The sequence below is a fragment of the Gallinula chloropus genome (assembly GCF_964237585.1).
Source record: "Gallinula chloropus genome assembly, chromosome: 14".
Taxonomy (NCBI): Eukaryota; Metazoa; Chordata; class Aves; order Gruiformes; family Rallidae; genus Gallinula; species Gallinula chloropus.
In genome coordinates this window covers 6,522,516-6,625,766 of record NC_140099.1, presented here as the reverse complement: position 1 = coordinate 6,625,766, position 103,251 = coordinate 6,522,516, and the positions used below count along the sequence as shown (strand labels likewise).

At 43.7% G+C, this 103,251-nt stretch overlaps 2 protein-coding genes across 4 annotated transcripts; one reads left to right on the top strand and one right to left on the bottom strand.

The window, feature by feature from the left end:
- Nucleotides 1-2,419: 2,419 nt before the first annotated feature.
- SIVA1 (SIVA1 apoptosis inducing factor) lies at nucleotides 2,420-4,098 on the top strand (the record flags this gene model as incomplete). Of its 2 annotated transcripts, none has more annotated exons than XM_084270491.1 (4): nucleotides 2,420-2,537; nucleotides 2,691-2,897; nucleotides 3,291-3,447; nucleotides 3,890-4,098. In XM_084270491.1, the coding sequence occupies 4 exons, from the start codon at nucleotides 2,420-2,422 to the stop codon at nucleotides 3,945-3,947; spliced, it is 540 nt and encodes a 179-aa protein (XP_084126617.1). In that variant the 3' UTR covers nucleotides 3,948-4,098. The 2 variants fall into 2 exon arrangements, with proteins under 2 accessions (XP_084126617.1, XP_084126616.1); XM_084270490.1 differs by having other exon boundaries at nucleotides 3,288-3,447.
- Nucleotides 4,099-20,590: 16,492 nt separating this feature from the next.
- Nucleotides 20,591-86,306, bottom strand: AKT1 (AKT serine/threonine kinase 1; the record flags this gene model as incomplete). Of its 2 annotated transcripts, none has more annotated exons than XM_084270548.1 (13): nucleotides 20,591-21,916; nucleotides 22,490-22,592; nucleotides 26,971-27,058; nucleotides 34,797-35,011; nucleotides 39,301-39,429; nucleotides 41,608-41,733; nucleotides 42,452-42,520; nucleotides 44,222-44,287; nucleotides 44,454-44,585; nucleotides 45,431-45,578; nucleotides 48,325-48,436; nucleotides 54,951-55,079; nucleotides 86,261-86,306. In XM_084270548.1, 13 exons carry the CDS (start codon nucleotides 86,304-86,306, stop codon nucleotides 21,837-21,839), a joined length of 1,443 nt encoding a protein of 480 aa, XP_084126674.1. In that variant the 3' UTR covers nucleotides 20,591-21,836. The 2 variants fall into 2 exon arrangements, with proteins under 2 accessions (XP_084126674.1, XP_084126675.1); XM_084270549.1 differs by having other exon boundaries at nucleotides 45,434-45,578.
- Between the last annotated feature and the right edge of the window lie 16,945 nt (nucleotides 86,307-103,251).

The following is a 103,251-nucleotide window of genomic DNA, read 5'->3' as shown; positions in this document are numbered from 1 at the left end:
AGTTTGCTTACTAGAAACAGAAACTGGTGGGGAAAAATTGAAATGCACTTTGTCTTTGTTCTGTAAGTGACAAAGCTACCAACCAGGCAATTTATCTGTAATATTCACACAGGCCTGAGTGAAGCAAAGCAGCAAGAAAAAGGCTGACTTTTTATGCTCTACTTTCTTTCACAAACACACTTTTAAGGATAAACACAAGCCACCAGATTTCACAATTACCATTAGTGGTTCAGAATTTCTTCAGGTTGCTTTTTCATATTCAGAAGCTGTGTAACATAACAATCTTACCTGGGAAATTGCCAGCATTGATTTCCACAACTCCTCCATATCAGCAAGACTTGCAGACCAGATCTTTGCTGTTCTTCTGCTTCCAAATCACAAGTGGATCTTCTTCAAAGCTCACAGCTATGAAACTAATGAAGCTCTATACATCATTCTATTTAGTAACAAGTCAACTGACTGGCAGACAAACCAATACTCTCCCTATCAGATGCTGAGATATGCTGGTATAGACCAAAGAGAATTATTTTGCTTTTATAGTTTACAAATAGGAAATAACTGATGAGTAACAGATGTTGTCAAGGTTGAGGCTTACAAAGCAATTAGGCAATGCCACCACCTGAGGCTGTCTCAGCTGCAACAGAAGATTTCTACATCTACCCTGCAGTGGGGTGGTGGTGGCACATGTCATATGTAATCAGCCCTCAGGAAAAGTGCCCTTAAATTTACTCTTTGGTGACAGCACCAGCAGCACTGCTGCGGCACACACTGTGTGCTTTCAGATCTGCTCTGTATTCTGAGATCAGCATTTCAGAGCACTCCTTCCTCGCAAGCAGAACAGTCCTTTTAAGTTTTTCCCTTTGAATTCCATCCAGTTCTCAGACAGTCAGTTTCCACCCACACTTACCCTATGCCATCTGAACGAAACACGTGTGAGCTGATGCCCTCTACCCTGACAGGGCTCCATATTCCCCAGAGAGCCTCAGGGACATCAGAGTGTACATCTAATGAATATTTATAAAGAAATCTCCTTCGGGACTAAGAAAAGACCACGAGTTCCCAGTTTACAGTGGAAAATTGTCTGCTGAACATCTTGAAAGGTGCATTTGCAAGTGCATGCAGAAAAAGCCAAAGCAGAAAACTTGACAGCTAAAGAAGTGTGGCAGGAGTTACACAACCACAGCTTCCACTGCATAGACCTCAAGCCTGGGCTGGTCAGCAATATGGGGAAGAAAAAAAAAACCAAATCAAAATCACATTAACCTGTATGAAATCAGTGTGGTTGTGCCTGCAAACTAGTAGCAGTTCAGCAAGCAGTGGAAGCATGGTTTTTATGTTCACTAATGGAAAAAAATCCCCACTCTTCTACTTGGTTGTGATATTGTCCAGGATCCTAGAACACATACAGGTGAAGGTTCTAGATTCAGAAACCACTCTGGAACTACAACTGTCATGACTGACTTAGCCTGAAGAGGCTTGGAGAAGTGACACCAAAGGTTGTGCCAGGAACAACACCACCAGTTTTAAAGGTCTCATTTGCCCTGAGGAAACAATGTATTTTCAAAACATGGAGAGTAACCAGACCGACTGCTACTTCGAACTGAAGGTGACACATTTAATGGAGAAAATGATACCTAGATTGCTGCTGAATGGCAGAATCACAGGATCACTATGTTGAAAAAGACCTTTGAGATCAAGTCCAACCGTACTGACAGCTCCTCTCTCACACAGTGATAGCAGAGGGCCCCGTGGAGCTCGGTGACTTAACTGAAACCAAGGAACAGTCCCTTAAACCCCAGCGGCCATGAGTGGGGTCTGCCCTTGTCAACAGGTGCCGAGGAGCACCCTTGGCCAGACACAGGTTATCCAGCCTCATTGTTGGTTGTAAAACAAGTGACTTTTTGGATCTGTGCAGGTTCTCATTGGTTCTACTGCACTGAGCCAGCGAGAGCTCTGGCAGGCGGTTAAAGCTTCAGGAAGAACTACCGGAGCCCGAACACAAACATAACCCGCAGGGCTGCCGGAGAGGTCTGCGAACGCTACCGGGGAGCGGGGGGTTATTGACAAGCCCCGGTTTCAACACCCTGTTTTGCTCCGCCCTGCTTCTAGAGAGCCAGGGGCCGGGGACGACTCCCAGCTGTCGAGAGGCAGCAGGGCCGGCCGGGAGCGGCAGGCAAAGCCCGGCCGGCGGCAGCTGGTCCTCGGGACGCGGCGGAAAGAGACGCTGCGGAAAGAACCGGGAGGTACCGACTACAGAGCACTCCAGCCGGGGCAGGAAAGGGGAGGGGACGGGCTGGTTCTGTTTCCCGGGGCCGGGCCTGAGGCTACGCCGCTATCGTCCGCCCCGCCATTGGCCGGGCGCGGCGCTGACGCCGCGGGGAGGGGCGGCGGGGCGGTGCCGGGCGTCGGTGGGCCCGTCATGCCGAAGCGCTCCTGCCCCTTCGGGGATGGGGCTCCGCTCCAGCTGAAAACACGCGTGGGGCTGCGTGAGCTGAGCCGTGGCGTGCGGGGCGAGGAGTACTGCCGGGAGGTGTTCGGTGAGGGGGGCTGAAAGGGAGGGGGGAAGCGCCGGGCCTGTGCCGCCCCGCGGGCCTGTGCTGCTCCGGCGAGGCAGCGCCTCGCTGCCCCCGGGCCTGGCGGCGGGAGATGAGGGGTGAAAGCCGTCCCTAACTCTCTCCTCCCGCCGGCAGAGAGGACCCGGCAGCTGCTCTTCAGGGGCGCCCAGGCGTACATGGAGGGCGCTTGGCCCGCCAGCCCCGCCGCCACCTGCGCGGCCACCCGCTCCCCGGAGCCAGACGGGGGGGGCCGGAACGGCAGCGCGGGACGCCGCTGGACCGAGCAGCTCTTCATCGGCCACGACGGGAAACTGCTGCGGCGCCCCGCCGCCACGGAGAAGGGTGAGTGGCTCCGCCGCGGGCAGGCGTCCGTCCTGTCTGTGAGCCAGGCAGCCGGCGCTGCTCTCCGGGCTTCGCGGCAGCTCGTCCTGGGGGGTGTCCCCGCAGTTCTCCGTGTGCCTCTTGTCTTAAAGTGCGAGGTTTGAGCTCTCCTGACGGGAGGAGAAGCTGTTGCACGTGTGGGCTGCTTGAGAGCGGCTTGGTGGCCTTGCCGTTGAATGAAAAGAACCACGGAAGCCGTGCGCGGCGGGGCCCGCGCCCGCAGCGGTGTCCTGCGGAGCGCTGCCGCCTGTAGCTCTAACGCTGGACGCAGACACCGCGCTCCGGCCGGTCTCGGCACTTCAGGTGCTTCCTCTGTTTCGCTGGGCATCTCAACCGTGTCTTTTTTCCCAGCAGCTCCACCCGTGGGAGTTTCCAAAGCCTGTTCGTCGTGTGTAAGAACGGCTGATGTCAAAGAAGCGTGTACACAGTGTGACCGGTTCGTCTGCCAGAACTGCAGCAGGCTCTGCAGCTGCTGTAACACAGTTACCTGTTCCCTGTGCTCCACTGTTGAGTAAGTGTCTTCTGCATTGATAAGTTTGTTTTAACTGTAAAAGATCCAACAAGGCACATAGCTTATCCCTCTGATGGCCCTGGAACTCTTCTTGTGTTGTTTCAGCAGCAATAAAACTGTCTGAAACATAAGAGAATAAGAAATGCCTCTGTGTAATAGTTCATTAGTCTTAATGCAAGTCCAGTTTCTCCTTTAAGTGGTCTAAGAGGCAAAAAATCCTCTTGCTTTCCTGCCAGCAATGTGTTATGTTGGCCAGTGGTAAATGAATATGCTCCCAAGGAGTAATCGTATGGTTTTACCACCATTATTAAAAGTTCTGTGGCATAAAGAAATACTAAGTGTGCTGTGTGGGAGTCCTGTGGTTACAGTTGATAATGGAATGGGATGTTGCAGAAACAGTAGATGCACTGACTTTCTTTTTGTTTTCTTTTTTCTTCCCTAGTTATGGTGATATGGGAGAGCAAGTTCTCTGCAATGGTTGTTCAATATTTCAGGTGTGAAACTTGATGAAGTGGCCTTTATGGCTAAGATGTCCATCAATTTCATGAAGTCTCTTCCTTACGGCTGGTCAGTTACTCCTTTTAGCACGTGAACTAATTATGGATTTTCTATGTTTTATATCTTTATATTGTACTTTTTAATACTGTAGCTAAATAAACTTCTATATTTTGAGGATTTCTAAATTGTTTCGAGTCAACTTTCTCCTTTTCCCCTAGCTGTGATATGCCTGTCTGGAAGGGGCTGCTTTGTTCTCTTACCAGGTGTTCCTTACGTGATAGAGAATTTGGAATGTTCGTTCAGTGTCTCTCTGCTGTCTGCTCATGTTAGGACAGGCTTTCATGGGATCAGAATAGGTATCAGTTGCTCCTTTTGTACTTTCAAGTGAGTGTGAATCTAATCTGGACACACAACACTTTTTTTGTGGGTGAGCTGAGTAGGAAAATCAGCCAGGCAGGCCTGAAGGCTTTTCCAGTTAGAGAATTTGCTGACTTCTGGTGAAGTTTTGTTAAATGGTCACAAACGTGTTATGATTACTGACAGCTTGAATGGTTTTAATTGTTCTTTCCATGGTACCTGTGATAGAAAGAACAACAGTACACCAGGCTTAGAGCAGAAAAGCTTTTCTCAGTCTCCATGAACTAGGTCATCTCTCCTTTTCCTTTCATGTCATTGCAGAGACCGGTTTGGTTGGTATCTTGTGTGCTGTAGGAGTGAGACTATCCTTAAGTACTACTGGAAAGCCCCTCAAAATAACTTTTACTGTTTTTGCTATGGTTTTAGAACAAAACCACCTGACCCTCCATCTTGCAAACCGTAAAATACATGAGACAAAAGAATGGTCGTCTTTACATCAGGAAAATAAATTGCTTAAGTGGCTGATTTCAGACTGTAGGAAAAAAAATAAGAAATCTGAGAGGGAAAAAAGAAATGCTAATGGCACTCCTAGCTAATGTTCTGTTTACTAAGTTATTTGCCCTGAATTCCCAAGGCAAAGGCTGCCACAGGCTTCCCAGTTTTCTCAACTGTGATTTACATGGAGTAACTTTTTTACCTCTTCCCATCTCCTGTAGCCATTTCTATTTGAAAAAAAAAATTGAAAGGCCCTTGCAATGCAAGTTGAGAGACTTAATTTTCTTGTGGACCCAACTGACATGCTTTTGAAAGCACACTGGTTATTTTTATGTTTCAGAATGGTGCCAGAGGTAAATGCTTTAGCAAAGGTGGGGTGACAGCTGCTGCCAAATAGCGCTGCTTCGTAGCTGCACATTGCATGGCTCTGGATGTAACGGCCCCAGTGAGGTGCAAGATGATGTTCTTTGTCAGGCTAATACCTTGTGTAACTGTGCAGAGACACTTCCAAAGCATTCGTGCTCTTTAGTGTACCCATCCTGGGGGACTCACTTCCCTACTTGATCAGGCACCTGCGTGCTGGCGTAGCCTGGCTGATGACTCCTTTCTTTCCCTGCTCTCATGCTTGGTAGCCAGTTAGAATGGGAGGGTTACTAGTTTTTATTCCAGTCTTGATTTTGAAAAACTGGGAAATGTATCTTGTCCCCACCCCTAAACCAAACAAAAGTCTTATGTCAATCAGGTGAGTTTGTTATACAAATGTTAGCCAGTGTAGAGTAATTCCACAGTATTATCTGTCTCTTCAAAGCTGTGATGGATTATCAGGATGAGGCAGATCTCTGGTGCAGCTCCCAGCTGTCAGGTGTCATAGCACGGGTAGAAATGTTGTTCATCATCTTAAAACACAAAGTGGGGTTTTGTGAATGGGAAGTATTTGTGAGTTGCTGCATTTAAGTGCTAGTTTTGGGAAAGAACTTTGAAACTTGGCTTGGCTTCATTAAAGCTTTAAGCAGCGAACAAAGATGTTTTTCAGTCTAACATTTTTCAAGCTGAAACCTCTAAGTGTGTATCTGCTTTTCCTCATTCTCTCCTGAGGGTGAGAGACTGAAAGTACTGTTTTGGTTCTAGACTTGTTTATGGCTGATTTATGTTTCAGAGTAGTTGATAGATTGGGGTTTTTTTGGCTCATTAAGTCTTTGCTGTATTTCATAGAAAGCTTTCCTCTGTAAACAATGATGTGGATTTCATAGCTTGAAGTTCTTATTTGATACCCTCTAGCTTGTCCCTTGCAAGAGGGGTTGTTCCTTGGGACAGATATCTGGTACAGAGTCAAGAGCTGGGAGGAGACAAAAGCAGGGGGGGCTGTATGAGTGGTTGGACGTTGGGAGGAGCACAGAACAGTGTAGTCAGCTCTTGCACACATCATGCACCACCCTGATGCAAGAAATGTTTTTGGGTTTTTGTTAGTGGTTACCAGCTCAGAAAGTGTGAAGAAAAAAATTAAAAACCAAACCAAAAAACAGCCAACCAAATAAACAACCCTCCAAAAAAACCAACCCACCCTTGCTTCTCATGTGTTTGTATCTCCCAAAACTCAGATCTCACTACTGAAGAAACCTGTTCTGGTCCTGCAGTTCTTAGATGAACAATGGGTGGTAGGACTGGGGACTGTTTCTAAATCCTTGTATTTCCTACAGAGAAAACCTATGAGAAGGGAAGAATCTTTGGATTATTTCTCTTTTTGTCTGATTAACTCCTGCTCACACGGCCTTGTCTGTTGCTGCTGCTCGTAGAGCTGTAGGGTGGGGACTTCTAGCACTGCATGGACTCCTAGCCAGGGAACATTGTCTGGTTTATTAGTTAGGAAGGGGGTTCTTATTTCTTGTATGTTCTTCACCTCCTGTTCTGTGCAAAGTGTCCAAAGTGAAAGCTTGCCTGGTGTTGGAAAGGAAGTCGACCCTCTGAGGAGCCAGCGTGTCGGTGGGTGAAAGCATCCTGGGGTAATGGCTTTACAGATGGATGAGAAACTTCTTCTGAGGCCTGAATGTTGTTACTGGTGAAACACATCTCAAAGAGCGCAGGTTTATGTGTAAAAGGAAGTCAACTGATGTGATCAGGCTAAACAACTTCCTTCTAAGCCAAATATGTGAGTAAATACTAGAAATACATGGTTCTACAGATATCAGGTGGATGTACCACTCCCTGGTACTTCTGGGTAGTTGTAATATCGTGGTGGATGGTGCAACTATTGGCTCTTTGTGCTGCCGTTACCTTCCAACTAGATCCCAGTAGTGCCAACTACCTTGGCATGAAGCCCTCAGTGCTTGGGGAAACACCAGGTATTAGAGTGGGGCAGCATATCCCTGCAGTGACTTCTGCCTATGTCAAGCTTGTCCTCTGTTCCATGGAGTGGTTAACCATCAGCTGTCAGTTTAAACTTGGATCCCAGGCTATTGTAGAAGTGTGTGTGGCTGTCTGAGCAGAGAGGGGAAGATCTCAAACCATCCAGCAGAAACACACCACAACAGGCAGAACAAAACTGTTGCAGCAGCACAAAGAACCTGTCACTGAGCTTTGTCACTTAGCGTTGGATACTACAGCTTTGCAACTGCCAAACGAGAGGGCTGGTGGGAGGCTCTTCTAGGAGAGCATCATTCTTCCAGCTTTCACCTGAGGACAGGTAAGGCAAAGAAAGACGACACATACCCTGATGTTGAGTTTCCTTTTACTCTTTCTTCCACTCTCTTCAGGGTTTTTCATTACTGAATCTTACAAGGGAATGTGGCAAAGCTTTGAACGTTGTGTTTTGTTTGTATTGAAGTGAACTGGTTAACCAAGGTGGCCAAGAGGCTTCAGAAGATGCTTGTGCTTCTGTAAAAATAAATAGCAGCTATGTAATTCAAAGACCAACAATTGCTGCTTGGAAAGAAACTGGAAAGAAATTATTCTAATTATTTTTATTTTACATTATTAAAATTGCAGTAGAGTGAAAGTGATCCAACACTGCATATTTTATACTATTTTATAAGTATTATGAAATATTATATAAAATATAACTGATATTTTATCAGTTGTATACTTAGCTCTCCTATCTTGGTTTTTTGTGTAGTTTTTCTCCTCAACAAATTGAAATATACTTCTTACAGTTTGTCGTATTTTGAACTACAACCATCATCAGACAAGTTTTGATGATATTTGCTAGTGCTGTGATTTTGTTGGGTTTTTTTTTCCTTAAGGAAAACCCTCAGCTGGAATCACATTATAACAGCTTACACTTTTCTTACAAGTTTTTAGTTCTCGTGGTTGTGATTTCCATTCAAACCTAATGTTATATCACTTACCTCTTGCAGAGATTATTATTGCTTAAAATTTTTGTGGCTGTAGGAGCCACTTTAAAATTTAAGGTTTGTTTAATTGCATTCTCTTATGTTGTTTTGCCCAAATGTAACGGTTGAAGTCACAATCCCTTTCTCAGTTGGTCTTTGTCACTGGCTCTGTGAGATACAGGTGTTTTTCCACTTCTTTCCCTGATAAATACAGTTACAGGCAGGGAGGTGAGATGCTCGCTTGACAGGCTGCACAGCAATGTCAAAATCAACCATTTTCATCTGCCGTAAACTTGCCCTGGACTTGTGAAAACTGCCGGCGGCTCCTTGCGCAGCGGTTTTACGGTCCTTGTGCTGCAATCTGAGGAGAGACTGAAGGTAAAACACCCCCACCCGTCCCTCCAGCCTTTCCAGCAGCAGCTCCCGGCTGCAGCCACGGGGTGGCATCACCGCGTTAGTTTTGCGGACGTTCTTACCCAAGGTCTTGGGTTTTCCTCAGGTCTTCACCGCTTGGTTGATAACCGGTACAATCAGACTGCTGGGGGAGGGGTGTGTTTAAAGTATCCCACTCGTAAAGCTGTTGGGCCAAACCAAATTCTTCCAAAATTGATTTTGTTTTTAATCCAAAAACAGTTTGTAAAAGTAGCCTGAAATGTTAAATGGACTGTTTTGCTGTCTACAAAGACAAAAGCAACGTGTAACTCCTGTGCACAAACATAAATGGAACACATTTAGTTTTTTTCTTTGAATTTTAAGGTATTGGTGCCATAAACAATGGTATTTCTATGCCAGACAATGTGTCAGTTATATCCTTTTTTTTGCCTTTAAAAACCTACCAAAGAGAAACCAAATGCAGAGGCTTTCTCACATTCCACATCTTGTTGCATCAGGTGAAGGTATCCCATGCACGTTGCTTCCCACAGAGATGTGGCAGAGCACAGTGGCTGCTCTGCCAGCAGTGGGGTGGCAAAGCTGGGTCCCGACATGTCCCGGAGGGTGCTGAGCGACCAGGCTGTCCTCACGGGGAGGCTGCTGTCCATCGCCTGTGAATGGCAGAGGCAACTGGGGACGGTGCTCGTGACTGGGAGAAGGTGAGGGTTGTGCCATTCTTTCAAGAGAACAATTTGAGGAATGCAGGGCTGGTGGGTCTGGCCTCAGTTCACAGGGAGGTGATAGTGTGAATCCTGACAAAAGTTGTGTCCAGCTCTGCATCCAAGCACATGAAGGGCAAGAACGTAACTGGGAGCAGTCAGGGCTGATTTTATCAAGGGCAAATTATGCCTGACCAAGCTAACTGAGCATCACCAGGTGGAAGAAATGGATGTCATTCACCCTTGACATTAGCAAGGCTTTCAGTGCAGTCCCCTGAAGTAGAATCTTAGAGTTGGAAGGGACCCACCAGGATCAGAGACTCCCAACTCCTGGCTCCACACAGGGCCAGCCAGGTCAGAGCACAGGACAGAGTGCATCGCCCAGATGCTTCTTGGACTCAGTCAAGCTGTTGAAGGAATCGAACAGGAGAGGTATGGTTTGGACAGGTGAACTGTGTGTGAGCTTCTCTGGGCTGTCAGACACGAAAGGCAGTGATGGGCAGGGCAGACCCCACTAGCAGCTGATGACCAGTAGTGTTCCTCAGGAGTTGTCACTGGAGCTGACTGGGACAGAGCAGTCCTGTAGCTCATCCCTGGATGGTGCTGGCTTGGGGGCAGTGGTCAGTACCTGCAGGGGGGCAGTGGAGGAGCCTCAGCAGGCCATGGGGTGGGCTGGCAGGGGCCTTCTGGGTGGAGCACCTTGCTGCTGTCCTGCCCTGGGGACAGGTGGCTCCATCCATGGCCCAGGCTGGGTGCTGCCTGACTGGAAGGCAGCTGTGCAGGGAAGGCCTCGGTCAGGGGCATCCCTGCTGTGGAAAAGAGGAGAGGTGTTGGGCTGCTGTGCAAGAGCAGAGGCAGTGTGGGCACAGAGCTGCTCCTGTTGCATGCAGAGGTTGTAGTTGTCCTGGAGACCCCCAGTGCAGAGAAACAATGCAAACAGACAGGAAACCTGTTGACTTCCAGTTCACTGATAGGGCACGTCTGTGGCCTTCAGAGTCTACCAATCAAAACCACAGGTATTTTAAGATTTGGGGGGATTGTGAGGCAGTGTCATCACAGGTGGTGCTTTGAGTAACATGTAGGTACTGATGAAACTTCTCAGCATCCCCAGACCTGCTGCTCCCCTAAGCACTGCTGACTGCTGGCCATCAAAAAGACCTGGTACAAGGATCTGTGGTTGGAGTATGTCCACGCTTACATCCTGTTTACTCTGCTAGAACTACTGATATGATGAACCATACTCATATCCTGCAGTGTTTTGGTGGGCTGTGCTGTAGTGTGCAGCACCGCAGAGTGTAGATTCCTGAGCCTAAATAACTGAGTAGCTTGCCTACAAAAATTAATACACTCTTCTGTATCTCTGTCCCAGCAAGTTTCATTTTAGGAGCTCAGTTCTCCCACTCTTTCTTGCACTGAGTAATACCTTGCTAAATGAGTAAGCTGATTGCTCTGATTTCTCTTTCCATGAGAGCAAGATTACTTACTGCCCCAAAGTACATTTTAAAATATCTTTAAACCCAGTAAAAACAAGGTTGGCAACCTGGGACTGCAGTCCTTTGGATGAGGAGTATCAGGAATCACAGTAAGATGTGAGCCTACTTGATGTGCAAATTACCAGTCTCCTTGCTAAAACATTTAAGGAAGAACACCAGCTCAAATACTGCCTTCATGCCTTGGTCCGTGTTCTGCTGAGTGGCTTAACTTCTTGTTCTGGATGTCCACTTCTCTGAAAAGGAGAGAACTTGATCTCCCTTGGGTGTAGCCCTGTGTATCGCCATGTACAGCGCTGGGTTGATGTCTCTGTGTTTAGATGGGTCACATCTTCACACGACTCCAGCCATTGTCTTGTTCAGCCGTCGCGTGGAGCAAAGCAGCTCTGTAGAAAGCTGCTGTGTTTGGGCGAGTTGGTGTCTGCACTGCCCAACATAAGCATCTCAGTCTGGAAAGTACCCTTTGTTCCCCACCTAGCTGGGGCTGCAGTGCACTGTCTTAGTGAGAGCAAGAAGTTGAAGTTACAGGCGGCCAGGTTAGAGGGATTTCCCCTCTTCACTGGTCTAAGCCTTCCACTGTTTCCTCCATCCATTTTCATCACTGCTATAGCCTTTTTTTCTTACATCTTGTACTGACTTTGGGCCTTCTGTGCTGCTGCTGCTGGGTACAGCAAGACCTCATGGCCTTCTGTTCACCTTAAGGCCGGGAAGTTTTCCACTCGTGGAAGTGTAGTGCTGTCCCTGCTCTGCTGAAGAGATCCTCAAACTCAGGATGCTGGTGTGTCATCGCTGCCAGTGCTTGTGATCTACTGCAGAATGATGTGATTTGGGGTTCTTTTGTCATGTCCTTATTGCCAGGCACTGTCTGTGGTGGTTCTGCAGTGCAAGAACAGCTTGATACATGAGAGCTGTGGTGTCCAAATGGCTGTAATGTACTTTCACAGGTCATGTCTTCTGCCCACATTAAATGAAATCTTCCATAATAACAAGTGCTTCAGAAACACCATCAGAAATAAGCCTCCCCTTTAACGTTTAGGGGCATACATTGCTTGGATGTGAAAACTGGTTCAAGCCTTGACATTCCTGCTCTCTATGTTCGCAAGAATTCCCATTCTTTCAACTTTATTTCTCTGCTTAGAATATTTTCTGAGTTTGCTTAACTCATGGTACCATCTGTTGTTCGGTAACTACTCGGAGCCAAGGCGGCTGAGGGAGATCTGAGTTCTCTTAGATCAGCACTTGGCACCGTGAGCTTTTTCACAACCCAACAAGCAGCTCCAACAGCTGCATGCATGAATCACTTCAAGTTATAGTGCCCTGCAGCACCCTGCACAAACGGGTTTTGACAATCTGGTCAGATGCCACACAAGCTAAAGTGCTGTGAACCGAGCTCCTGGGAAGGTGTGGCATAAATTTAAGACCCTTGTTTTGATATTTATCGTGATGTAATGCGCTCTGATGTTTCATTGCTCTGTGGAAAGCTTTGGGAATACCTGGATTGCACATAAGAATTTACCAGCAATTACCAAAAAAAATTTCAGTAGGCTGGAAGGGGGTGTAGGGTGTGTGTGTGGTGGGGGGGTGGAGGGGGAGGTGTGTGTGTGTTTGTTACAGCAACCCTTTCTGACACATTTCCCCATGGCATTTCAGATTACTGAGAGCCAGCGTGCCCCAGCAGTAGAGCTGCTCTTCACATGGGTTTGAGTCAGTCTATATTTAAACCTGTCTCCAGCAGGATTTTATTTCAGTCTGTTTAGTCAGGTCTGCTTTGCTGTCGATACGAGTGTGATTCTGCTGACTGTTGGCTTGGCTGTTGCAGCCTGTTCTTCCTCCAACAGGACTAAACCCGCCCTTGGTGTGGGGTTTGGGAGCTGCACGAGTGTGGCTTCAAGGGCTCCATGGTGAGGTTGTGGGCTCTGTGGTGAGGTTGTGGGCTCTGTGGTGAGGCTGTGTAGCCGTTAGCTGAGCACAACACCAAGCCCTGGGGCTGGTGCAAACCAGCCTGGTGCTGCTGGGCAAGCTGAGCGGCACAGCTGAGGGTCTCGCCCTGCTCACAGTCTGTGTTACACCCCAGTGTTGTCGTTATTTGTTTAATGATAACCATGGCTTTGGCTGAGCATTTCACACAAGGCCATTCATAAAGGAATTTATGGAGTCCATATGTTTGTATTTCATTTAGCTGCCTAAATAAGGGGGGGGGGGGGGGGGGGAGGGATGAATATGGAAGTTATAATGTCTTGATTTGATTTTGAAGCTGCATCTGCAGACCAGCTGGAGCCAAGCAGGGTAACTATAGGATGGGACAGCATCATCCAGGAATAGGGTGTTGAAACTTCTTGGGCAACTTCCACTGAGCTGCCTGGCAGGACTTCCCTTCCCGCCCCAGTTCCTCTCAGAAAGTTAGATCAGTGGGGTCCCAGGGGATGACAGAGAAGGACGATGGAAAGCCTCCCTGGTTCTGCAGAAGGAAGATGGGAAAGGACATGATTAGGTCTTGTATCCAAGGTTTATCCCATTTTGTTGAGCTGGACCATGAGCCTCTCACAGCACTGTAAAGTTGACCAAATGGGTCTCGGGCTGTACAGGCTGCAGGCACTGGACTTGAGGGTGGTGAGCAAGATTGGTGTGTTTCCCAGATTTTAGAGTTCTCAAGAGTTTATGAGTTTGAAAGAATTAAAGAAAACTTAAATGTCTTACACCAGCAGTTGTCAGTCAATGTCTTGTCAGGGGTTTAACAGTGTTTTTATAGAGCACTCGGGCTAGGATAAACTTGATAGTTACATGCTGATGAAAGATGAGCTAGATGAAGGGCAGAGAAAGAGTCTGTTTTGCTTTCCCCAGCTTTCTTACATTTACCAGCTGGAAACCACACAAATTTGCGGATGCACTGGAACAGAAACGTTCCCCAGACAGGGAGGGATGACCAGAATCGTTTTCTGAAAGCAATTGACTCCTTTCTAATTCTCCTAAAAAAACAGGAGTGAATGAGGAAGGTGCTGGGGCATTATGTCCTCTTCTAACCCTAGAGACTTCTAGGTGTGCTTCTGCAGCAGAAAGGATGTTAAAAATATCAACAGGAATAGGAAATCACTTTAAAACTCAATGGGAAACACGCCGTTTTCTTACGTACTTATGCTGTAACACATCAGTCAGGACTCTATGGGAAACCCTGAGGATGTAGGCTTCTATAGGCAATGTAAATCAGCCCTATAGGTTTGGGAGAGATGACAAAATTACCTCAGCCTGTTTTGCTTTAAGGAACTGTAGTATCCAAAATAAGATTTCATTGGTAAGATTACAGCTAATGCACCCATCCCTAAAGTCAAATACTCGGTTGTCTTCAGCTTTCCTCTGTGGCTGCTATCATACAGCATTTTGTACCTTCTAGGAAAGCTAGAGCAGCCAGAGCAGCAGCTGGTACTGGAGGCTGCTGCCAGGCCTTCTCCCAGTTCCTGTGCCCCCCCTAGGTGGGAGGAGGAGTGAGCACACTGTAGGCTTTGGTGACTGTTCCTCTTCGGTTTGCTCGTTAAATCTGTGCGTCCGAGAGACCAAGGAAGGTGAGTCCTTCAGCTTCCCGTTCCCATCTAGAAGGGAGCATAGCTGCACGCTGGGTCTGAAGTCTCCACAGTGACCCAAGGAGCAGCCAGCATCAGGACACTGCCCAAGAGAAAGTAACTATACACAGACATCACGTCTCTTCCCTTAAATGACACACCTTCTAGAAGGGACTACAGGAGACTGGAAACAGGCTGAGAAGGCCAGGGAGAAGAAGAGGAAGAAATCCCTTGTTTCTTGGGTGCTGGGAAGAGACGTGGAAAGAGGAAAGTATCAAAAGGAAGTCAAAATGCAGGACAGAACTGAATTTAGACAGAACTGACTGATAAAAGGGTTGGGGACAGGACAGAGCAGCCTGGTGTCTACAGGTAACACCCAGCTATCTGCATCCAACCTCCATGCAGCAGGGAAGTGAAAGCCCTTTCCCTGCTCCCAGGAGAGGAGCTCTGCTCCGCAGCAGACAGACGGATGGCATCACCACTGCCTGGGCTCCTGTGGGGGATTTTTCCAGCTGGGGAGTTGGGAACCTCTTTGTGCTGCTCCAGCCTTTCCCTCCAGCAGCCCGGGAGCGCTCGGGGCCTCCACCAGCCTGCCCACCCTGCCCTGTGTTACTCGGACATGTGCACAGCTGCATCTCTGTACTGTGAGATTCCAGCTGACCCCACAAGAAAAGCCAGTGGATTCAGACCTAGAGTCTTCTCCATGTTTGAGAAGTGTCCTTGCTGGCTTCTCCTTTCTTGTAACGTGCCTGTGTGTGTCATTTATTGCCAGACTGCCAGTACAAATGGGGCCGATCTGAAAAGGCAGTTGATGTGACTGTGTTGTGCAGAGGAACCCCAACACCACATTGCTCACACCCTGACTTCATCAGCCAGCCTCAGTGCTTTCCTGCAGTCCCAGGACCCCACTCCCACCCCCAGCAAAGCACAGATGTGACAAGCTTCTCAAAGTTACCTGGAAAACCACTGGGCAGCCCAGGAAGCATCGCCCTCGGTGAGCTGCTTACAAGAATTACCAAAGGGAAATAACCCATTTTTGAAGAACAAGTAGTCCCCTTTGATCTCCACTCAGCAGGTGAGCAAATGGGCACAGAAAGTAAAACTTTGGAAAGGTAACGTGATTTCAAGTGTTACAATCAAGTAAAGGGAGATACTAAGTCTATTCCTTTATCTTAGTTACACATTCAATTTATAGCAACCTCACCTGTGTAAATAAGCACATTTTGTTCTGCTTTCTTACACTTCCCTTCCTCTGCAACCCTCCAGCCTGCAGTAGCACCCAGTGACCTTGCTCTTTCCACTTTGTTTTTACCCAGTTTCATTTTAAACTCCTTACCAGACCATCAGCAGGTATTGCTGCCTTCCTCTTTAGCTTCATTTCCCCTGTAGCATCAGGAGGAGGAACAACTGCAGCAGCTGAAGATCCCGTGTGGAAAGCTGACTACGGGCTGCAGCCATCTAGAACAGCATCACTCCATTTTCAGTAGTAAAGTTGATTAAAGGGCTTGTGTTTGGATCTTTCAGCACATGCACACTGCTGTGGTTTAACAAATATGTTAGAAAGGTTCATTAGTCATTTTTTTTTTTTAAAAAAAGGAAGAAAAAACCAAACTCAAAGGCTGTATCATCCCCCGGGGCCGGGCCCCTGTGCAGGAAGAGGGGCTACAATCCTTTTCAGATCAGCCCTTAGCTGAATTAAGGATAAAAAGCCAATTTCTGGCAAAGGAGCCTGTGCCTCAGCCACTGTGGGGCTGCTGCCCAGTGTGAGCTGCTCAATTTGCTTCCATCAGGAGACCCACGTCAAACCAGCACTTTCAGCAGCGGTTGGCAAACTGGAAACACACGCAAACCCACGGGCTGAGCTGTGAAACCCCAGTGCCAGCCACCTTCAGGGAGCTGGGCGCTCCCTGCCTGCGCCAGAAACCCTTTTGGAGTGACCTGTGTCAGACAGGTGAGAAGAACATCAAAGCAATCTATTCTGGGCACGACACCGTGGAAAGGAAAAGCTGCAACTGCCAAACCCAAGCAGAGATCAAAGTGCTTGGTGGTAACGCTGTCAGTGCAGCTTCCAGACAGGGGCAGAGGTGCTGCTAGAGTGCAAAGCCCAACGCAGAGCGAACACCGGCCTTCACCTAAGAGAGTAGATATCACTCAGGGTTTTCTCCCCTACTCATGCCAGGAGGAAACCTGGAGTATCCAGCTGCTCGCACCCGTCTCAAGCAGTGCAAGGGCAGGTGGTGGTTGTTCCTGCTGTAGAGGAACATGCTGACCGCCTCCCTCCTGTTCAGCAGAGGACAAAGTACCGGATAGAACACAATGGACTCCACATGTCCCCAGACCATAATGCTGTGAAACCTGTATGAATCCACCAGAGACACACACTGGGCTCCAAGCAGTGACCTCGGGCTGACCCGAGCCGATGACATCAAGCAAAATGAGAAAAGTGGGGGATTTGTACTTCTGGAAGCAGCTCAAAGCAGCGAGGCTGGTGCTGAGTCACAGAGATGGTATGAAAGGAGCAGACGGGTCGTGTCAGTCTAGAAGAATAAACACATACCAGAGATGACAGAGAAAGGCCCATGAAGAACTGAAGCACGTGCTTTCCAATCCAGGACCCATCTCTTCCAGACACTGGACTTCAGAAAGGTGAGGGAAACCCACTACTCCTGGTTCTGGTGTTTTCCAAAGCCACAGAACATTTAAGCATGCACCTTACATGACCATTTTAATCCCATCTCAATCAATTCCCAGGCACTGCACTGAAGATCATAACCACTATTTTTTGTTCCCATTTGGGTTTTTTCAGTACCCCACAACAGCTTTCTGGCTACAGCAACTGTACCACAAGGGTGTAATAGTGCGAGGAGTTTCCGAGTAACTAAAGGTCACAAACTTTGGGGTAAATCCCCTCTGCTTCTGTGAAGCATTTCACTCCCATACTCAATTATAGTACCTTCTGTGGGGTGAAAGGCCAGGCTGGGTGGGCCTTTGGGCAGGGGGTCGGGAGGATACGAGCTTTGAGGTGCCTTCCAAGCCCACCCAGCCTGTGATAACAGGACTATTATCTTTAACAGGTGCACAATCTGAGAGACCCTCAGCATTCAGAAAACACAGCAACCAGCCTGCACTGTCATCATCTTCCTGAAACAAACTCAAAGCCCTGATGAAAATGCAAAATACAAGTGGCTATGGTCATATGGCAGAAGATGTGAAGAAACTGGGGGGGATCATAAAAATGGAATCTTAGCATAAAGCAGGGTTACATTTAACACAGGAAGAAGTTGGTAAAGTCCAACTCTAGAGAAACAGGCAGCAAGCAGTTACGGGCAGCCAGCCATGTGAAGCAGTGCTCCAGTGTGGGAGAGACAGACAACTGTGCTACAAGCACTCTGAAGAATCAGAGGGAAGAGGTGTTTTCACATACAAAGCCCTTGACCTGATCCTCAAGGAAGAGCCCACCCCACTCTCAGAGCTGGGACAGTGACCAGCAGTTACAAAAATAATTGAAATTAAAAACTTCAAAAGAAAAGTGACACCAGGAGCTACTGTAACCGACCAGCTTTGTTTGAAATGATTTCAGAGCAACTAGTCATCACCTGATTAGAATGCAACATATGTTCCATCAGACAGAGCTACCGAACGTCTGTACACTCAGCTGCGGCGGGATAATAAGCTCCCATTTGCTATAGGCACTGTGTGTTCTTTTCATTTCACTTCTAGTGGCAATTAACCTCCCTGTTATTAAGAAAATTGAGCTAAAAGTGAAAGACAAATGCACTCATTTGCAGCACTGAAGAAACAAGATCCTCTTCCACACACCCATTTCTTCAAATGTGTTTTTACCTCTGGAGCTCTTTCAGATTCAGTGAAACAAATCAAACCTTCCTCCCAACTGTGATTTCCCAAACTCCTCAGGCAGAACACACACACGTCTCTCACAGGTGCTTTGCAGCTCCATCTCCTTGGGCTCTGCATTCCCCCCTTATAGTTTGTGACCTCTAATTTGGGATCACCATCCTAAATCCTGATACCTGAGATAAAAGATCTGATTCAGTGTGGGTAATGCCACAGGTATTTTCTTTGACAGATTTGCAAAAGCCCACCAGCATTCAGGAGTGTGGACAACACTGTACTTTAGTACCAAGCACTTAAATGCACATACACAATCCAAAGTAGCAGACAAGAACATTCCCCCCAACTTAAAGCAAAAATCTCCAGCTTCAAACAATCAAGGAAAGTTTTTACCCTCAAGCCTCAAAATTTATCGTGACTTCTGTTAGAAAACCAGGAAGAAATTCTGGAGGGGAGATGGAGTAGGCAGGAACGATGAAGAAAGAGCAGTTTACTGTGGAGGGTGAGAAGTCACAGGCTGTGCAGAGCTGGGAATGCTATGAACCACAGTGAGCTTCAAGTTGAAAGGAAAACCAGGCTGCTGTACCCTAACGGGTTTGTACTGGATGTGAGTGACACAACAGAACATAAAATGGCATTTGCTGAATTACCTGGCTCCTGCCACCGTCCCTTGACCCCAAGCAGCAGTGCAGCTCTGTTTCAGGCTGTGCTCAGCTGACCCCATCTTCTCACCACAGCCAGTGGCACCTTATTTATTTGCTCTTAGAAAGATTGGGGTTTTTTCTGCTTTACTCCCAGCCTGAGTTCACAGCCAGTTCCTGGGGTGTGCCACACATGTGCTGCCAGGCAGTCAGAACACCTCAGGGGTTTCCAACTGCTAGAAGAGGCAGGCTTTGCATGTAGGGTACAAAGGCCATCAGAGGTGAACGACACTCAGGTCACAGGCTGTTGGGACAGGCGGGGAAAGAGCCCAGGATGCTCACAGCGAAGGCCACGCTCATCCTGGTTCTCTGCATTAAATCAGAATTTGAAGCAGACACTTCATGTTTGCAGGCAGACAGCTGTAACACCAGCAATCACTCTGTTACAGATGACAGGCAAGGTACTCTGAACGAAGGCCCTGCAGCCAGGTGTGGCCCTCACAGCTCACTGGTCCTAGCACTGCCGACATTCCCAGGCTTTTTTTTAAGTTCCATCATCTATATAGGAATTAACCCCCAAATCCATTAGCAACAACTGACAGAGCAACACTGTTCTGACACAATCAGCCTGAACAGAACAACCTGATCCATGTCTGTTCCTGCGTTGGAAGACCGGATTTTCCTGGGGCAAACGACAGTAACCTTTGCTCATCCGTGTTGCCTATATTTGGATGCATGAAACCTTAGTTCAGAACATGTCAGGGCTTGTAGACTTGCAGAAGAGTTCTTTGGACTTGGTCCCCAGGCTGGCTGCAAACTCAGACGAAGGCTTGGAAGCAAAGGAAGGAGAGCAGTTAGGAGGTCAGACTTGTAGAAGGGGACAGGCTGTCCAGCATCAGTGCAAGGTCTCCCCTCTAAAGAGATACAGATCTCTCACCTTCCCTCCTTGCATAAAACATGCAGTAAATTCTTCTAGGAATTACAGCCTATTCCTTGAACCAAAGAAAAAAACTTCTGGATGTTTAATGGCTTGCTGCAGTTGCATGTTCTGTGCTTAGTTTGAAGCCCACCCGCAGCTTTTCTTGGGTGTTCCTGGATTTTTCTTCGTATTCTTTTTTGAAAAAGGACATCCCAGCCTTGCATAGCTGCCTCTGGAAGTGATTAATGTCAGTCCCTGGAAAGGAAACTCAGCATTATATATTGTGCACTGACCCGAGCGACTGGAATAGAAATACCTTAAAGATGAGAGCCTTGGTAACACAGCCACACTGCCATCGGGAGGAGAGCAGGGGGAGGCCTGTCCTTGTTCATCTCAAGACAAATTATCCCTGGCCCAGGGTATGTCTCTTTTAACAAACACTTCTGAAAATTCTTTGCACAGTGATCAGCACAGAGAAGATCCAGCTGAGGAGGGGCAGAATAAGCCTAAATCCCTCAGTGGTGTGAACATCAGGCTCAAGAAACTGGAGCTGTTGTGGCATCTCTACAAATTCAGAAGGCTGCTACCACAAGAAATAAGGACCTAACTTGTTAAAGCAATTTTTATTTAAGTATTTGGAGGGAAACTTTCATATCATGAGTAAAAATACTAGAGTTGAACGTTGTTAAAAAAAAAAAGTCAAGATGATGGGCTCTCTGTGCAAACACAGCAGTTTCTGATGGAAAGGGGAAGCGAGGGTTTTCATAACATACTCCCTTTCAAATAAAAAAATTAAATGCTAGTTATCTGCAGTACATGTTATCATTGTTTATACAGTCAAGAGAATGAAAAACAAAAAAAAAAAGAAGAGCAATTTAAGAGAACGCAACCTACAATGGAATAAATTCATTGGCAGCAGAGACAGAGTAAGACTGCTTTTATGAAAATTACAAAGAAACATGATACAACGAAAATAGGGTGTGGGGAATTTTCCACTAAGATTAAAAATGAAAAAACAAAAACAAAAAAAAAAATTCACTTTTTGAACACCATTATTATTCAAACACATATGAAGTTTCAACCTAGTTTTTCTCTTATACATGGGAAACACTGTTAAAGTGAATCTTCAAGAGTGAGAAGGCACCATGAACTGTTGGCTGATACCTTTAACGCACACTCAAGGAAGAAGAAATGATCTGGCATGATGCAAAAAGTCATTAAGTGTTTATATATACTCATATATCTTCTCATTTAAAAAAAAAAAAGCGGCAACAAGTCATTACTTCAGTGCCAAAATGTACTTGTGTCTGGTTGACTCGCTCATTAGGATGATTTCTCCCGTAGACCTGCATGGCATTTGTATACAGTGGTGAAAGTGGGTGATTCTGCGTTGTTGCATTTCATACTAGACTGGTAAATCAAGCTGTTTCTAGGTTCTGAGAAGCCAATCCTACGAAGTATTCCTAACCCCTACTCAAATGGAATCGTTAAATGCACTGTTTAGACCGGAATACTCCTTTGTACAACGTGGCAATTCCACTGGATTCAGTTTGATATGTAATGTCTTGTAGCAGATGTTATAACAAAAATAACTTTTGCTTTTTTGATTTACCTCACTGAGGCCATTAATGCTGTTCCTATAGTCTGTTTTCTGGAGTTGGATGACACTTCACTGCTGTCCAAAATGAGTTTGAACCTTAACCCTCCAGAGTTTGTTCACTTTGTTGCTTATATTATTGCACTAGCTACTAAAGTCTTATATCTCCCTATATAAATCTAATTGTTCAGAGTGCAGATTCTATATTTAGATAATGAACTGTATGAAATAAATAAAATAAGGGAATTTTCTGGTCAGAGTTGCTGATATGTTGAATACCTTAATTATTTCTAAAGTAAACAGTTTTGGTGTATATTCTTAAAAACCTACAGTCATTCAGCATAAAAGCCTTGACGTAATACTTTAAGAATGGATTCGTTTTCCTTCTCAAAAATGCAAAGAATTGTTTTTAAATACAGAATCTGTGAGGCTTCCTACAAATTCACCTAAATTGTAATACAAACACAGTTTGTAATTCAGATAATATAGAAAGTTCTCTAGTGTCCATTGAAGTAAGGTCCCCAAAATGCAGTCTCTTTTGTTTCTGAACAAGAAAACGTTGCAAAACATTAAGCGGTTCCACTGGCTGAATAAGAGAACTGAGGAAAATGAGGTCTTCTCTCATTGTCTACACAATCCATGCTGTCATCTGAAAAAGAGAAGAGAAAAAAAAGCCAGTAGGCTTTTGCTTTTTTAAGTAAACAGTAAGTGAAATTACTTAAGAATTCATTTTTAAAAGATACTGAATAAAGAGAACTAAAGTGCTTTAAAGTCTTAAATCTCACCCCATACTCAGTGTTTTGTATTTCTGGCAACTGCTGTTTCAGAGCATCAAACGTGCTCAGTTACCATGAAAATAAAGTATATTTCCATTGAGTACAGACATTAGTCCACACTCAATTGACTGCTCACACACACACAGCAGTGTGCAGATGTACATGTGCAAAGCTCAGGAACAGGATTATTTTCCAGTGGGAACGTGCAGATTTGGAAAAGATATTGGTATAAACATCTTCACTATTTTCTAAAACAGGCTTTTCGTTTCCCAAACTGGAAAGACAGGGAAAGTTACACATCATTTTACCATCTTCTTGGTCAAATGGGAAACCAGCAAGTTTAAACTCGTGCTTCCTCACATGGTCTAAAGAGGCCAGGTACCATTACAGCACATCATTTCTGGCCCTCTGGAGAATACAGCGAGCAACATGTGGGAAAACTTTACCTTGGTCGGGAGGAGTGATTGTTATCATCTGTGCTGTAAATTCTTCATCAAAGTATCTTGTATCTGTTTCAGATGTAACTTGTGGCTTAAATGGAGGTACAAGCTATGGAAAGAAAAAATAAAAATCAAGTCCATTCACAGGTTCTTGTAGTTTCTTGTTTGAAACAGGCAGGATCTGGAGTTAGAAACTACAGACCCTTTTCCTAACAGTAGTTTAAAGAAGGATAGTTCCTAAAGAAGGAATCATAATACAGGAAAGTGTTTATTTGGGTGCACATTTACTGTTTACAGGGCATTTCAGGGATTTTTGTCTCTACCAAATAATTTCACACAGAAAAAACCTAAAATCCTAACATTTCATCAAGTAATAATTTGCTTACAACTGTTGAAAATAATTGTATATACTGGTTCCCCACCTACTTGTATGGAAATTCTCAACTGCATCTTGTCAGATCTATGCTTGAGGAGGATGAAAACGAAGAAAGATGCTCAGTGATGCCAATCTGACCGGCTAGACCTGTGTATCACCACGAGGGTCCTAATGTTCACAAAAGAATTTCAGCTGCAGAGCTACTATGCCCACACAGCTCTGACTGCAACTGTGCCGCAGGTCAGGCCAACCCAGACGAATTCAGGACAAGGCAGACAGCAACATTAAGCATTTATAATCCTGGTCACCAAAACTGGTTTGGTATCAATTCTGAAGTGAGGAAATCAGGAGTGTTTACAAATAAATGGAGCATGCTTAGCAATGAACATTCTCCTTTTGTTACATCATGATTTGTGCTATTTGGGGTTTATTCTTGACACTCACTTGAGCAGACAAGCTAGAAATCATCCATGTGTACCTAGGCAAGCTCTGGCAAGAGGAACTCCAGATGGAGCTGAGCTGCTTGACTGGGGCCAGAGGAGGAGTGCGCCTGGGAAGCAGGGTGGCAGAGCTGGTTGCGTACAGATGCACAGAGTTGGAACACGTACAATTTTGGAGGGCAACAGAGCTGGGATTCAGACCTCACTCACCTCCCCACTGCACAATGTGGTGGAAACAGAATGTAAACAGCACTCTCAGCCCTCCCACAGAGGACATGTAATAGCTCTCAGCACTGGGCTTCAGTTCGCCCACCACTGGGGTTAAGCATGGCCATCTTTTAATAGCACAGAGCCACACCGGGCAACAATTTAGGAGCGTGATTGAGGAAGTGTATGGCTTCCAACCTCAAGCTGCAGGGAAAGGTTTAGCAAGGCAAATGGTAAATTGCTCCAACTGGGACTAAGCAGTGACCCTGAGACTTGCTCTTCTGCTCTTACAGAAATAAGACCACCATCAGAATTCACTACCTGGAAAACATCAGCAAATCTTTGGTGCACAAGTCACTTCTGTCCCACCCCCAACTTTTCCTCCACCTTAGACCCAAAGAATCATTTGCTTGGCAAGTTGGTTAATAAGAAAAGCACTAGCTCCCTATTGCCAGGATCATCTTTCTCGTCTGTTTTGAGAGCATCTAACAGAGTGGTGTCCTGTCTTACAAACAACAATCCAATAAAGCATCTCTATTTTTAAAATCAACACTTAGTAGCACAATCTACACATATGGAGGTATTACAAAATACAGAGAAGCATTCCTCAGTTTAAAACCAATTTTTAAAAATCAAGGGACATGAAAATTCTGGTTATTATAAGAGAGCACAATTATAGTCATCATTTATCATCATTTCTTTTCATTACTGGTGATCCTCTGTGCCCAAAGATAGCTTAAAGGATCCTGACAAATGTTCCTGTCAAAAAAAATTAGTCCCTTAGAAGTGGTCTTTGTGCTCTGAATTTAAAGAGGAAAAGGAAACCGGATATCCCAAAGTGACAGTGGCTCTGAGCCTTACAGTCCTGATGCTACTGAAGAGGCCACACTTCACATTATGATGTTAATAACACAATCAGGTCACACCAACACAAAAACCTTGCTGAGGATGAAGTGTTGTTTCACATTTCTAATTCTCCTTCTCCTTCCAGCAGCTTTCTCCTGCTCCTTAAATCGACCCTCAGTTTTGGCCGAGCTGTGCACACACGTCTGTGAAGTTCTATCTGTCCTTTTAAGCTAATGGTGGGTTTGGCACTCGCTGTGCTCCCAGTTGCTCCAGGCTTGCTGTGCGCAGCGCAGAGTGATTTAGGACTTGGGCACTGCAGCAGACACCTGAACCACGCACAGCAGAATGACTCGGAGCAGCAGTCCTAAGTCAGAACACACGTGTAACGGGCTAGAGCTGCCTGTATCATTTTCCCTTTTATTTTAGTATCTGTTAAAAGCAATTTGAGACAGATGATGGTTCACCCACAAGACAATTCCCTCCCTCTCCCCCCCCTCCCAGCTGTCAAATTCAGAACATTAAGCTGGAAACAGAGGGGAAGCCGCCGAAAGCTCTAACGCTGCCTTTACCAAGCAAATATGTTGCTCTACTGAAAAGCTGTCACTGCAATAGCTCTGCAGCTCCCCTGGCAGAGAGGTGCCACCTGTAGCCTCCCACTGCTGCAGACCAGCGTGACACCCGCAGGCTTATACTGGTTTAACAGACAAAAGAGACCAGAAAAAAGCCACTTGCTGGAAACCTCCTCGCCTGTGTTTCACTTGTGGGCGGGCAAAACACTGCAAATTAAATCGTGCCTTTCTCTGCACCAGCCACAAGTAACAACACTCTTCCAGGAGTCTAATGAGTATTTTAAATTCTTGGGACAGCCTCAGTTATTCAAAACTCCTTATAATTCATAGCAAATCTATGTTTCCAAAATGCTTAATTACAAAGCAAGTGTTCTCGATTACCCCCAGCCTATATTCATGAGCATATTGACTATTATCTGGAGGTAGTGGGTAACCAAGCTTAGCACAGAAACACCTCTAGGCAGCTGAGAAAATTCAGCTTTTATCCTTGAGATTGCATTTCAGGTAAATGCTGCAAGATTTCTTTGGACCACCCCAAATGTAGGCAGCAATTACTCACAGGCTTTCTGAAATATCTTCACTGGCACAGCGTGGCTATCTCTACAGCAAGTAGCAGTTTACATCCAGTTTCAGATGCACATGCTAACAGGGCAGGAGCAAAACCAGAATGCAGCCTCTTTTGGTATGTCAAGGTCAGGAACAGTCTCAATTAGCACACTGTTTTCTTAAAAAAAATGTAACATTTGGAATTTCCTGGTAGTTTCCACAAGTCAGTACTAGTATGGGACAATTCATGAAGGCTTTCTCAGTCCAACAGAGAAATAAACTGCCTCCAGCTTATGTGATTTCTCCTTCATTCAGCAAAGCAGGACTACCATCATAGAACAAATAACTCTACTGAAGACATTTGAGCCCTGTTAGCAACTTTTCACCTTAGACTGTGAAAAAAATAGCCAAACCTCAAGTATTCAGCTTGTCAGATGGGTGAAAATGGGGATAACTTCTTGTTCAGATCATAAATTCAGATATAATTTTCACATTATACCAAATAAACTCCATGCAACTCTCCTGCCCTCACAGCTGCACGCAGCTCTCTCAAGGGATGCTTTGAAAGAACAGAGGTCTAAATTCTACCTACACTTTCAAGGCACAAAACCTTATTTTATGATTTTTCAGTTCCCTTTAGTCACACAAATCTATGAGGAAGTGAAAGAATAGAAGGAAACAAAGCACTCTTTGTACTTGTATATAGGCACTGGACAATTCTTCCACAACAGTATGGAAGACAGTGGGTTATGCTCTTTTTTTAAGAATGCAAATGGGAGCCTCAAATCACCAGACCCATGTTTTAATTAGCTGGATTTCTCATGAGCGTTATGGAAAAGGTGGCTGGTGAGCATCAAATGGAAGAGGACAACAGCAGGTCACCCTGAAAGCAGGAAGCATCTGAAGGAAAACCAGTGAGAAACACCATGAAGTTCAGAGACTTCACATCACCCCTCTGCCACCAAAGAAAAAAAAATATTGTGCTTGGATTGATGTGATGTAACAGTCTATGTGCAACCCTGCACTTGCCTACTCAGTCTGATTTCATCACTCAAGAGAGGAACAATGCAAAGGGGACTAACAGATCATCTTTCACTACTGCTTCTAGGAAGTTTTGCTTTCAGGTGCTTGGGAACCAACAGTAACTCCTGGGCTTGCAAGGAGTATATCTGTTGAAAGGCAACAAGATTTCACAGGAAAAACCATTTTAAAAGCTTATCTACTGTCTAAATTTGGAAGCAATATTGGTTGCATGCTATTTATTCAGTTACAGAAACAAGTATCCCATTGAGATTTACTCCTCCCATTGCAAAAACCCCCTTTGGTTCAGAGGTAAGTTGATTACAGCATTTTAAGAAACATGAAGCAATTTAGCCTTATTAAAACCAACTGCAAACCTCTTCCACAGAGGGTTTCTGTGTACCTTACAGAGAGCAACAAAATCTGAAATACTCAGTGGATCCACAGCCACAATTGACCTTGAGACAACAGTTGTACAAGTACCTTTTTCTCGTATACATCTTGCCAAACAATGCCAGCAAAGAATTTGTGCTGCATAATCTCCTTGGCATCATCAGGACCACCACCTAACCTGTTTGGGGCAAAAAATAGCAATTAAATATTTGAGTACAGCTTTTTTTTTTTCCTTATATGTGTTTTATTAAACGGTAGTAAAGAAATTCTGAGCTTATATAATACATTTAACTTCATATTTGGTTTCTGTGCAAGGGCTGCAGGGTAGCCTATTTTAGGCTTCAAAACAGTTCCACGGAAAGATTTGAAAACATGCTAACAAACAGAATTAGAATAAAGGTGTCTTTTAAGCAAAGAAGAACAAAAAAAAAAATCATAATTCAAATGGCCTGCCCCTCAGGAAAGATGCTACCCTAGGGACCACACCAGATCCTGCAAGTAAAAGATCTGAGTTGCACATCCTTCTCTCTTTCTAAATTACCAACTGAATGCCCCTTACAGTTTTCTAGAGCAGAGTGATGCCAGCAGTAAAACTGAATTTGATTCCAAAGCATAAACAAGGCAAGGATTTTTAAGACAAAAGTGATTTATGCAACCTGATTTAAATTTCCATTAAAGAAAACAGTTGACAACTGCAGTGATAATATCACATTGTATGCAAATCTTCCCTCCTCCTTGGCTTCACAAAAGCACAAACGGTGTTTTATTGGCTTAAGGTATATCAAGATAAAGCACTTTTATTCCAAAATAAAACTGTCCACACAGCTTATAGATGCAATCAGTTTAGTTGCAGTCTTGAGCTAACAGATGCTTAAATTTTGCTGTGGAGGTTAAAATGTTCTCTAAAAGGCTGGACCACATCTGCAAGCAAAGGCATGCACTAAGAAAACAAAACACACTGAGTAATCAGCAGGAGACTTCCCTTCAGGTAACAAGGTTAAGAGGACACTCTGGATTTTAAGTGTAAGAGGTGCCACCAGCTCATCCAGACTGACTTCTAGTACCTGCCTGTTCTCTGCTTCTTGCTGCCACTGGCAAACTGAGGGTTGCCTCTGGCAAACAATTTTTAAAGGCCTGGAACAGTGTCTCTATGCGACCAAGCACAAACAGTATACTATGGGTATAGAGCTATATCCATACAGAAAAAAGGGCCAAGGACTGTTCTTGGAACTTGAAGCCAAGCTGCCTGGTTAGGCCTCATCAGTGCTGCACAGCACCTGACTCTCCTCTGGACCATACATGGTAACCTTGCAGCCCTGATATGTGATTATTTGGGGATAGAGGGAAGGAGTTTGCTTGAAAATATCAGAGATACTGCAGAAGCTCTGCTACAGCCCATTGAAGTTGTAATTTCACAGCTTGAGACCAAACTGCATGCTCTGGGATGTTTCCTGAAGGCACAGTGCTACTGGGGCAGTGTTGGAGAATTGTTTAGTGCAGAGGAGTCAAATGTAGTTAACACTTTGTCCATGGATCGTGGTGCATGTAGCCCTCTCAGCCATGTCCTAGCTGTCTCCAGAGAGCTCAAGCTGGCAGAGGCCAAGGCTGTACCAGAGAGACCAGGCAGCAGGGTGACTGGCCATTCAGAGCCCCAGTTTGCTTCCTGGCACTCTCCATTTAGTGGCACAGCAACCCAAGGGGTTTGCTCCTTTGTGTTGCCTCAGGAAACACGCAGCAGAACAGGTCTCCAGTCTTCGAGTAGCAAAGTGTTGGGTGATGCTCTCCTTCCCTGGGTAAGCTCTAAGATAAAGCTTAAGTACACCCTAGAGCCCACCAGGCCAAAGGAAGCTGGAGGATGGCTCTCCCATCTGCCTGGCAGAACACTATGCAGCTGCAGAGCAGCCTGGAACAGAGACAAACTCTGTGAGTAACCATCTCTCAGCTCGTTCCTCACAGGTCTAGAGGCTTTGCCAAGTCTCTACACAAGGCTCCTTCATTGCTTCCCTAGCACAGATGATCATGGTGAAGAAGGTGGAGTTAATCCTCTTTAGCCACAAATGTCAACAGATTGCCCATCAGCACACGAGTTCAGGAGTGACTATGAGCTAAGAACCACCTGAAACGTGTTTTGCAGAAGCACGCAGAAAGGCTGGATGGCTGCAGCTATGTATCAGTGTATGCTACCTAATACAAGCCTTTGTTCCATGAAGGACAAATACATACTCAGGAAAATGCCAAGAAAAACCCCAGATGTTTTACTTACCTTTTAAAAATCTACACTATTAAAGCAATCAATTGAAAGCGAGTGGGGAAACAATAGAAACCTATTGTGGATATGGAGTTATTCCAAAATACACTCTTTGTTTTTCAGAATTATTATTAAAAAAAATGCTCTCAAGGAGAACAAAATTAAATCAGCACCTAATGGAAAAATCATGGTTAAGCCCTAATTAAGAACTGAAAAAGCAGCAGGCTTATCTTTTGTAAGGACGTCCAACAGCTGAAGAAGAGTACACCAGGAATAAGAGTCTTGAAAAGATTCTTGCACAGTAATGTTAAACTCTGTGCATTTAAGTCTTCAGACAGCACAAAAATAATATAAATAATAATATAAATAGAGTCTAAAATGAAAAAACCTACTGAGATTTATAGTATACAAGGAAATATAAAACAGAAAGTGTAGAGGCTGAAAAGCAATCAGAAGAAAAAATCCTAACTCCCAAACTTCTAAGTTGGGTCTCCTTAAAAAATACCTCCCAAACTACGCTGGTTATTCATTTCACTTCCAACTGTATTTGAGAGCCTTTGTTTCTGTGTTTCAGCTAAATCCCAAGAAGAAAATTTATTAATAAAGTGCAACATCAATATTAAACTGAAACCATTTCCACATTTTTAATTTTTATGAAACTGTATTGCTTGGGAGTTCCTTTCATCATTTAACGACAAATGGCTGCGCTCCACGAGCCAAGGGCAATCAGCTGTCCTTCCACAGAGAAATCATGTCCAAATATTTGTTTTAAATTTATGTACTGTAATTTTTAATATATATAGTGTTTGTGTGTGTATATAGAGCGTATAGCAATGGAAAAGCTCCCACCTCTCAACATCATTAACACAAAGGAGTCGTGTTTGAGGATGCTGAGGCTTGGGAAGCCTCTAAACTACTTATTTCTAGAAAGCTGGGGAAAAAGGTGTCTTTAAGTTTGCTTTTTATGGTTTTCCTTAACTTCAGCTTAACAATTCTTATGGGTGAACTGTCTGAGTTTGTCCAACATATAAAGACTTGAAGAGACCTCTGCAGTTCAAGTGATACCCAGGGCACTGGACATGTCTGGAGACAGAAACACTTTTGCCCTCAAGATACACACATCAAAGAGCAATCTTAAACTTGTCAACCAGGTCTCAAAATTCTTGATGCCCACAAGGCACAAAGTCTGCTGCCTAAAAGGACGAGCTATTCAAGGTTACCTCTTCCTGCCTGCCTCCAGCTAGCTGGGAGCACCTCCAGGTCCCTGCAACCCCTATGGCTGTCACTTCTACCTCCTCCATCTGTAGCAGGAGCTGGATGGGCTGCAGCCCCAGCTGTGTCTGAGAGCAAGTGTTCTCAATCCATCTACCCTTCTGACAGCAGAGCACCACTGAATCATCTAGGTTGGAAAAGACCTTTTAGATAATCCAAACATTAACCTAGCACTGCCCAGTCCATGTCCCTAAGTGCCACATCCACACATTTTCTAAATACCTTCGGGGTGGGGACACAACCACTTCCCAGGGCAGTTTGCTCCAGTGCTTGGCAGTCCTTTTGGTGAAGAAATTTTTCCTAATATCCAATCTAAACTGCTCCTGGCTTCTCTTGAAGCCATTTCCTCTTGTCCTATTGCCTATTACTTGGGAGAAAGGGCCAACACCCACCTGGCTACAACATCCTTTAGGTAGCTTTAGAGAGTGATTAAGGTCAGCCTCCTTTTCTCCAGGCTTAACAACCCCAGCTCCCTCAGCTGCTCCTCTTAAGACTTGTGCTCTAGGCCCTTCACCTGCTTTGTTGCTCTTCTTTGGACATGCTCCAGCAACTCAATGTCCTTCTTGTAGAGATGGGCCCAAAACCAAACACAGTACTCAAGGCTTGGCCTCACCATGTACAGGTGAGGTGGGGACAGGGGTATAATCTCTTCCCTGGTCCTGCTGGCCACACTATTTCTGATGCAAGCCAGGATGCTCTTGGCCTTCTTGGCCACCTGGGCTCATATTCAGATGGATGCCAACCAACACCCCGGTGCTTTTCCACCAGTCAGCTTTCCAACCACTCTTTCCTAAACTGGCAGCATTGAGTGAGGGGTTGTTGTGAGCCAAGTGCAGGATGCAGACTGAGCCTTGGCCCATTGATCCAGCCTGTCCAGATCCCACTGTAAAGATCCTTACACCTCCAGCAGATCAACACTCCTGCCCAACTTGGTGTCATCTGCAAACTTACTGAGGGTGCACTAGATCCCCAGACCACTGATAAAAGATATTAGAAATACACCATCATTAGAAAGAATCAAGTGCCAGATCTCTGCCTGACTGCAAGGATTGATCTCCAGATCCCAGCGACCACCTGGAAAGGTGTTCTCCATTCCATGAAATCATTTAACAGGCTTTTGTGAAATGCTGCATCTTCTTCCTCTCATTCTTCCTGAATGGCAAGGTCCAACAGCACCAAAGACGACAGAAGTAAATGAAGCAGCTTGTGACAAAACCCATCTGAAAGAGGCTGAACAACCCTGACCTATGACAGGGAGCACTAAGGCACATACTGAAAACACACAATCAAAATTCACAGGAACCATCCTGAAGTTCTCTCAAGTTTAAAACTTGCTGAGATTCAGAACTTGTAAGATGCTCTGTTGATTACAGACCCAACCACTCGTCTAAACTCAACCTGTTTACATGGAGCCCTCTGATCCACGTCCACTTTCACAGGCTGCAGTCTCCACAGCCAGAAAAGGAATAACAGAAGTTGGTTTATGTGTGAGAAAATGCTTTGATTGCCACCTTCCCTTTGATACATGTCACAAAGCAGCAAAGGAGATTTTCAGGTCCCATTAAAAGGAAACATTTACAGAACAGAATTTTTTCCTTCTTTGGAAAATTATGCCTCACATTACAAGATTAATAAACTTATATCAATCCCAAAAGAAACTTCAAAATTCCTTTTCTCTTACAAAAGAGATTTTGTATGACCAAATTTAGAAAAACAGCCATGATTAAAAGCAGAATGCAATTTATTGTTCTTTGCATTTTCCCCATGTGTCTCTGCGTTTGAGGCTGGACTGGTATTACTGAATGCACTCTACACATCCACCTCAGGTATAACCAGTAATTTAAGATTTAATTCACTGACACAGTTCACAATTCCCTAGCTCCTTGATATTTAACTTACAATATCTTGTCACTGAGCTTCATTATATCAACCTTTTTTGGTGTTGTGTTGGGGTTTTGTTTATAGAGGTTTATGGGAAGACATATCATCTCCCAGTTTAATTTCTCTCATGGTTTTGGCTGCCTCCTCTGTCCCGCTCTGAAGTTCATCAGCACTTAGTAAACACTGCCAATTCTCATGTTTTTTGCCACAAACAACATCACAATGACACCAACATCTGTCCACCCCTGGGCTTTGTGAAAGAGGGGATTTCTGTTGAATTACACAGTTGTTCCCCAAAGCATCATCAATGAGCTAATATCAACCAGACCATCACACGTTATTTAACTTTTCACACACGTATTTTCATCACACTCTGGCTGGTCTTCTTCAGTATGACTCCATGAACCCACTATGAGTCAGCTACCAAGTATCCCAGGCGCCCACCCCAGCACAGACCACACAGTAAAAAGAAAATAAAACTACAAGGCCAGGACACCCAGGACTCCTACCCCTAGTCCTTACAGCTCTGGCCTCCACAGTGCCTGAAATACCATGAAGCACAGGAAATCTGCAGAATCACAACTTCTTAACTGAAGTTGGGTGAATGGTAATTGGTGAGAAACCAGTATTTAAGAATAGTGCATGATCCAAAAAGCTTGGGAAGCACCAGTGTAATTAGCAAGCTGCAGGCATGTGTGCAGGCTTGTCTAGTCTATAGTTATTTCTATCAGCAGCATGAAAATCATCTGTCCAACAGATCAGAGCATCGTTGGTTCCAAGCCTGCAGAAGATACATGTGAAGAAGGGGCTATTTGTATAAAATGAGCATATTGTGGAGTAATTATTGGCATTGGGAAAACCTTGTAATTAGAAACAAGTGGGCGTTCTTTGTTTGCAAACAAATTGCATTTTGGTTCATCAGAGATGCTCCTTTAAGAACAAATTACAGCAGATGCTGCTGGTGCTTCCAGTGATTGAAAGGCCCCACCTGAACAAGCTACAAAAGGGTCACAACTGTATTTAACCCAGCGCTTTTCTGGACAGGAATCCTGTTGGCAGGGGCTGCAGAGCACAGTGCCTAGGGGGGCTGCTAATCAATCACACAACCTTCTCTGGAGGTCCCCTTGCAGCTCCCACCGGGTTCAGGAGGGGTGTGCAGCTGTTACCACCTAGTCCAAGGCTGGCCATGGTCCCGACCACAACTGTTCCCAGATCCCCATGTCACTACTAAGTTAAATCCTCCAGTAGTACAAACTGTAGATTTGCATTATAAGACCTCTCAACAGGATTTTCCATCAAAAACAGTGATGGAATAGCCTACAGTGATGACAAAAACCCTTGTTACAAGTACCCATGTAATGGCAACAGCCATTTTCCTGCTATGTGCACACACACACACACACACACACACAAAGACTAAACATCAGAAAGCAAAACAGAACACACTGCTTGTGCCTTACATGAGAGATTTCCTATTTGGGGCCTATTTATGGTGGAAGGTTCAGGACAGGAGATCAGGCCCAGAGTCACTATTATTTGTTTTTAAAATGTCTGGGTTGACAAGATGGCAAGTTTTTAAACTGATGTTTATCTTTGTGTGAAGGTCAACACCCTTTTTGGATCTTGTGCTGTTTTCTTTTTGTTAGCCATTAAGGGCTTGGATTACACACACACACACACACACACAGCCCCCCTGCTTTTAAAGCAAGGGTTACCTATTTAAGTAATAGGGTATAGCAAAAAAACCCCAAAACCTAAAACCAACAAAAAAAAAGAGAAAGAAATAGGTAAATTAGATTAAGCATGGTATAAATTCCACCACAAACGTGGTACAAACACCACCACCTACTGTCCAAAGCAGGATGCTAAATTACTGGCACAGATTTAAACAAAAATTCAGAAAAAGAGACAGCAGCCTGAACTGGGACAGGAGGTGAAAGTGTTCCAAGTAGAGCAGCTTATAACCCACAGCAGCCGTTGGATTCCTTACGACCAAAGGCAGGGCTAACTTGCTTTGTGCCAGGGTAAAGTTTTGCATTAGTGGCACACATGATATTCTGAAGCTCAGCCTTCTGGTAACCCAAGCTGCTTCATGTATCACTTCAGTGGCAGCTCATGTCAACAGTTAGAACAAAAATGAGGAGGTCAACTTGCTGTGTCTCAGTGGGTGAACATTTTGAATGGATTAGAAACAAAACTACAACTTTGTCTGCAATACCTTCCACAACTTTAAATAAAGAAAAATGTCTGGCATGCATCCATTCAGTAGCCCTTTGTGCAGTACCATTTTCAATTGTTTTACAACAACTGCAGTATGGGCCTTGCATAGGGCAGCACAGAAACAGTCACTTTTAAGTCACTTGCGTTGAGGATCGTTCTTTTGCATAGGTTCACCTCTGCACAGCACAAGGAACTCCTTTGCAAAGGCTTTAGTGGAGGGAGTTTTTCTTGATTTGTTTTTATTTTGGTATTTCTGAGAGTGTTTACAAATGCAACTATTAAGCAACAGCCTCACCTTTGCTTAGGATCTTTCTTCAGCAAACCTGACAAGAGAGATTTTGCTTCAGGTGACAAAGTGCGTGGAAATCTGATCTCCTCCATAAGGATGAGTTCAAAGAGCTTTTCGTGGTCCTGGTTGTAGAAAGGGAGCCGGCCACACATCATTTCATACATCACAACTCCTAAACCCCACCAATCCACTGCACGGCCATAGTCATTATCTTCCAGCACCTGCAGAAATGTAAGGAACAGGCTTTAGACATTCCCAAACCTGGCATGAACACAGAACCTGAGGCAAAGTTTACCCAGCAAGTTCATTGCCTGTTACAGCCAAACCTACCAGCAGAGTATTTGCAGAAGATCCACTTGAAAAGAAGTGGCATCCACATTCACCATAGTAGGTAAGCAGGACAGGTACAGTAAGGCAGCAGGTACATTATGGTAGCTTCCTGCTCTTCCTCCCACCCTTCCTCACATTATGATCATAAGCACAACCTTTGAAAGGCCAAAGGCTGAGAACTGCTCTTGTGTTAGGGCCAGCTGTTAAAATTCTCACTTATTCATCACAAAATGTTCCAAATAGGATCCCATAAAAAAAAAACCAAAACAACCCCAAACCCAGAAAAACCCCCACAACCCCCTCCCTCCTCACCCCCCCAGAAAAACCCCAAACCATCAAGGAGCCAGTATGCGTGAGAAAAGACCATCAACCTGTTAATTCACAAGTGACAAGCCAAATATCCCCATCACCCTGCACACCCCAAAGGGTGGCTCTGCACATCCTGAAAGACCACCCACAAATACTAAATGACTAATATACATTAAACACTAAAAGCCACAATGCTGCTCTTAACATTTGACTGGCTGTAAGGCCCTAGAACAGCAGCCAAACCGTCTGGAAATGCTTCCCATCCTCCCCTCTGCCCCTTCCAAAGGCATTTGCTCACTACCTCTAACGCTGCTTCTGCTTAGAGGGCTGCAAACCCAGGAGCTGTCAGTGGGGTGGACTCCTGCCAGGTCTCACAGCAACTCAGTTCATTTTTCCCCTTCCCCTGGGTCCTTCTACCTAACAAAGCCCTGGCTGGTGCAGGGACTTGGGCCCCCTCAGCAGAGCCCTCCACCTCTCTGGCTTGCTCTGGAAAAGCCCTGTTGCAGGTCATTTCTGATTTTCTGCACTGAAGGTTTCTGAAGGGAGTGGGGAGTGTTTTGTGGCTTCTGGAGTGGATGTTACAAGGACTTCTCTAGACTTTGTGTCTCCTACACAGTTGTCTGTAGCTGACACCAACAGTCTCATGTTCCAGACCTTGTCCTCAGGTTTTACTTGTCATCTTTATTCCATTCACAGGTCTGCACCAAACTGCTTACTTTTGCTAAGAGCACAAGCCACGGCCACACCACCATCAAGTTTTCCTGTTGCACGGTGTCTGTGTGAACTTTACATTGCTACAATTCAGAATACTTCACACTCAGAAGGGGGTGAAAGAGGCAAACAAACCTGACCCAAGTTTAATAAAAGCAGGACTTGAACACCTACTTATAAACTGATAAAAGGTTTTGCACATAAAAAGAAGTATTGAAACACTCCACGTTAACAACTGTGTGCACTCTGCCTCTCTTTATTCACTCATTACTCCCCTTAATTATCTGAACCAGGGAAAGGGCCTGCAGTAAAAATCAAAAGGCTGGCAGGTATTAGATTACCCCACGTTGGTCTATTTACAGCATCCCCTGCCGTATGATTCACACCAAGCGACAGCTGGCTCTGCAGCTGCCCCGTATATGTATAGGGCCGACACAGCTGCCGGCCGGACAGGATTCCAGGCCGGACAGGATTCCAGGAGCCGTCCCTGTCCTTCCCAAGGCACGGCAGCCCCTGGGCTGACAGGAGGTATTGTGTGACAATGCAGTTACCATGCTCTGAGTCACCCCGGTCAAGCAGCGCTTCCTGTTCGCACTCCCCTACACTGGGGGTTACCTAAAATAAAACAGTCACGGGGCCTCCCGTCTTTACCTTTGAAACTGCTGCAGGAGATGCAACAGGAGAGGACTGAAGGGAAAATAAACCCACAGAGGACTTTGTTGTGGATGTAATAAATGCTACAGGTGCTTTCAAACTGCAGCAAATACTTCAAATATTACTAATGCTCTGCATTATAAACTGGATTACTAAACACAATCTTGCCTTTATCCCCATTAATTCTAAACAGAGTATCAAGTGCTTATTTCTTCAAAGTTCTTTCCCACAAGGGGAATACACTCATATTAGTGAGGGCACAAAATAGAGCAATGGTGTTGGTATCAAAAATACACCAGAACTAAAAAGGTATTGCACTCAGTTGTGATTTATTGCAACACACAAGGCGGCCAGGGAGCAGGAAAGGAACAAGGTCATTTCACTTAAATTAAGGGCTCATCATTTCCTAACAAGCAGGCCTAGTCTGCTGTGAGATGGAATTTCAAAGAGAAGGCACAACAGCTGTAAACATCACAGCCATTGCTGCATCCACACATCAAAGTTGACACTGCTCAGTCACTGTCACCCGTGCACAAGATTCCAGTATGAACCTAAAAACAACGATGCAGCAACTGTACAAACACCCTGCTATGCCAGATCCATGTTACAAATGCAGACAAGAAGATGGTGAGCTGTGCTTTTTAGGATGTATGACCTTAAATGCAAGGAATAGCACTTGTACACCATGTTCAGATTTTTTGCATGCTACTGGCCACATGACCAAAGGCTCCAGAATTTAACACTCCAACTCACAGATGGGATTTGCAAGTAAGAGAGAAAGCTGGGCTAATCAAAAAGATTTGTCCTTCAGGGTTTTGGATGAGCCAAGTTGTCATAAATATTAAAAAGAAAAATAATAGTAAATAACATAACAGAAAGAACAACATAACACCTGCACAGGAAATCCCCACATTCCAAGTTAGGGAAAAACCCCAAAACAATAAATATTTTTAGTCCTTATAAAATCCTTGATGAAAAAACTGAAGTTCAGCAATTGATTTTAAGAGGGAAGCTAAAGTGAAAGCCATGTTTATGACTAATAAACACTCTGTCACGCTGCTAATTGCTCCCTGCATCAGTAAATGTGAAATTGTGGTGCACAGAACCCCAATTTAGATTGAAGACTTCTGGTGATCCATGGAGAGCTGGCAGCTCTCCTGAGACTGGCTCCACCTCCTTGCTGCGAGCTACTTCGACAGGTGCCCACGTTCTTCATTATTACCAAGACACTTGAAGCCCTTGAAAGCAGCTGGGAGCTAAAACAACCCCAAAAACCCCAAACGAAAAACAAGAGCATGCTGCCACAGCTATGCAAGCTGAGTGGAAAAGCACTAATCAGCAAGTTTCTCAGTGGAAATGCTCCTCCTTCACACTGGTTTTCCATACTTTGTACTTCTGCATACTTCAGCTCATGACAGGTTTGCAATGCCCCAGTCTCCCATCTCCAAGAGAGGCTACAACCTGGTTGTGCTAACAATATATAATCTGCAGGCAGCCCAAGACTTGCTTCTGCCTGTGCTCCGAGCTGGATGGAAGCCTTAACACCACACCATGGGCAGTGAAGCACCTGCTGCAAGGCAACGAACCCTTCTGTGAGGCACACCACATTAGCTTGGGCTTGGTGCCCTACTAATAGAGCCAGTCTGCTTCCCTACAGCTCAGAGTGTGGGTAGAGAAAACTAGCGTCTGCCTGCAGAATACCATGTATACACACATCCTCTATCACACGACTTCACTTTTGATCTGCCCATAACTAACTCACAGCTATAACACCACCTATGTTGCACAACTCTCAGGAGTATTTACAGGACGAAAGCTGCAAGCACATCATTGGAGTTTCAAGCTTAGAAAAAATAGTACAAAGAACTCCCCTAAACAGAGTCTGGGGACTGAGATCCTCTGCTTGGATTTATTTCCTCCCAAATTGAGAAGTACAAATTAACACTGAGAAACATCTTGTGCTCTCACAGTCACAAAAGAGTCAGCACTTCCAATGCATAACAGGCTCGACACTGCAGAAAAAAATTTAGTTCTGTCCTGTTTCCAAAAATATGCCACCTTATACTGTCTTCAAAGGGAAAAAGAATTGGACAATACTTTTCTTTCTGAAGCAAAGTCCTGCTGATAGCTTTCAAACAGGCCAACGCACAACCACCAGCTTGCAAAAGTCACCAATCCCTCAAGTAGTATTTAAAGTGATTTACATTTCTGTGAGTTTTTTTAAATGAGGTTTCTGACAAGCAGCAAGCACTGTTCCAGTGAAATGTAAATACTCCCTGAAGTGGCAAGAACATACTACTCTGCCTGAAAATCATCACATATCGGTATGCTAAAGATCTGTCCCAGAACATGATGAATAAAAGATTCTCAGTATGTATTGTTATGTAACAGTAGGTACTGTATGAACACATTATGGCACAGGAATCACTCTGTGATCCATATTGCTACCACTATCAGGGATTTCATTTAAGAAGATAATTCAGTACAACAGCCCACACAAACATACCTCTGGTGCAAGATACTCTGGAGTGCCACAGAAAGTCTTCATTGTCGCTCCATCCTTGATGCCTTCTTTACATAGTCCAAAGTCTGTTATTTTTATGTGTCCATCTTTATCCAGCATGAGATTTTCCAGCTGAGAAGAGAATCCAAATTAAAGCCATTACTACCTATAACACGCACCGCTCCTGAGCAAGTCAATGGGAGATGGGGTTTCTGCAGATCAGTTTTCAACCCCATTCTCACTGGGGTCAGAATCATAGTAGGTGCCAAAGCATGCATCATGTATATATAAATTTATATCACTTGCCTTAGTTCTTTAGTGAATGTTAAGTAATTGGTGTGCAGTCTTTGGATAACTGAGCATATATACAGAGAGAAAGCAGACCCTAGACATCCTATTTATTCTTCTACAATATTATCACCAACAGAAGGTTAGTTCTTTTAAAAATATATAAAGCTATTCCCCCTCATAGAACTTCATCCCTGCCTTGAAGTAATTTTTTTAATATTCTGTACCAGTAAAAGATAGCAAGTGAAACCTAAGTCAAACACAAGGCTAAAGACCCACTTTGAAAGAGACTGATTACATACAAATCACTTCAGACATTCACTCAATATATGATAGGACCTGTGCCACTGATTTTTGAGAAAGCCATCCAGGTTTCAAGAAAGGGCTTCTGCTGTGTATGAAATAAAGCACACTTTCAAAGGAATTATGGTGATGTGGGAGACAAAATCCCAGGAGGAATCCCAAAAGGACACTGACATAGTCTGAAAGTGTTATGTAGTGTGCTTCATTTTAAACTGTTCCTAAAGTAAGCTACCAATATCTCCTCATCCCCTCCTGAGCATTTCTCAGAGGAAAAAAAATGCTGCTGTTGCATTTTCCTCAATTACCCAAATTTGTTTGCCCCAATATTTCTTGTCTGGTTGGGTTTTTTCCCCCTTCTCCTTTTTTCCCCAACAACTTGAAGCTTATCCAGTTTTGAACTGCAAGCAGGTACGAATGAAGATAGCCCTGTGCAGCTCATTGCATGGAAGGCCTGGAATGATCAGCTCAGGATGACATTCCACCACATAGAAGAGCCAGCAAGGTTCCTCAGGGGTCAGCAGTGGGACCAGTGCTGTTTAACATCTTTGTCAGAGACAAGGACAGTGGGATCAAGTGTACTCTCAGCAAGTTTTCCAACACCACCAAGCTGTGTGATGCAGCAGACATGCTGGAGGGAAGGGATGCCATCCAGAGGGACCTTGACAGGCCTGAGAGGTGGGCCTGTGCAAACTGCATGACATTCAACAAGGTCAAGTGTAAGGTCCTGCACCTATGTCAGGGCAATCCAACTACAACTACAGGCTGGGCAGAAAATGGATTGAGAGCAACTCTGAGGAGAGCAACTTAGGGGTGCTGATTGATGTAAAACTCAACCTGAGCTGGCAATGTGTGCTTGTCACCAGGAAAGGCAACTGTCCTGGACTGCAAGAAAAGCAGCATGAATAGCATGTTGAGGGAGGCGATTCTGCTCCTCTGCTTCACTCTGGTGAGACACCACCTGGAGTACTGCATCCAGCCCTGGGATCCCCAGTGCAAGACAGACATGGAGCTGTTGGGGTGAGGCCAGAAAAGGGCCACAAAAATGATAAGAGGGCTGGAGCACCTATTCTGTGAAGACAAGCTGAGAGAGTTGGGCTTTATAAGCCTGGTGAAGAGAAGGCTCCAGGGAGATCTTATAGTGGCCTTCCAGTACCTGAAGGGGCTACAGGAAAGCTGCAGAGGGACTCTATCAGGGAGTGTAGTGACAGAAGGGGTAACGGGTTTGAACGAAAAGAAGGTACATTTACTATTAGATACAAGGAAGAAATTCTTCCCTCTGAGGGCAGTGAGGCCTTAGCACAGGCTGCCCAGAGAAGCTGTGGCCGCCCCTCCCTGGCAGGGTTCAAGGCCAGGTTGGATGAGGCTTTGGGTAGCCTGGGCTAGTGGAGAGTGTCTCTGCCCATGGGAAGACTAGATGAACTTTGAGGTCCCTTCCAACCCAGACCGGTCTGTGACTCTATGATTCTTTCGGAACATGAGCAGGCAGTACCACTCCACATTTTCTGAAAGGCTGCCAGGGTTCTGATAAGTGCATTATACAACCTCTTGGACAATAAAAGTGTTTAGACATCCTGTAAAGTCAAGTCTGACAGCTGCAATAACTGTTATGTTAAAGTTCTGACAGGAAAGGGTTTCTTATAGTTCAGGCTCATTTGCTTTTGTGACTAGCAAACAAAAAGCCCCAAACCAAAAAGCCTATGAAATTATTTTTCTACGTACCTTCAAATCTCTATAAACCACATTCTTCTCTGAATGCAAGTAATCCAGTGCTGAAACAATCTCAGCTCCATAAAACCGAGCCCGGTCTTCAGAAAAGACACGCTCTCTTGACAGATGGAAAAACAACTAGGAGAACAATCATTTGTTACCTTTAGATTGCACATATTTGAGTTAGGTCTCACACTTTGCAAGCCCTCCTGCTTGGAATGCAATATTACCTAAGAGAAAACCCCTTCCCATCCTCACCCTGCTGTGTTCCCAAATGTGCTAAAGAGCATCATGTATTAAATGACTGAACAGCTACATCCACAGACACACACTGATAACCAGTTTGTGTTCAGCACAGTTCTGTATATACAGAAAGTTATAAAAAAGCATCTTGATTGAACTACAACTCCCTACTAAAACTACAGTTTAATGCATGATTTAGAGATGTGAGTACTCCAACTTTTCCTTCTTGACTGTCTATCAGTAGGACTCTTTTTCTAGCTCTCTCTCCAAATAACACGTACTCATCACGTAAATTTTAAAAGTGTTAAAAGTTGTCTGAAGCACAATTAGAAAGCACCTTGCCTTTCTGAATTACTAAATGCCAGATTACAGTATGTTGCTGTCACATAAAATCTGAACCTCCTCCCAAAATCTCTGTTGTCTAAAAACAGTGTTAAGAAAATTAAAAGCCTTAATTCTTAATATTAGTTAAGCTTGCAAACAGCTCTGTTTAACTGGGACAACTTGCATTAATTACAATTGCAAACATGGACCACAGCTAACTAGTGTCAAGCAGAATCAGTATTAGCACAGGAAAATCCTAAAGTATTAAAGATTATTACGTTTCCCTTACCTCCCCTCCATTCGCATACTCCATAACGAAACACAAGCGATCATGAGTCTGAAAGGAATACTTTAAAGCCTGAAACAGATTTAAAACAAAAGTTAGAAGACAGATCACACTGACAGTTATAAAAGCATTTTTTATATATTTTCAGAAATAGAGAAATGAAATTCTACATTTTAGTGGACTTCCTGACCTTGGATCTTAAACAATACTTACACTTTCCCATTGCAGCTGAGGACTGATCCGCTGCCAACTTATTTCATTAAATAAATTTAATCAAACATTAAGAGTCCCTTGCAGAAGCTATCAGAAACAACTACAATGCTGCAAAATAAAGCGCTGGCCCATTATCAGGAACACAAAACCTACCAAACAGTGGTTCTGAAGTTTCCTCCTTAGGCCACAAGCTCCCACAGTTTTATGTCACAGATAAGAGTTCACAACTGAACCCCAGAGCGCAAGGTTTCACCGCACTGGCTAGAAGCCCTCTTGTATGAAAGATATATATTTACACACACCAGCCCCCTGGTCTCTGCCCTGCTGCCTGCAACTGCTCCCTGTTGACAGCCTGCCAGAGGATTGAGCAACGCCGTCAATATCAATTTGTGAGCAATTCACCAAAACAGACGGAACGGAGGCTGTGATGAAGCATCACAAGGTGCCTTTGTACAGTCCTGTCACGTGTATTCCTGTGGCAAGAGTAACACCAACTTGTTTGCCACAGTCTTAAGTTTCTTGGTCGTAACCCAGTCTCGTAGCTGACTTCTCAAGACAGCCCTTGTTTTAGCTATTTGGGTTTATGAAAGCATTAAAAAGAAAATACCACATATGATATCATCGTCTTCGTTGCAAGGGGTGGCATTTCTAAACCAGTCATATTTTTGCAGAGAGAGGGAGGATCAGGTTTTAGACATGTCAACAAACATTTACTGATTATACCTATTCCAGCCAGTATTTACTTCCAGAGGCCATGCTTAAAAGTCTAAATTCCAGTTAAGCTCTTGTGTACTCAGACAAAAAGAAACAACTGGGATCCTACACAGGACTCTTAGGGAGCTTAAGCAGTTGGAACCAATTCAGAACCAATGTGTAATAAATACTAGAAACAAATTCTTGAGGTGGAACTTGGGCATCTGAACTAAACCCAGAGAGACTGCTGGTGCTGGAGGTCTAAACTGAGAGTATGGTTTGATTTTAGAGCTAAGCCAATCCAAAAGGAAAGTAGCAGATAAAGCAGAGTTCTACTCTTCCCTGTCTCACCTCACATGCTCCCACCACTGCTACCTTTTGGCTGGCACTACCAGTGCTCCTATTTAATAGCAATCTGCTGCTGGGAGCTTACAAAAAACAAAGCAAAGCAAAAAAACAAAGAAAGGCAAAATTAAAGGGATTTCCCCCCACTTCATCTTTCTGAATTTGTCTGCCACAAGATCAGGGTCACCCCAATCTTTGCTACAAAGAGGAGAGCCTTTGGAGGACAAGGAAAGCAAATACTTCTCTCAAAGATTGCAAGCCATTAAATGGGCAAGCCATAAATTCAAACCACACCCTGAAACACTGTCTTCAAGGGGTAGTGAGGACCTGCTCTGCAAGAATCAAAAGACCTAAAAAAAAGCATTTTAATTTGTGCTTCTCAAAAGATTGAAGGGTACAAAACACACAGCAGGTCCAAAAACACACATCTCGGACTTATGACAAAAAAAAAACCCACAAAAAAGAAGGGAAGTGTTTGCTGTTGTGATGTCAGCTTACACCCAGCAGAGGGACAACACTTACTGTCAAGAACGGATGCCGGGAGTTCTGCAGGACACGGTTTTCTGTCAGCGTGTGCGCTACTTCATCCTGAAACACAAGCAGGAGGAAACCGGCCAAGTGATTCCCCAGATCAAGGAGCCATTTCAAACACTTATGCATTGATTAGTTACAAGTGCTTGGAGAGTCCCTGGTATGACTTTCCTGAAGGCTGTACCAAGGGTGAACCACGTTCCCACGTTTCCCATCTACTCACCTTTGCTACAATAACTTCCTTCTTCAGAATTTTCATCGCATAATAGCGACCAGTTGCTTTTTCTTTAACTAAAATGACCTTTCCAAAAGTGCCTTTTCCCAGGAGTTTAAGGTATTCAAATTCATTCATGGTCTGTTAATGATAGAGATAAACAAGAACTGAATTGCACTAACAAGTATATCATTCTCAGACTAGAATGTCTCATTCAAGTAAGAATGCAGTGCATATGTGGGGGTTTTAATCCTTTCACTTAGTAGAATTTAGGCAAAGAAACGATTCTTCCTCAAAATGATTACCAGTACATTCCCAAAGATAATCAACCAAATTGTTCAGGGAAAACCATAAGCTTTCAATTAACAAATCACTTTTTCACATGACTCAACACTCATATGTTGAATGGTGTTTGCACAGTTTATTACTCCATGGACATTTTGACCACTTTGTCAGTGCAGACATTCATTACAAGTCACACGTTGCTCTGATTTGAGGGATTAAACCCATTCCTTTTTTCTGATGTTCCTCACCTCTCCAGGGCCCAGCTTTCTTGTGTTCCACTGAACAGCACCAAACCCCACAGACAAAACAGTTGCCTCACAGATTAGCCATTTGCTCTTAGTTGTTTTGCCACCAGGAAAAACACTGGGGAAAGTCAGAATCTGTTGCAGGCTGAGGACAGTCTCTGTACTGCCACGTCCATGACCACTGCCAACATGGCAACAGTAAGACTTATACCACAGGAAAATGGGCAAACCAAATCCAGACCTGAGCTGGCCTTGAAAGCCACTGAGTGAGGACACTTGAACTCAGAAGTCTGGCTTTGCCAGGTACGTGCTCAGCTCAGACAACTGTCTCCTCCAGAAGCTGCATCTACCACCAACTTTGTAATTGCTACAGGAACAGATGTGTCTTGATGGCAATTGCTTGTCTACATTCAAGAAGACTTAAAAAATGTTGTTATTCCTGCTATGCTCGCTTACCACTTTATGTTTTGGCTTTGTCATAGAAACTTCCATTTCTTCAGCACCTGAATTATCACTAGGAGAGCCAGATCTAAAATCCATCATCTCTTCCTCCTGTTTCTTGAGGCTGTCTGCTACTGTTTGGATGGCTTTCGTCCATTCTTCCCTGGCAAAAGATAAGCAAAGACATTCTTGTTACTTGTGACTTTACCTCCTGCCACAGCAATGGTCACCAAGAAATACAGATCAACTAATGTTCTCTGATGAATCAAGACAACATACAGTGAATTACGTGCATTTTCAAGCACTACAAAAATGTGTTTTAAGAGCACTTTTAACATATATTTTCATTAATCATAGTAGAAACAAGAGACAACCAAAGTCCTCCCAGTCTGGAGGACATAAGGCTTTTCAGACAACAGAATTTCTAAAAGGCATTCAGTCAACAGCTCAAGATATGACCTGGTGGTTGAGACACACAACAAAACCAAACTTCCCAAAATCAAAAAGCAAAAGGCTCCCACGCAGCACAAAATAAGTAAACACAGCTTCTCCCTTCCTATGGTGCATTGAAACACATATATCCAACTTCTAGGGGCACGATGCCACCTCTTTGCACACATACCCCAAATTTTCGTGCCAAGGGGTGTTCTAGGAGAAGGCATTAAAGCCCAGATTACTTAGGCTATTCCTTGTTCTAAAGATGACGACTGAAACACAGCAATTCTTGTGTAAAGTTTAGAAGATCAGCAGCAGCAATGACATTTTCTCTTAGGCACAAATCTTGGTTACAATAAAGTTTCAGCAGCTGTTTCTGTAGTGGATGCTCTAACCCCTTTGACTCCTCTGGACACCACACTTCCACTCAGCATCCTCTGGGAAATTTCACATTGGGAACTACTGAAACGGAAGTTCATGGCCTTCACTGTAAATTTATTGAAGATAAAGGATACAATTCATAAGGGCTTGCAGGGTTTTGCAATGTGTGTTAGAGCATACAGGGGCTGAAGACATGTACAGTGGACTATTTACCATGTTTTACTATCTTTCATATCTGTAAGGAAAGAGATGTAGTGTTTTTGCTGATAATTGTGGGGGACTGGTTAAACTCTTCTCACAAGGACACCCCAGGTAAAATACTTTGCTAGTACATCAGGAGCAGAAGTAGTAATGCTGAATAACTCCACGCACACTCTGCATGCCATCCTTATCAATGTCAAATTTTTCCCTGGTTCTGTGAAGTTATTGTATTAAAAAATTATATACGGACACCTGAATCTCAGTTTGTGATGGATGGAAAAGGCAAATCATCCTCCAGAGGAAACAAAGTCCATGAGAAAAAGTATCCAACACAACATTCTAATAAAAAACTGAACCAATTACACATAAGGTCTTTGCCACCCCGTGCATTCTTTATTTCTGGATTTTGTCTGAACGTGCTCTATCCAGCCCTGTCTGGGGTAGCAAGGTAATGCTAAAGCATTCTGAACACTTTCCCTATTCTCCCAGCACAGACTACTTCATTTGCCATCAGAAACACATTCCTTTATTTACTAGTCATTTTCATATTCAAAACTATTACAAAACAAGCTTTTTCTTCTGTACTCTTATCTCTCCATCTCTCTCAAAAAACAAGTGTTGGTTTTAAAGGCACAGAGACAGCTAAAGGCGTATCTAACTTCACATCTCTTTTAAGATCTGTCACTGTCTCAGTTGAGATCTCAGTCCTCCTGAAGTGACTGTCTTTGATTTCTGGGAGACCAGGAGTTCACCCTCTGCTTTTATGTCTCAGGCATACCCGACAGAGGTGACTAACACCCTGAGCCCGTAAGTGTCACAAAGATGACTTAATTGGTTAGGAGGGAACAAAAAAAGACAGAAACAGAATCTTCCCCCAAGTGGAAATTGTTATTCATTCTCTTTAGGGTCACTGACCACAAAGCTACTGAAAGTAACAAGGACCAATTTATTTTTCTTTCCTTTTAATTTGAATTCACCCTTTTCTGACCATTATAATAGAATCAAAAGCAATAAACAGGAATCACCTTTAAATCAGTGCATGAAAAGGCTTCAACAGAAAAATAGCAAAGAATATTAGAAAAAATTTGCTGATCTTAAAACCAAGCATGTGCCAGTATAATATCTAGGGAGGACGAGCGGTTTAAAACACCCCTTCCCCTAGGGAAATGGTACTGGAATAACGTAAGTTCAGTTCCTGAAGAGTAGGTAAATATTTAAATACTGTGTAGTTGTAGAATAGCTGTGCTGGAAAATTGTTCTCTCAGGAGGTAAGAGATCAATTCTCCAATGATGAGAGCACAGGATGCATGCTCTTAGCTTTGTTTCCTAACAGCTGAAACAGAAATCTGCACCTGCAGCAGATAACTATCACCTTTATTATCTAATTTGCATAAAACATTAGCAATCAGCCATGATAGAATTTTTTCTTTTAAAAACAAAGTATGTAAAAAGACTTTAAAAGGTCAGTATTTTGATACAATGAAACTTTGTCTGCATGTCTCTAACTTGTGCTCATCCTTCCAGAAACTCCCGGGTTGGTCAGAAACCCTTCATTTCACATACCACAACATTTCCAGTGAGAAATGAACCCTGAGTTTCCAGAAATAACTACCTGTGTGCTGGTACACACCTGCACCTGTCTGTTTTGAACACCCAACCTAGCAATGTTTCACTTACAAACACAACTCAAATTCCACTCTCTGAAACCCCCTTTAACGTGTCTTTTCTACTGCAACACTAGGACTGAGGCACTCAGAAATTATTTGTCACTTTGCAGTCTAGATGTACATCATCTGATAAATAAGAGCTTCAGCAAAGGACTTGCTATTAATGCTGAACACTTGCATCTGCTTTTGCAAGTAGTTTATGTATTAAATATGAATGAAACATACCGCTCCTCTGGAGTCTCCACATGAAATGTTCTTTCAATTACTGTGGTCCACTGGAGGCATCTAATGATAAATGTGTTTGGTTTAGGACGTTCTGTCTTCATCAGCTGGCACTCTACCACAATCAAGGAAGAAAGAGTCATGGTACATAAGCAGGTTTAAATAATCATTTGTCTTTATTCTTATCTAGCAAACTGTTGCGATTAATCAGCCATAGAAATCTCTGTAAGTACTTCTTTAGGAGACTTGAGACGATTTACTGTGTTGATGAAACCAATAAATAGCTTGGGAGATAGTCATCTAAGCAGCACCGAAATCAAATTCTGCTAAGACAGGCTCCACATTTTGTCTGCCCAGAGAGGTAAGTAGAAATGTGATGTGATGACACAGAAGCTGTTCAGACTCAGGTCCTACACTCCAAAGGTCATCCAGAGCAGAGCACATGGATGAAGTCAGCTGATAATGCAGCAATTACATCCACTGAAACTAAAGCCAGCCCCTACATTCTCTCCCTTTGACTTTCCCGACAAAACCCCCTATCTTTGACTTTCAAGGAGTTGCTAGAGAGCATGTTTGCAGCGACCTGAAGATCAGACTCGGCATTTCCAGTCCTCAGACACTAGAGGGAACATCAAACTGCAGAGGCACCCCCAGAAGAGACCCCATTCAAGACACCTTCACAACAGCTGCCGCAGTCAGATGCTGTACAGATACCCACCCAAATCACAGCTCCCATCACTGCCAGCATTTAAGCACAACCTAAACAGTCTGCAGAAGCATGGCTGCTTGCAAAAACATGACTTTCTTCATAAAAATGCCCTTGAGAGCTAGGTATCCTTTTTTTCTTTTTCAATTCACACCTACTATTTTAAGCTTCATAGGCTGTTACGAGTGCTTCCCCTTCGAAGCTGGGTCTGAAAATGCACCTGACTAAGAGTACACTAGCTATACTGCAAGAGAGGATGTGAAAACCAGAAGAGAATCAATGAAGTAACAGAAGCCAAAAGACCATATTCTGCAGATTTATATTATAATAGAACATCTAATGCTAATTAAACAGCTCTTGTTAAAGGAAAGTTAAATTAAGAAACCAAGTAAGCAGGGAAGAAAAAAAGAATAATAATTGGAAGGGTTTTTTTTTTCTTAAACCCTTTTCCTTGCAGTTAATGAAACCACAAGCTTGCTATTACTTGGTCTTCAGGACCTAAATCAACTTCCAAGTAAATAAAAAGGCACTATGAAGACAAGAAGAAATTTCTGCTTACTGCTAGAGCTATGAACATCTTCCACCATCAGCAATGTGCAAGTTGAGGACAGAATCCTGCCAGAATAACAGTGCACGTTACTAAGGCTACACTGGTATCATTAGGTTAATTTTATTATTGTGAAAATTTAGAATACTGAGTTTTAAATTCAAGCTCTTAATTAGCACCAAGATAAAATATTTACCGCCAATGTTTTTTGGGCGCCGTATTTTTGGCAATATATTTCATGCCCCATTTGCTACTGGAATTATAAGCTTTTCAATGAGTAACTTTGCATTTTTCATGACAAGAAAACCTAATTTTTCTTTAATAGCACACTGAGGTTATACTGCATCCTTCTAAAGCACTGCAATTAGATAACAGAAAGTTTATTAATGAGTCATGAAAAGGTTTTAGTGTGATAAACAGCACTCCTTCCTTCACTGAGATTAAAGAACTTCCAGAGCAATGCAGCCGTGCTTGACAAGTGCTGTATTTAGCCTTGCAGCTACCTCCATTCTCTTTCACAGAACAGCAGTTAAGACCAAATGCAAGTGCATGAGCTGGAACAGCCCAATAAGCCCAGTCCTGTTAAATTCAACTCAAGAGATCTCGTTCCTGCTCCTGGATTGTCCACCTTAGCTTAGCTGCTCCTCTGGGTTTTGCTGTTTGTTCTGCCTCCCCATTTTACCTGTTTAACACTGCTTGATGAAGGCTGTGGTTGTCCTCTATGAACCTGTGCAATGCAGATACTGAATTTGGTTGGAGACTCCAAGAAGAAAATCAGACTGTTTCTAACCTCAAAAAAAAATCCAGAACTGCTCACCTGTACTTATTCAGGAGCGCTACATGATGACGAAATGCAGTAAGGGGGTTTGCTTACTTTTTTTAAAAACAGCCTTTAGATACACGTTTAGTGCCTCAGATGGCTGAAGTAGCTGAAGCAGCAGCACAGCTATTTAAACTAGCCATGAACTCTAAACTTTAACCATTTAATTTCAGCATAATGACACAAGGCATTGTCTGTCATAGATGGGGACGAATTAAACACCACCATTTTCCTCTAAATCAGCACTGTCCATTGATATTTGTTAAGCTTGCTGATCCAGCAATCTTTAAGGCATACAGCAAGATGAATAATAGAGATTTGTCAGTTAATAACCACTATAATTCAAGTATGTCACATAGAAGTGTTTTGTTTAGTGAACAATATGCTGTCTAATTACCCTGCTCAATCATAACAGCACATATCAAGAAATACAGAAGGCTTTATTTTTAAATTGCTTCACCATAATGCTGTAACCACAGAGGTTTCAGAAAGTTTGATGCTACCATTTGGTTGTCCCCATGTACAGCAGTGGCGTGGATTTTATCCACGAAACGATGAAGCAGCATGTTCTTTCTCACTTTTAAATCCAACTCTATGTTCCTCACTGTAGTTGGAAGCACCAAACTTGCCTTCTACAATCATGTACTGCAACATGCACCACTACAGCAGAGGACAGATACAGATGCTGTATAATATTAGGTCTGATTCATGGCATGTTTGAGGGTTCTGTTATAAAAACATTCATATTTCAAACACGGCCAAGGGTCACTTACCCACTTTGAAGACAGTTTTTCCTGTCAAACTGGCCAACAAAAGTATTCCCCGCTTGCAACAAAGTACTATAAACATCAGCCTGTTAAAAATGATTTAAATTGCTCTAAAGAACCTCTTGATTCTTTCCTGGCATTTGGTCTTTTAAAGTAAGTAGGACAGAGAAATTGTTCCTAACAGGAATAGACACCAAGGCATTCAAATGTAAATTACCATTTTGTATTTGAAAGACACTTAGTATTATCCCAGTGACTTTCTAAAATGTCACAATATTTGCTTCCCCAGCACTTAAGCTAAAAGGCAGATTACTTGCGATGAAAGTGTCAAACTCTGCTCCCTATATAATGACATCACACTTTAAAACAATAAGGTGAAGGAAGAAGCCATCCCATTCCCGCTTTAGTTTCTTTGAGGAAGGGGGATGGGGAAATAAAAAAGGCAGAAAAAAAAGTTAAATCAGACAAGAACAACAATAAATAAATAAAACTTTGGAAAGGCAAACAGTAATATTTTGCTGAAGCCCTCCTTTTCTGCTAGGACCACCAGAAAATGTGCCATGCCCTCAAAAGGCTCAGCACTGCTAAAGTGAGGAGCTGGGAGCCCTGAATTACAGACCTGGCTAAGGTGGCCCCCAGTAAGAGAGAACACAGAAAGCCTGTCTGTTATCTGGCCACCCCATGCTAAATGCCTGACTGCAGACACACAGTCCTGTCCCAAAAGGAGCACTCTCATTGTTGAGCAATTATGTTTTCAGCTGTACAGAAAACCACCACAGTCCACGCTCCTGACAGTCAGAGAAATAATCCCTTCTTTCCAACAGGAACAGCCTCTCTCTCCATGTGGTTTCTCACAATATACTGCTCTTCTCAGCTATATGGTTTTAAAGGCTTATAACCTAATAGGCAGACATACATGATAATCCCAGATTACAATCGGTATGAAGGCTACTTATCTGGCAGATTTACAACACAGGCTCTATTGGTTATTTATCTGCAGGTCTCTGGAGCAGAACTATTTAGGTACAGGCTTTTTTATTCCTTCTATCTTACTACCAGTGAAATACAGAACAGGAACACAAATATGGCTCAAAAATCACAGATAACTGCTCATCCACCATCTTCCAGGAGTTTTGCTTTGTTTGCTTGGCTTCTTTTTTCCCCCAGTACATAACCAATAGATAACTTCCAGGGAAAATAAAGCAATTTAAACATATAATTAAATTATAAACACAGATACATAGCTATTTTAAATGGAAAATTAGGTGGATGAAAAAGCACCTTCTAAAAATGAGCCTGTCTTTACCCTTGGGGGACCCTATCAACAAGTTATCAAAGATGTATGATCAAAACCTCACAGACTGAAAGGAAAAAGCTAGCATAGAATTAGAGACTGTCAAGCATATAGAAAGCACAATCTCTATTTACTGCTAATACTTTCTTCATACCTGTTAAGGGAAAAGACAAATCGTTGTTGATTTGATTGAATTCACTCTTTCCTACGTGTCACAGGTTGACCAAACTCACTTAACATGAATTTTACACTACAAGAGTCCCCTAGCCATGAAAAAACCCAACAAACCTTTTATTTGCAAAGATTAAAAAAAAAGCCTACGTTATTTTACAGCAGAAGAGGGTAAAGATTTTAATCAGAAATATGGGACCACTTCCAAAGAACAGACTGACAGAGACAGCCTGCCATCTCATTAAAAAAAAAATCTAGTTCACTAATTAACGAAAAAAGTCAGGGCTATCATGGTATGGTCTCTTGGAATGAAAGGAAAGAAAAAAAGAAGGATGAATTTTTACAAAAAAATTAAGCTAAATTCCCCCTCTTTTCACTGGCTGGAGGTTTCTGCAGGCTGTGTCTGCAGCGTGATGCTGCGTTCTGGTCTGAGCTCACTCATGTCAGCTCAACAAGTTAACTCAAACAAAAGTACCAAGCAAGCACATTCAATGATAAAACTTGTGGTGCAAAACACATCCAAACGACACAAATGTGAAGGGTACCCAGAAGGAAACTGCACATCAGGTGCTGGCAGCACTGCATGCCAGTGCCTACAGGAGAAATTAAATCCTGGTGGGGCAACAGCTGCTTCAGTGAGCCCAAACCCACCATAATGACTCCACACAAGGAGGCCTCCCCATAATCATCAAGGCCTCCCCAGCCCGACACCGGTTCACCAGGCAAGAGCATCTTTCCACCCACCACCCTCCCTGCAATTTCTCTTTTGGGGGCTACACCCTACTCCATAGGCAGGTGTCAAATCCACAATGCTGCGATACCATGGTAACAAACTTGTTTATCTATAAATGCCAAGACTGATGGGCTCAAATCTGCCAAAAAAAAAAAAAAAAGCACCATATTCCTGTTGAGAAAAGTGATTTAAGTTAACTCTTTTTGAAGGGAACTTGGACAAAGAGAAAGCAACGGACACATCCTTCACTCCTTAGCACTGAGCTGCAGTAAATAATTACGGTAAGTAATGCAGATAGCAGCAACAGGATGGAAGAGTCCTGCAAAAAGTGCATTTGTTAAAAGCCTCTGGCTATAGACCAAGTACTGAGGGAATTTATGAATTAGCAGCTTTCTGCTGCTTTTCTTTACCTTCTCGATTCATACAGAAATACTGGTCTAAAGAGGAAAGTACCATGTCGTTACTGAAATGAAAACACTATGACAGTTCTCTCTCTAAAACTAGAAAAAAAACCCCAAAGCACTCTTGGCATCCTACAGAAGGGCACCAGGCAACAGCATGTCTACTATTTATTCCCATCATCAGTCAGAACAGGTATATGTTGCTGCCAGAGAAAAAACAAAAATTAACTGTTGCATTAGTTCCTAGTGCTGCCCAGCCCTTTTCCAGGCCCAGGGATGTTCCAAAATAAATCTGCCTGCCTAAAGGTCAGCTACAAAGATGAACTCCACATATTTCAAGCTGCCCTGTAACAAAGACAAGCCCCTAACCCTTCTCTCCACAGAACTTCACTTCCACTAGTCACCAGGAACAGATCGTTGTTAATAACAGGTGCCACAATGATCTATTTTTAAGTGGTGGAACGAGACACAGGCAGATCATGAGACAGGAAAGATTAAGAACAGGAGAAAATAAAGGCTGGAAGTATACAGCAAAAGGTGAAAAACATGAGCAAGAAAGGAAATTATCTTCAGCTTCTTCTATCACATCCTGTGCTGCGGCACCTGAGCGAAGTCGGAAATGTTTGCATAGGAGAGAGTGCAGAGGTTAGGAGATGTTATTATTTCCAAACCCTTTTGTTGGCTCCAATAGAAGAAATATGGCTTTGTGTTCAAAACTAAGAAAAACTCAGCGTCTTTTCGTAAAGAGCAGTGATCTCTTACACTAAAAGTCAAATCAGTCTGATCTATGTCAATGCCACTTGAATCCAGATCTGGTGGCAGAACAGGCTGAAACACTCCAGCACTGCCTACCTGCCAAGTACCGAGCTGTGTGCCCCGGCTGAGATTCATTTTAAAGCAACTTGCTGAATAACAGACATACACAGTTTTAACCAACAAACCCTATTTTATTCTATAACCAGAAACAGTAAATTAGCAGAAAACTGAAAAAAAAACACCCCAGAAGATCATCAAACCTCCACATCAGCCATTCCTGAGAAACACAGGGTGGTTTATCACCTCAAATAAACACATTTAGTGTGTAGATACCTCACACCGGGCAGATTCAAAGGTTACTGATGCATCTTACCAGCGTTAGGGCTGTAAGACAACCCCCAAAAATGCACAAGGGAGCACGTAAACACACTTACGAGCTACTGAGAAGTTGTTTAAAGGTGATTCCCGCTGGTCGACGTCCTGCGGTCGCTCCTTGTAGCCAATGAACGTGCCGTCGTTCTTCAGAAGGAAATACCGCGGCCTCCATGTTTTTATGTATTCTCCTGGAAAAAGAGGACAGGCAAAGGGAGACACCATCAGAAAACACCCTAAAACACTGACCCGCCAACAACTTGTCTTTTAAAATACTGTATCTATATGTCATCCTGACATAGCAGGAGTTTTAAGAACATTCAGTTCATTCTGATACAAACAGTGGAAAAACACAGGCACTGAGTCAGATATTTCTAGTGATGCTACCATAAAAACAGGACTTCATAAAAGGTAAACAGATATGTTTTGTTCTTCCATCTACTGTGATTTCCATTCAAATTCTGCAACATCTGCCTTAAATGCATTTTAAATTTTAAAAAAATCAGAGCAGATGTCCTATGTATTATTTTTGCTATTGTCATTTTTCATACTGACAAGTGGAGAAATTTTTTTCATTTACATTTTGCAGCGCAAGTATTTTAAACAACAATGGGTAATTTACTAATTAGTCAACTGCTTTATCAAACCAACAGTCACTTTTAAAACATAAAAAGATAATTCTCTGCTTAAGTTACATAACATCACTCACTCCTCTTGCAACATCTCAAGCGTGAAACACAAGATGATATATCACAATATGAAGGGGAAAACACTGGATGATGTATAGCCACCACAAAGAAGAAAACAAACATCTAGTCTGAAAGATATTCCACCTTTCTCTGTCAGAAAAAAGATCCCTTGCTCACATCATGCTACCGCTCATCTGAGTAACGTGCACAGGTGACAGCTGTGTGACTGTGTCATAGCCACACTGAATGTGTCCAGCAGGGGAATAAAAAGGAAAGAGTTGACCAAAACCTCAGTTATTTACTGGATTTACTCAGCTGGACTTCAGAGAAGGAAGATAAGAGTTCCACCTGCGGCTCTTATGGGGGACTTTGCCAACGAGCCTCAGTTTCCCCATTTACTCATTGTCCATGGTGTCATCTTCTCAGGCAGTCTCTCCAGAACCAAAAAGAGCTTTACATGGCATCAATCTGGCCCTCTAGGTCCTGCAGTGTTCTGCAGTAATGTTTCTATTTGGCTGAATCACAGAAGCCTCACTCAAGGTGCTATTCAAATCAAGGTACTAGCCACCCTTTCCCAAATCCACTCACCCAAAAACCAAATGATTTTTTAAAAAAACAAACTTAAAAAGTGGTTACTACAAAGCACCCACAGCTGGGCAGCAGCTACACTCTCCTCCCTCCAGTATGGTTTCTCACTTGTTTATACATCAGGGCAAGGATGAAGGAGCAGACCAGGAGCCAAGCTTCCTTCAGGTCTGCTGCAGCAGGAACACACCTGTGCACCCCGTGATGCTGCCCCTGCAGCGGCTGGTACCCAGTGCCCACGGCTTCATCTGCTGGCGTGCTCTTCAAACAGCCACTGAGAACAGCAAGAAAAGGCTCTTCAAATTTACTGGCTCTGGCAACCTTCTGCTGCTCTCCTCCCAGGCTCCACTCACACCATCTTTTCCTGCTGCTCAGCTCTCCTCCTCCAGTAATTTCACTCCCAGAGATATGCACCCTGCCCCAGGAACTCCCCTGCAGCTGCTTTGCCTCCTTCCTCTCCCCACAGACCTCCTCTCCTTCTGTGGTGCAGTTTCAACCTGCTTTGGGCACCAGCTGTGCCATTTCTTCTCCGTTCAGACTCATACTTTTCTCTCCTGCACACAGACACCAACACCCACACACACCATGCGGCCATGGGTGCGGGCACCCTTTGCTGCCTCTTTCCCCTGTTCAGCCCTCTGTCAGGCTTTTCATTTTTCTAATATAAAGCAAAAGAGCTAAATCACAGAACTGGAGAAGACAGTCATGCAGAGCTACCTTTCCTACAGCAGCCATGTCTGCAGAAAGCATCCACTTGCACTCATGAAACAGGGCATGAGGCAAAAAAAAAAACACAGAAGGAAAGGGAATGAGCACAAAACTTCTTGGTCTTTTCTTTTAGACATGACTGTTAGGGCAGCAATTACTACACTAACCTGTAAGGGCCTTACAAAAATGTCGTTGTTGCTTTAGGAATTTCCAAAGTCACCTATAGCTGTCACGGTTTAACATTTATAAGCAAGGCAGTAAGTGCAGAAGGATGTAGAAGGGTTTGTTGTCGTTGTCTTTTTAATTCTGACCTTAATTAAACGCCGAAAACTTTCTGGGATCAGTAGGAGATTATGGAGCCTTTCACATTTAAATTGCCACTCCAACTCAGCCCAGATCAGTGAGATTACTCCAATCTCATTACTATTGCACCACAGATGCGACTGCAGGAACAGGAAGATGCATGGTGTGTTCAGCCTGGCTCTTGCCAAGGTTTGCCAGGTAAGCAGGTTGGGCAGGCAGCTACCTGGACTACCACTATTTTGGAACACACTATTATGTACCTGACTATGGTATTTTCTTTCCTTGCGTAAAACAGACCCAGGAGATTTAAGAACCATCATGCCTTCACTTTGGACTAAATCCAGATTGGATGGGAGAAAAAACATCTGAAGGAGGGCAAGACAGAGACACTTGCCATTTCCCTTACTCGCTAATATACGCATGCTACACATATTCCCCATCGGTATTTACAGAGGAGACATTTGTTTTTTGCAGATTCTGAAATTATTTTCTGGTCATTTTCACAGAAGTATGCATAATTTTACACAAACTACACCATACTGTCACAAGAGACTCTTCCTCTTCGATTAGATGCTTATGTTTGGCTTTCATACTTTCTTACAGAGTTATTCCACCCATCAGTTTTTTTTATTAGAAAAGCATCATCTAACAGGATTAATCACATAGTCTTTAAAATGGTGTGTTCCATACATATATAGCATCCTCCTCCACACTCACTCTTCCTCCTTTCTTTCTGCGTGAAAAATCGAGGATTTCATTACTGCCAGGCATATTCTGCAAGGACCATTCCACCTGGACTTTCCCTTATCCACTGCTTCAAGCAGGTTCTGGATCCTGATCCACCTTTTTTAATTTGTAAATAAGTAACATGATTTTAAACTACTTTTTCCACATGTCTGGAGCTTAATGAATCCTGTAATATGGCAAGCATACAGATTATCGATTATTGCTCTTGCCAAGGACAGTATGAGGCACACTGCAGCATCTGTGGTATAAGTTTTATAATATAAGGCACTGAGGTTATACTTCTGCATCTTGCAGCCAAGTGGCAAGACACTTCCCAATCAGACAAACTGTGTAAGTGTAATTTTACATTTAAGTCTGAGTAAACTATCATTCCTCTACAGAATTCTTGAAACACATATTCACCAAGGTAGAGATCGAGAACGTGTACAAAGTACATATTCTTAAGAGACAAGTTTATATTTTTATCGTTAGCTAAAAGACTGCAAACTTCCCACAATCTAGGAGGAGCACTGCACTGATCTCAACACAGCAAATCCAAGTGTTTTAGTCAGAAAAGGAGTTTGTCAATACAGACAAGAAAATAATTATGTGGAACTGCTGGGACAAAGCTGAGTGAAAAACATCACCACCGTTTCCTTCCTCTGATATACTCAGTAAGCTGTCATGCCTGAAGAGTGAACTGAGCTGTTTCATTTTTTGCCCTGTTTTTTTTTGTTCCTGTTGCAGTTTTGTTTTTAAGAATCACAAGCAAGAAGTTACTTGAAGTCACTAGTATTAGTGGCTATGTAGCCACGCTAGGAGAACTGTAGAGAGTACAGTAAACGCAAGCACGTGTGGCAAATTCTATCAGACACCACAAAAAAAAATAATAATAATGATCCACCATGGAAAAGTGAACAATTTACAGAGCAAAACATTTTTTCCTCTGTGATTCATTGCTTGTGTAATGCCCTGGCAGAGCCTTCTTTGTTTTCAGTAACAGAATGCTAACACTGCAGAGACAGGAAAGCAAAAGCATGGGTTATAAATCCTACATATAAAAACCTGGAACCAAACAGACTCCTCTGTAGCGTGCTAGCTTTATTATTTAAAATCTTTATGTACCATTCTGTTTACTCCAAGCAATTTCCAAATTGCAAAGATTCCCAAACTGTATATATCTGGAAATATACAAGAAGATTGTTATAGACCGATTTCCCTTTATTGCCTTGTGTCTCCCCCCACACACTGCATATTAAAATACTTAACACACACTTAGAATGTAAATCCATCTCATGCCAGAAAAGCTTTTTCACCGTAACGTGCACTGCAAAGCGCGCTTACGCCTGAATATTTCAGAAAAAGTTAAACACAAAACTCTCTTGGTTCATGAAAAGTTAATTCTACTGAGGATTTACAATAATGCAGGGTTAGGTTATTTTCCTCTCCTCCCCACAACAGTATCTCACCGAATCTGGAGCTGTCTACCACTGATAGAGTGTCTAACATCAGAAACAGCTGCCACTCCCTGGGAAGCTCACGGGGTAAGTGGAGAATAATGAGCAGCAAGCACCAGCAGAACAAAAGAAAATCCATCTTTATTTACCAACTGCTGCATGCTTGTTGCTGCATCAAGCTCACTCAAAGCCAACACCACACCCTTTAATTCAGAACAGACTATATTTAAGAAGCCTCTGCTTTATTTTTTTAATCAACTCATACATACCAATGTTGGGGGGGGTGGGAGCAAGGGAAATCATTAGGTTAACCAAGTCAGCATCCAGCGATACCCTTGATATTCACAAAAGCACCGTAACTTTCTCATATCCCAAAGTAACCAGTGCAAGCCTAAGAGCACCGACTGGCAAGAAGGTCTCAGCTATTTCCAATGCACTCAAGTGACTACCACAAATGTATGGATAAATAACACGTTAAACTTTCTGCTCTGAGCATCAGAAGTAGCACCATCAATTACAATGAAGAACAATACTCGAAATATCAGAGCTCTTGAGTTATGCAAGCCTTCTGTAGGTTCCCACACGCTCCACAGCCGTACTGCATTCCTTGATTGTACAGCCCTGAACCGTCTGAGGGAAACATGAAAGTTATGCCAGTCGCAGTGCTAATGTGCCACCGGTCACAGGCAGAATGACTCATTCCTGAGACTTTCAATGGCTGCAAGAAGCGGTCTGCATCCTGTCCGCCTAATAAGGTTTTGGTGAAACAGATGCCAGCTTCCCTAAAGATGTGAAGCTTTCAGGACCATGATTTACAGTTAGTTTCTGCTGCTTGAGTAAATAGGATATGTGTCCACTCACTGCAAAACCAGCTGAAATCAAAACAGATTTGGAAAAAGAAAGCGGGGTTTGAAAACTTGCCTTTGCATTTCTAAAGCACTCCGAAGCCAGCCCTTTCCAAACTCAGCGAGCTAATTCTGGGTCTTAATGACTTGACACCAAACAATTAAGCAAGTTTAAGGTGACCCCAATGAAAACTATCAGGTCAAATATGTATTTATTTATTTTTTTAAATAGCTGCACAGCCACCCACCAGGCTGGTGCCACACTCTTCCCTCAACAAACCGTCAAAACAAGATATTTAAACACAGTGCCAGGTTTTCAGTAGCTTGGGGAAGGGAGAAAGAAAGAGAAAATAAAAAAAAGAGGCTATGCTAATGTCTTTCCCAACACGCTCTTGGAGACAGGAGGACCTCTGGTTTGTCTGCCTATTCAGAGGGGGCAGCGAAGGGGGCCGGTTCTTTGATGATTTTTTTTTTTGGCCCCTCTCTGGATGCCTCCTCGGCCGCCGCCTCCAGCGTACAGCTGCGGAGACACTGCCTGTGCCCTGAATCTCAATGAGGCCTCCGGGCCTGCTGCCGGGGTGCTCCCCGGTGGGGAGGTCAGCCTGCAGCCCGCCTGCGCAGGCCGCGGCTCCTCAGCTCGCAGCCCAGCTCCTCCGCGCCTTTCACGGCCTGAACGTGGGGTCCCACGGTCACGACGGGCTAATTCGGGGCACGGCAAATCCGCTCCCCGCTTTATTCTCCTTGGGGCAGCTGGACGGTCGTGCGGTGAGCCAGCAGCCCGCGCGGCCGTGACTGACGTGACTGCCAACAGGTTAAGAAGAAATGCCTCCTCCTCCTCCTCCAGCCCGGCTCCAGCTTTTCTAAACCTACTGCCGTTTCTCACGCTCACACAAAGCTGCAACACAGGGCACCTGCTTCATTATCATATCTTGGGGGAATTTGGGGAGGGAGGGAGGGAAGGAAGAGGGGAGCTGGAGGTGGGGAGAAGGGGGTGGATGAGCAGTCTGGCCTTCGAGCCACAAAGGGAGCCCTGCAAGGACTATTGCTGGTCCTGGCACCCCACATCTGTACTTTAACTTCACAAACAACAAACAGGCTCGGATTAGCGCTTCCCACAAAGCTCTGTGGGCACGCTGTGTAGAAAAATAAGCGCATTGGAAGCTACCTCTGCCCCTGGTCTCACACACACACACCCCAGTGCAGATGGGAAACACCTAAGGAAGGCAAGGGACGGGTGCTCTGGTTCCTAAAGCTAGGCCAGGGGAAAGAGCAAAAGTCTGGTTAGGGGGGAAAAAAACAGATTCTCACCCAGTACTTTCTCCATGGAGGAGATGAACAACTACCACATACTCCAACTCCATCTCTGTCAAAGGGTTTGAGATCTCCAGCCAACACCACCACCAGCACCGAGACGACACCTCTGTATTTTTATCACTCTATTTCAACAGTTATGTTAAACTGAAACACAGAGGTTTATCTTTGTTTTTATTTTTTTGCTGAATTTCAGTTTAGAAGGTCAAAAATGTTGCCATATTGCTTACAGCAATCAATTTAAGCAATACCAGATATTCCCAAAGGAGCGAAAGAGAATTAATCAGCATGTAAAAAACTCCTTACTCCTACCTTTGGCACAGCTTAGTCAGGCTAGTCCTAACCTACAGCTGTCTCCAGTGGGAGAAGATGTAAATGAAGTTTCATTAAAAACAGCAGTTTTAAGGATAGCTACATAAATTACAGGAAAGTATAAAGTGGTTTCTTAAGCTACACTGAAAACAATGTCAGAGTGAATTGCATCTTCACTACCTCATGGTGGGAGCAAAAGAACTTAAAACTACTACGAGGTGTCCAACACAATTAAGGATATTTTTTCCTTAATATGCTCACAAGCAGCTACAGCATTTTAACAAAATAAAAATGTTCCTGAAACAGAAAGTGCCATCTTGTATTCCTCTGCTTTTGACAGGTGCCCAACTCTCTCTTGCTTTTATAAATAAATAAAAGTGACAAAGGAGGTGTCAGATTCACTGAACTGAATTAAGCATGCTTGGAACAATTATTTCTCCCCAAGTAATTTTTACCTTGACACTGTCATGGAAAATAGCACAAACAGCTAACAAGGCACTTCAGCTCCTAAACCTCTGCAACTATTAAGTATCTGCCCCATTCGAGGAGGGAGGTACCTACAACTATTCCTCAAACTCAATCTGAAATTAATACAATCAGTATTTCTGCAAATCAGGCTCTTAAATACACTGCATGTATTTATATAAAGGGTGTGACTTAATCCTCCAAAGATTTTATGATCTCTACTAAAAATACAAAGGAGAAAAAAAAACAAACCCAAAACACCAAACATGCCACACCCCAGTGTATTTCAACAGGGAAGGGCTTTCCTAGGCATCATCTAAAAATTGATTTAATTATTTTACCTCTTAGCATAAGCATCCTCAGCCACGACTCTTGCACTTATCTAAACACATGCCTTATTTGAATATGACATACCCTGTTTTGTTCTTCAGTAAATCCTGTCTAGAGACTGACAGATAGTGTAAAAGGGGACAAAGCAAAGAAACACACACAAACTAAAGTTCCCCCAGAGATTAAACAAAGTCAGTCCAAAAGCACAGTTTTAGCTTTATTCCTAGGGCTGCCTACACATAGAGGATGTTCAGGAAAGATTCATTAATAGAATAAAAATTGATTGTAGGTCTCTTCCCCTACTCTGTCCCATTAAAAAAAAAGATGAAGAGAGCCAAAGACACAGAGTGATCTTATGATGCATTTATTTGCTTTGCAGACATTAAATCTGAAAACTACTCATCGGTTTCCCCATTAAAATCCCAATATTGGTGAAGCCAAGAGGTGAGGTGGTAACTTGAGGGGTGGGTGCACGTAGGAAAGCAAGAGCAGAGGAGGAGGAAAAGCAGGACGTGGCCACGGACAAAACATTGGTGGTGAAGACTCAGGAGTCCCTGTCTCACTCTCCTTGGCTCCTGTTACTAGATCATTGTGTCATTCACACAGTGAATCAAAACCTTGAGGAATTGTAAAAAAATGGTGGGTGGGGGAAAAGGGTTAAGGGACATCAGGGGAGATTTATGGAAACAGAAGCTTTTCTAAAACAGATTATTTGGACCAACCTCAGAGGTGGTTTGGAATGGAAAAAAAAAAAGCTCTATTTGTAACAAATAAGCTGCAGAACACAGACTTTTATAAATAAGCCATTTATGGAGGGTAAGAAATGAACACATTGTATTGTTATCCTTTAGCTTCAGGGACTGAGTCCTAATTTTCAACATAAATACACAGAGTTGTTTTGGGCCACTTAGAATAAAAGCTCTACCAGTAATTGTGTGGCCATGCTGTGCATCAGGAAGTTTTTTTTAAAGTGCCAAGAAAAAAAGAAAAGAATGCAAAATTTTATACAAACACTTACAGGGTAAATATTTCATAGAAAGATTCACATAAGCCAAGTTAAGCAAATATTTTAATAATAAGCAACATTTAAAAAGGGGTGTGTTCTTTATCTGTCTGGGGCTAATTTGGATTTCCCTTCTTCAATTCGTCACTGGCAAGTCTGCAAAACCCTGGAGAGGCACAGAGGCCACGTTAGTTCTAATAAAAAGGTTCATTTATCTTGAGCCATTTAAATGGTCATCAATGGAAAAATTACAAGCACTTCCCAGAAATCAAGTTCTAATATTTGTTATCATGGCAACCTCCTGGTTACGCCTCCAAATTTAGTATTCCACAGATAACTTTTACTGAGTCACTATGCCATACTCTGCAGCAAAAGTCTCCTCCAGATAACAGGAGTGCCTGCCTCTGTTGAGAGGAATTTTGCAAAGTAACTTAATTGCATACTGAGAATTTATTAAAGCAACTTCACCACTGGGTAACATGAGAGCAAGCAGCCATGGTAGCTCTGGTGCTAAGCTTAGCCAAGTAACACAGGCGTAAGAAACCCTGCCAAGGATTTTTTGTGCCTTGGACTGAGGTGTGTTGTCACTGTAAAGTGGAGCACAATCCCCACTGCTGCCTCAACAGGGTCACAGGCTCAGCTAGACACACTTTGGTCACCTTAAACACTATTAAAATTCACTTGTTTTGATATTTTAACTGTGTGTTGTAAAATCTCAATATAATTAAAGAGCAAAATTCCTGGTGGATTTCAGTGGTACCACAATTTAGCCCTGTAATATTGAACCATGTGTGCATGTGTACTACTAAAAACATATAATCATGACTATTCTTTTTTGAACCCCAATGTGATCTATTACAGTAAGCTCATCATGCCTCTCCCTAACAGCTCCAAGCCCCAGGAGAGATGCATTCAAGTCAGTCACACAAAATTGTTTCTTTCACAAGGAGGAATTAAATAGTGCCCCAGCTGAATAAAGTGAAAGGTGTACACCACACAGAAGGAAAAGGCAGATGGGCACAGGAAGGTGGGAGTTTGAATTACACTTTCCAGCCTGCAGCTCCCTATACTGTTGCTCTGGGATAGTCATAGCAAAAATTCCAGTCTCCTTTTAAAATTGCTCCTATTCCCAGGAGAAAAACAAACATTCTTCCCTTGCCTCAGCCAGCCCTAAACTCACACCAGTTTCCATGGGCATCAAACCTGGCACTTGCCCCACCAGACCTTCAGAAGTCAGGCACTGCTGCAGCAGCCCCACCATTCCTCCGTACCCAGCTTTCCAAGCACAGCACACCACACCACTGCTCCTCACCACACACATTCCCCTCTTCTCACCTGAACCCTAAAAGCCCTGTCCCATAACTGAAGCACAGTCTGCTCTGTAGTTCATTTCCCCACTCTTACCAGCACAAACGGAAGCAAAACACACCCCTTGCCTGCCCAGGTTACAGCTGCCCTTCAGGTCTGTAGACCTTGCACCAAGTACAGCAGCTGTCCAGGAGAGTTAGAGTCCCACAGCTTAACCGTGAGAACACCAGAAAGCAATAAATCAAGCTTTAAACTCTTACAGGAGTTCTGGGTTTTGTTTTGGTGGGGTTTTTTTAAAAACTTTGTTTTGTTTATAAAATATTTATTTAAAAAAAAAAAAGAGAGGAAAAGCCTACAGGCCACCTGGGGTAACATTCCTGAGGAAGGTCATCTGGGGCCATGTCCGTGCCTCAGGGACCTCTGCAAAGGAAGGTACATGCACACGTACAGAAAACCCCTTGCACACCTTCCTTTGTCATTCGATGCTTAGTGCAGGCTCTGGTTACAGCATTCTCTTCCAGCTGTCCCTGATCTGATGCTATCAGCTCAGGTGGCAGCTGCTTTTGGTCTCCTCTGCCACCCCAGGGGTCAAGCCAAGCAAGGCCACCCTTAAAACCCTCTTGCCTGAAAGGCAGGAGGGGAGAAGGAGGAGAAGGAAGAGGAGAAAGAGGGAGGATATTCTGTGATTCTGTGATAGAGGCATCTTGTGGAGGGGGAAGAATGTAGTAGAGCTGAGCCAAAATGTGGGGAGGTATCACTATTCTGGCTGGAGTCTGCTGACAAAGGGACAAGAAGTGACCCCAGCACTGGGTCTCTGCTGGCCAGGGGGGAAGGCCTGGTCTGGGGAAACTCTAAAGTTTAGATTATTCCCAAATTCCTGCTTTACTGCATTTATTTGCACCTCCACAATGCCAGAAAACCAATTTAAAATCAGTATTACAGTTTCAGTATCAAGCCAAGAGACAAAAAAAAAGTTCCCTAAAATCAGTGACTGCTCTACTTACAGTGGCTAATCTGCAATTTTCATTTATCTACAGCACATTAAATGAATCTTCTTGCAAATTATTGTTTTCTAAACAAAGCAACACTTGGGTACAGAAATTGAAATGTAGAGGTAACATCCTCTCTCTTTTTAAAAAAAAAAATGCAATCAAACAAGAGAGAACAAAGGACCCACATGAAACTTACTGCACTGATACTATATTTGATGATAAAATTGCAGCTTACCTACAAAATTATCTAAACACAAGTCCATTACTGGTCACTGTCATTGGTTTCAAAAACACTCCCCACAAACATTCTTCTTCCCTTCACCAGAGAATCCAAATTTCAGAGTTTAATCATCTTCCCTTTTCCAAAATAAATGGGAGATTTTTTGAGCAATGAAGACATTTAGTTACTTAATCACAGAGACAATACAAGATTAAAATGGATTAGAGAAATTAATCCAAATTCTCTGTTATAATAGTTTCCCCAAATAAAAAGGTTCCCAACTTCAAGCATTAAATCTGATTGAAATTGCTGCTTTGGAAAGCTACTGCTTTTCCCTGCTCTTCCTTATGAAAAATGCAGCTCAAATTGCTATTTCCACAAAGAAATATCTCCAATATTGACAGGAGTTAGAGGAAAAATTCTTGATGGTCTGCAGGGATTCTTCTACTTAACCCAAAGGTAAAATCTACAGTAATTTATCATACAAAAATCAGCTGCTCTGCAGATTGAGACTCCTGTTCCATGCTGTAGTTGGAATTCCTACAAAAGGGGGGGGGGGGATGAGCTGTAATTAAATGCCTTCATTTGCAGACCTCAATTCTTTGCACCTAATTCATGACAGCACACAGGATGGAGAGAAAGGTAATTGCAACACCATATAGTTTGTATTTCATCAGGTACGCTTTCCTGTTTTCATCTTTAAAAAGGACACAAGCAGCTGCAAAAAAGGTTGATGATAAAACAGCAAAAGACAGACAGCAGTGGAGGAAATAAAAATGATCATAAAAAGGGTTTTCAGCATTACAAACGTTGATGCCTTCTAAAAAGAGGAGATCCAGCCGTGCTTCCCCTTTCCTTTGTACTGAAGTTTAATACACATTTTCTCCAAGTTACCAATTTTGAGAAAATCGCTGGATAAACACTTGTGTTAACCCAGTTAGGTGGCTCGGTGCCAAATGTAATGCCAAACTTCCCAGTTGCAAAACGAGCTGTTTTTACACACCAAAGTAACCACGCAGCAGGCCTGCCGAGCCTGAAGACAGCTGACAGAGATGACTGTTGCTGTCCCCCCATTGCACCGACATCCATCCAAATACCAACATCTGCTGTGCTACAATTTACTTTTTACACAACATTTAGCAAAACAGTGCCTCTGACTGCAACATCATTAAGGAAGTAACAACAAATAAATCGCAAAGTCCCATCAGACAATTGTAAAATTAAAGCGTAGTTTGTCTTGCACACACTGAGCTTTAGTTCAGATGTATTGGACTTCAGAAATAATAAGCATTAGAATCTGTTTTCTTTTATTAAGCACACAAGACAAAACTCTGTAAACTGTGACAAGTGTAATCCATCATTACAGTGAAAATTACAGTTTTGAGGATGTTGACTTGACTCAATAGGCAGAGAAGCAGATGCCTGCGAGGCAGCCTGGCTTGTCCCGTACCATCGCAGCAACCCAGACTACTAACAGGATTACACCACGCCTGGAAGCAGAAGAACTGCACTCTCAATTCAAGGCCTGCTCTTTTTCAAACACCCAGAGTGGGTATTTGTGCTTGTGAAGTAATGAATTAACGTTCCTAAAAATTAAAGCACCCTTCACTTTAACAGCGGGACAGAGCACACACCAAGGCAGTGGGATGCCACCCCACAGACCTGAGGTGCCATGGCAGGCTGTTATAAATTCACAGCCTCAGGGTTCAGACCAAGATTTAGGCTCCTAAGCGAAAGCCAGGTTTTGTTAGAGGTTCCATCGTGCTGCTCCAGGCCCTTCATGTCTCAGAAATCCCTACGTTATGGTGTCCTCCAGTGAGTTTCCTCCACGCCTCTGTCACCCAGCTGCAAGTCAAAACAGGGCCATGGAGCTCGGGCTTTCATCCACATGCTGGCAAGTGAGGAGGAAGGAGAACTTTAATCTTTAAAGTGGTGAGTAGTTTTCAAAAACAATCTTTTTCCTTCTGTCCTACAGTAATTCAGTGAATGCAAGGAGGCAAAAAAAAATTACTTCTCGTTTTCTTTTGAAACGCAGATTATGAATGAAAAATTACAACAAGAAACAAGTTGAATTCGTTTAGGCATTATCTAAGGGGGTTTTTTCCTCAATCTTTCTGTTCCTCATCACTGCCTTTAATACAACCTAAAAACCACTGAAGTTCTTTTATGGTGGGAACAGTTTCCCTGCATCTCCAGACAACGTGTCTGTCAGGAACAACAACATACCCACCGCTCAGCTCAAGATACAAGAACTTGGCAGGCTGTATCTCAAAGCAGTTTCACCAAAACAATACAGTTTCCCTCAAATCCCTATCAGCTTACTAATGGAAGACAACATTTCAGATAACACAGGCAGCAAACATTTTGCTAAGTTCAGTGGACATTCTTTATCCAATTCATGGACAAAACCAGACAACATCCACAGCTAGATTAACAGAAGTGCCTAACTAATTAGGTGCTCAATTCATGCTGAAGTCAAGTTGTTAGGTGCTTAAATATTTCTGGGGGGTTTGACTGGTATTGATTTGTGCAGAGTTTATGAATGTATATACACACACACACATCCATTGGGGAACACAGGAGAAGCCAGTCAAAGCACAGCCTGTGCGCAGATCCTCTTCCAAGCAGGAATTTAGAGGACAGCTTCCTATGTGCTAGCTACTACATGTTTGCACAACAGGAGTCAAGGTCCATTGGAAATTTATCTGAAGAGTTGCTCCTGTGCAAACTTCAGGTTCAACCTCCGAGTTCAGAACCGAAACACTATTTGTTTGTCCATTTATCCCCTGGCATGGTTGGCTTTTTGTCAGACAGATGTATGCCACATGCAAGTCATTTCCCAACCTCTCTGCTCCACCTCCCTCCACGCACTCTGCACACACTCTGACCCCCCTCAGCAAATGTTCTAAGAGACGAGGAAGTGTTTCTGACAGTTTGCATACTCTTCACAACAATTTCATTGCAGGGTATAAATGTTTTCTCCTGCCCCCCAACTCTTCTCATACAGAAACAAAGCAAAACAACCACCAACAAAAAAATAATCCACCACTTCCCAAACAAATGAGTGCCCTAAACCCGCATCAGGAAAGGAAAGGGGAGGGAAGGGGTGGAGAGGAAAGGACAGAGAGGATGGATTACACTGAAGTTATTTTTGTCCTGTTCAAGTGGATGGACAGACAACTAAATATAGAATTCAGCAAAGCAGGTGAACAAGGAAGATGACATGAGCTGCATGTTTCAAGGAGCAGGCACTAAACGACGCACGCTCCTCACCCAAAAAGCTCCCCCAAACCACACTTCAATTTGCACCAACAGGATTTGATTGAATAAATATTCAACTCACCATAACCTTCCCTTTTGGATACGTGACAATGTAAATGTTAAGCAGATAGGTTTCCTGTCTCTTACCTGCTTGTACTATATATAAACGAGCACTATGAAGTACATGTTAGAACGGAAAGAGGTTTGTACTCTTCTGTGGTGACTTCGGACAGAAATTCTTCTGAAGAAAGTATGTTTGCATGTACAGCTGGGTAATAAAGCACCGCTTGAAATCAAACGTTAAGGAATGTTATGTTGTCAGTGACAACACAAAGGATGTGGTTTCTATGCAATTTAACCAGTTATGTCAAGGACAACTGCTTTCTTCTGGTCAGACTGCAGGCTACGGCTCACTCTGAGTAACTGCTACAGCAGTTTGAATTTCACCAGTGAAAACCCATTCATACGTACTCTTAACTCCTTCCAGGGTCTGAGTGAGCTGTGAAATGCACTGGGTGGCTGTTGCCAGAAGCACGTACTCCATTCAGTCGCTGGGAGCGGCCCACGCCAGCAAACACGAGTAGGAAGTCTCACCCAGGCTCTTGGGCTCTCAGAGCCTGCAGCCAAGGATGCAAACAATAGCATCCAGCAAGGACGTCAAGTGCTTTGCTGGTATGTACACAGTAGCCAAGCAAGGAAGCATTCAGGGAAAAGACATGGCATCAGTGGAAACCATGGTACCAGTGACTTCAGTGGAAGCCACCCTCGTATCAGTGCTGTAACCTGCTGCTGGGCTTGAAGAACAGAAATCTTTTATGCGGAACATTTCCCTTCTTCCATCTGTGCCCCCAGTTACCACAGGATCCAAGAGCCCCACGGCCTGAGCCGCGTTTGTCCTCACAACATCCCTGTGAAGTAGGGAAGTGCTGTTATCACCATTTTACAGATAGGGAACTGGGGCACAGAGAGATAAAAATAACCTTATCCGAGATGATCATATAGGAGGAAGTTTGTGGCAGAACAGGGGAAGACTGGCTTAGATTCTCAGTTCCAGGACGGCACTCTAACACATCAGCCATCCCTTCAGCTCCTAGATGCTCTGCCTTCAATTTAACCAACCTGGGAAATAAGGAACAGTGAACACCTATGCCTTTTAACAACAGCATTTCCAGCCCAGCAAAAATGGAAGAGGGTATCTGATCCAGGCATTGTTTGTATCCAGAAGTCCAAATCCGAACAAAGAAAACGGTTTCACAAATAGTCAACACTATCCTGGTATTGTAGGAAAAGGAAGGAAGACATATTGAGTTTTCAAAGTAGAAAAATAAATTAAAAAGAAAATCCATGGCAAGTCATAAATCCATTTTGTTTTAAAAAAATAGTGAAAGATTAAATAGGAAGTGGATATTAGACATGTATCCTTCAAGAAGCTCTCCCTGTTCTGAAGATTTCAGGTTATACAGCAGTAAGGAGTAATAAAAAAAATCCCTTTGGGACTACAGCTCTCATTTCAGACACAGATGTAAACGTAGATCTGATGTAGTGTCATACAGTGTCCCTGACTCCAGACTTCACACAACAATCTTGTCTTAGATAAATCAAATTCCACAGGCTACAGACTGCTCAAGGTTCCCCATTTCTGGCCAAGCCAGATTTCAACCCTGCCCTCAAAGGCTCTCTATTTCTGGAGAGAAATGGCACCTCAGGTCCAAAGTTTACTCTATCCTTTGGGACTCCAGTTGCAGCCATCCACATCTCTAATTGTGAAACAGGCTTCTACAACTTCAATACTGCTTTATGAATGCCCTACATGTCAACTGTTTGAGGTGACTATTACCCTGGAACAAAAGGCTGGATCCATCACCCCTAGGGATGACCTGGTTTATCAAGTCTGACTCCAAAAGATGAGGGACTACTGCTACTCCAATACAAACAGTCCTTGATGAAGGGCTTGGTCACTATACTGATTAGGACAAAGGAAGAAATCTGTGGGCTGGTGTTAGCTGAGGACACCAGACCAGCCATGCTCAACTTCCAGATCACCTCTGACATCAGTAGACTATCCTGTCAATCTCTGCTGATAAACTGGACCTTATGGCCCAGGCCTCTACTTTTATAAAAGGTTGTTGCTGTAAACTTCAACAGCCAGCAACACAGTGTGAATCTAGAGCACACCTCTTCTGTCATGGTCAAGAATCTAAAGGAGCCACAGCCAACCAGCTATTGTTGAAGGACCAAAGCACCCAATTAACTTCCATCAGTGACAAATAACAAGCCTTGCTCTGAGAGGACCAGAAAGAACAGAGGTAGTCCCACAACGCATCCTCCTATCCCTGTTTCACCCCAAGAGCATTCCTCCCTCTCAACTTTTACACAAGGACTTCAGAGGGGTGAAGGAGAAAAGCTGGGATGAGGTTAGAAACATTTCTAATTTCTGACAGCGAGCCTCACAGCAACAGTCACCAACCAAAGGAACAAAAGCAAAACTCCCAGCAGCTTCATGACTACACAGCAATCTTAGGAAACCAGACACTCTACTAATTAAAGCAAAAAGCAACTTTTTGCATAGACCACGAACACTAACTACAAACAGTAAATAAGCAAGATTTGGTACTTATTCCATGTTTTTAACATTTTCCTTGAAAAATCCCAAACAGATCAGCAAACACTGAGAAACAAAAAGGTCTGCTAAGAGATAAATCGCTGTTTATTTTCTGTTTGACAGCCATCAGAAGGGGAAAAAAAGCTAAAACCAAAAACCTCTACAAATGGGGTTGGCATTCTCCTTCAAAAATCAGGCTGGGCTTTGCACAAGATGCCCAATATCAAACCAGTCAAGAACCAGAAAATGCTTACAACATAAAGAAGCTGTTAGAGGTGATCTGGTCTAATCGTCCACTCAAAGCAGGGCCATTCAAAATGCTAGAAATTAAATCCTAACACTAGCAGTCCATGTACCTAGTTCAGGAGAGTTGTAAAAAAACAAAGGCAAAAAATAGAATGCATGCAACTTTAGAAAAATGCAACTTTCAGATCAAATTCTGGGAACAAAACCTCAAGTTTGCTTGGCCGTGTGCCCTCATTTTAATCTCCTTGCCTGCAGTAGCTGGTTTGAGGATTGTAAGAGTCAGCAGAAAGATTAATATCAATAAATATTCTCTCTGTGTACTGGGCATAAAAGAGAGAAATGAATTCTGTGTTCCTCCATGTTTCACTTCACCACATGAATCATGAGAAATAGTGCTGGATTGTACATGGTCAAAAAGGTATGCACAGCCTCTGAAGCGTGAACATGTATCTACACAACCACACATCCTGTTCTGTGTCATTCCACTTCTAAAATGGTGCCTGAAAAGAGCAAAGTCTCCAGAAACAGGAGGTCTTGCCATGAGCACACCCGGTCTAGTCACAGGAGTAAACAAACTTCCCCAAGACACCAACAAGAACTGTTATGAAGTACTTGGTTCCTAGCAGACTGAAGATGCTGCTGCGAGCTTTTCTCTGAATGAAGGGGGAGGATTCCCTAAAAGCAAGAAGAAAACTCCATACACAGTGAGTTTTGCACGTTCCTGACAGTAACCTGTCACAGGTTTAACACAAAAAAAAAATCCCCCCACTCCACAAAACAAAACAACTCATAAAAAAATTGCCCAAAACTAATAGCGAATCTGTTGTGTGGGTTTGGTAGGGGTTTTTTTATTTATTTTTAGACAGAGCTTTCTAGCCCATCATGATTTGTGTTACTGCAGCACACCGCAACTTCAGATGCACATCTGGAGCTGAGCCACCTGCTGTACAGATACAACAAGGAGACAGCCCCTGCTCTGCAGTTTACAGTCACAGGACCCGCACAACAGAAGCGCAGACAGACAGACACAGAAAAAGAAGGGACCAATACCAGGCGCTGCAGAGAACAGCAGTCTCAGTACACACACACACAGCAAGTTCGTCAATGCCTTTTATAAGCAACACAAGGAGAGTGAGCTTTTAAAGGGGATAATAAAGCAGCTCTGCAGCTGCTTACAGGGGCCATTTCCCACGTGTGAAAGGATAGCACAAGAGAAAGCACAGAAGTGGCTGCTTTCCCCCACGTCGCACCCTCGGCATAGAGACATGCTAGGCTAACTCCAGGCAGAAGTTAACATCTTAATAGCAAATTAGAGATGGTAAAAATAGGTATGAAAAGCAAAAGCAGCTGGTTTTGCAGCTCAATGCAACAGAGGAACTAGTGGATGACAACAAAGCAGCAGCCCAAAGAACGCGCTCTGCCCTGTTCAGAGCAGCACTCTGAATGGGGCACGGTTACATGCCAAGCATACAAAGATGCAAGACGATGCAAATCTTAGGAAAGTATATTCCCCCTCCCTCTAGTTTTGCTTTTGTTTTCCATTTTCATGAATAACAGTAAACTCCAACAACTACTGAAACTTTCAAAACATCCACTTCTTTGAAGAGCAAAGAATACAGTCTCTGCAGACGACCTGGTTATAGTTGCTGTACAGCCAAGAGAACTCTCTATTTCAGAAAGAAATTTGGCCACCTACTGCTCTAAGCAGAGAAGGCAGTATACATGTCAACCCATGCTTTTCTCCAAAACTGTAACAGATACTACCCAGGCAGACAGACTAGACTGGGGAAAAGTAAATTCACTCCAAACGGTGACGTTATGCTGACTGCATTGTATACAGCTGGCTAGTAGTCTTCACTCAGCTGTCACAGGTTTATTCATCTTAAAATCATTATTCCCAATGAAATGCCACTCTAGACTTCTGCCCTCCTTTCAAGTCAGAGAGCAGTTACCAGCAAGGCTGGGACATCTCAAAAACTCAAGCATTTTAAAAAGTTATAGCAGTTATCATGGAAGGATGAAATCCCTACAAGTACAAAAGGTGCCCACTGTGACAAGAACAGCACACTTGAACCCAATAAAAGCCACTACCAAGTCTAGTCCTAGAGCTTACTCACAATCAGATCAGTTTATGCCGATGACAAGGTGTAAGTTTTAAGCTACTGTTCTTAATGCAGCTGAGCCACTACAGCTGAAGAAACTGCTCCATTGCACGTGTCTGTAACATGGCTGGTCAAAACATGAGGCCAGATTTGGCTGCTGCATCTTTGCAACCCCATTGTGTAAAGGAATAGAATTAACCCAGCTTGTAAAGACAACAGTCCAGAGGAAAAATGCCTCGTTTTACCTGAACACGCTGAATCTGGCAGGAGCTGGCTGTCAGGGAACACACAGAACCCTTTAAAAATACACAACGTCGTTTATTACACTGGGACAGTACTTCATGTTGCACAATCCAAGCTTTTGTTTCAAGCAAGAAAATGTTTTCTAAATATTTTGTCACCATGACAGTCCAGCCTTGGACTTGAATTCTGCCCTTGGTTACTCCAGAAAGCCCCTGTAAAGTCAACTGTGCTGCACAGCTCATCACCACATCCAGGGCCTCTGGAAAGGCTCACCTGGCTATGGAGCTACTGGTGTCCTCTCAAGTCCTCTGTGCTCTGCAGGGCTCCCTCATCTCCAGCTACTTTACCTACCCACACACTAAAATAGTCAACAGAAGATCCGTACGAAGAAGCATCATATGTAAGAAGAAGATGGTTTTGCAACTGAGAAATACTAAACATCTCCCCAACAGGCTGAGCTTTATCCAAGGAATACAGACAAAACAAAAATCAATTCCAAGATATCAGAATGAAATATTTTAAACACACAGCGAAAGAGAGACGCACAAAAGCATCCCAGCTCTGAGGGCCCTGTTCCAAGCAAAAACATTTCTTTTAGGACATGAATTTGGGAAGCTAAACCTGTGCAGATACAGCCTAAGTCCACAGCACAGCCCTGAAAAGACCAGCGGAGCATTTTGTGTGAGTCAGAAGCCCAAAGAAGACTTCTGCAGAATAAGATCAACAGGGTGTTTATATACAGCCAGCAGCATCATGTGAATGGGCGGTTTAGTTTCCAAAATGAATGTTTGCATTGTCATTTAAAAAAAAAAGAAAAGAAAACAACAAAAAACACAAACCCAGAAACACCCTCTACTCCACACTTAAAACATCACAGGGGAAGGAAGTGCTCCAGCAGCCAAAATGTACAAATTCTTACCATAACTTTGGCACAGTAAACTTCTCCAGTGTCACAAAGGCCTATTCTTCAGGGGGCTTGGTTGCCTTTTTTTTCTCCAGAAGGACTAATCCACATGTGAAGGCTATTAAAGGACGCACAGGCAAAATGCTAACAGAAGCATAAACATGAGGGCGCGTGTGTGTTTTCAAAGCGTTATCTGTCTTTCCTCACACAGAAAGATACCTGGGAACAGCCTGCAGACAGACATTTCTGCTTTCTCTTCTTTTTTACTGGTGAAGCTCTTCTCCTTGCCATGAAGTTACAACGTTATTTTACTTTAATTCATTCAAATCGGTGACAGAAATCCATCCCTATTAGTTGCATTCAGCAGCCAGGTCTCAAGAATGTAAATAAATAAATAACTGTTTTAATGCAGAGGGTGGTTTTTTGGTTGGTTGGTTGTTGGTTGCTATTTTTTTTTCCCCTCACTAGAACAGAAATTCCTAACAGTAACCCCTCTTAATTGTTTGAGAGCCACCTTACTAGAACCTCCAAGAAAACGCTACTTCTGTAAGTTACACTTGGCATTTCTGCAGTGCAAAAACAAATCCAGGCTCTGAAAGTCAGCACTTTTTCTTATTATCTGAAGCTATATAAAAGCCCCAATATAGATTTGAAAGGAATACAACAGAAAATCCTGCCTGATCTAAATACATGGAGCTAAATTTATCTTTCAGTTGTCGAAACACCGCTCAGAGATTGGGCATTTAGCGTTCTATTCACTGACTAGAAAAAAGCCAAATGGTACACTTTAAAAACCTGACTTTGAAATATTGTTATGAGAACAGGGACAAGCTATGTAAACCCTAAAATTCTGTGGGTCTTTGTATTCACGATTATTGTCGCAAACTAAAAGGCTCATATTCCCTACTAAGCAAACATTTACAATTAAATCCATTCTGCACAAGGCATTTGCATTTTGAGATAGAACAGTCAGTTGTTCAGCTGCTGTGATTTAGATGGATTGGTTCATTATTGCTGCAGTTCGTTTTCAGCTACACTGTATAACAAAGGGGTGCCAATGGAGTCTTGAATGGCTTTAAAGCTAAGTGTGCTGGTATTCTTCCATGATGATGGAAGTTAACTATCTCCCCATCTCTCAGATCAAGATATCTTGACTTTGCAGGCTAAAGACAGAAACAAGCTGTCACAACAGCGTTCAGTAGGCAGTATCTCTACAAGTCAGCTCAAGGCTGCTGTTGGCAAGTTTGCAGTGATTTTTCTTCTATGAAAAAGTCACTTTTCTCTTGTTCTGATTTAGAAAAAAGATACTTTTCCTATCATGCAATTAACAAGGCAACTTTGATTTCCACATCAGCAGATACATCAGTTATATACCTTCAAATGTTCATGCTATAGTAAAAATGTATCTGTACCAGAAAAGATGATGTAGAACTACAATGATCTCTGATGGAAATAAAATTTCAAGTTGAAAGTCAACTGCTATTCTATTTTTTCACTGACACATATCACCAAAGGTACTATTAAAGCAGCAAAGCCATTTTTCTATTAACAGCCACATAAACAGACAAGATTTCCTTATTTTTTTAAGCTATTGAGGAAAAAGCCATGATGTTTAGTAGCATTTAACCTCCCAATCTGAAGTGGAGCCTTCTCAAGACCCTGCCAGGGCAGCACTTGCACAATGACTCAACTACTGAATTTATAACAGCTAAGGAATCATATCCTATGTCCAGAAATCAATTTCCACCTATAAAGCTACTTCCCAGCCCCACAACCAGCACTATTACCACAGATTATCACAACTGGACTCTAGTCTGCTCCACACAGCAGCTTGCAGTGAAACAATAAACATGTAACATAGCTAAACCTACACTGCTACATACTTAAGTCTTGAATTAAGAAATAAATGGTCTTCTCTTCTCTTGGTGTCCCAGAAGTTTTATTTCTACTTAATAAGGGTAAGAGGGGAAGGAGATTGCATGATTGAAAGTGAAAAAACCAAAACCCTCAAAAGTCTGCATTACAGAGAAAGCACTTCCATTTAGTTAGCTGACTGCTATTTACAGAAAGTTTACAGACCACAGACTGGCACAGGGATATGTACGACTCAAAAACACCCACCAGTCCAGACAATCCATGCCTGGCAGTCCCTGAAAAACAACCAGCAAATAGAAGGTCATATTCCCATTTTGCAGCTATGAAGAGGCCTGACAATGGATTTTGAGCTGCTTAACAAGTTTGTTCAAGGGTGTAATTTTTTACTGGTACTCCAGCTGTGAAGCTCCAACTTAGGCATAATGGCAAGAATATATGAAATAGTGTGTACCCTTGTATTTCAGGGCATAAACACTACTTAGTGCAAATATTTTCCATAGCAATGTAACTGCATCAATCTAAACAAGACAGAATTATGTTGGCAGCTGTAATATTGAATGTACAAAGACTCATATGGAAACACACCACAAAACTTTAAATAAGTATTTCCTTCCCTCTTAAATCTTGAGATTTAGTTTAACTGGAGTTTGATGGATAAAAGGCAGTTGAAATGTATTTCCATTTATCTGCTTCTATTAGCCATGAGACAGGTCAAGCCTCTTGCAGAAAATATGGAAGTTATACTGTCGTGTCACTTGCTTTCTCATGTGTAATCAGGATCTTGATCCCCAGATTTTCTGACACAATTGCAGACACAGTAGGGTACACTGCTTAGGTGAAAAGTTTAGAAAAATAAAAACATGGAAATTACTTGAAATCCTCTATTTTGATATTTTTCATTAAATATAATTAAACAACCCTTTCTCTTCTTACTCTAAACTGTAAAGAAAGCACTCAGGTTGTATTTTCCACTTCTTCCTCTACATGATGAGGAATAGCAAGCTCCTCTGCTTTAGAATGAAAAAAATTAACAGAACTTCCAAGTTCTTAACTTCTACAGGTAAGAACCAATTTCTAAAGCTACCACAAACATAATGGGCTGCACTTAGAATTGGAGCATTAGCAGAGACTACTCTAAGCAGCCCTGACCCCCATCAGCATTTGTCCGCTCAACTGACAGGAGTGTCAACATCGTAAGTCAGCCTTTCCTACCAGCGTAACAATGTTTGTCTTGAAGACCTCTCCTATGAAGTCAGTCTGAGAGAGCTGGGGCTCTTCTGCCTAGAGGAGACCTTGTTGCAGCCTTTCAGTATATAACAGAGACTTTTTACCAGGGCCTATAGTGACAGGACAAGGGGTTTAAACTATAGGAGTGTAGATTTAGACTACACATATGTAAGGAAGAAATTTGTTACTGTGAGGGTGGTAAAACACTGGAAGAGGTAGACTAGAGAAGCTGTGCATGGCCCAACACTGAAAGACTTCCAGGCCAGGTTGGATGGGGCTTCGGGCAACCTGATGTAGTGAAAGACATCCCTGCCCAGGGCAAGAGGGTTTGACCACATGGTCTTTAAAGGTCCCTTCCAAACAAACCATTCTAGGACTGGAACCCCCTCCCAGGACAGGTATCTCCTATGAAGGCTATGGTTCACAACTAACACACCTTGTTAAGAGTGCACTAGTAAAACACAAGCAGCACAGACAGATCTGTGAGCTCTGTGCATGATTCAGATGCCCCACTTAATATTAGCACGGAATATCATGCACAGACCCACTGACTCCAAAGTATACCTCTACGTGCACTTCACCAATGGCCAGGGCTTCAGACAGTGCTCCAAAACACATTATCCTCACTTACCCAAGAGACTCTGGAAAACACTGACTTGCCCACAGTCTGTGGTGACTGTTTACCTCTGCTGTCCTCAGATATGGCCATGCACTTTTGAATAAATTGACCAATTTCACAATATTGTTTGAACAGCTATCTTTTTTCACATTTTTGGCTGAACTTGAAGACATAAGAGAATCCCTGAGTCCCATAAAATGTTTTCCAACTGCACTCACAGTCTTCATTATTTCCCCCTTTCAGTTGCAGTAAGTATTTCTTACAGAAGCACACTACTTCACACCTAATATGGTGCTACTCTTTCTCCATTCTTTTTCTTCCTCTTTCCTCATATAGTTTCCTGGTTTTTGTTCCCCCTTTAAGAGGCACATTGTACCTGCACATAATGCATCTGAAAATAATAATCCTGCCTGTCTTCCCCCCCATGATGACTTTGTAAATAAGATTTAACTCATTTTTTTCTTAGCGAATCGGGTACCTCAACATGTAAAAGGGAAAAAAAACCCCACAAAGCTAACAGTTATTATTTTAGAGTGCTCTGTTCAAATATTAAGTAAACCCCTTTCCAACACATATTAAGGTTTGTTTCCTGAATGAGTCTGAAACCAACAACTACCCTGCGTTTTAAGAGAATTTGCCAGTAACACTCTGTGACAAAAGGAGACACACTGCATGTCACCATGTACTCCTCTAAGAGCATCAACATCCTGACCAGCTTTTGCAGATGGTAAAGTCTAGGCTAAGAGCACTAACACAGAGCAAACTTTGGCAGGAGAAGCTATGGGCACAGGCACAGGGGGCAACTGGTGGTGCTTAGGCAGGGGAAGCACCAGCAGGGAATGGTGGAAGGGATGGAACCTCCTGGCATCCAGATAAAGGCTGCAGGGGAAGGCATTTTCAATTGAGGACAAGATGCCAGACTTAAAAGGCATGGCATAGCACCTTGCCTAGAACCACTCCTGCAAGAACAACCAACAAGCTTTACTCTTGATCTATCTTTACCTCAAAATAGCACAGTTGGTACTACTTTCTTCCTAAATCCAAACCTGATGACTTCTCAATATGCCTACAGAGATAAAAAGAACAGAAAACCACACATGGACAAGTTTATTATTTTTTTTCCCACAGACCTACCTTTTCCTTCTTGAAAAATTAAGGAACCATGAAAGAGTGGATCAAAGCCAGTTCCTGCACAATCCACTGTCTCAAGCATTCCCAGGCTAGCTTGAACAGGGCTTGCAACGTCCTAGATCTCTCATTCTCAAGTCTCTTTTAACAGCAAGTAACAGTAATTTATGATGCTACCCTACTTTTAGAGACAAAATTGAGTCCTAGTTTGTTTCACTTCTGATGTACAATAAAACAGAATATGAAAGCAAACTTTCAGGACTGACATAAATAATGTGGCCATCCACACCTGAGTTCTTCTCTCTGCCATTCAAAGCAAAAGTGTTTGGTGTCACTCACATGTAAGTTCCAGTCAGTTTACAACGACAGAGAATAACATCTAACATAACATGACTTCTCCAGAGAACCGAAAGTATTTTGCAAAAAAGGTGGGGAAAAATGTTTGAATAAAAATTACTGAGAAAAAAAAAAGAAACATGTGGACTTCACCCTTCAAAAGTGTTAAACTGTGGCTTGAAGAATGAGTTTTCCTACACAGAAAAGTATTAGAAAAGTCTTTATTCCAGAAAAGAATACTGGAAAGTAACAAAGACTTACGTAGTCTGCTCAGTGGAAGGAAGATGAGCAACCTCTAGGCTATGCTAGCTCTTTCAAAGATGTAGTACAGTATTCTCACACTGTACTAGCTAATTCTCAGCATCTGACTCCCATAGCAGACTTTTCACAGTACACTAGATCCAGCCTGTTTCCTATGATCTCTCCACAAATAATTCCATCAGATGAGCTTTAGCCTCCAGAAGTCTAGCTGACTAGCCATTATCAGCTCATCTTTCTCCAGATGTTTTGTGATCTCATCCTTTCTTAATGTCTCTAGCATCTTTTCTACCACCAAGGTCAGATTTATTGGTGGATGATTTCCTGGTTCCTCCCCAATCCTCTTTTCCCAGAACAGGCCAAGCAAAACGAAAGCAACTGAGAACCAGCATTGCAAAACTGTTGCCCCTTGTGTTGAAAAAGAGACACACAAGAAAAACCACAAACTTTGTTTATTTTGTTTCCAATAAGAAGAGCAACAGATTTACCTACAAACCTAATGCTTCAGCACCTTCTTTCTCTCTGCTACAAACGTCCCTGCTCTGCTCTTTGTTCAGCCTCTATCTTGTTTCCTGCCTTTCCTTTTGCCCTCAGTTTTTCCTCTGAAGCAGTTGTGCCCTCTATAGCTGGCACCTTGAGTTCAGATGGGTCTTTGTATCAAGTGCCACTGCCAGACAATCCTTGAACTAAGCTGAACCTCGAAGGTTCTGGCTACACAGTTCATCCAGAAAGCCCACTGCTACATCCAAGGGTCAGACAGAAGCCAAGGTAATAAATAAAACACACCCCAAATCAAGACACAGGCACACAGATATACAGAAAGAGGCAAGGCAGATGGTAAGAAGAGAAAAGAGAGAAGAAAGAAGAGGCAAAGAAAAACAGCAACACAAGAGACCAACTGGCTTTAAAAAAAAAAGTTAACTTCTGGTCATACTTCGTAAGATCCTGTTTTGATTCATAGTAGCAGAATACTGAAAGTACCAACCCTGCTCAGAATAACAAAGCTAAAGATCACTGTCTGTGCTGTTCTGCTGGAGAAAGTTACAAGAGCAACAATCGGCATTGAACTCCCCCTTTGTATTTTACAGATGGAACTTACATTCATTTTATGCAGGAAGACAAATCACAATGGACTACTGGTTATTTATAAAGATGTCTGTATCACTCCATTTCATTACAGGAGTGATTCTGTAACCAAAATAAATTTAAGAAGTAGTAATTCCATTAAGTGGAATATGTATCTTTTATATAATTTGTCATTTAAGGGCCTCTAGTTAATCTTGATCAGCTTAGAAGCCAGATTCCCAACCAGTCACACACTTTTACCTGCCTAAAGTCCACACAAATTCTTATTTGCAGGATACATTCTGGTTTTCAGTTAAAAATTCACACGTGCTGTTTATATACTATGTAAAAACAAAAGCAAAACCTCACTCTACATTTGCTGCATTTTAATGGAGGAATCAACAGATCTCTCCTGCTGCTTATAATTGCTTCAGAGTTCTCAGACTAAGAAATTGAGATTTCTATTTCCTTTTTTAAAGGTCAGTGTGCATTTTTCCCTCCCCCTCTTTCCCTGCCTGCAAAGACTCCTTTTTCCATATGAGTTTATGCCCTAATAAGAAAACCGGACATACTAGGGAAGACAGAGATGACAGAGTATCAAATACACAATCCCCTCCTTTGTTAGCCTTGCAGAAAGACTTTAAAAAAAAAAACCCCACCACCCACAGGATGAAGACTGAAGACAATGCAAAGACCTTCATAAACAGGGACCAGAGCAAAAAGATGCAAGAAATCCAATGAGATCTTTACAACGGATCAGTAAAGTAAAAAAAATACACTCCAGCATACCTCTTTTATCCATAAAGTTCCACGTCACACCACCAAAATTAAGGATACTCATGACCCACATCCAGAAATCCTGTCATCTCAGAACTCAACAACCAGCAATTTGGGTAGATAACTTTCTCTTCCCCTCTCATATTCAATCACAGTTATATCACCTTTGCATCAATCCATTTCCCCAACCTTTCCTAGTAAGGAAAGATAACACAAGCAGGGGCTACATGTTCTGGATGTCCACACACAATACACCAACCCCACACAATACCCCAACCCCAGGACAGAGTTTCTTCAGGTTTTCTCTGTGTGTGTGGGAACCCTTCAGCCACGCAGGTGTGCAAAGAACAGCTCGGATTTTAACTACTGTGTCTGCCTTCACACAAGAGTCTATCTCCTCCCTGCGATCACAGTAACAGCACCAAGCACTGCCAATGGGGGAAAAGGTTCATGAATTCTTCTGTTTCTGCCTGGCTGAGGTTAGACATGTCATAGGGATGTTTCTGGCCCCTGCACAGCCAAACATCCGCACTACTGGAAGTGGAGCTTCCCCTAAGCGACCGGCTTACCGAACTGCCAGAAGCTCTGGGCCAGGCAGCTATGTTTAATTTCATTTCTCCATTTGTATTTTTAATCTTGGAAACAAAAACAGAAATGTAAAGCACGCTGACAGAAGAAAACAACCCCACAATTCTAGAAAGCCCTGGTATTTCCCTGCCAGGCCAAAACACCTGCTATTGCTAATGACAGCTTTATGCTTATATACACCTGCTATCCAGAAGGGCTCCAGAGCACTTTGCAGCATGATTTATAAGTACACAAATCATTAAAAACACCAAAATTAAGCCACTACTGGGTAAGATGCAGAAACTGTTTTAACTGCACTCAGCCATGCTGTTCAACTGCTCAGGACATGAACTAAGAGATACTGTATCCAAAGCTACAGGGGGAACGTTAGGCAGAGAGAACATCATTGCCCAATCTGGACTTCAGCCAGATGCTACTTAAAATATTTGCATGTGGAAAGCTCTAGGATCTTTAAAGGACACATGCAGTGCAACCTTCAGTTTTATAAATGATCCAAAAGACAAACAATATGCATTTCCTATATCTAAAATCCTCCTTTAGCAGTCCCTCCCTGCAGTAATTACTGTTTATGCCTTAACTTCTGAAGCTCACAGTATCAGACATCAGTTTTGGAAACATCCTGTGGTTGAAGCACTTGATCTTGCAGAGCCAGCAAACCAATAGGGTCTGGCAATAAATGCAGATGATTTAAAAAAAAAAAAAAAAGAATAGTTTACAAAACACACACAAGTGGATCAGTTCCCCCCACACACACCCCCAGCCAAAAGAACTGAATTTGTCAACTGATCCTGAAACAGCTACAAAAACCAAGAGAGCAATGGAGCTGACACGCTGGCAAGCTGAGGAGGAGAGATAGCACTGCTTTCTACAGCCCTCTTCTCATGGACAGTGTCAAATTAACAGTTGCAAAGTCAATGAAGTGGAATGAAATAGGTGTCACTGCGCATGCTGAGAAGGCAAAAAGGCATCAGGGAACAGGTTAAAAACCACCAAGATACATTTAACAGTTTGGGCATAAATCTGCAGTCTCAGATCTGCAGAACATGCAGAGTAATCTGGAAATGGCAATGAGTTCAGCAGATAATCTCATCATAATATTATCAGCGAACCATCAGAGATAATAATCTGTTTCTCTAAGGTAATTTTAAAAAAGAAAAAAGAAAGAAAAAAAGAAAAACAACAACAACAAAAAAACCACACACACACAAAACACCACACAAAAACACAACCACCAAGCAGATCAGGAGATCAGGCCATCTCTTACCAAGACCTCCTCCAGAGGTCTCCTTACTTGAAAGTAATCCTAGAAACAACAAAAATTCAATTCTCAAGAGTAGATACAGACAAGCTTGAAATACAACGCGACTGTTTTAAAGTTTCAGACACATTTGCCTCTGAATCATCCTGAAAATAAAATTCCATTTTTGTACTTCTTAAAATAAATGTTTCTGCCCCAGATTTTCATACAGTGCTCCTCAAAATAACACAACATTGTTTTTAAGTTACATGGAAGCGTAGCAAGAATTGCAACAATAGACTTATTAAAAGATCCCAGCCTAAAAACATCATTTAGAACTAAAAACATCTCTGATTTGAAGCGTTTCTAGATTCATAAATGAGGATGAGAAACATAGTTCTGTGTCTCTCCTGTGTTATCCAAGCACAGCATAATTGTCAAATATTTTATGAGCAAGGTACACCAGAATTACTGAACAAGTTATTCGAGATCACAAGTGGAAAGGCATTTCTACCAGAAATAAACAGAACAAAAAGAAAAAAGAAAACTTTATCAAACCATTTTTAAATCAAACATGTTTGCTAAAATAAGCTGCATATCCAGCTCTTAGCAATATATGCTTCCACCCTTCCAAAGCATGAATTATGAACATTTCCTAAATTCTCAGAAATTTCTTATTGTTGCAGAAGAACCATCAGCCTTTATCAAGATGATGATAATTTATTTCCATTTTTTAACAGAAATAGCTATGCTACACCTTTGCACCTTCAGACAAAGTGCTGCAAACCCTCTAGAAAAACCCTAAGCCTGCAACAGCATGTGGGCTTCCCAACTGCTGGGCCACAAAGATCCTGAGTTTGGTTCAAAAAGTGAAATGATGGTATTATGGAAAGAACCTAACACTGCTCCCTCCTTTCCAAGCAAAGATAATAGAATAGAAAGAAACAGGTAAGTCAAGTACCTTTCAGGAGCAGTGCTGTAGTACTTGAAGACACCCCCCCCTCAAAAAAAGCCAAACCAGCCCACTGTTTTGGGAATAAACATTTAAAATTCACAGCAGCATAACGGTACACAAGACTATTATTTCAGTTTTGCCACCCAGCCAAGAATCTTTTTATATATATCAAATGCCATTAGTGGTACAGAAATGCACAGAGTGTACAACTCAAGGCTGTTGTTCTTGTCCAGGACACTGGTACCGAGAACGGTTCGCACACAAACAAAAGGACATTCTCTAGCACATCTCTGCAAAAGCACAGCAGAGCTAGCAAGACACAGACACATTTTTCACCATTCAAATGAAGATTCACCTCAAGACAATTCCACCTTCTCACACAAAAAGAAAAGCTACAGACCTGTATATGAAAGAGCACAGGGATGGAGTTTAACCTTTCACACTCTGAAGCGGCATCTCCTTCAGCTGCTATCTTTACCCTAATTTTGAAAGCAGCTGATGCAGTTTTTGGTGAACACCCCCCCCCCCCCCCCAAAGGAAACACCTTATACACGTGTTTTCTCACACTTGACAATCATGCACAGTCCTTGTGTGCTGCTTCCCGGTGGAGTGAACGGGAAAAGATTCACTGCTAAAGGACAGATCACCACATGGGAGAACAACAACCTACTGTCCTGGAGGAAAGAGACACTTACCTCGTTTGTGAAGCCACCCTTCCTTCACTATTGCTACTTCATTCATAATGGCAGGAATGTCTCTTGAAAAACCAGTTTATGCCAAAAGAATCACTCTGCTGAAACCGCTGAACTCCACAAGGCTCCGCGAAAGGGGTGGATTGGGTTTCCTCTGGTTTTCTCCTTCTCCACTGTTTCTGAAAGGATCAAAAGAAGAGCACACCATCATTCTGAAGCATGTCACATATGCACAGTAAGAGATACAACAGGGAGTAGCTTTCATTGCTGGGTGGTTGGTTTGGGGGTTCTTTTATTACTACAAATCCCGAATGAGGGCTGTGCTCTTCACAAGCATTTTTACATCTTGGTGGGTGAAGGTGCCAAAACACACGCCTGCTAAAACCCTTCCTCACTGAGCACGCTGATCGTGGGCAGACTTAGAGCATCACCAGGCACTGTCTGGATTAGAGGTGGATGCAAAACCTTGCCCAGCAGACCTCCACCTCTCCACCACCACCACACTCTCCACAACAATAAAGATTCTGAGATTTCACAGATTTTAGGTATAAATATTTCCTGGCAAGAAGACTTCCTGAACATCATCTAGACAGTTTCTTTACCACCTGATATATAGCAGCCTATCAACTAAAACACCGTGCATGTCAGAGAGATTTTAACAGCAAAAATTCCTCAATCTCCTTCAAATTTTCATAGTTTCAGCCTCAGCCTGTTAATCCCACTCAGATTTCTACTCCCCCAAAAAGTGTGTTCTCTTTGACACTTGTAATTCCTACCTCTCCTAGAAGTATACAAAGAATCCCAAATAATCTCACACACCTTTCTGTTAATCCTACATAAGCCTTTATAGCACCCTGATCAATTTTATTGCTCTTCCCTGAACACAGGCAGTTTGCTGCTGTCTTTCTTGCAATTACACCTAAACACAATTTAGGATTTTTACCCCTCTGCTTTATGAGATGAAGTCCCTATGTAAATAGCTCAAAATTGCCATGTCTTATTGGAAATGTGTCTAGTTCATGGCTAAGTACCACAGAAATGTTCTTCACGTTTCTCTCCCTCAATGAAAGTAATCTCTTCCCAAATGCATTAGCTTTTATTGTTTTTCTAAATTAAATCTGATTATTTTTCTGCTTGTGGCACAAATGTTCTGTTTGTTTTTCTTTAATGACTTCTGTGCTCTCCAAAGCGTCCATACCACCGTTCCATTTGGTATTACTTGGGTGATCAAAGAATGTAATTGGTGACAAACTCCCAGCAATAACAAATAAGTTTAATAAAACAGAACCCAGCAGCATTTTAATTCACCACCAAAGACCTGGGTTTTACTGGAGTCTCTCCACAACCACAGAGACAACACAATCCCACCAAACAAATACGTTCAGCCTCTGTGTGAATTAGTTACACATGCATCAGTTATCTCTGAACATGCAGGTGATAGCCATCAACCAGAAACCAGATTAAAAAGCAACTAATTCCCCAAAACTCACTAAGAAACAACCCTGGACTGAAGAAACCAGTGGTCAAAATAAATCCAACCTAGAACTGACACCCCAGCAGGGAGAGAGGGGTCTGTACTGTACATCACCAGTGCTCTGAAATGGGCAGACTTCAAAGCAAAGAGGTCAAATTTGAACAAGTCCCATCACTACAAGAAGAAATGGACCAGGGAAACGGGGGTCACTCCCCTGATACTTTGCTATGAACTCTCACTGTTTATCACCATTCCTCAGCTTTTCCAGTAACACTATCCTCTCATTTTTCCCCAGAAAACAAGCTGGGCCTTTTTTACCAAATCAGAAATCTATCATATCTCACCAGTTATAATTATCATCTCCAAGAAACAGGTAAGTCATTTGCCTGAGGGAGGGAAAACACGTGAAAAATGACACTGGAACAAGAAACATGTAACATTTCCTTAATTTCATAAATAAATATGAGAATACCATCTGCTGCAGAACAGAGACCAGTAACTCCCAGCTGCTGGAGTTACCTTGGAACAAACTCCTCTGGCTCCAGAGCAATTAGGAAAGAACCTGATGAATATGGCAGGCTTTCCTTCTCCTTTCAAACACACGTGCATAACATACATGAGAGTTAAGACTTCCTTGCTGATGTCAAAGAGATTAGACCTTATTTAGAGGCTTTGTTTCAGCATCAAGCAACTTGCAAAGTGTTGAACAAAACCCTTATGATTATCACAGCTCACGTCTGGAAATGCAACACCCAGGTATGAAAGTTAACACTTCTGATGTTGTGCCATACCGGAACACAGGGACTGTGCAACCTACCTCTGCATCTTGAATTCAAGAATTTAGCTGCACTGAACAATCAATTTCCTTCTCAATACATAAAAAAAAAAGGAAACTGTAAGCCAAACTAGTCTGCAGAAAGGACAATCCTATTATTAAAAACAGAAAAAAAGCACAAAGGTCCAAAATTCTGCAATCTGCAGCTAACTTACTGCAGGTTTTCCTGGGTTAGCAATTGCCAAGATTGCCACTTGGCAACCTCCTGCTTGTCATCAGCTAAACTGTCATCTCATAATCTCAATGAGAATACAGCCCAAAAAAGCAGATCAACAAAGAAATCCAAAGTTCAGAGAAACTATGTTTTCTTCTCTCTGTGGTGTCCAAAAAGTTAGGACTGCCTTTTCCTTAAAATTTCTACCCAAGAAACATTCGCCACTTGCTCCTGCGGCCCCACTCTTGGGGATGTGTCTTTGCCTGCCCATCTCCTTTAAGGGGAGAGGGGTGGTGAAGGGTCTAAGGGGTATTATAAAGGAGCCATGCACAGAAGATTAGGTAGCATTGCACAGTGAAGTGGGAAAACACTAAGCACTCCCCAACACAAACATGCAGCATGGGCTCCACCTCAGTCCTTCAATAAGCTATGCCAGAGCATTTATTTTATGAGGGGCAAATTAAGTTAATTTTTCTTCAGTGTGAAGAGCTGGGAATCCCTTCTCACTGTCCAACAAGATGCCCAGAGACACAGATACAACAGAAGTAAGCTCACTATCTGGTGTGTTTTAAAACACACATTCAAGCTGTGTCAAATACATCTATTTTAGCAAGAGACACTATTGAAGACAGTGGCAGCAAGTTAGAGTAATTTCTCGGAATAAAAGAGCCAGTTAACTGCAGGTCAATGTACTACTGAAGATGCGTAAACCAGAGAAAGTTCCTTTTCCATAAATCCTTAGAGGGGAAAAAAAAAAAAAGGGGAATGATTACAGTCTTCGTTTATGGCCATCTAGGAATGGTTCCCAGTGAACAGAGGGCATCTGAGGTAAGTATGACCTGGCTGCTCCAGCCTGTGTCTGCACATGACTGAATACTGTCAAAAGCTAAACAACTCCGTCTTTCTTTCAGCCTCCAGCTTGCTGGCTTTTCCATATGCAATTCTATAAGAGCATGTTGGATACCAAAGTGCTCCTCATGTGTCTGAAGCGCAGTAAATCATGAATGGTGTGACATCAGCATCACGACAGTGATGCTGGTTTTACGCATATATTAATCCATTAAAGTTATTCCAAGTTACTATTTGGCTTCACAAATAATGAGCTAGCTCACTTCCCTGGGCACTGGAGCAGTGAAACATGCTTTAAGGAGTCAGTCACACCAACCGTTCAACAGAAGGTGGAGCAGAACAGCCTTTTCCGTATTTGGGAGAGTCACATTAGAACTCCTTCCCTCAGTCTCTTCCATTTATTATGCTCACCTTTTCTCTCTCTGGAAGACCAAGAGATGAATCTGTCCTCCTTGTCCTCTTTCCAAGATGAATTTTTATATTCATTTCTACTCACACACTAAAGCAGAGCAGGATGAAAAGGAATTCTTCTGTAACACTGAAGCTGAAACCTAAGCTTCCAGGGTACAGGAGCATCTGTGGTAATTACCTTGTCTGTGAAGGAGAGTAAGCAAGGGACTGAAGGAGGTTCAGACCTACCAACCTTGGTCCTGATTTTGCCTCACTTGGCATTTTAGACTGTGCTTAAACTGTACTAGTTAGTATAGACCAGAAAGCAGGTCACCGCAAAGCACACTTCTGGACTAACATTCTCCTCATCACACCACCAGTCACTGATGCCCGCTGCCTGGCCTGATGCTCCCAGGACACCCTGAGCTCTAACATGCTGCACATGTTTTGCAAGTCCTTGTAACACACCACAGCAGGGCCAGGCAGAAAAGCTGCCCCCATTTGCCTACCCTGCCCCACACAATGTTACCACCAGAGTAGAGGAGACACACAGGAACTGGAAGAGGGAAGAGGGGTGCTCAGGCCCATTACATGGGACATCATGGGCATCCTAAACTCTCTTCCCACAATAGAGCCCAGATCCCAGTCAACAGCACCTAAACCACCCAGACACAACAAAGCTGGGCTCTGGCCAGCATTTCAAGTGGAGCATACAGATAGGTGTCCCCACCAGGCTCTGACCAGCAAAGTACATCTGCATTATGCAAATCCTGCCTTGGGTGTTTCGCAGGAGCAGCAGCGGTTCCAACATGCTCAAGGCCATCAAAGCACACAGTAGGAAATTCACACCATGACCCAGTTACCAAATCTGGGCAAACAGCTTTCAAGAATGCTTAGAGGGACCAAGCTGTTCCAGCATCTTAGCTTACTTTGCAGGAACACACTGCAGGCCAGGAGTTAGGTGTGATCAGTAGTATTTGCTACTACTTGTTCTGTGTCAAATGACAGCACCTCTGAACTGGAATTTCATGGCTGCACATGCAGCTTATCACAAGGTTCAGAAAGGGTTCTCATACTAATGGCTACAGGAAAAAAGGTAAGTGGAGAATAAAAATCTCCAAAGCTGCATCCACTTCTCTTTCAATCTGTTAGCCTAATCCAGGCCTACAAAACTGTAATTTGAAATGCTCATGCTCTCAGGTCTTTGCTGATTAACAGACAGGAGGTTAATATTGTCCAGGTGAGGGGCCAGAGTTACGACATCCAGCTGTCCGAGCTGCAACCACAACTACAGTTCGATAGGACAAACTACACTGCCTATTTCAAAACTGAGTGATGGCAGAAAAGGGACTTCTTCATACCATCCCTGTCAAAGACAGGCCAGACAAAATCCTCTTTATGTTCCCACACAAGAACAAGTCCTTTTACAGTTTATGCTCAAATAATTTAAAAGCTGTGCTGCTTAGAACTTCTGTACCAACTTGGGATGTATTTAATCAAATTCCATTTCCAAGTATTTATACCAGAAGTTTTGTTCTGTACCCAAACAAATCATATCAGTCATGAACCTATTTAGTTCTTAATGTAACAACTTACAGGACATTTTTATAAGCCAGCAAGTGAATGCTGGAACTGCAAGTTATTCGTGGACATCAGATCAATTCTTAAATTTGATTTTGCACTCCAAAACCAGTTCTATAAACATTGCATACAACAAAACCCCTCCTATTTAAAAAAAAATAAATCAAAGGTCGCTCCACAGTGCCTTTAAATATATTAACTCAGACAAATGTTGTGGCTGTCATCAGGAAATTAACTACTACATAAAAGTAATTACTAGCCATGCAGTATGTCAAATTTATTTACCTGTAAACAAATATTCTTCTGAATTAAGTGTTAGTAACTCCCCTTTATAACTGTATTTTGAAATGTACATCCCTCCTGTGGTATAAATAAAACAAAGAAGAGCAAATCAGGGATTTGCTTCTTATATGTTAGAGGTGGTAGGAAAACAAAGAGGAAAACAAAGCAGAAAGAAAAACAGTTACATACTTTCCCCAAGGGGGTGGTGGTGGTGGGGAGGATAAAATAAAATAAAGAGTCCCAACATGTTCAGATACTCGATTAGAACGATTACAACGAAACAAAAGCAAAAGTCCTAGAACATTTCAGCAACTGCAGAATTTCACCGGGGGGGGGGGGGGCGGCATCTGCAGACAGCTCCCTACAGCTCTGCAAAACATGACTGCAAAAAAAAAAAAAAAACACCCAAACTCAAGTCCACAAACGCTGCACAGCCACCTACACACACCAAATGCCCACGGAGATAATCACACCCCCGTCGGCAAAGGCTCAGTGGTCCGCAAAGCGGAGCTGGGCTGAACAAGGCGGCTACAGAAGACAAGGGGAGAAAATGGGGGCGGGCGAGGTGGGAGAACAGGGGTCACTTGGTGACTTTATTTGCCGTAGTTTAGAAATACCCGCGACCCCCCCCTCCCCCCCCCCCCCCCCCCCCCCCCCCCAGCATCCCCGTTTCCCTGGGGGATGCTTGGGCAGGTCCCGGCACTGGGGGGGGGGGGGCGGGCCGCGGCTGCGAGGGGGCCGGGGCGGACGCAGGCCTGAGCCCCCCACCCCCTCACCCACCGCATCCCGGGGGAGCCAACAGCTTCCTGTCCGCTCCGGGCCCACCGGCAGGACGCTGGCCGGGGGTCGCCTGCAGCCCGGTCCCCGCTCCCCGCCCCCACCCCCCCCCCCCCAACCCTCCCGGCCGCCCCTGAGCGCCAAAGCCCGGCCGTGCCCGGGGGAAGCGGCGGGTCAGCCCTCCACCCGCAGCCGCGGCCTAGGCGGGTCAGCGGCCGACGCCCGGGGAAGGCGGAGGGCGGCCGCCCCCCTTCCGTTCCCCTCCCCTACCAGCTCCGCACAATGCGGCGGGCACGGCGCGGCCGAGCGGAGCAGGCCCCGGCCCCGTCGCTTCCTTCCCCCAGCCCTTCCCAGCCGGGGGAGCGGGTCACTTACATGCTGGAGCCCAGGGAGGAGGTGATGGGAGGGTGGCGGCGGCAGGGGAAAGGAGCCGGGGAGGGAGGCAGGGGAAGGGGAGGGAAAGGGGGAGCGAGCCAGCGAGCGAGCGGGGGGAAGGGGGAGGCTTGGCGAGGCGGGATCTCCAGCGGGTGCCGAGCGAAGGCCTCACTGGGCTCCCGGCAGCCGCCGCCTCCTCACCATCCCCGGGCGGCGGGCGCCGGGGCGGCTCCTCCTCCCCCTCTCGCAGGCGCTCGGCCCATGGGGCTTACACGCCCGCTCCGGTTGCCGGCCTGCCTTTCCCCGCCGCTCCGCCTCGCCCCCGCCGCCGCCCTGCCTTCGGCCGGGAGGGGGAGGCCGCCCCTCGCCTCGCTCAGCAGCCCTCCCGCAGCCGCCGCCTCCCCCCCGCGCTACCGGGCCGAGCTCCCGCAGCCGAGGCCGGGCTCGTCCCACACGCGTCTCCGCGGCGCTCGCTCACATCCTCCGGGGAGCGGCCGCCGGGTCCTACCGCCGCCGCGCCGCTTCCCGCCCGCCCCGCCGTGCCGAGGGGCCGCCCCGCTTCGTGCCGCTCCCCGGTAGGGTGGGTTCGCTGCCGGGGCCTCGCCGCCCGGCCCCGCCTCGCCGCTTTCAGAGCTCCCCTCGGCGCGGCGGGGCAGCTCTCGCCGGCCCGGCCCTCCCGCCGCTCCCCTCCGCCCACCCACCGGGCCGGCCCCGGGCCCTGAGGGCGGCGTTTCCGCGCCCCTGGCGCGGCCCTACCCCAGGCAGCCCCGCCGGCGGGGTCTTCCCCCTTCCGTCCCCCCGGGGACCGGACCGGCCCTTGACCCGGGCGGTTGGGACGCCGAGCGCCGGGAGGCGATGCGGCCTCTCCTAACTCGGCCCTGCGGGAAGCCGCCAGCGGTAGGAGCCCGGAGCGCGGCCAGTTTACCCCAAACACCAGGGACCCGCCGCTTCCTCCGTAGGGCAGAGACTCGCACAGCCCCGGCATTCCAACCCCTAAGACCAGCCAGGCCCCTGTAAACCCCTTGGAGCGCCGGCCCGCTTTCCCTGGTGCCCACGAAACACCTAATTAAACAATTAGGTAACAGGGTACCTCGGAGGCTGTTTCAATCTCCCTCTCGGCAGCAGGTGGGCTGCGAGGCACGGGGAGGGGAAGCAATTGCCCTGGGACCCTCTGAGGGTAAGTCTGGGTGCTGCTCTGCCCACCGCCTCAGGACACCACAGACTCCATGAAACATTGCTTACAGGGCAGCACTATTTTTGGTAAGATTTTTACAAGCCGTTCTGCTCTTAAATAAACCCCGATGTTGTGGAAATGCCTTTGACTGATTGATTTTTTTTCCCCACGCTTCCAGTATGAAAATTTGCCCTCTTTGGGTCATTAAGGGCTTTTGTTTATTTTCTAATTGACAGCGCCATAAACGCTAACTGGGCTGTAAGATCTGACTGGGTACCTTCAGAAACATACGATCACTGATGATGGCATTTCTGCAGTCGGGAGCTAGCTGGAATTTCGAAAACGGCACATCTTCCCCAGTTTTGTACTCTTTAACAACATAAAGGAGCGTTTAGTGCATCTACAGCAGTAAAGCTGGGAAATACACTCTGCATCTACGCTGATAGCAAACCAGCGATATAAGAAGAGGCTTTTCTGCCGCATCATTTGAACAATTGTACACATGCAGTGAAATTCACTTCCATTTTAATCAGCTAGGTCTGTAATCTTATCTGTTGTGAGGGTTCCTGAGCGTGAAATGGATCGCTGGATTTTGGGTACACCGATGTGCTGGAGGATCCTACAACGAGACAGAGGAGGACAGGTTTCACACCTCTTCATAGTGGAGGGAGAAAGAGCCAGAGCTCCTTTCCCACCAAGGAGTGGACCAGTTTCTCCTGGCAAAGCTGCTTACACCAGTGAGGGATTTTCTATGGCTCTCCTTTAGGTTTACCAGGCACTGTTTTAAAAATGTACCAGTCAGGCAACTTAGTGGAATAAGCAGACCCCGCGGTGCAGGCCCAGTTAACTAGTTTAGGGTCAGATCCTTATCTGTTGCAGTCAGTGGAAAGATTTCAGTTGGTATCAGGGCAGGATGAAATGGCTGTGAGAGGTCTCTAAGATGCAAAGGTAACAGAAAGGAAAAATCTGCGCTTGTGATCGTGCTTCGACCTACCGTGCATTATGTTCAGAATACTTACTGTGGAATAAAATGTAGGTAGGCATTAAAGATGCACTTCAAATAAAATTAATCATCAGTGTGCAAAGCTTGCAGGCAGCTCAGAGGAAGCATACAGAACTTAATAAAAAGAAAATGCATTTGTGAACTAACTTTGAGTCTTCAGGTCGCAGTTAGACCTAGGGATAAAGAGCGTGTGTAAATCCAGGAGTTCACTGGCTGTGAAACACTTCTGTCTAGGCAGGGGGATCTGATCTCTGGTAATAGATCTGATAGCAGGAGAGCTTTCTTGCCTTCCTGCCAAACCCTGTCCTGATTGATAAGCTCCCAGGCTGCATGGTGAGCAAGGTCATTAGGACTTCCCCCTGCAAACGAAGCAGCCGTTTTAAAAATAAGGTCATACAGTAAACAGTTTTCTGTCCTGAAGAGAAGAAAATAAACCTCAGTTGTTTGCTAGAAAGGAAGTACAATTAAAAAAAAAAAGACATTTCAACACGGATTGTTTAGATTTGCCGACTGTTGATTTACCATGATGAAAGACAGGCCCAAACTAGAAAGTTTGGATCCTAATCTGGATCTCACATTCCCAAAATTTGAGGGGGAAGTGCAATTCAGAGTCTGGAGTAAGGGCTTATCTCTCAAACACAGCAAAGTACTGTGGATAAAAATACCCAGGTAAAGTAGGAAGTGCCTGGTCTGCAACAACAAGAGTGACTTTGTATCAACAATGAACAAAAGCAGGCACTCTTTTTTTTTTTTCTCCCCCTCAGAGAACAATGAAATCACTCAATAATTGTTTTAAATGCCAACAATGTGGGTTTTATCACTCGGTTATCATCAATGTGGTGATAGTCTATAAGCCCAAATTTGCAGGGAAGTCCCTAGATTTTCCTGAGCACTTCCTCAAATTTCACATCAGTTGACTCTGGTTTGTTAAGTGCTTCAGAGTAAGGTGCATCAACTGCTCCCTGGTATTATGTTACTGAAAATACTGAACGTAGGGGTTGGTGGCAAAGAATTCTTGATTACCAGACACTTTCTCAATACCACACCAGAAAAGCAGGCACTCCTCATATATTATTTAACATATATGTATAGGTAACATATAATTTGATGCAACTTTTTTAAAGTCATTTTAAAGCATTGAAATTATGCAGCTTTGGATAAAAGTGTTCTTTTTATCCAGTCAGGCATAAGAAGAAAGACTACCACAGTAAGATGAAGTGGAATTACTGAGTTAACCTCCAGCAGAACAAGTTCCGCTCCACGATGGCAATTAATGACAGCAACTTTATGGCCCAGCAGTGAATTTGTCCCTCCCTTTTTAAAAGGTGTGCTGTACTCAGAAGGTATTCAAAGGAGGAGACTATATGACATCCTATTAGAATTACAGAGCTAGTATCTCAGTCGAGGCATTAGCAGCTTTTAAACAAACAGCTTGGGTTTGGTCTTGGACAAAAATCAGGCTCAATGAAAATACACATTAAAAGTGCATTTCATGGTGCCAAATATAATAAACATAGTTGTGCTTCTAAAGTCAACTGAATCCAATGTTTGAAGGTATATTTTTCAGCAGCAAAACAACAATGGGCTATCTGGGAAAATAGTAAATACAGTCGTACTGAAATGGTGTCATACTGGTCTTTAGAAATTAATCTTGTGAATAAATGTATGTATCATTTTGTTCTTCGATGATTTTCCTACAAGGCTGTGTTGGCTGAGGAGCAGCGAACTGGATGAGGCCTGTTTGCTGAAGCATCTTTGGGAGGTCTTTAGGCTCGCTAAAAACCCTGGCAGGGGTCGGGCAGGAGACCTGGGTTTGGTTTCCAGCTTCTGTTGCTGGTGGCCAGGGTGCTAAAGCTGGACAGCAGTGGACTTTCTCCAGCTGGAGCTTCACAGTCTTACAAAGAGCTTTTCTGGCTGAGTCACTAGTGGTGTTGACAGACTCCAAAGTGAGCGCTGCGTAGTCCTCCTCAGCAGGAATAACGATAGCCGTGACACGGGGCAGCAAATGGGGAATTGGGTACATAAACAGGAACTGAATTGGTTTGCATAGAAAAAGGTGCTAGTTAGATATAGAATGGACAAAAATAACAGATCTATCAGTTCTGCCCCATACACCACCACAGTCGCTTTTGTCATTACAGTAATAACCACAAGTCTCAGTCAGGACCAGGGCTCATTAGGTGCTGTAGAGACACATCAGACGACAGCCTTTGATCTGAAGGGACTGAAGGCTGTGTCAAACCACTGCTTTTCCTCCTTATTGATAAAGTCAGGTCTTGAGTTCTTAGCTCTGGGAAGACCCCTGGGAATGCTGAGACGCCAGTGATCTGTGTGGTGAGGAAACCACGATCTCAGCTATAGCCAAAAAGGCAGATCCTCTGAGACTAAGACACTGAAGTTGAATGCACATATTACAAGTAAGAACCTTTCATGTTCCCGTTGCATTCCCAACTCTGGCACACCTGATGCTGACTATCCTTTTTGCCTAGAGTTACAGGGTAAAGCACAATGTGGGCATATTAACTTGGATGCAGTGTCTGTGGTGGATTATCCCTGCTGATGCCCACATGGAAATGTGGAAGGAGCAGCGGCTGCACTGCTGGACATGGGCACGGGCACAGCAATGGGTTCTTGGAGCACTGGTTCTGCCTGCATTGAGCTCCGGGTGAAATTCAGTGCACAGCAAGTCAGTCTTCCTCACAACATCTGTAATTTCCTTGAGAGGAAGAGGTGTAATTGAGCTGTTAAGGGTTTAGGCATTAGGGTAACAGGGGCTTCCTAGATCCTTTAAAATGTGTATGTACATACATTTATCTGGTCGACTGGCATGTTTATATGAATGTTAGAAGAGAAGGGATTGCTGTTAATTTCTTCAGTGCGTTTTTAATAGCATCGACCTGCATGTGAAAGTCCTCTGTCATTTAAATTAACTCCTCAAAATTGTATTGTTTGGAAACTCTTAAGGACAGAGGTGACCATTTCAGCATCATTCCGGTTGTGCTTGGTGAAATGACTGAGGTCTCCTTTTCTGCCTGACTTGCTGTTGTCACAACACTTCAGAGTACTTTTAGTAGCCTTTGGCCACACCTACACTGGTTTTGTTAACTGTGCCAACAGAGAGGTTTGTGGCTGTTGCACCCCACAGCCAAAGCAAGTTATGTCCATCCTGCTGTGAGGGGCAAGCCCAAACTCTCTTCCCTCTCCCCTATGGTCTGAAGTTTCCTGTGGGCAACAAGCCAAGATGTACTCGGTCTGTGTGGCAGTAGGGCCCTAGAGGAGTGGCCTTCCAGAGTGATTCAGTCCGTGTTGAGGACTGTGTCTCCACACTGAAGATGTTCCAGTGAAATGGGGGTGCTTTGGGCTAGCAGTAATGGGGGTCAGTTCATGGACTGCATGCCCAGCAGTGGCCAGAGTTCACATGAATGGTCCAGGGGATGTCACTGCTTCAGGTCCCCTGGAAGGGAGCCCAAGTCATGCACTCACAGGCTGGTCCATGATAAAATCTGAAGCACAATGAATCGGTGTGATCAGGAGATTTGCTCCAACAGCAAACTCAGTGATTCAAAAGTAGGTGCAGTAGGTGCTAAAGTAGGTGCAGGAATTGAAAACACTGCTGCCACGTGAGCTGACAGTGTCCAAAAAGTTAACAAGATGTTAGGAAAAAGTTTAAGAAGATCTTAGGAATTAGGATCAGGCATGTGCACAAACACTGCAAAATTCATGCTAGAAAACCCTCTGTATATGCTGATACAACAAGTACCTATTTGGTTGCCCTCCCACCCCACCCCTCACCATACTCAGCACATAATACTGTTTTTCTTGGACCTCAAGTCCTCTGAGCTTCCCAGCCTGGAGCAGAATGTCCTAATAAGCTGGGTCCCCTGAGACCCTGTGCAAATCCTTGAGGGGCTGCATGGGACAGGACTTCCTTCTCGCCACAGGCTCTGCAGCAGCTTCTTGGTGCTTGTCTAACACACACACTAAATATTAAAATAATAAAGACAACCATGAAAGAAAACGACCTGTTGACCTGCCTCGAGGTCATCGCTGCCCTCAGCCTCCTTGTCTCCATTCGGCTGGAGAACTGGCTGCTTCTCAGCCAGATACTGGTTGCCAGCCTGGAGGGAATCAGGCCCGCTGTTGTTTTCTGCCGCATCTCGCCTGGCTCTCGCACAGCGTTCCCGCTGCAGCCCCTGAGCCTGCCAGGACACGCTGGGAGTTGTAGAAAATGATGTCACCCAAATGGGCAGGGCTTCTTCGCCACGGATAACATCTCAGCAGATATCCTCCAAATGTGGTCACGGTTCTTCCAACTATAGCATCTTTATTTTCCGTTTACCTTTCACATACCCACCTTTTAGACTATTTGTGTGGGGGGAAAAAAAAAGAGAAGAACTTTACTGCAGCTGTTGGAAGTGTTCCTGATTTATTCTTGGGCAGGAAAACTTTGCAGTTCAGTGAAACACCAGTACTTGAGACACTTCAAAGTGTGTATGTACCACACTTCCACTGAAAAAGTTTATTATTTTCCCTTGTTCATCTGCCCTCTTCCAAATGGAGTAAGTGAACAAGGGAGTTGCTACACTGCATACCTTATGCAGGCACCCCTGTGATGCCATTACTTATAACCTCTGCAGATCCGGCAGGTTTTGCTCCCACCCACTGCATTTCATCCCTATTTAGAAACTAGGGTACCCCTCTGGATGTGTAGAGCTCCACTGAAACCAGCAGCAATCTGCGTAAGGACGTGCCTGCGGAGAGTATCTCTTACTGTATATTTACACAGTACCCAGCATAATAGGACATAAAACCTGCTTAAGGCCTCCAAACGCTACTGCCATGGAAATCAGTCTTGTTATTGACTGATGGTTCAACACGTCTGAATTTAGATGGAAGAGGGCTACTTTCAATTCCCAATTCTTTTATAGACTCTCTGCATAACCTAGCCAAGTCGTTTAATCTCCAGACCTCAGACACTTCTGTATTTAATGCAGAGAGAGTCAGCCATTGATTAATTCCCTTCCCCCAGCCCCTTCTCTGGGGTTTGATTATAGGTTCCTTGGGGCAGACGTTGCCTCTTGTGGGGTGCCAGGACATCGCACAGCACCAGGGAGCTCTGGCAATCCTGTCAACGGTAAAACAAAAACCATGTTCAGTATCACAGAAGCAGCTGTGATTGCCCTAATATTTGTCCTCATAAAGTCATTTTTAAATTGAAAGCACACCTGGGACGATTCAGTTCAACCTGATCCAGGCATGATGACAACCCCATAGTAACCTAAGCTACAGCACTGTCTTTAGCAAAGTGAGAAAAGGTAAAATGAAGAGAGTCATAGAGTTGTTTTGGGGTTTTTTTTTTACAAAATGTAAAGCAATATGGAGGGATTCCGAGGTTAAATAAAATACCAGGAGCCACACAGCTTTCCCTCTTCATGAGAACAGATGTGGAAAGCTATTATTATAATTTGCAAATAATGTTACCCCCTTATGTGTGTCATTGGAGCTTTTTTATGACATGGCTTCAGCTAGATGGCTTCTTACATAACACTGTTACCCCATTTTTATTTCAAACATAGTTGTCAGGCGATGTTTTCCCACGTACAGGTTTTATTAAGAAATAGCCATCAGCTGCACATCTAGTTATCTCTCAAAAACCTCCATGTTTTGAAACTGTGAAGATTATTTCCTAGGTTAGAATATTTGCCAAAAGTTAAGCCCAGGAGCAAGCCCAGCTCCCTGCAGGTATGCCATGCAACTTGCACAGATGACCATTATTAATTCAAATCACCGCAATTAAAATTGACACATGAGCTAATGAATAGTATGTTGATTGATAAACAAGACCTCGCTCGTTTCATAGAGGTGTTTGTTAATTGCCTACCTGGCATTGCAGCTGACCGGTGAGGACATGCTCCGGCTCCAGGGGTGTTGTGGGGTTTGTGTGCATTCCAGTTTACAGGTGATGGGCTGTACCTTAAAAATAACAGTGTTTTGGAGCCATGGGATATAAAGTTTTGAGTCTACCTGCATCACAGCTGGGATACAGTACATACCAGTTCATGCATATGAGCGTAGTGCTATCTGCCAGGTGATGCTACAGTAAATTCTCACATTATTTGCTGACCATATCTTTTTTTCCTCTTCTCTCCCCTCTTCCCACACACACATCTGAGAGCGCTGGCAGCTCTCACAGCGCTCTGTAACAGCAAGCATACTGCGACACTGTTGCAGGGGTTCCCTACAGCAGAGCCTTCCCAGTGCCATTGATCAAGCACTAGTTAGGTAATGCAAGGTTGCTCTAATTCCCTGACTCATCTCCTGTTCCCCCTGGAAATCCTAAATGTGGATCTGGAAACCAAACTGCAGTCCTCCAGCTGCAGCAGGACGAAGTAACTTAGATTGCTGAGTCACCACCTTGACCCACACAGCTCGTATTTCTGTTTATAGTTAGCACTAGTTGAAAATGCTCATTGTAATCTTACCACGGTCAAGGTACTAACCGTGCATTCCCCGGACACGCATTCAGCCCGGCTCTCTGCTTGGAGCTCAGATTCCCCAAATCACTATTTGCGTAACGTTTACAAAACCACATCTCATTTTAAGCAGCCTTGAGTTATTGTATTCTTAGGGTCCTTTTCTTTATGCATATGTCATCTTAGAGCTAATCAGCATTCTGCTCTTGTGTTTGCAACTGCTGAGAAAGTCAGATCTTAAAAAGCCATAACTCCCTGACAATTTCTGCCTGTCAATAGCTCGCACAAAGCTGTTGGGGCATAGTAAGTAGCGTGGGGGAAACCTGAAGATCAAATCATCCTCAGGTATGAATTAAGCCTCTTGCTTTGTAGCCACCGACACGTCTCTCTGCTCTGCATGATGAAATTCTCCTCGTTATGTAGTGCATGCTTTTACAAATGCTGCTGTCCTGAGCACAGTACGTGTTTCTCTGATAGAAATCCCTGTTTTGCTACGGTGGCATCACTATGCAACACTCCTGATAGCGTTAGTTACCAGCCCCACTGTCTGAGATGCAAACAATCTGTTCTGGCCCGCAACGTGACGCGGAGTGTATTTGACGTGTGCCTGACTGCAGAGACAAATGGAAGAGTAGAAACATTTGTGCTCCACAGTTTGTTTCTAGAATTGATCTTGACCAGTCAGCATAAAATGCATCGTGTCGATGTGACTGCCAAAATGCTCTTTCATTAGGAAGAACGATTCTTCTTGGAGTTGAGTGGGGATGCCTCTGCCACCCTTTCAAACTGGCCAGCAGATAAAAGCCTGCTTGCAATTCAAAGCAAAATGTGAAAACAGATCAATGTAAATAAAGATGAAGGCGGCACTCACGTCAGAGAAGACACAAATGAAAAGGCATGTGACCAGTTTGAAATACGAATGAGCTTCTGTTAAAAGAGCTCTCTTCTCTGACCTTCTTTCCTGCCATGTGACCAAATTCTTCAATCAGGCACTGTAAAGTAAAAGAATGCTAAAATTGCCTTTATTTTCACTTCTGGGCATGTTAGCATATACTTGCTGTATTCATTTATTGCCCAAATAATCTCACTTTCTGCTGAAGGCAAAGGGAGTTTTTCTTGTAACCCCTCTCCCGGCTCTGCTGTGGGCTGCAGTGATGGTACCTGCAACCTCTCCCAGTCCTGAGGGCCTGGGACCAGCCAGCTCCCTGCCATTATCCAGCCCAACTGGGAAGGGGGCAAGTCATTTTGACTTAGCAAGTCATTTTGACACAGTAAGTGGCTATGGAAGAAAGCCAGACTCCGTGCAAAGTCCTGGGCTGAAGGGCAAATCTCTCTGTAAGCCAGCAGCCCCGGGATGAGCAGAAGGACCTTCCCTTTGGGCTCTGTAATTAACCAAGCCAAATGTCCTAAAACAGGCATGGAGGGGTACCAAGGTGGGTACCCACATCTGTGCAGCATCTTTAATTTATCAAAATCCTTGTGGAATCGCAGACCTGGGCCTGGAGGCAGCGTTCGAGCGGTTGCACCCGGTGCCAAATACAGCAATATGGTGACTCCTTCTTCTCCACATCCCCCCTCACTTAGACTTCCAAGGCTCCCAGAAGAATTTCTGACGTGCTCCAACACT